Below are 123,384 nucleotides of genomic sequence, written 5' to 3' on the forward strand. Positions count from 1 at the left end.
GAAAAAGTCACAACACATCCGCAAAAGCCACAACATAACTACAAAAGACTTAAAACAACCACAAAAGCCACAAAACGGAAACACGACTACAATGGAAGTGAGCGGTAACGGATGTTGACAAAGAAACAAGCACAGTTCTTCCTTTTTTGGGTGTTCCAAGTTGTAAATTGTGTTTCCATTGAGTGGCTTTTGTTTATGTGTTGTCACTTTTGCATTTGTGTTTTCCGTTTATGCGATTGTGTGAGAAGTCTCTGCCACCGTATGAAAGGACTCAACTATGCAGAGCGAGGCTTTTTCTTCGCACCGGTTCAACAACAGACACAACACGAGAGTCCATTTTAGTTTCCACTGATTAAAAGTCACAAACTCTGCTTCAAATGTCCATACGTTGAACAATCTGCTTGTGTGTGTTTGTGTACATAGGTATGTGATGTGTTTACTGCAGAGAGGAAGCAGTGGGGGACTGGATTCTGTGGTACAGGAAAAGGACGGAAACTCCCTGGGAAATACCAGGCTGCGTGCTGTGAATGCTGTCAGTGGCCACATATAAATCCTGAGGCACTTAGTTGAAAGGACAGTTTCACTAATCATTTTCAGTTCCTTGCACATTAGTAAACCCACACTCGCACGAATTCTTTGGAAACACTTCATCAATGGTACATAATAAAAGTGAGGTGTGATGCTTTATATTTATATTTATATTTTTATTCATGAAGGAATGCTGTATTGTTTCTTGTTTTTTAATTTAAGTCACATTGTCTAACTTGAAACCTCTGCTGACCCCACATGATTTACTCAGAAGCCGTGAGAATAATGAAATGAAGTATTAAATAAATATATGTAGTGGATATTATTAATCTTAATGTGTGCACTGAAAATCCTCTCTTCCCTGGTCCTTATTGTTGTGGCTAGAGCTCAAAGCTATGTCCGTCCAGCTTCCTCTACATCAGCAGTATCATCAGGGACTGAAGGAACATTGCCCAAATTTCAAGTTTCATTTCCAGGGCTTTAAATAGTTTGGGCCTAAAAGGTCTCTCCCTGCTCTGGTTTCATTTAAAGATCACACGTGTTCTGGCTTGCACAGATATGTATTCGCACTGTGACGACAGGAAGCAGGCAGAGGAAACTTTCTGTTTGGATTGATCCAATCTGTTTTCTGTCAGCCAGGGAGCGGCTGTCGATTAATTACAGAGGGTGACCTAAACCTCACTTATGATTTAACAGTCGAGTCAGGTTTTTATAAAGTGCAGCACGGTAACAGGCCTAAGATGAAAACCCTGTGACTCTGCAGGCCAGACCAACAACATATAAGGATAGGTGGGGATTTGTGTTTACAAGTTACAAAAGACAAACACTTTTCTCATTTTGTTGAGTTATAATATTCAATGGGATACTTATAAAATTATGCAAAAGGCCCCACATCCCTCAGCATATATCCTGAAATATTTAAATAACAAGTGTCTCCGTTTGACACTTGAGTCTCTGTCGTGGTTTTGTGTCTCTTGTTTCAGTTCCTTGTAGTTTTAACCCCATCCTGTATCTGTTTGTGGTAGTTTTGGGGTCTTTGTTTTTGTTTAGTGTTTTTTTGGTGGTAGTTGTTGTCTCCATAATCATTTGTGTTCCTGTGGGTTTTTTGAGTCAGTGCAATTTAAAAAAAAATTCTTAACTGCTCACGTTGACATAGTTTTGTGTCTATGTGTTAATTTTCTCTCTCTGGGATATTTTTCTCTCTGCAATTTAGTCTCTTTTTGTGGTATTTCTGTTGTGTGCCTCTTTAAAGTACTTTTATCTCCTTTTGTGGTATTTTCTAGTCCCTAAAGTTGTTTTGCATACTTTTGTGTGTCTTTATGGTACCTTGAGGTTTTATTGTGATTCTTTGTTACATCCCTATGGTACTTTTGTGTCTATTTTGTGATAATATTGTATTGCCTTATGATTATGTTTGCTTAGTGTGGTACTGTTGTGTCTCTGAAGTTGTTTTGCACACTTTTGTGTCTCCTTGATTTGTGTTTATAAAGTTATCTGATGATGTGTCTCTGGAGTCTTTTTACCTCTTGTGTCTCCATGAAACTCCACCGGGTCTTCTGTGCGCTGCGTTCTTGCAGCTCTTCTTCCGGTTTCCGCTCACATCATCACTTCCGCCTCGCTGGTCAGAGGTGTGTCCTGTTGCCATGGACACGCGTCACCGGTGAAGCGTGGTCGTTGAGAAGCTTCTGCTTCCGGAACTAAAAACAAACCGAACAGTGTAGCTTCCGGTGTGTTCTCACGTCTTCTTGTTGTTAACTACACGAACGTATTTTAAAATCATTATGTCAGTTGACTAGTTAGTTTACGGACCGGAGCTGGTCCGGTTCGGTTCCGCCTCCTGTCAGTTGACCTGTTCGTCTCTGCGGGGACATAATGCCGGAACAACAGGAGGACAGTGACGTGCTCCAGGCAAACAGTCAGTGTGACGGCAAGAAGAAGAAGAAGAAGAAGAGGAGTAGGAAGAGAAACACTGCCTCCATCAGTCCTCCGGAAAACACACGTGAAGGTAAACATAGTGAGAACAAGTGGCACAGAGTGTGGAAGACAACTTACAAAGGCTAGTAAGTCATTGTTTTGAGGCACTAGGTCAGTGTTTTGGTGTATGATGTCATTATTTTGAGATATTAAGTCATTGTTTGAGTTACTAAGTCATAATTTAAAGTTAGTAACTGAAACAATGACTTATTAACTTAATATGTCACCCTTTGGAGTTTTTAAGTCATTATTTTTGTTTATTGTGTCATTATTTTGAAAAAAACCCTATTTTTTTAGTTACTAATTTATTATTTAAAGATATGAGGTCATAATTTGGGTAGATACGTCATTATCAGGATTATTTATTCATTTACAAAGGAACACATTGTCCCGTTTCTTCTGTCTCCAACAAAACCAAAACGATTTGCAGAGAAGCTCAAATGTTGCTTTGAAATGACTTTACACATCTGAGGGCTTCAGTTCAGCCTTTGATGTCAAACTAAAATGACCAACCATTCCCCTCACAGACGATTTAAACAGAATATATAAGCTTAAGGATTTCACACAGTAAATAAATCATAATTTGCCAAATCACCATCAGTCAACAAACATGAAAGGTATGGTCTTACAAACTGTCACATGAATATTGATGAAAAGCCTTCAACCCCTAAAACCTCTTTCATACCTTCCACTTAAAATTAGTCATGCTCGGAAATTCTCATTTAAACTGACCATATTGTGTTATTACCTCTTCAGTTCAAATGAAGGTCACTTTACATGCACACAATGTAGGTCATTAGAGAATCGGTCATTAGAGAATCCCAGTGTCACAGCTCATTACTGTAAACCAAGTATTCACCCTCCACCTCCAGAGGCGGTCATTAGTAATCCAAACCCTCAGTTCTTACTGCTGCTTTTCATGTGCTCACGTGTTTATGTTGCCTCCCGACAGAGAAACCTCACACTGTGCATCCTGAGAACCTGCCAGTGTCTGTGCTGAGCCCTCAGAGTGCCGCTCAGCCCCGAGCCCCGCTGCCCAAGATCACCGCTGCAGGTAAGAAGGGTGGAGAGCAGTCCGCTGGCGGTGGCACCAGGAGCAAGAAACACCCCAAGAACTCCCCAGCCCCCCCAACGGCAGCAAACAAAACCAGCAGCAGTGAGGCTCAAGCAGGGCCAGAGCTCAGCAGCCAGGCCAGGGAGAGCCTGCGGTGGGAGGGAGCTCTGGAGGACCCCCAGGCTGAGGAGAAGAGGCTGGAGCTGTACAGGGCCAACCGGCGGCAGCGTTACATCACACACAGAGACACAGTGTTGAAAGAGAGCCAGGATGCTCTGACATGGACTTTTCCTAAAGAGCGGGGGAGAAAAAGGCTTTGACTAAATCTGTCCAGCAGGGGACGTCCTCCTTACAGGGACTGAGCAGACCCTTAATTAGAGAGGCAGACAAGAGTTAATCATATCAGGCTTTATTTGTGAACAGTGTAGAACAGATTGAGGCACAGAGTGAGGATCGTTGGACCGAAGACGAACTGAGCATGATTTGCCAATTCTGTACTTTTTAAAAACATCCGTAAGAGACGTTTCTCTGGCAGCTACAGACCAACACATCCACAGTGGACCCGAATAGGCCTTTTCAAAGCGTAATAGAGGATATGCAGAGTTTATCTTGTGCTTGTAAATTATGCAACACTTGCAGAAAAGACCCTAATGGGTTGTTTCAGGACTGAAACCCTATCATGATAATGTCCCAATGTTTTATATTGGTTTTATTTGCTGTAACAATATGCAGGGATATGCTTTCTTCTCATTTCTGGCTGCTTGGTATTTTTAACCCTATGAGACAAACAGAAAGGCAGTTTAAAACCTACATATTTGGGCCAGTATGCAGTTGAATTTTCTGATTCAGTGAAGTGTTAATAATAATATTGTCAGTGTCAGCGATGAACATAGGAAGTAACAGAGAGACAGTTTATTTCTGGTTAGTTGTTCCTGCTTGTGCTGAATCGTTGCTGGACGACCGGTGGCAGAGAAGTCACAAGTTTCCTGAGGGAATGAAAAGCTCCAACACTGATGAGTCGATGGATAGAGAAAGGAGACAGAGCTGTGGTGACTGCGATGTTTTGTCATTCGTGAACAAAGTGAAACGCAGGACAAAATAATTTAAAAGATAAATATCATCCTTGTTATTTTCGATCGGGGAATCAGCTTCAACAAAGGTGTTGAAAGAAGGACTAATCTTCAGGATTGTTCTTAGTCATACAAGAGCTAAAGTGCATCTTTCACTAAAACATCCTCAGGAGAACATACTTGAACACTTGTGCTCAATTACTCTCTGTAATAATTAATAGTTTGGTTGAAGCTGCTGAGCTGTTGCTCTGATGCCTTCTCAGAAAAAAGTGAGATTACAGGATTATCCTGTGCTGTTGTCTTCTGCCAGTAAAATGAACAAAAGAATGAAGATTATCCTTCATTAAGCTTCAACAAGCAGTGCAATGTAACCTCATCTATCATTAATTATCTGTTACTTTATCATTGAATAATTCCTGCATCACTGTGTTGAAAAACCTTGATTCCAGGTATTTAATGTGCTCTTTTAGCCAATAAATAAACATCAAAATACAATTTCTCAATTGATTATAAAGAAAACTAATAAATGTGATCTTAAATTCTATTAAACTTGCCCTTGCCATCGCTGCATCAAAGAGCCCAATACCCCCGCTCGGTTTCCCATACCCCCCCCCCCCCCTCCTCCTCCTCCCCACCCCCACCACCAGCCCCGTCAGACTCACTGGTCGGAGCTTGACACTGTTGCAGTGGGCATCAAGGTCACTTGTGTTTTCCCAGCAGCCCAAATCAAATGTGTGGTCACTGAAAACTCTCTGGAAACATACATCCATGAATTAAAAATAAGATTAAACTATAAAGAAAATTATACAAAATATTAATAAAACAAATCGTAAGTCCTAAAAATATCTGCAACTATCTGAGGTATCTGTTGTGTGCACGGTGAGGTCCGCTCACTTGAACACTGACGGTTTGACGCACAGGTGAAATCCACACAACCTGCAGCAACACACAGAGCAGGAAACTAAATCGACATCAAACGTTTTCATAACGTCCTCCCTCTCCGTCCTCAGCGGGAGCAGTGACGATGAAGACACAGATGAAGGACGTAGGCTTCACGCCGACATTGTTGAGAAGATGAGGAGAGAGATGAAGATCAGGACAGCTGCAGCCAGCTCAGGTCGTCTGACCTGTCAGGAAGAAGACCCCTCATGTTTTTAGATAAACATCTAATATTTGGAAAAATACTTAAACAGTACAAGAGTTTGAAACATCCAGACGCTCGATTCAACCATAGACTGTTTATAAAGCTGGATGAGATAGATAGATAGAGTGCCCCCTATTGGTTGGCTGCAGTAAGAGTCACCAACCTGGCCTCCCCCATGATAGTGGAGAGGACATGCACCAAAATAAAAGGTCAATTTAGGTGCAGCTGAGACTGAGAGCAATACCACAGAGTTTTTAGCTTATTTTAATTGAAAACATCTGCTGCTTCATTCGAAAACGATGCTATGAACTGAGCCTCTTTATTCAAAAGAAAGAAGGAGAAAGAAAGATTTCACATACTGAGCCTCTTTCTTCGTGATGACTTTTCCGGATGCGAACCTCTCAGCCACCGCCGACGCTGCTGGGTCATAGTTGAGACTCGCTACGGCGATAACTTCATCGTCCCTGAGGAGAGAGTAATACAAAATATAAATACACATATTGGATCTGTTAAAGGAGTAATACTTTTTTCAAACATTGGCTTGTTTGTTTTCTCAACCTACTTGATGTACAATGCCAGGAACTTCATGTCCTCAAACTTCCCTTTCACCACAAGCTCAGTGTATCCCTCCCCATAACCTGCAGCAGAATAAAGACATCACATTTGATTTAATGGTGGTCGTTGGGGAATTCAGAATAATCAGTGTACATACTGTATATACTGTAGTTTGAACAAACAGTGAATTGTTACTGTTAGGTCAGTTAGTTATTAACTTAAGTGTTGAAATGAAAACAATATTGGTAGAGTTAAATGTGGAGCCTCTCACCTGCATATCGGATTGTTTTACCCAGTAGGACAGTCCAGTAGAAAGGAACTGTGTTGAGTTCAGTCGGTTTATTCATCATGTTCAGAGCTGCTATTCTTCCTAAACAACAATTTGGAAAACACTCATATATTATAACAAATAAAACAACACACATTGAGAGTTTATTTACTTGTAGCTTGGAGGAAACTTCTCAATATCCACAGCTGCTCTTTTTTGAGAAAGATGTTGCAACAAATGCACTGGATTATCCTGAATTAAACATAATTCTAAAAACTATTTTACAGTTAGTTTGTTTTATAGAATTTGTATCTTTCTACACGATCATAAAATAACAGAACTATGTCACTTTTACAGGCTTCACAATGCACTCTGTGATGTTACCGTGGGCTTGGGCCATCTGCCAGTGTCCGATGTTCACCATTCGGTTTTCGGCCATTGCCAGGGGGAAGGTGGCGAGGTCGCCCCCACAGAACACATCCGGTACGTTGGTGCGCGTGTACTACAGGAGGGAGACACAGGCAGGACACTGATATGAGTGCAGATAGTTTTATTATACTTCTTTCTGTTGGGGGCCCCGGGAACCCTGTGCCCTGTTTAACTGCTCAAAAGCGTTTCAGTGGTGTCTCTGAGGTTCGGATAAAATACGACAACTTTTGAATTTAATCTTTATCACATCCCTATGAGTGAACAATTTCAATGGGAGTTATATCAGGGAGTTGGCACATCTCTGTGTTCTGAGTCATCCAAAACATACAGTAAGTAACATCACAGTGAAGTATAACACATAAAAATAAACATATATTCACAAACTCATTATATTATATTATGTCATTTTCACATAAAGTAGATTCATGTGTTGAGAATGACAGAATGAGATGTAGATAATCAGGTTGTAATGAGACCAACTGACTTTGTCGACTGGTACAAAGTGTTTCGCGTCCATCTGGACGTGACTGCCTCTCAGGAGCTCCGAGTTGGGGACGACGCCTGGAGGAAGAACAGAAGCGTACACGCGTTGCTGACCAGGTTCTGTGGGAACGTGTCTGGTTGTTTGAGTCATATATACAACTACAGAAATAATCTTTTACATCAATGTTATATCTTTGGAAGGAACTAAAGAGGGATGAAGAGAACGAGCAGGAAAATGAGAAGCTGTAAAACTGCTCTCACCGATGCCAACGATCAGAACATCGGCCGCAATAACTTTTCCACTTTTAAGCAGGACCTCCTTCACCTGCAGGAGGACAAGAGGACCGTGAGACAAAGTGTCCCTCCGTGTTTCCTGAGGTTCATGTCAAAGTGTGTGTTTCAGTTTGACCTTGCCGTCGACACCTCTGACCTCAGTCACATTATCGTTCATGTAGAATTTCACGTTCTGCTCCGACAGCATCTGCAGGAACAACAGAGTTTAAACCGAAACTGGAGATAAACATGTGGAGAAGTTATTCAGGACGTCCTCTCTCTCTCTCCCTCTGCCTCTATCTCTCTTTCTTTTACCATCATGGTGACTTTGCCGATTTCCGGACCCAGTGTGTTCTGGTACGGCAGCTCGCTGCTGCCGATCACTGTGACACTGGAGGCTTTGTCAATTAGATAAGAAGCAACTTCCATACCTGAAAAACATGTTAATATGACAATTAAAGACATCTCAACAACTTTAACAAACCACATTAATAAATTATTGTTTTATTTAAATTGTTAAAATTTTGAATAAAAGAAATAAACTTGATACTTTTCATCCAATCATTGCTTTGGACCAAATATCAGGAACATCTCATTAGATTCTAATTACATAGAAAAGGGCAAATATAACACTGGGAAATGATTGTTATACCTAAATCATAATAATCATTTTAGTGTGCTGACAGATTAAAAAGTTAGAAAAAGGGGGCAAGAAAATAAAATGAGTTAATTACATTTTTCAAGTAATATAAATAAGAGTGAAATATATTAGGTTTCAATCTATTAATTAAAAAATACAATGAATACATTTTATCAGTGAAACAAATTAGCTTCTTATTTATGTAAAAGTAAAATGAATAAATAACATAACAAATGTATGTGTAGTAAATTTGGTTTTCATTTATCTAAATAATAAATAATCAAATTTGAAAGATGAAAATTAATTAGGTTTCGATTTACAATGATTGACATTTAAATAGAGAAAGTAAAGTATAACAGTCCTTCTTACTTCATTAATCATTTAACTGGCAGGTATTATTTCTTGTCAAGAATTTCTTTTATATTTATCAAAAGACAAAAAACTGATTGACATATATTGCATAACGGACATTTTAGAATGAAATAAATCACCAACATTTAGAGCCCTGAGATCATGTACCGACAAACGAGGTTCCCACGAGGACCACGTTGCAGCCCAGACAGACTGTGTGGATTTGTCGGGCGTCCTCTGGCGTCTCCAGCATCTTGACATTCTCCAGCTTGATGCCAGGCACATTCAGACCCTTTGCTCTGAAGGACAGGAGATAACTCTGCTCATAAGAAATGTGCTGCAGTGTGGTGATGCTGCAACGATTGCAACTACACAAAGTAAAGGTATCTGCTGTTGTCCTGGTTCACTGAATAACCTAGTTTTGACAGAAGTGCTGCAAGAAATGTCACCCCTGTCGTATATTTACTATAAGGCAAGACTACACAAAACCAACAATATGGATTCCCCATAAAAAATATTTCAACTATGAATATTTCACTTCGGATTATTTCTAAATCCTACATCTACACCTCTCACCCTCTGGAGGGTGTATTTACCTGCAGCCCGTTGAGATGAAGAGCTGGTCGTAGTTCTGGACTGAACCATCGTCAAATGTGACCGTCTTCTTGTCTGTGTCCACTGACAGCGCCTGGAAACACAACGGTTATTAAATGATGAATCCGTTGACACTTTGATTGTGCGTCGGACAAAATTAATTAGTGTAGCTGTGAGTGGACAGGAGAAGAACTCACTTCTTTCCTGAGCCACACCTCGATGTCGTACTGATGGAAAAACTCCATCCTCCTCAGAAGAATACTGTCACTCTCCACATTCATCACCTGTAACATGCAGGGAGTATGTGCGTAAGTAACAACAACACACACACACAAACACACACACACACACAGACAGTAAAATGTTGTGACATGTTGTTGCACCTTGCTGAGTCTGGTTTTGTCGTAGGGTAAAAGGTCGTCTTTGGTGACCATGATTATTCTGCCGCCAAAGTATTCCTGCCTTAGAGTTTCAGCACAGATCAGAGACGCAGCGCCTGCACAGAGACAACACACACACACACACACACACACAGAGTCACACACACTGAGGAACAGATGAAGACAAGCTCCTGACCATAGCCTGTATATAAAGATGGACGGCTCCCCAAAAGTGAAGCCAGCGTGTCTCTATCGTCACCTGGTGGCTGGCTGCAGTAGAGGATATAGAATCCACCTCCTCCGTGGAGGTTCCTCACTGTCCATGACTTTTATATTTTGCCTTATGTATAGACGTAGCTGTTTGTATATACATTTCTATATTTAATGAACCCAGACATAACTGTGTTGACATTCCCGATACAGATCCAAGTCGTCCACACTCACCTCCTCCCAGCAGCAGAACAGTGTGAGTGACTCCTGGTACTGCAGCTCCCATACTCTTCAATCGTTTTTCCTGCTTGAGAGTCTGAATCACACACACACACACACACACACACACTCACACACACACACACACACACACACACACACAAACATACAAACACACACACACATACAGGAATGCAATGAAATCTATTTTATAGTATTCATTACAAAATTTTTGTTTTTAAGATTTAATTTGGCTGCTACTTCAACTGTCTCCTGTTCTTTAGTATGTATGATTAAGTTTTTGAATGTTTACTTTTTCCGATACACACGGACCTAGACAGTAGATTGAAATGTGTAATTATCTGATGAGACAGGAAGCAGCATCACTCTGAGGAGAAGCAACATCAACTGAAAAAAGAAGTGAAGACGTTGGACTGTTTACCTTCTTGTTTACTGACACATACACTTTGTTGTTTTGAATTTTGACCTTGGAAAGATAAAAAAATAAAGTTAGAATCAATGTAAATCAACTTGTGAGCTAAACATCCAACTGTCCGTCCAGGTCCTACCTTGTGGCAGGGTAAACAGTCCATGCCAGGACACTCCTCCAAATCTCCTGTATGGACGTTAAAACAGGAGCCATGCCACGGGCAGCGTACTCTGTGGCCTGAGATAACCCCTGAACACACACACACACACACACACACTGCAGTTATGTACTCTGTACCATGAACACATTAGTGAACAGTCCAACTGGACACAGGCCCCCGGGCCCCCGGGCCCTGGGCCAGAGCTGCTTAGGAGGGACTGTAACGTTTCTTGTTGAAAAGTCAATTAATTGACAACAAAGTGTCACAAAAACAACCACAAAGAGACACAAAGTCTCATTCTACAGATGCAAAACCACAACATTTAGACACATAGTAACCACAGAGACACGAAACATCTACAAAGAGACGCAAAACCACAGCAAACAATATGGTTGCGTAAAACTCACACCACCCTCAAAGAACATATTATAGCGCCTCTACTACTGTATTTGATATCATAATTGTGTCATACAACATATAGTAGGCCTCTAGTATCTAGTGCACCATCAGTCACTCTGTTGGGCCAGATGTTGTGGCATTTTTATTCTGCACAGAACGTGTGTATTCATTCTGTTGTACTGATCTGACGCCTGTGTGTTTACCTTTGCTGAGCGGAGCACCGTAGTGTGTACACTGGTTACCGATGGCGCTGTACCTGCCCTCGCAGCGCGTCAACAACACGCTGTGATGTCCCACTTCCACCTCCATCATCCTGAGGTAACACACACATACACACACAGGTACACACAAGATACTGCAATGATCTCATCGTCCACATTAGGTCTTGAACGGCTGTGGGATAACATTCTGTAACAGTATCACACAATCCCTCCCCTGGTGCTTACAGTACTTTTTATATTTATTTTTTTTTCGTTGCACAACTACACCCCAGCAAATGCCTTGTATGTGTAAACCTGCTTGACAATAAACCCTGATTCTGATTCTGATTCTGATTCTGATAAGGTTCCTCACTGTCCATCTTGCAGGTCTGACTCTAGACACACCACAGCTGTCAGCTCCTCTGCTGTGTCCTCTGGATCCGAGTCTGGAAGCTCTTGTCGGGCTGGACACACACAAACACACAAACACACACACACACACACGTTTTAAATAAATTTAAACAAGCTACACCAGTGAAATCAAACTTTCAGATCATCATTACTCTTTTTCAGATGATATCAAATATCTGCACCATGATGTTCATCAACAAACTGTTTACTCACGTGGTTCGGTCCCGGACATCTCTCTGACTTAATCGTGACACCACAGAAATCCACGGGACGCCTCCACAAACATGAAAACTCAGTCAGAGGCTCCGGTGAAGCAAGTTTTGTCTTAAACAGCAGTTTGTGTTCCCTGTTCATTTTCTGCTCGTCAGCTGGATTACGGGGTAGGAGTCCTTTACCACGACAGCCAGTCCATCCCCAGACCTCATCCCTGGTTTTTGGCAGGACGTGAAACAAAACTATTTGGGTTCGATAAGATGAGCGAAGAAAAAGAAAATAGACCAAAAGGTGACTTTTTGGGACTCCACGGACAGAAAGGTTTCAGTGATGTTGCTGGTCACATTCAGCCGTGTTATTGTTCCAGAGAAAAGAGAGCAGCGTCTTTTGTGTTTCACAACGGCAGCACAGAGAAAAGGCTGACGAGGCAGCAGCCGCCGACGCTGAATGGACGGGCGACAAAGCTCAGATGACAAAACCGGAGGCGCTGTCATACATTTATCGTTTCAGGTTTCAAGACTCATCACTGAAGAAATCCTTTTTTAATATATGGATACAAAAGTGTTTCCATTCTTGTTCCATTCAGAAGGAAATATCACACTTTTACTCCACTACGTTTGTCCAACATCTGGAATTATAAAACACGTGATCATGTTCTAAATAACAATATAAACCAGAGCGTCTAAAGATGTCACAGGCTTCAGGGGTCTATGAATTGATAATAGTTCCACTCCAAACTTCTTACAGGTTTTCATTTCAGTCTGAAGCTTCAACGTGTCAAGAAAAATCTAATATTTCACCAACCTATAAAAGATTAGAGAAAACCTGAAAGCATTTGTGTCTCGGATGTTTATTTAAATTTCTCTCCTTAACCCCTCATGTTTATCTGGTGATCAGGTTTCTTACACGCCACAGTGTGGTCGATTGGACCAGTAGTAATATAACTTTATCTAAACAAGGCTACAAAGGGCCAGTTTGTGACCTCCTCTGCTTGTTGCTTTTTCCAAGCAGCTCTACCTCATAAAGACAACATCGCCTCGAACAGGACAAACCAAAGATAACATTTTTACACAACAAAAAATAATACACAATGTTTAGTGCTCTTACACTACTGCTCACACTGAAAGTACTTTGTGTCAGACTGAGCTCAGACTTTTGACTCAGAACACAGTAAATCTGCACTTTATCAACACGCTAACCTCTGTTAGCTGCTGTGAATATTGACATATACAACATGATGCACTGAGACATACAGGTGGTTAGAGTACTTTCACTTTTTTATATTTTAAGTACACCTTTTTCTCATAATATTCATCATGTTATTACAAAGGCATATTATTCTATAGATAAATTAAGGATTGATGTGGATTGACCACTAATGAGTCAATTTCAGTTATCATTAAATAAATGAATGTGAAGCTGCTTTCAGACCTGTGCTTAATAACATCACTGTCAATGAAGTTTTGCTTTGTCATCGTTTTATTGATATTTTCTCCTTTATTTCTAATTGACAGTGGACAAAACAGTAAAACAAGAAGGGGTAACTCTGCTTTGACCCAAACCAGGCAGGTCATGATGTCTTGGTGTTGCCGGCTACCCGTCTTATATAAGAACAGATACGGTCGAATGTCGCTCTACATCATGATCCTCTTCTGCTGGATCAAGTCGACCAGAGTGGGACCTTTGCAGCTTTTGTTGGTTTGGACGTCTTCTCTGAAACGTGGCAGTTGGACCTTGTCGGTCCTGGACTCCGTCGTGTAGTAGGGACACTGCTTCAGATGCTCCGAAATGGACGGCACGTCTCGGAAGCTCCAGGCGTCCACGGGAGAGAACAAGGTGCTGAACTGCCAAACCTGCGGTCACAAAAAGAGACGGGACATTAAATCCTGTCAATGTTATAACAGAGGGAAAATTCGTCTTGAAATTATGTTGCATTCTAGTAAATATAAAATATTAGATAAGATAGTGAAGGAAAATGCATTTTATAATGGAGATACATGTACAATATTTATCTGGGATAAAGCGTTGGATATCTGCAGAGGAAAGAAGTACTTAATTAATTTTCTTAAAGTAAATTCACCACAAATACAATTAATTTGGTATTTTCAAATCAATCGTCCAGTAGCATTAGTGTCAAAATTAAAAGTGCTCAATGTTCAGTAAAACCTGTGACCTTGCAAGGACTAAAAAAAAAAAAAATTTAATATGAAAAAAGTTATGAGTGCCGACATGACAAATGTAGCCGACTTCGCTTTAAATTTTCCTAAAATAAATATACATCTATATATCAATATTACATTTTATTATACTTGTATAATGGCCTTTTGTTTGCTCAAGGACCTTTACCATAAGATCATGAATAGACGCACATCAATTTTCAAAGTGCTGTAGGTGTGACTGGGTTTCACAAACAACAGACCACAGGACCTCAGTTCAAAAGTGAACGGAGGAATAGTATTTGAATGAATGCATTAAAGTGGTATATCCAGTTAGCTAGTATCATGATACCACAAGTATATTGTAGATAAATATTTGACTGTACTTTAAACTGTCCGATGCTGCTTTAATGAAAGTTTAAATACATGCATTTCATCCTCTGTAGTTGGCTCTTGGCTTACCGTCTCTTTCACCCTCCACCTGGCTCCTCCATGTGAGTCAGAGGTCCTCTCCCAGCGGAGGGTGACCATCCCTCGGTCCTGCAGCAGAGAGGAGCACACCTGCCTCATGAGCCGGGACACCAGAGCCAGCTGGGACAGGGACAGACTGTCCAGGAAACTGGCCACGTGGCACAGCACCTCGTAGGGCAGTGAGCTCAGAGAGGCCTCCTCTCCTCCTGTACGACCTTCTCTCCCTCTCCGAGGGGGTAAGGAGTCCACAGAGCTCCTGGACGACTGGGGAGCGTCACCCAGTGGGATGGTGGCCTGCAGGCTGAAGCAGCCCAGACTCTCACTGGAAGCAAAGTTGAAACTCTTTAAAAGTGCAGCACATTTTTCTTCCATGCATGACTCATCTATCAGCAGGGGGTTCATGGGCATTTTGATTAATCACAGTGGATCAATGCTGTTTCATCTGGTGCTGAGAAAACAGCTTCTTCACACATGTTCACCTCCCTTCTACTTCACTCTACTAGCTCAGTACATTCTGCACTTCCCCTCACTTCTCTGCGTTGACTGTAAGTTCTTATTGGCAGTAGAACAGTTCAAGGAGTAATGTCATGAAATTGAAAGGAAATGATAAAAATCGATGCAGCAGAAGTTGGTCTTCCTTTTTTATTCCACGCATCCTTCCTTCTTGTAAAGAAGCCTACGTTACCCACAATGCCACTAAACCATCGTGAGTGACAGCCTCCTACAGAGATTTCATGAACTCACTTATTTAACTCTAAACCTCCAGATGTTTAATTTTCCAATTTTCCTGAGACATATCTGAGCATTTAGCCGCTTTGAAGACATATATTTTAACAGCAGTTGGAAAATATAATTGATAAACCTAGAATCAGTATTGGACTTTAACAGGAGGCCAGAAAAACCCTTATCATAATCGTATAAATGTAACTGGCCTTAAGGACATGTCATATTTACAATAGTGAATTATTTTTGTGTTTGTCATGTTTTCATTTACACATCTACTGTATTTAAAAGAGGGAAGGTGCATCAGTTCTTCAGGATATTAAGGACAAACGTTTTGTATAACCTCACTTGAAGGTGACGCTGGCTTCATGTGTGGACGGCTGGAACCTCCTCTGGCTGTAGGTGCAGCCCAGGTACGCGAGGGGGCACCTCTGCTCGAACCATCCGTTCACACCCATCTGGATGTCACTGTGGATGTTCCTGTACAAACAGAAACATGTTGAACTGAAGGTCTCGTCTCCCAGACTACGACCTGGTCTGAGTTCAAACACAAAAGTTCACTGATATATGACAATTTCTCAGGATCTCTATCTCCCTATATTCATAATGCTATGAAGAAACCAATCATTTTGTTATTGCAGTAGAAAAGAAACCCCACTTGTAATGTTTGCCGTATTCTCGGCGCTGAAAGGTGTGTCCGCAGAGGAAGGTGAAGGCGGAGCTGGCCTTGTGGTGTCGGCTGGTGACGCTCTCCACCTGCAGCTGAAGGTGCAGCTCCAGAGGTTTCCCAGCGGTCAGATGGGCCAGAGACGTGTTCCTCTGGAAGGGAGCGGACAGGAAGTTGTAGGTCTGCGTGCCCTCGTCTAGCAGCAGACCGTCTGAGCACGCGCTCTCTGCGATGAGGTGACCCCTCTGCTCCCTCTCCAGGGAACACAGCAGAGAGGCCTGAGGGGCAAATCAAACGCACCCTGTGGTAAATATTCAGAATGAATTTCTCCCAAATTGCCGTTTTCAAATGTAACCGCAGTATGGATGCAGCCTTGCATTGATTTCTCTCCCTCACCTGAATTTCCTCCCACACAGGCATGTCCTTTAACGTCACCCCCAGGTCGCTGGTGTCCACGGCCCGGCTCTCCCTCCTGTAGAAACCAGGGTTGCGAATGCGGCCCTGCTTGGCAGAGAAGCTGGTTGGGACATTAAATGTGCGCACGGTGATGATCTTCATGGGCTCCACATATTCGTACACATAATTCTCCTTCATCAGTTTGGAGGAGGAGGAGGATGTGGCTGCCTTGCTCACCTGTTTGCAGGTGTTGGATGCTGCTGCACCCACACACATATCTGCTGCATCTTCCTCAATCAGAGCACCCAGGCCTTTGCTGTTCCTTTAGCTGGTCCCTGGCCTCTGCCTCCCACAGCCTCCTCCCCAGCCTCCCTGCAGCCGCCCCTCTCCATACTGAACATATGCTCCCAGGCCCTGTAGTTTTCTAACAGATCAGCATCAATACTTGAGGCCGTGGCAATAGCCTCTCTCTCCTCCTGAGTCAACAGCTGATCATTTTCAACCTCAACCTCATCTTCACCTTGATCTTGGATGTTAAACGTGACAAAAGACTCCCAGGTGTGAGCTCTGGCCTCCTTTTCTGCTGCCTCCTTCACCAAGGAAGCTTTTTTCTGCCTTTCCCTCCTCCTCTGCTCCTCCCTCCTTTCTTCTTTTATCTCCTCCTCCTCTTCACTCTGGACGAGCTCGGGGAACAGTTTCTTCATCTTCATGGAGTGAAACAGTCGGTCCTGGTCTTTCAGGGCCATGGCCAGGTCCAGACATCCTCCCTGCTCTCTTTCTCTGAGCAGGTTTTCGTGCAGCTCTGTGCTGGGATAGGAGTGAGCATCATGGGTCGGCCAGCGGTTCCACTCCATGGAGCAGCTCACCACGCTGGCCGGACACACCTGGAGGTGAGCGGCCTGCGAGGAGCGGGGCAGCTGGACCGGGCAGCCGAACCCGGCGTTGAGGCACGGTACCCTCACCTGGGGGCAGAGCAGCAGGTGATCCTCCTCTTTGCACAGGTGGAACAGAGCTCCACAGTGCAGGCGGCAGGGGATGAGGGCACAGCACACAGAGACCTCCACCCGAGCCCTGCAGCGCCGGCTGTAGCAGGAGTCACAGTGGACATGCTGCCGCTCCCTGGACGCTCGACAGCGACGACTCTGATTGGAGGAACAATGGAAGACAAAGGATCAGTTAGTTGTCAGGAGAGTAACAGAACAAATGTCCAGATTACTTTAGCAAGATCAGGTATATTTACATCATTACCCTTTAATCTCTATTTACCCTGCTGACCTGCATATGGATCAATAATCATGCAGCCAAACTTTTTTAAACCAACAAAACTTTATTGAGTAGATCCTGAAGTTTGCGGAGATACCTTCTCCTAAGAAAAAATTACTTTACAGGACACACTCACAAAGAAATTATATGTTTGACCTTTAAGCTACAAGCAAACTAGGTGATGTTACAGTTGCAAAACAAAACCATACCATCCTTCAGATCATCTTGTTCCACTTGATGTGATCTGTAGACGTCTGTCCTGGAAACAGACACGAAACTATGAATCTCAACGTCTCACATTACAAACAGCCTGGCAATATGCAAACAACAGCGACTTAGGGTCAACACGAAGAAATGAATCATAGACTTTGGCCTACCGCCGCACAAGCTGGAGAGAAGCATGTCCCAAGCACTCCGTCTGGTGCTTTAAAGACCAAGTGTCTGTTTGTGCTGTGTGTGTGTGTGTGTGTGTGTGTGTGTGTGTGTGTGTGTGTGTGTGTGTGTGTGTGTGTGTGTATGTGTGTGTGTGTGTGTGTGTTATTAATAGAGCAAAGTGCTGGGGGAGAAATGTTACACAGGTGCTCAGAAACGTGGTTTGAGTTACCAGTCCCATGAGGCATCAGAGAATCTCTCTTTCCCTCTCATTCACATTATCATGGTGCTGATCACTGATTTCAACCTGTGCAGAGCAAAATCAGGCTGATGTCACATCCCAACAGTGTCCTCTTGTGGACATCTAAGAATATGGAAACTTAGACGGTCTGAAGAGCTGTAGAAACTAACGAATGCAGTTTGGTGGCTGTGACTTGAATCCAGTGAGAGGAGCAGAGGGACCGTCCGAGGAAAGGGGGGGAGGGGGGGGGGGGTCCTCCTGCTGAACCTGCTTGGCTAATTTTAACCCGTCAGTTCAAAGAGCACGGACACTGAAAACAACATTATAAAACTAAAGAGAGGAAACAAGTCGTCCGCAGTGGCACATTGGTAAGACCACAAAGTTTGATTCTGTTGTGAGTGTGTTGATAATGTCTATTTTCTTTCTGTTGTATCTCAAGTGTAAGCAGTGCTGTGAAACTACCCTGAGAAGAAGTAAAACTGTTAAAGTTATATTATTTTCTTCATGTAGTCCTTTAGTTTACTATTTACCCTGAATATCAGCTCTTAAATATAAGTAACAGGTTGTATAGATACATTTGAATAAATTGTTCATAAGAATGCTGTAGAGCCAATTTGACATTTGTTATATTCTTAATGCATGAGTGTGCAAATGAGTCCTGTGCTGCGGATCATTGTCACTAACTTAGTCCAGACTGAAATAACTTAATAACTATTGGATAGATTGAATTTTTTATTGTCATGACCTTAAGACTAGCATGGTTCTACGACAATTTAATCAATTGACTTTTCCAATGGCTGCATCATCATCCTCTAGTTTCACCTATGCTCTATTGTATCATGTTTTGTTTGAATTACTGGAACTTTTAGGACATCAGGCCTTTAAAAACTATTCACAAGAATCATCTGTTCAAAAGAATCAATCTTTGGTTAATCTAATAATTTGACATCTCATTATTTTCTGTGTTTTCTCGCAGGATGGCAAAACGTCTGATCCTGTAAAAAATGGTGAGCACAGATAACCTTTAATTTCTTCACTGATCAAAGTTAAAGAAACAGGGTGTACCATGTTTAAAAAGATATTTTTCTATGCTGTCATCTTAGTTCATCTCCTTTCTTTCTCATTCAATCAGAGTCGTCGCTGTCGAGCATCCAGGGAGCGGCAGCATGTCCACTGTGACTCCTGCTACAGCCGGCGCTGCAGGGCTCGGGTGGAGGTCTGTGCCCTCATCCCCTGCCGCCTGCACTGTGGAGCTCTGTTCCACCTGTGCAAAGAGGAGGATCACCTGCTGCTCTGCCCCAAGGTGAGGGTGCCGTGCCTCAACGTCGGGTACGGCTGCCCGGTCCAGCTGCCCCGCTCCTCGCAGGCCGCTCACCTCCAGGTGTGTCCAGCCAGCGTGGTGTGCTGCTCCATGGAGTGGCTCCGCTGGCCGAATGACGACACAAACCCACACAGCAACACAACCCTGCAGGAGAATGTGCTGAAGGACAACGAGGGGCAGGGGGAGGCTCTGGATGTGGCCGTGGCCTTGGCTGATCAGTCAGAGCTCTATACCCGCCTGAAAATGAGGCCCCTCTATCCAGAGCAGATGGAGGAAGAAGAGGAGGAGGAAGTAAGGGAGGAGAAGAAAGAGGAGACAGCAATGGGAGAGTTTGTCAATGGTGTCAACAGTGATGCCAATAAAGGTGAATGAAAGTTTTCTTCCAAACTAAATAAAATGACCAACTAAAATCAGGCATGCAAAACAGCAACATTTATGAGGATTACATTTTTAATAATGAAAATGGGGGAAATGACATTTTAAAATGAAAACCTTCATATGCACATAATTACATAAAATGCATTAATTTATTTATGTCATTTTTTATCTCTCTGCTTGAATGGTTTTCCATGGGTCGCCACACATCCGTCTCATCAGAAAACAGTTCTTGCGAGATCAGTGTTCAGGAGACTGTAGAGAACAGTGCCGGGCCCGTCCTCAGCAAAGAGAGACACAACCTGTGTGATATGATGTTCAGCATGGAGAGAGGAGGCTGTGCCGTCGCGCAGGCAAACCTGGGTAATCCCGAACAAAGCCCAAGACCTGCTGAGAGGGGTCAGGCCCCGAGTACGGGCGATCTAAAGGAGGCTGAGACTCAGGACAGCGGGGTGACGGGGTTGGCCCCGTGGACGGAGGGGGTGATGGAGCGTCTGGGGAAGGAGCTCACGCCGGCGGAGTACAGCATGTATGTGGTGCATCACGGACGCATGCTGCTCAACTTCGGACAAATCCAGGCCTGCACGCCGAGGGAGAAAGATTTTGTCTATGGGAGCCTGGAGCCTATTCCTGTCCAGACGCTACACTCCTTCAAGGTGATGACTGCCATTTACTCCTTTCAAACAGGAACACAGCTGTAGTGACAAATGCAGCCACTGTGGTGCTGTTACCTAATACACCTTTAAAATAAACCTAATACTAATATTAAAAAGTTGTTTTCACTGTATTCTATCCATCTTCCTAATGTAATGTAATATATTCCCTTGTGCTTCTTCCTTCAAGGTCCCTGAAAGCTATCACTACAGGAGTCGGGTTCATAAGTACGAGACGGTAGCGAGGGCTCCGTGTGAGCAGCGCGGCGTGGACACATCAGACCTCGGCGTTAACGAAGAGGACTGGTTCAGTGACGAAGCCGCAGACACCCTGCTGGGATACGCTGAGAAGGAGGTCATGGGTCACAAGGTCGGGTCAGATGACGCTACCAATATAAGAACATATATTGATAAGTCGATGTGTCCAGGTGTGACTTTAGAGGCAAATCAGTATGGTCCTATGACCCGAATGAATCAGGTCTGTTTGTTTCCGTGCAGATCAGCGAGTCCAAGGCAATCGACTGCCTCTACATCGACATGGGAACACAGACGCACTCGTTCCGCTCGGCACCGTTCAAACGGAGGACGACGCTGACGGAGGTGATGGTGGACAGGCCGCTGAGGCTTCGTCTGCAGCTGCAGGCAGAGAGCGTGAACAGCAGACACAGCAGAGCCAGCTGCGTCTTCGCCTTCCTCTGCGGTCACACCTTCCACCGAAGAGAGTTCGCCGCACATGTCAGGTGCCGGACAACTCTACCGATGTGGTTGTGTTTGTGACGTGAATGAGACTCCGCTCTGATCCTCACTCCTGACACGTGTCATTTTCAAGAGTTTGTTTCTGTTATCTCAAAGGACCAACACTGAGGAAACAATGCAAGCGATTGGAAATGTTGACATAGGATAAACTATACAACGTAATGTGAATGTTCATATAAAAACAGGAGCAAGTCCCAGTTTGATCTTAAATGATTTTTGCATTTGTTCGCCACCTATACAAAATATAATCTATAAAATGCGGGTCGACCTATTTCAGGAGCTTTTATCCGTTGTATATATTCAAAGGTTATTGTGGTTCCTTTAGAATCGCTGACTGTATCTTTAATCCTTGTCTCCTCTCCAGGAACGTCCACAGTGACATCCAGACATGTCTGAGTGGATGGTTTGAGCAGAGGTGCCCCCTAGCGTATCTGGGCTGCACCTACAGCCAGAGGAGGTTTCAGCCGTCCACGCAAATGGCCACCGTCACCTTCAAGTGAGCAGAACTCACATTTCACTTCCATCGGTCTAGATTCACATATTTTCTATGTATATAATCATCACCATTTCTTTCCACAGTCAGCAGCTGAGGAGCTTCAACTTGCGACCGACCCTTGTAGACGGAGGAGGAGGAGGGGAGTCCTCTCTGAGCTCGCTGCCCTACGAGGTGCTGTGCCACGTGACCAGTTTTCTGGATAGTCTGTCCCTGTCCCAGCTGGCTCTGGTGTCCCGGCTCATGAGGCAGGTGTGCTCCTCTCTGCTGCAGGACCGAGGGATGGTCACCCTCCGCTGGGAGAGGACCTCAGACTCACCTGGAGGAGCCAGGTGGAGGGCCAAACCTGTGAGACATACACACAACACCTATCAATCCATACACAACTAGAAGCTGCCTCACTTGAGCGCATACCTCCACCAAGGCCCAACAGTCTCCTCAAATTTCATATAATCCCCTAAATATTCCATATCTTTTCAATATCTATGAATCATTCCCTGGATAATACAACCTCTTTGGCGGAGGTAGAAAGCGGTGATCCATGTTTCCTTCCTGACTCCAGTTTCTCTCCAGGTCTGGGAGTTCAGCCGACTCTTCTCCTCGGTGGACTCATGGCACATGTCCGACATCCCTCCTATGTCTGCTCATCTAAAGGTCTGTCCTTACTATGAGACCTGTGAGCACAGCGAGCCTGTTCCCCTCCCCAGCATGAGCGACAAAAAGAAGTGCAGCCAAGAAGAGAGAATGAGTCTCGTCAACCTCTTCACAGGAAACAGATGGTAGCAATGAAAAAAAACTGACATTTAATTCTTCCTACTGTGTCGACTTTTTAATTATTTATTTCTGGAGCAGTTTAAAGATGATGGGTTGTAACCACTATGTGTCATAAAGCACCACAAATAAAATAACACTTGCTCGAATTTGTACAGTTTTTCTTTTCATGATATATGTTATGTAATTATCTACGTGTGCAGTTGTATATGAAAAATATGAAAATGTTTATTATAGTGTCTAACATTTGCTTTTTAAATCTTCATATCCGTCAAATATGAAATTAAGCTGAGTATTGTACGGACATAAAAAAAATGTTGTTAATGAATAAATGCTTCATAAACAGACATTACATACACCTTTTACTGTAGTGGTTTGTATAGAAATATTATAAAGTAAAGAGACATTTTATAAAGAAATTAACTTCCTGTAGAGATTAGCTCTGTTCCATCTTGCTTACCAACAAGCATCAAACCAACCAACAACGCAATAGATGAGAAAACAACCCTTTCTATTTACAGCAGCTGGAATCCTCCGATCCAAAAAGCTCCTCCTCCTCCTGCAGACGGTGGCACTAATCACCCGCCATACCGGGCTGCTTTGTTGTGAGTGCAGCAGCAGCAGGAACACACAGAAGGTTACGACGAGGTTATTTCCTCTGACTGCAGCAGGAGCCGTGCACACGTAGGAGGAGACGCCATCCAGCTGCAGCGGAGGAGCTTCTCACCTGAGAGCAGACCCTCAGGAGACGAGCGGCCGTTTGCGTCCTGCGCGTTTTGCACGAAGCTCTTGTTGTTTTTCTGCATCTCTGCAGCATCAAGGACGGAGACTCCAGAGCGATACGAGGATCCATGAGAGGCGCTTCGAGCAGCACACCGCTTCAGTATCACGGTAGGCCACAGTGAGGCTGGTGGTTGGACTGGTGCAGGCAGACACTGAGCACCAGGGACCACCGCTGCAGGAATGAGATTAAAAAAAAAAAAAAAAAAGATTCAATGAGAGAGAAGGCTTTTTGCAAATGAGCAGAGTTGATCCATTGAGATGTTGCAGAAGAGCACCGTTACTGTTTGTTGTGATTGCATTAGTGCTATAATAGAATGCAGCTCTATAATGATGTAAAGAAGTGTGCACACATCCAGCTGCCCTTGTGCATGTGCAGGTCGTGTGGGGGTTCAGCAGCCATGGAGGCTGGGAGGCTGGAGCAGCAGGTGGCCAGTGTGGAGAGAGGCATTGCCTTCCTGCAGCAGGAGCACCTGGCCATGCTGACCGGCCTGCAGCTGGAGATCACACACCTGAAGAGGCGCTGTCATGGTCAGTCCACTGGTGACCCTCTCCTTCCCTATGTGTCTCTTAAAATCATCTTCATTGTGTCTCACCCTGGCTCATCTCCTTCTACTGCTCCTGTCTGCAGAGCTGAGCTGTGAGCTGGACTCCAGGTTTCCTGACAGAAACACAGCAGGTGAGAAACTAGAGCTGCTCGCTGATCTGAGTGAGAGGCAGATACTTTATATCATGATAACTGAGGGGAAGGTGCAATGGCTGCAAAGAGGACGCCGGGAAATTCACTAAAGACATCACAATAGAAAATATACAGTGATGAGCTGTACAACATTAGTTTTACATCCATTTGCCTGATTATACATGGGTTCTGATTATGTTAACTCATATTTCAGCAGTGTCAGGTTCCATGTTAGCTTTCATAGTTTCCTTCGCCAAGGAAAATGTGTTTTCGTCTGTGTTTGTTTGTCAGTTAGCAGGATTACATAACCATAACAGAGAGGTGGAGCGTGAACCCAATCAATTTTAGTGCTGACCTGGATCAGGGGAGGAGAGCTTCACATAAGCCGTTTTCAGACATGTCCTGCAAAGGTACTCCAGAGAATTGGACACCGTACCTTATCAGCATTTCTTCTTTCACACGTGCCCAACACAGTGATGGCTCTTATCACCACAAACTCTCATGTCAACTTTGTCAGGGTCTGGCACCACTTTTCTGACCTGAGGTATTTATATTATTTTGTTTTTGTCATGTGTTAGAGGCATCATCAACCGATAGTGCAGAGGATCCCTGCTGTTTTCTCACATCGACTCCTCCTGACTCTCTGCTGAAATCTACATCTTTATATATGTTAATAATGCACATATATGCCCAACAAAGGAGGGAACACAGAAAGTGATATAAGAAGGCTTGATGAAGCAGAAAGTTGTTTGTGTACAGCACAGTCATTTTCTATGTGTGTATCTGTGTTTCTCAGAGGAGGAGGCGGAGCTGGCTGCACGGTGTGAGGCCGCAGAGCGTCTCCTGGAAGAGCAGCAGTGCATGATGGTTGCTGTGCGCGGTGAGCTGCGGGCCGGCCGGGCTCGGACATCAGCCCTCGGTAAGAGCCTCAGGGACGAGGAGCGGCACTTCCTGGAGGAACTGAAACGCCGCAGCCACAAGATCACGCTGCTGAGTCGTGAGCTGCAACGCCAAAGCGTCACCACGTCCACCCTCTGCCACGAGCTCCACACCGCACGCTTAAAACTGTTCCATCAACGGCAGAGCGCTGACTCTGCTGCAGAAGGAGGGGAGGAACCCAGAGCACAGGATGGAGAAGGAGAAGAAGAAGAAGATGAAGAGGAGGAGGACGAAGACGATGATGAAGATGAAGGGGAGGGCTCAGACTGGCTTCTGTCTCCGCCTCCTCCCGCCTCCCCCAGCCAACCAGAGGAGCGACACAGGAGGCGTGTCACCCTGAGGGAGGAGCGGGTCAGGGCGTGCGTCCCGCAGGAGAGAGTGACGTCACCGCAGCGGCCGCACTCCATGCCCGACCCCGCCCTCTTCTTGGTGCCACTTAGATACCGCCTCCTGCGTTTGAACCGACCAATCACAATGCACGGCACGGAGGGGATGGAGGACGAGTGGGAGGATATCGAGGACAGCAGGGTGCACAGGAGGGTGGACATGGGAGCAGGGGAGGGAGAAACCGCTCTGTGATGACGATGGAGAGGTGGCGTTGTCTTCCAGGTGTCGGCCGACCTCGGTCAACACGTGACGTGGTTATTCTAGAAAAAGATGAGGGAGATGTAACCTTGTGATTGTCCGTAGAGTTAGAGGTAGTTGCACAGGCGCGAGTGATCGATCTACACGTAGACATAGTAGCGCAAAATTGTCACATTGATGGTTCAACATGCTACTTGGAAATTACGAGGAAACAAGTGGGTCAGCAAAGAGTGAACAGCGGTACAGTTTTATAAATGGATGCCTTTTGGTTTTAACAACACGGCTTTTGCCTGTCAGTAGTAGCCTTTGCCTCTGGCTGTGTGAACACTGGTCTGTGCCGTTCAACCAGCGTCCAGGTGCAGAAAGTCACTCGTGAAGGTGGTGTAGGGACATTTTGTATGATTTGCACTTTATTAAATTCATGCAATGTGCCTAATAATGGCAGAACTATACTCCTCTTGTCATGTTGTCTTGTTTTCAGGGTTTTTAAAAGGTTTCTTTGCAGCAGACATTTTGTCAGTGTAAAAAAACAACAACCGTATCACTGATGACATTAACAAAAGGCTCTGTTCTGTGTCAACGTCTCAGTGAGTCACGTGTGTATGTGTACGTCAGCATGAGCAATGAAAGGACACAGAAATGGAAGCAGCGAAATGGAATTCAGCCGTCTTTCATTTGATCATTTAGACCTGTGTTTTTCCTCCTGTGACCATAAATCCTTATGTTATTGAGTCTATGTTATCAATCCATCCATCTATCCTTTGAGGGTCGTGTCCAGCTGACTTTTCTGCAGAGGTGTAAGCATCAGTGTTGATATCAGTACAAAATAAATGAAAGAAATGTACAATTTTAGATTGAATATCCGCAATGAAATCATGCAGATGAACCCGAAACCTCAAGCAACAGATAAAACAACATCTGATATGATCTGCGGCGGCAGCACAGACGCACAAAAGAGAAGTGGAGAGCACACCTCGACACACAAAGTCTCCTGTTGACATCACTACTGTGCCAGGTCTCAGTTTAGATTATAAAGAAATGTAACGTTACCAGCTGTAGCATCCAAACATTATCAAATATAACAATAAAACATTTAAAAAGATGTGGGGGAGAGAGAGAGAGAGGTCTGACCGATGGAATTTGGGAAAGTTCACACAGATTTATTTGCAAAGCACACACATTGGTGGACTAGTGGCAGAATAATTGGACTATGGGCAGAGAGTTAGGGACATCGGACTGGAAGGTTGCTGGTTCGAGTCCTCGCGGTGACAATACAACATACCTGCCACGACAACACCCAGATCTGTTCCAAAGTCCAAAGAGCACTCTCCCTACCCCCACTGTCTAAGTGCCCCTGAGCAAGGCACCTTACTCCCCCAACATCTGCTCCCTGGGCGCTGTGCATGGCTGCCCACTGCTCTGTGTGTCCTGTGATGTTCACCAAATGGGACAAGACAAATTTCCCTACTCTGCATGTTGTGTGATTGCGCATGTGTTTGGGATCAATAAATGTGTCTTATCTTAATTAATATACATACATATATATATGAAGGTTATTTATCTTAACTTCAGCAAATTAAACTCTCTATGGGTTAGAAAATATACAAATGAATTGAGAAAGAAAGTTTTAATTACAATCTAGAATTTCAATTCCATTTATCAACTCAATGATTCCTTTATTAACAATAGTTAGGAGTCATTCAATTAACATTTTTCATTTTAATCAGTTACACAAAATTACATGTCCCGTTCTAGACTGTTCCCACTGTTGTCTTGGAGACCGTGCTCGGAATGTTAATGTTCCTCTGCAGCGCTGCCATGGCAACCGCAGAGCTCCATCGTTCCCAGCTCCCAGCTCACTGGAAGCCGAGCGGAGACACTGGAGGTTTGTTTCCAGGACTTTGTGTTTGGAGATGGATGTGACGTGTTGTTTTTTTTACAAATATAACAAAACACTGTGGAGCTGCAACCATCCTGCTGCTTGTGTTTCTACATCTCCTGCATGTGCTCTCACTCAAGGTTGCTAGAGAATGAAAGAAAACAGGAAGTTACATCACGAGCAGCAGAGAGGTTGCCCTCTTCTGGAATTGAATGGGTACTAAATGTGTGAATGTGCATGTGGGGCCTACAGGCTCCCGCACACACCCTCTCCAGCCATGAACGGCGGACACACACACATGCACTGAAGCTCCGTTTGTGTAACGTAATTTCGCTGCAAGGACAAAAGAGGGGAGTCTCCTGCTCACGAGGAAAAACCTGGGAGACACCACCTCTCTGATTTCAGGAGCCTGGAGGAGAGGACACAGACTGACAGTCTCTCCCTCTCTCTGCACTGCCTGGTAGGACCCATCATCTCATCTTGATGCTGTGCTTGTTTGTCCTTGTCAGCTCGATTAAGGTGTGTTACCTTTCCAAAACTAACTTGAGGTCTTCTGTGTTTTGATTCATACGATTCTGTGGAGCTCAGAGGCAGCTCTTCGTCATCGAGCCCTTTCATCTGTTCTCCAGGATTCCCACATGTCCATCATCGTTCCAGAGCTCATCTGAACGGATCCAGTCTCTGAGGTGTTCCGGTCCGTTCCACTGAAAGGTGACACCGCTGCAGGGACACTTTGTAATCTCTCTGTCATCAGCTGTTGTCTAAGGCTCTAAGCTGCTTGTACTCACACCTGCCACACACACTCACACATGTGACTAAGCCTTTCACAGTGTATACTTAGGCGTATATGCATCTAAGATTTAAATGGTAACTCATCACTGGGAGGAGTTCTCATCATGTCTCAGGGCGAAAGCAACAAAAATACAATCAACTGTGATTCAACTTTCTCTTAATAGCTTCAAACGCTAACACTGTTGTCTTTTCTCCCTCAGGCTTTCTGCAGAATTGCTGCTTTGTGCAGAAAGGCACCATGGGAAACATAGTTCAGTGCTGTCACACTCTGTCAAACTACTTTAAGTGTAAGGACACACCAGGCCAGGGTGAGGCAGAGAGATCCCCCCTGCTGTCCAGCGAAGAGAGTGAATGTTGTGACGACCTGGAGGACGATCTGTTGACCGTCTCCGCCGGCGTGACGAACCCATCCCTCGAACCACAGCACTTCCTGTTCCCTGACATCATCCTGAGCAGCAGCCTGGGAGGGGACATGACCCTGGTGGAGCCCATGGTGTGTCTGCTGGTGTCCGAGGAGGAGGAGGAGGGGCGAGGGATGGGAGTGAGCAGGGTGTTTGACCCAGGACAAGAGAGGAGCATCATGAGGAGAACCAGGGGGTTCTCTGAGGTGGAGACGCAGACAGAACTGGACACACAGATCGGTATGGGGGTGCAGACTCAGACAGAGACTCAGGCAGAGGTTCAGACACAGACAGAGATGTTTGTGTGTCTGAGGTCTGAGGATGTGGAGGAAAAACATGAAATGCTGCAGAAGGTGGAATCAGCACGAGAGAGACACTCAGAAACTCTCTATAATTTGCCACCAGAGAAAGAGAGGGAACAGAGGCTGGGATCTGAAACCTGGTCTGACAGAGACATATTTACTGGGTTAGAGGAGTCAGGGAAAGAGGAGGAACATTCAGAAAGAAACAAACTGTCCTTCAGAGATTTACACGAGGAAGCAGAAGAAGAAGAAGTGAAGATCTGTATATTACAAACAGAACAATACACTGAGCTACAAGAGGAAGCAGATGTTTGTAAGGTGCAGCAGAAGGATATCGTTGGTGAGGAACATGCAGAGTTTACCTGGACAGAGGCGGATGTAAAAGACAAAGGAGTAAGTGTTCAATCAGAGTGCACTTCAGTGATGCTGGCTGAACCTGATGCAAACAACATGGAGGAGAAGGAATCACGAAGGAAGCCGACCTTTGACCCTGCAGGGTGTCCAGTAGACCCCACGCAGGAGAACGAGCAGGATGAGGAGCTGATCAGTGAGCGCTCGCATCAGAACGTTAACAAAAAGGACCTAAACACGAAAACAGAGATGAATCTGTTTGAGGACGACACAGATCAGTCGACAAATCGCTTTAATGAAGAACATGTTGAAAGTCAGGAAAACCCACCAGAGAGGGAAGAGGAGGAGGCCGAGAGTTCAGGTCTGCAGGAGGCTGTGGAGACAGATCTGACTCAGGAGGCGGAGGAGGAGGAGGAGGGAGCTGAGAGGAAGAAGTTGACCTTGTTTTTAGTCGACAGGTTGTTTCTGGCAGCACCACATGTCCAAGGTGGGTGGTTTTACTAAACTGAATTATTCATACATGCTCCTGCAGCTTCTAGTGGAAGCTTGTACACTGGACCATCGCACATCAGAGGCAGACTTTTATTCACAGACGAAATAAATATTATAGTTTAGTTTTTAGGATAATCAGTTAAAAATATGGAATTTAAATGGCAAAGTGACATTGAGAAGAGGCAAATGGAAATGTTTAGTAAAAACTTAAAGATACTAAATACAAAAGAAGAGTGGAAAATTTAAAAAATAAAAGCTAACTGTATATGTGAATTTATTTTTCCTTCAATCCGAATATTCTGTTTTTTTTTCACACATTTAAGAATTTTATTTAATATTTATACATATTTTACAACTTTCTATTTTTTATTAAAATGTCTGTCTAAAAAGTTTTCCTCCACATGACACAGTCAGTTTTGATCTGTTTGTGTCTCTTGTACTCTGTTGTCAGCAGCGCCTCCTCTTCAAAATGCAGAAAGCCACGAGGAAGCCGGCGTGGAACAATGTGATCCTGACAAAAAGGAACAACTCAGCATCCGTGACATAGTTGATCTCCAAGAGACGGGATGTACTGTCAGAATCCAACCTCCTGGAACAGAGAGTTTGGAGCTCCAGGTTCTTATTTCCCCTGAAGATTCTTCCCTGTATCTTCACGTCTCTCTGATTCACTCTCTCCTCCGCTCTCAGGTGTCAGGCCAGATGTTGGTGGCCGAGCTGCACCAGGTGCTGATGGATCACGAGGTCACGTGCCATCGCACACGCTTCTCTCTGCAGCTGGGAGGCACCGCGCTGGACAACCTCACAGAGCTGCGCTGCATCCAGGGCCTCCAGGACGGAGCGCTGATCAAGCTGGTGGAGGGTAACGGCCTCCGTCTAATATGTCCTCATTATAAGTTAGGTTTTTCAAGAAGTTCAAATCAGCATCAATTATAAGTTTGACAGGTGGTGAACACATTCTCTCTCTTTGCCTCAGTTGTTCTTACTTGAGTTGTGTTCATTAGTTCACAGCTCTGTTGATAGAGAATACTTTTACAGCTACATCTGTGCTACTGCAATGCCACACCTCACATTCAGGCAGCCATAGCACAAAACTTCCAGTACAATAGAAACATCTCGGGTGTGGCTCAGGAGTTAGAGCGGGTTTGTCCGCTAAACAGAAGGTCGGTGGTTTGATCCCAGTCTTGCCCATTCTGCTTGCCGAAGTGTCCTTGGGCAAGATACTGAACCCTAAATTGTCCCTGATGTGTGACAGAGAAGGACACTGCACATGCATTGTATGAATGTGTGTATGAATGGGTGAAACTTTACTGTTAAGAGATTTATGGTCATCAAGACTAGAAAAGAACCATATTGACACAATATGTATGAAATTATGAATTCCAAAATATACCATTCACTTGCAGTTGTGCTCTGTGAAATATACAATATTTACATGTGTGTAAATTGTATATTTCTCAATTAATATATTGATTTGTGTATTATATTCACCTATGAAATGATTGCTTGATAAACTGTTGTTTTGATTGAGTTTTTACAGGCTGTTTTTAGAAAGTTTAAATATCTGTCAGTATTACTGCTCGGTTGTTGTGTTGTCCAGAACACACACTGGTTTGTTTCTTAAGGTCTTTCATAAAACGCACCACAGCAACAATAAGCACGCTCCCTTCATCATGCACTCCACGAGCATCTCCTCTGATCTCGTTGCAGATTCTTACACAGTGCGTGACGCTCGTCTTCATCTCCATCATGTCTCTGATCTTCTGAGGAGCCTCGACCCCGCGGACGCTTACAACGGCGTGAACGGCAGCTCGCTGTCTTACCTCACCTTTTACACCAGAGGAGACAAGGGTAAACCTTCTTCTCTCACACCTCCTCACGTGACACTCATCCTGAGCATTTCTGTCACTCAACATGTTCATCGTTTCAGACGGTGAAAACGTGGGCAAGAGGCGAGTCTCTGAGAAGGAGTCCGTTGACCACAGGCCTCCGGAGTTCATCCTCCCTGGATGTAAGGAGCGACCTCTTCTTCCCCTGCAGCCGGTCAGAGATGACTGGAAGGTGAGAGATAAACCTATAACTGCAAATATGACTTTGTTAAACATATTGTGCAAACTTCAAAGAAACGTGTTCCCTTAATTCATAGTGAAGTGTCCTTACAGCCTTTACAGTGCCTGCGGGTTCTGACCATGAGCAGCTGGAACCCTCCTCCAGGGAACAGGAAGATGCACGGAGACCTAATGTACCTCAACGCCCTGACCATGGAGGACAGAGAGCTCAACATTACGTCCTCTACACGTGGTTTCTACCTCAACCAGTGAGCATCACACTGTCTCTGCTAAGTGCTTAGTACTTAAGTGCCTATTGCTTTTGTGATCAGTGAGGTTTGTAGAAGCTCCTGCTACAGTCTGTGTGCTCTGACTGCTCCAGGTCAACTGCCTTCAACTTCAACCCGAAACCCGCCGCTCCCAAAACCCTCTGCCACTCCCTGGTTGAGCTGCTGAATCACGTCAGTCCTGCATTCAGGAAAAGCTTCAGTGCCCTGCAGAAGAGAAGGTGAGCGTCTGTTATCACCTCCAACCATCAAGTGACGAGTGAAATATCAGTCTGCTAGAACATAACCTACTGACCTCGCTAACTGGTAAATGTGCCTCTTGCTTTGAGCCAGAGTCCAGCAGCACCCTTATGAGCGCTTCGCAGCACCTTTTCAGGTGTTCACCTGGACGGCCCCCCACGGAGAGCACAGCCTGGACTGTGTCCGAGCGGAGGAGACGCACGCCAGCCACATGGGCCAGGACAAGCACACAGCCGGGCAGGTGGCAGACACAAATTAGGGGAATCAGGCTAATTTAGGAAATACAGAGAAATATTAAATTGCACTAAACTACAGAACTAAGGGCACTTGTATTTATGCACTGATAGTGATGATAATGCTGATATTTCGATTGTGTGTTCTGACCACAGAGCCGGGATTGGAATGAGGAGCTGCAGGGATGCAGGGAACTCCCCAGGAAGTCCCTGCAGGAGCGTCTGCACAGAGAGAGGAGCGTGTTTAAGGTGATTTCAATTCTGCTTTCCTATGTTCTCCCAGATCAGTGGAGGAGGAGATTTGTGACTGTGAGATCATCAGTGTAGAGACTTAAAGTATATAGGATTGAGACACATAACACCTCCCATATCCTCTTTAACTTCTCTGTGGTGTTCAGCTTTTCAATACAAGTTATATAATCCCTCCATGTTTCCGCTCTGGTATTAGATTGTGTTGCTTTTTTGTTGCTCTTTTGTTCATTACCTTTCAATCTTTCCAGACCAACAGTGACTTTGTTGCAGCTGCAACACAAGGTGCTGTGGCCGTAATCGACGGTAATGTCATGCCGATAAACCCCAGTGAGGCGCCTCATATGCAGATGTTCATCTGGAACAACATCTTCCTCAGCTTGGGGTTCGACATATCTGAGCACTACCGACCACTGGGGGGCAACACTGCTGCTCACGCTGCTGCCACCTGCGACTTGAGAGGAGCTCAGGTAGATCCAGACGTCAACACCTGCAGGAGAAATGAGGATGTATCTGACTTTTACATTCAGTTGTTCTATCAGGGTTTGACATGTGAACATTAAAGGGAAAAACAGCATTTATCAGTCATACATCAAGGTGACAATCCTCCCTGTAGTTGCATGGACTACTTTTCAAATGTTAACTTTCAGATGTGGTGTCTGTCTGATCTTACCCCCCCCCCCCTCCCCATACAGATGTTTTTATATTCTTATCATCAAACTGATTTTATGCAACGCAGGCATATGCATCTGTCGACACAGACGGGCTTCACACCCTTGGGACGGCTGTGTTGGATTATCGTGGCGTCCGTGTCATTGCTCAGACGATTGTTCCTGGGATACTGGAGAAGAGTCAGGAGCAGAGTCTCGTCTATGGCTCTAACGACTATGGAGCAACTGTGTTTACACACCCAAGGTAAAGTTCACGTCAGCAGAAAACAAACACGTCTATTTCAGATATTTACGTCTTGATCAAGTTAAAGTTTGAGATTACTCGATATGATCAGAAGTATGTTTTCCCACAGGTTTCTGGAGCTTCTGGACAAAACCTGTAAACCACTGAGAATCCAGCGTCACCAGGTGCTCAACCACGACAATATCCCAGTGGAGCTTTGCTCTGGCATTGAAACCAAGGGCATCTTGGGTAATGATGGACGACCTTACATCTTGGATCTTCTACGCACCGTCCCCCCTGACCTGAACTTCCAGTTCTCAGAGACTGCAAGTGAGACGAGGGAGACGGGGGAGATGGGGGAGGAGGTGCCAGAGGAATGTAGGAGCTTGGGTTACCCAAGGCGACATCGTCACAGCTTGGCCAGCCTGAGACCGGAGCTGATAGAGGCCTTCGTCCAGCACAGGTGAGGGGGGGGGGGAATGTGAGGCCCCCATAAAGCCCCATGTAGGGACACATTAAAACCATTGGAAACAAAGCATTTAATCCTTTTATCTTGTGTTTTGTGTTACAGGTATGAACTTTATGTCAAGATGGTGGCCCAGGGGCTCAGCCAACTGGAGGACCAGGATGAAGCTACTGAGCAGAGGGAAGAAGATCTGGTCTGTGAGCCGAGACCTGGAGATGCCACCACAGCCGCAGATGCCATGGGTGACTAACACCGGCAGAATATTGATTTACCAGGAGCAGCTGGTTTACTGCAGAGAGAAATTGAGTTGAGAAACATAAGACTGAGAAAGTACAGAAGGTTGTGATCATTGATTGGTTGTGATGTTTTTTTTTTTATATTTCACATTTTACTCATTTAGAATCTCAGAGAAGAGATGTGATGACGAAAGCTTGTCAGGCTGTCGGATCCGTGAGTGACACTCGCTTTGACATCCGCTTCAATCCAGATGTTTGCTCTCCAGGTACTGAGTACACACACACACACACACACACACACACACACACATACACACACACACCAGATTAAACAGTGTGTGTCCTTTCCGCAGGTGTTCGTTTCTCAGCTGATTCTGTCGAGGACATTCAGCGACAGAGGAAGTTGTTATGGGACGCAGCCGCTTTTCTATTGTCCAATCAGATTCCAGCAGTGGTGAGCGTTGTGTGAAGCAATAATTAAGTGCATGAAGTTTAACATGCGTGATGATGAGGGTGTTTATGTGTGTGTGTGTCTGTGTGTGTGTGTGCGCGTGCGTGTGTAGCTGAGGGACTGTCTCGACCACACAGCAGTGCCGATGGATGGAGGGACCCTGACGTCGCTGCTCCATCAGCAGGGTGTGAACGTGCGATACCTGGGCACCCTACTGGGGGAACTGCACAGGATGGAGGAGAGAGGGAGGCTCGGCCACATAAAGGTACTTTAATCATAAATTGTATTAACTCCATACCAAAAAAAAGAAGATATAAATAAGAGCAGTAGCACAAGAACATGCAATATGTATAACAAACCTGGTAAGCTCTAGTTAAAAGTACGACCAGTACACAAGTAAGGAAGCAAATAAAATACTTTGAACAAAGCATGAAATATAACAACAAAAAATGAAATGTCGTGGACCAACACTCGTTTTTCTGGCTGATACATGTTCTTTAAATAAAGCTTTTGAGAGAACTGATCAGATGTTCCCTCACAGAGACTTGCTGTCGGTGAAGTCATCATCAGAAGTGCAAAACACATCTTCAGGACCTTTCTACAGGTGATGTGCTCAAATATTGGAAAATTAAAATGTTCATGTTTTTACAATCTAGCAGTAATTTTCTAGCTAAGTGTCTTATCTTCATTTTCTCTCAGGAAGTGGAACCTGCAGCTTTCTCTGCTGCCGTCAGTCACTTCCTGAACTGCCTCTTGAGCTCCTCGTCCTGCACCCCCGACTCTGGTTCAGATGAGCTGCTCTCTCGCCGCAGGAGCCGACGCCGACGGAGCCACGGGAGCCGAGTCCCCCTGTTGACGGACAGCGTGTGGGCGAGGCTGACCCCCAGCGAGCTGTGGGGCAGGATCAGAACCGAGGCCGGTGACTATTACAACTACACAATAGACAGGTACATGGTGTGTGTCTGTGATTACTGAATGTGTTTTGGCTGGATACAGGATTTTACACTTTGCCTCTCTCTGTATCCAGTGAGAGTATAGATGAAGTGATAGAAAATGAAGGCCTTCAGAGGATCTCCCTCCTGAGAGAGATCGCCATCAAGACGGGCATCCAGGTTAGACCTCTCACATGTCGCTCTTCATCATATATTTACCTGTGAGTGGCACTCAGCAGAGCATGTACCTGCACCAGAGCCCAACTGTCCCTTCAAATACAATCAAGCTGCACAACATTTCACACACCCTAAAACATGCATGAGAAATCAGGGAAAATGTCAAAAAAAAATCCATTCTCTTACAACACTAAAGAAAGTGACGTAAGAAATCCATGGATCTACCTCCTTGTCCTGATCTGCGCCAACATTTTATGAGTTATTTTCCTGAAAACGATATGTTTTGTTGTTTTTGCGTAATGCTGCTGACAAACAAACGGACAGAGGTGATAACATTACCTCCTCAGCGGTGGTAACAAGCAGCCACTGGGGGTCACCAAAGTGCAAAGTTATCTGTTGCTGTTATAAAATGCAGAAAGATTTATTGTCGTATATCAGTTAACACAAGGTTAACGCTACAATGAAAAGTGTTGGACAAGAAGACAGGTCAACTCAGCAATAAGAGCAACGTTACAACAAAAATATAAAGTAAGATAAAAAGAGACAAAAATAGTAATAAATAAAGTTCAATTTAAACAAATCAGAAAATTAAATGAGAAAACCAAAGTTGGCTACTCCTTTCTCTCTCTCTGTCTGTTTTTAGGTACAGCTGAGGGAGTACGTGTTCGAGTCTCGACACAGGCCGGTGTTTGGTGAGGAAGATGTCGTCAACATGTTCCCTGTGGTCAAACATCTCAAACCCACAGCGACGGATGCTACACGGCTTGTGCAACGAGCACAGGCGGCAGTGCAGGAGGGTGAGAGATGCACAGACATCAAGTAGAGTATGTGTGTTTGCATTGAGAATCACATGGTGGCCTCGTCTGGTTCCTGGATGTGACAGAACCTTGACAGGAATAGTTGCTCCACTTGACCTGTAAACGTGACTCCACTTGATGGGGGTCCATTTGCTCACTTATACACAAACACTGTATTTAGGGTCATATCCAGCTTCTAAAACGTATGTTGTCCATCCAAGCTTCAGTGATTCACACAGACTTTAACTTGCCAAAATTGTTAAAATCATTCAGTGTGTTAAGAGCTCACATCTGGAGTCTAATGCATGCATCCGGCAGATGTTTTTAGTTTGTTGTGTTGCTCATGTTTTTGCTCTCAGGGCTTCTCAGAGACGGCTATGAGCTGATAAGCCAGGCCCTGACTCTGTTCAGCAGCGTCTGTGGGGTCCTGCATGAGGACGTGTGCGTGTGTCTGCGTCTCCTGGGACGACTCAGATACATCTTGGGGGAATATGCGGACGTAAATATTCATTGATGCTCCTTTACTGACTTATTGCCAGGTCCCAGACTGTCATAAAGCACAATTTTCCTCATGTCTCACAGGCTCTCAGCCACCAGGAAAAGGTTGTTATGAGTAGTGAGCGACTCCATGGTATTGACCATCCACAGACCATACAAGACTATGTGAGTTCCTTCACCTTCTTATCGATTCTACAGACAGACTGTGGAACACGTCAATCCTATTTGTCTCTTACAACATCTCACCTGACTGGAGGTTTTCTCCCGTCTGTCATTCAGACTTACCTGGGACTCTACTGCTTTGCTGGAGGCCAACTCTCCATCTCCTTGAAGCTGCTGTATCGAGCCCGGTACCTCACGCTGCTTGTGAGCGGAGAGGACCATCCGCAGGTCGCACTGCTGGATGTAAGTGAGAACACATCTGCAAAGTGTCGCCTTCTTTCTTTCTACTTCACAAAAGAACCATCAAGATGTTATTGGTCTATTCTTGACATTTCAATTCATTTGTACACTCAATATGGATTTGGTTCGTTAGGAAAGTCTGAATAATGAAAGCTACCGTTAATAAGTGTGGTCTTTGCAAAATCCTGCTGAAACAACTGCAAAAACATGATATCAGAGGTAATAATAAAGCAAATCAGAACGGAGGGAGCAATAGAAAGAAAAAGGCCTTAAAGTAATGTTGGGGGAGACTTAAATTTAAATATTTTATTCGATTTTTTACTAACAAAAAGACCAAGGTACTAGCAAATTAAAATAACCCATTTCATCTTTTTTGTATTTGTTGTTATCAATGTGCCTGTTGTGCTCCACTACCTCAGAGTATGCTGGGTCTCGTGCTTCATGGACTGATGGAGCATGAACTTTCCCTGAAGTTCCTACAGAATGCCTTAAATTTGACCTCAAAATACCGCGGCGCCACATCTGTGAGGCTGGCACACAGGTGACTACGAGTTTATCTACAAGTTCTGCTGGGGTTCTTTTTCCACATTCTTCTATTCAGAAACAAAGAAAAACACATTACAATTACAGTAAAGGCTAGAAATGCTTCCTCCTCTCTTCTCCGCAGTCACCATCTGCTCGCCACCGTATACGAGACCAAAGGAGAGTTTCGATCAGCCCTGCAACACGAGAGGGAGGCTTATTCCATATATAAGAGCCAGGTGTGTTTTAAAGTGTGGAATACCGTGTCTGCTGGTGTTGTGTTGATGCTACATTCTCCTAATTTTAACTAAAACCCTTTTGCTGTTGCACATATGAAGGTCGGCGAGAATCACGACAGTACAAAGGAAAGCTCAGAATATCTGAAGAGCCTCACTCAGCAGGCTGTGGTCCTTCAGAAAGCCATCAACCATTTCTACAGTGACACGCCCGGTGCCTGTGTTCCACCTCCGAAGGTTTGTGCTGATTAAGTCCACGTCCTCAAGCAGTAAGTCAATTTCTGCCTAATCTCATGAGTGTTTCTGTCCAGTTTTCCAGTCCGAGCCTTCTGACGATTATTCAGCAGCTCAACCTGACGTGTGGAATCATTCTCATCCCCATCAGGTGAACGATTAAACACTCCCAGTTAGTTTTAATCCTGATCTCTCCTCTCCTTGTTAATATATTGCTTCATCCGTTGTGTCTTTCTCTCTAGTGCAAAAGATGTTGCAGACCTGAGGAAGGGGAGGAAGAGACAGGATAAGGTTCAAGTGGAAGAGCTGGAAAATCAGTTGCTAAAGCGGAGGAAAGACACAGGACAGCAAAACTGAACCATCTTGCTAAAGTAGAACATAGGGTTTCCTGTCTGACTTCTGAAAACGACAGATGAAAGCCGGACACATTGAAGGTGAACATACTCCGGACATCCAAGGACCAGACAGGTGCAGGCAGTTTGCTCTGCTGTTGTCTGTGAAGGATGTTGTAGCTCCTATTGAAACAAAGCTGGGTGGCACTGTGGAAAAGCGGTTTGCACTGCCACTATTAGGCTAACTTTCTGTGTGGAGTCTTTATGGTCTCCCTGTGTCTGTGGGAGTTTTTTACAGAAACTCCATCTTCCTCCTAGAGCCCCAAAACACGCAGCTTAGGTTAATTGGATAAGATATTGAGTATGGATTGTGATCAGTTGGTCCGAAAAAATGCATATACCCTTGACTTTATATTATTATTCTACTGCCAGATTTGAAGAGTATGTTTAGTGCAACTTCTACTGAGAAACAAAAATGTAGTTTCACTGTACTAAAAGGCCAAAGTTCCTATATTTTTTAAATGATGTGATGTCATTCTGCAATCCTCTGTGTGTCCACTGGGTCTCACACTTGTGCCATGAACACCTCTACGAACATGACATGATTTGTTTATGATTATTAAAATACCCCCTTTTCTTGTTTTAGATGTGTATTAGCAGATCTTTAATAGCCATGTTACTGTGGGTAAAAATAAGCGGATAATTTAAAAAAGCAATAAATGGAGTTATTGGAAGGCTTTCTTAATCTCTCTTTAAGCTCTTGATCAAAGCCTTAGATACACTTCGATGTGGTATTGTAATGTCATCATTTGGCATTTTGAGGTTCAATAGACCAACTGTCTATTGAACCTCATTTTATGTCAATAGACAGTTGGTCTATTGAACTAAAATGAGGCAATATTGACTGTGAACTTTGTGAAATGTAGTTTAGAATTCGACAGAAATGACTGATAATTCAATGTATTGCTCTGAAATGCTAATATGAAAATGCAGCCACATGGCTGGTGTAGAATTATAAAAGGTCATGTTAGTTTCCTTGGAGTCGTTTCATTATTCACCACCTTTGGAGCAGCTGCAAGATTTGTCATCATCGCCACAGCTGCTCATATAAAGAGAGATGCACTTGTTTTTCACAATGGTTGTATAAACCCTTGCACATAATTATACTGCAAAAAAAACTATAAGAGATGTTAGTACAACCACAGAGAAGCATCCAGCCCATTCTTTATATAACTAAAAACACTACAGTTGGTCAAGTATGATCTTTGATGACAAAATGAAAATCAACAATAAATCAATTCAAAGAGATGTTGGAAACCAATATACTGATTATATATGAAATGGATGATTGTGGAATGGAAGTAGCCGAGTAAGAAAATAAAATCTGATTTGTTTTAATGCAGTCGCTCAATGTCTTTGTTTGCTGGTTGTGATTTATAGTCTGACAATTTGGAGGAAACATCGAAAAAAAGTGGGTAGGACTCGATAAGTGAACATTTGGTGACATCATTTTATATATTTTGAACATTTGTTGTTCATTTGTTTGACCGTATTATTACTATTATTATTATTATTATTATTATTAGTAGTAGTAGTAGTAGTATTGTGTTAGTTATTATTATGTGTGTTTATTATTATCACAATTATTTGTATCATTATGATTTATGTCGTATCGTTATTTTATTTTATTATTAGTACTGTTTTATCATTATTATTATTATTATTAAACGATCCACTTTAATTACCAGAGAGGGAGATGTGCACTTTGCGCACGCCCTGCTTACCTCTACGTGCGCGCCGCCGATATCAAATCGCGACCGTTAGCTGGAGCGAGCGCGCTGGTACCAAAGAGGAGAGAAATCTGAGCGGCGGCACCGGCTGATGTGAAAAGTCACCGTATCTGATCCGAACCCGGCTTCCCGTCGCCTGCACGGACCCGTCGGGGGGAAATGAGAATCGCCATTTGCCAGACGGTGAGTTGGTGATTCCGACACGCGGCTGTACTTTTGTTGAGGCACTTGGGAAGACTTGTTATGTTGGACGACGAATCGCCTGCAGTGTCTGCGCTCTCCCGTCCCGATCTCAAAATGGCGGAGAGGCCGAAGGCTAAGCTAGGCTAAGCTAGGCTAGGTGGCAAAGTTGCACCTCGCAGGAGCCTTGGTTAAGAGGCTGAACGTCACGATGGTGTCGCGGAGATATTAATGCAATACGCTTCGTGTCATTATCACCCTTTGAAGAGCGTCTCTGCGGTTCTCTACCCACGCGGGACTCGTATCGAGACACTTGTTGTGAAAGCTAGCCGAACATTTGGCTAACGTTAGCTTCGGCTAATTGTGGGAGTTCTAGGGCGAACGAGCTAACGTGGTACGTTAGCAGGCTGAGCTAGCGTCGGTCCTGTCAGTTTGCTGCCATGTTTTTCTACAGCCGGGTGCAAACATTATTATGTTGTTGAGGAAAAATGCACAATTTGAATGTGACACTTTCAATCGACCCCCTGATTGTTGTTGAATCACGTGATTTTTACGGATAACTTTATTACGCTAATAGTTTAGCCAGTGCTGTTTTCTGCGAGTGAATAACAGCTAATATCCCTATAATCAAACTTGGCTCGCTTATCACAACCTCCTGTCCACGTTAGCAAGGTGTCGGTTAATATATCTCCAAGAGTCTGTTGTGTTGCTCGGCTTCTTGGTGCCACAGACCAACGCCCTTTGTGTTTTGAAACGATGACTGGGTGTTAGCATAAATCTACTCTGCTCAAACTGACAGCTCCCCCTGGTTAACGCGTACGTTGCCGTGCTAAGCTAGCGTTAACTGGAAAGGGCGTTGCTGAGCCATTGCTGCAACTTTGCCCTTGTGGCCATCGCAGCTTGGGAGAGACATCACCGGGGCCAGATTTTCTCCTCCATTATTAAAACAGTGTTCAGCCCATTTTGGGTTGTTTTTAGTGCATGATGCGCGCTCCCGTAACGCAGTCCACCCATGATTTACAACCAGGGTGGAGACTGAAAAAGGAATCAGTCCGGGAATAACGACACTGAACCTGGCTAACGTAGACAGATTTCACTTGATTCATAGAAAGGTCTCATGTGCTGAATTTCTCAAGCCAACTAAAGGCCTACAGATTGTCTAGTAGTTGCTATTGCGTAGCATTAAAGGGGAAGGCCTATTCCATTAGAAAAGGTTATGAGAGAAATTATAATTTATTTCTGTTCAATGTTTCCCATCATCTTCATCATCTTTTCCCCAGTAAATCTTGTGAGATAATTAAGGTTGATGTTGACACATTTTTTTGTTTCCCCCTCTGTATTGTATAACTACACTTACTTTATTGCAATACTTTTTAATGAAAGGATAAACCAATATGTATTGGTGTTATGCTTTTGATCTTCTTGTCACATTGAAGTCCTGATCATTGATAACACATGCAGTATGTCATATATTCTGTTTGACTAGCTTTTGAACTGTTTTGATTGTGCAGCAATACATAATTGAATTAATATTGGAGAGAAATCCAGGAGTTGAGAGACATCATTGTTTTCAAAGTAGTCATGAAGTGCTGTGTAGATTGCCAGTGGAAAGAAACAAATGACTTTTCGTGCTGTTTGAATTTGTAATCAAACATTGCCTTGTCAGTTTGTACTGTCACAGTGTTGTTTGGCCTGAAGGTCACCCCATGAGGAGGGGCATTGCTCAGCAGCTCCACACAAACAGAGCATGATGACTGAAAGCTTGATATGCTGCTTTCATTGCCTTTTTCTCATCTAGTGTTTACGTTTATTGGCTCCCTTTTCTGTAGCCAATGATACTTTTTGTGTATCACTCCTGCTTTAAAAAATACATTAAAATAACACCAATACAATAGACATTTAATAGAAATTGCTTTGGCCATATATATTAAGGCAGTTTCCATTCAAGACTTTTGGATCCTTTCCAAACAGCAATCTTGGGCTTATTTATCCTCTGGCTCTACTTCTACTTCTAATCCAGATGCACAGTTAGGTGCACCTCCATCTATTACTTTAATTGTGTTTGTAAAACCTTTAAAATGACACAGAATTTGTTCATTAATTGATTAGTTGCTCCACAGGTACTCTGCAACCATTTTAGTTAAATGATTGTTTAAATCAATTATTAAACATACGTGGTTCCAGCTTCTCCAGTGTGAAGATCATTGTAAATTAAATATGTTTGGGATCAACTGAACAACAAGACATCCAAGCTCAACTCCTGGGGGTTTAAGAAACATGACATTTTTGTATTATTTTTATAAGGATCACACCTTTGCTTTTACAAAGACATTTCTTCACATGTTCAGAGAATGTTACATAAATGTAAAGCTTGAAAAGGGTTCGTCTGTGTGGAGAATAGAGGTAGAGCCTGTGTCACATCTCTGCTGTAGGCGAAGCTTGTTTAACTGAACGTGGCTCTGTGTTGAAGTAGAAAAAATATCCAGTGCCCTGAAAAAGACAGATGAGGCAAAATTGACAACATAGCTGGCTAATGTAGCCCCAAGCTAAGTCAGATAAACTTTTCACCTTTTATAGTTCAGTGGATATCGGAATATTATGTAGTTCTTGAGTTAGTAGGAGAGGTATGCAAGTTGTATTTGTGTACTTTGATCATGAGCAGATGTACTAAGAAGGGATCCTGCTCCATCTTATTTTGGTTCTTTGAGAATGTTCTTGTCATCTGTTGAAATGTTTTACTCAAACCAATCTGCCTGTTTTTTTTTTAAATCTTCTGACAATTTTGTGTTTCAAAAGTTTATTTGTATCTACGTTAGAGCTGCCATGTTTATAATCGATTCATTAAGTCCATGAAATATCGGAGTGAAACATATCCATCACAATTGACCAGAGTTCAAGGTCATGTCTCGTTTGAGAGTCAAAAAGTAAATAGATATCAGTGTTTTCTACAGCTGCATACTCCTAATGGAAGCAAACACTGCTACAAGCTGAGAGTGCTGCACACTTTTCAACAATGAAGTAACTGTGCAGAGCACAAAGTGAAGCTGAGCGTACACTGTACGATTCAAGCCCGTTTTTGTCCCAACTCTTTTTAAAGTCGTACGATTTTCAGCTTTGTCGCTTGCTGTGCAATTTTGCAATTTATTGCTCCTGAGTGATCTTCAGACTCTGATAAATTTCTGATATGTCAGAAATTTTGGTCGGCCAACACCATCGTCTTGCACAGTTGAAGCAGAGCTATGAGTGGATTTCCTCAAACTCTGTGCCTTTTTCCTGACTTCGCCTATGCTAAGTGAAATTGAACTGAACTGAAGAAGCCGCTTGGATGAAACTTTTCACTTAATCACATGATGTAGCCTCTCTAATGGGCTTTCGTTTGATAACATGTACACACTGACACTGGCATTTCACAAGTACAGTGTGTCGAAGTTCTGAACCAAACGTCACTAGGAAATGACCACCTGCATAGTTCACACATCAACAGAGACGTTTGTTATGAAAACAGTACAAACCCTCTGGTTGTCCTTTTCCTTTGGTAAGATCTTGTTTATGTGTTCAGGTGAATTCAAAGTCATCGTGACCTGTTCAGAGAAACGGACTGTGCCTTTTAGACCATCAGACCGGTCATAAATAAATGGCCTCTGTATTATGTCCTTTTGATAAACCTGACACATACACAGGACCTTGAACCCTTTGTAATTTATGACCCTGACACTAAGAAACGATAACAGCACATTTGCCTCTCCGTGCAATAACTCTCTCTACAGATCTCTCAAATTCATTAGGTGGCGGAGCTCAGGAGTCGAAGACAGGTGCAGGAGCCAAGGATTGTCTTGGTTATGTAATAGTTGGGAGGTTGGTCTGTTTGGTCAAATGGCTATTTTTGAAACACACAGAGTGCTGCTCTGCTACAATCAGTAGTGTCCTGTCAACTCAGAGCATTCATCACGTTATGTTCTCTCTAGGACACTTGATGTGCGGCCCTGGCTCAGTGTTTTCTGGCCCCTGCCGCTGCGATTCTTCCACTGGAAAGAAATGCTTATCTGAAAAGTATAAATAAATGCAGAAAAAAATTACCAATCTGGAATTCAAGACTAGTCTCCAACATCATTCTTTAATTTCTTGAAGCGGTGTTTTGTGTCTAGAAGCAGAAGCTGTCAATAGACAAAGAAATGAACAAGAACGATGCACCAGACAAAGATACAGACAAGGGCACCTGCTGTTTAGGTCCTCTCCCAATGTCTGGGGTTAATCCTGTTAGCTACCGTCCAGTCCCTTTACATTGCACTGTCAGCTGTGAGGAGGGCGTGTGGTCTCTGTCACTTTGAAACACACACACACACACAGACTGTAAATTGTCTGGTCTAGCCGCTAAGCAGCTTAGTGAAATTGTGGCCCCAGGTGCAGGTGCTGTGTGGAAGCTTAGGAAGTGATTTGTTATTAGTTTAGCGATCACTGAGGGGTGAGTTTTGATTTTGCAGCGTGTGATGTGGATCTCTGCTCTTCTTTTGGGATGGTGGGATGATCACATTGTCCCCAGAAGTCAGAATCAAATTATATGAATGCTCGAAACTGCTACAGTCACAAATTGTTTACAAAGGTTGGTAGAAACATAATCTGGGCTTTTGCAACATCCACAGATCTAGAAGGATGAGAATTCCCTATTATACAACTATACTTTCTCGATGTATGTGGAAATGTATGTCATGTAGTAAAAGCTGACGTAGAGCTGGGTGCTATGACTTCAACAAACATAAAGTAACTTAAAGAAGGTACACATACTTTCAGCTCCGTCACTTTTCCTGTATTTTTTGTAACTGACTCCTCTCTCTCCCTCTTCTCTTCATCAGGTGATGGGCACGTCTGATCAGTGAGTGAGATTTGGACCAATACTCGTGGAGCCTTGACCCGACGGTTGATCGACAGCAGCATTTCCAGTTTAACTCCCCCCTCGGTGGCCCTTTTTCACCACTGCTGAGTCTCTGAAGGAAGAAAATTGCAGAGGGACCAGAAACCTCATCGCCACACACTTCCTAGCCAGACTCCCCCAGTACCTCACCTCACCCTCACCTCCCCAAGAGGGAGAGAACAGCAGCCACCATGGTGCTGTCACAGAGACAAAGAGATGAACTGTGAGTGCCTGCATGTAAATGTGTGTCGGCTCATTATACATGCAAACAAGAACAGACATGTTGACGAACAAACATTTGTGCTTGTGTAGAAGTGTATTTAAGGCCATGTACATGTAGGCTTTTAAGCAATAACACAATGTTTGTCTGCAAACACAAATGTACATCCCCGTGTTAAGAAAGCAGTGGATTATGATCAGCTGAGTCATTGTGAGAAAGTGCGTTAATTAACAAGAATGTGTGACCATCGAGGAAATGTGACGAGATGTGAGCTTCAAGGTGCTTCACTTGATAGCTACTTAGTGAATATTTCATAACCCACATGACCGGAGCAAAGAAGTGAGGGGGAAGGGGAACGAGGAGGAACTTGAAAATATGTTTTTTTAATGTGCGCCACTCTGGTATCTGGCTCGCTGATCGCATGGCATGCACTCCACTTCAGCACAGCCCAGTCTAGACAACACAACACAACACAACATATTGTATCATCGTTGTCGAGCTCTTAAAAGTCAAGAACAAGGGGACTGTCTATGTTGAGTTTGTAAAATTATTCGATTGGGATCATCAAGTGGAAATCCTGGTGTTGGTTGAATTTTCAAAGTTTATAACACACAGTTGTATCAGGGCTACAATTATAAGCAGTTCAAAATAGATGCAGCCCTAAATTTAGCCGTGTTACTCATTAAATATTCAGCCATCATCTCAAGGAGCTGCTCAACTCATTTATTTAAATGTGTGTGTGTGTCTATACGTCTGTGTATGTGTGTAGACGAGCCTCTGTGTTTAAGGTTGTCTCCATGTGCTTGTAGTTGCCCTGTGCTTGTGTTGCCAGTGTTCAGTCTTTGTGGCTAGTGGTTTCCAAGCAGCAGAGCAAAACACAGTTTCCCCATAATTCAGCCCTTACATTTTATTTTCTGGGCTGGAGATATGTAGTTTCTTTTGGCACGTATTCAAATTTGTGGACATTTAAGCTGAATCTGTTAAACTTGATCCAATTGCTCCCATTTGTTGGGTGTGGCCTCCTTTTTTTCAAGGAGCAGCCAGCATCTCTGTTTAGGTAGAGTTGATCTTTATCTGTTTAAGTGTAATTCATATTACTATTTTAGGAATAATGACTTGAAATTGCCCTGATAATGTCTACCTTAGAATTGTCTCTGGGTATATGCTATTATCTTTGACGAGCTGATCTGTAACTGATGACATGTTGACACCTGAAACCTTTTTAAAACATCTGTTTTATTCGACCTTTTCACAGAAACCGAGCTATAGCCGACTATCTCCGCTCCAATGGATACGAGGAGGCCTATTCCACCTTCAAGAAAGAGGCAGAGATAGATATGGTATGGAGCGACAGAAACACTAAAATGTTCCGACAAATGACAAAACTTTAACTTGAAAAGGTGAGTGGATCCTTTCTCACTCTCTTTCCTCTACCCACAGAATGAAGAGGTAGATAAAAAGTATGCAGGGCTTTTGGAAAAGAAATGGACCTCAGTCATCAGATTACAGAAAAAGGTGAGGAATGTTGAACTCTGATTGTGTTTTTTGAATTTGCCAAGATATTTGATACATGCTTTAGAATTCAAATGTAAAGCAGACTTATCCTGTGGGCTTGCAGTGTAGCGGTGGGTACTTGTGTCACCATGTCTCACACCTAGAATAATAATAATAATAATAAATAAAATAAACAAGTTAACTTCCGCAGCTTTTTTGAAATCGTAATTAAGAACAGGTTTAATTATGGTAAATCATTACATATTTATTTTTCTTATATTAGGAGACGCTTTTTCTGATCGCTTTCTTCCATCTCCTCTGGTCCTTATCTGGTCCCCCTGCTTCAGGTGATGGAGTTGGAGTCAAAGTTAAACGAGGCGAAGGAGGAGATGACACATGGAGGAACTGTGGGTCAGAAGAGAGATCCCAAGGAGTGGATCCCCCGTCCCCCAGAGAGATACGCCCTGAGCGGGCACCGCGCCCCAGTCACGCGCGTTATATTCCACCCTGTCTTCTCTGTCATGGTCACAGCCTCTGAGGATGCCACCATCAAGGTCTGTGTGTATGTTTACAAGCAGAATTTACACATTGATCTGCCAGTTTTATTAAGTACAGCTACCTACATCTGATTTGATACAGCTCAATAATCCTGATCATCAGCTCCAAATGCAACCCGTCATATTCAGTTATTGTTGAAATTTATGATCCACCTTTACCACCATTCGATCTGATGCAACACAAACCAAACCACTGCAGCCTCCAGAGTGCCCAAATACATAAATCAATACCTGTCTAACAGTGTAAACAAGGAGCTCTGTAGCATGCCTTTTGCAGTGTATTATATTACCTTCATATGTATATGCCTACAATATACTACAATACTAAATGCAATTTGTAACTGTATAAATATTTCTTAGTACAGAGGGGGTGTTGTTAATATATATATATATGTATATATAAAAGGGATTTGTTTGCGTCACTTAAGTTTTTTGGAAAAGGTTTAACAAAGTTAGTTGTGTAGTGCAGACTTAACCTCCTTTTAAAAACTGCCCTAAAATATTGTTTTACAGCTTGAAAACAAATATCCATGTACAGCAATTAAAAAGATTATATATTATGCATTAATTTATCTATCGCGAAGTCCCATGTCTGCTCTCTGCAAATGTCAAAATGTCTCAAGAAATTACTTATTTTGCTCTTCCTATCTTCACATAGTCTAATATATGAAAGTGTGTCTCTAGCAGACTGTTGTGGCCGAATGCAAAGTGAATGAAAGCAAGATCAGTGAGCGTTGCAGCACAACACAGTCTCTGCAGCTCTGACCCTTCAGATCAAAGCTGTACTGCAGATCTGAGGCTGCTCTGCCTTTTTATCCTCCCTGCCTCTGCTTCAGCATGCACCCCCCTCTCCCTCCCTTTATCCTCCTCCTCCCCCCATCCCCTCCCTGCCCTTCCTCCCTCTCTCTTGTTTCTTTTTTCTGCTTTGTCACTGCTCATCTGTGTGGAGATGGGCTGATGCACTTGTTGTCAGAGGCAACACTCCCATAGCACAGCACCTTGGGAAACATGCAAATCTGTTCCCTCTTTCATCCACTACTCTTCATTTCAGTGAAGTAAAGTATTTCATATTTAACAGTTTATCTGTGTGTCTGACTGCAGGTTTCATTATTAACTTTTCAGTTCAATGTTAAAACACAGGAAGTAACCTGAAACTCATCACACTCATCACAAAAAAATACATTATTCAAACAACACACTTTCTGCTAGAAACTCAATGAATTAGAAATTTCACAGTAAAATGTGATATTTAGAGTAAGGTATATAGCTTGATGCACTGAAGTTCCTGTTTCTGACTCACTGTCTGTAATTGCAGGTGTGGGACTACGAGGCCGGGGACTTTGAGCGAACCCTGAAGGGCCACACAGACTCTGTGCAGGACATCTCCTTTGACCAGACAGGGAAGCTGTTGGCTTCATGTTCAGCTGACATGAGCATCAAACTCTGGGACTTCCAGGGTTTCGAGTGTATCCGAACAATGCATGGTAAGTGATATTAAAAATGATAATCACTATAGTACAGGAGCACCTGAAAAAAGCTGTCGCTTATACACAACACAAATATACAATGATGTATAATCTGATATAGAAACTTTGACATTTCTTATCTATCTCATTTTTGATTTGATGCAATGTTATTTTACTTATAAATGGAAGCAACAAATACAGTAAATGGGTGTTCAATCATTGTCTGTGTATTTTTCATAACTGAATATAGAAGTCTTTTTCTAATGAAGAGTTGGTCTAATGTTAAGAATCAAAATGGTTTGGGACATATCTGACTCTGTGGTTTAAGTATTGAGATGAACTCAGACCAGTCGCACAACTAAACTATTGACTGTGTCGTCCAGGCCACGATCACAATGTGTCGTCTGTAGCCATAATGCCAAATGGTGACCACATAGTGTCGGCTTCCAGAGACAAGTCCATCAAGATGTGGGAGGTGTCCACTGGGTAAGTGAGGGCCAGCCTTATTACAACTTGAACTACCACAAGCTCACATAGCAGAGGAACTCATAATGCATTTTGATCATTTTTTCCATCTTCAAAAATTCCATATTTTCATTCTCCCTCCCATGGTTAAATCTATAATGCTGATAATGTTTCTTTAGCATAACATTTGATTCATGCTGAAAGCTGCTCTCTAACAGTTTGACTTACAATGGGTCCATGTACAGGTACTGTGTGAAGACCTTCACAGGCCACAGAGAGTGGGTGAGGATGGTGCGTCCCAACCAGGACGGCTCATTGCTCGCCAGCTGCTCCAACGACCAGACGGTGCGTGTGTGGGTGGTCACCTCGAAGGAGTGCAAAGCTGAGTTGCGGGAGCATGAACATGTGGTAGAGTGTATCGCCTGGGCCCCTGACACTGCTCACCCCACCATCCTGGAGGCCACAGGCTCCGAGGTAAATACGGCTGCTACAGGATCTGACCTTCACCCCCAGAGGATGTTTGTGTGTGTCTGCTTCAGCTGCAGAGTTTCCCACAATTGTTCATCCCAAAGTGGAATCACATGATCTGCATTGATTGCTTTATTAGAAATCAATGTTCTTATTTTAAGAAAACGTTAACATACAACAGATTTTTTTGCTGGTGTCTGTGAGTCTGCACTTAAAAAAACAATGATACAGTGGGCACAATGCAAACAACTGTATTGCATCAGGTTTACAGTGACAATGCTAACATGCAGATGTTCAGCAGGTTCCAGATTTGGCTGTTGTAAACTACTTATACAAATTCACTGATGCTCACATCTGTAGATTTTCATGAAATATTGCAAATTCATCCAGATAACCCGAACACCAACATTCCTGCAGCCTGAACACTGACATAACTGTGAATGGCCGATTCCTATCTTATAAGCATCTTTTTGATGCATTGTTCTCTTTCATGTAGACTCACTGTTTCTTACATCTTCCCTGTCTTGATTTTACAGAGCAAGAAAAGTGGAAAGCCTGGCCCCTTCCTTCTTTCTGGATCCAGAGATAAAACCATTAAGATGTGGGACGTCAGCACTGGGCTCTGCCTTATGACTCTGGTCAGTTGTTCAAGCAATGGTTATTATGAAAGTCTCTGTGTTCCTGCTTACTATTAAAGCGAGTGGTGGATAATCAGTCTTTGTCCTTCAGGTGGGACATGACAACTGGGTCCGTGGAATCTTGTTTCATCCTGGAGGAAGATTCATAGTGAGCTGTGCTGACGACAAAACCCTTAGGATCTGGGACTACAAGAACAAACGCTGCATGAAGACCCTGTGTGCCCATGAACACTTTGTTACCTCTCTGGGTAAGACACAGTTACCTATGAAGTTAATCTTGCATCACCTCCTCCTCCTTCTACGTCAGCGGTAACCCTGTGAAAATATATAACATTAACTGTTTACCCCTCTTGCAGATTTCCACAAGACTGCTCCATACGTGGTGACGGGAAGTGTCGATCAGACAGTCAAAGTGTGGGAGTGCCGCTGAGAACACGTCCGTCTCGTGCCCTGTCCTGCCTCTGACCCCCCCCCCCCCCCCCCCCCCCCCCCCCCAAGCTCCAGAAGCAGTCCTAACACCCCACCCGACCCTCTCCCTTCTGTCCTGACACCCAGCCCAGCCCCTCACCTCTCGCACTACAAACCATAGTTGACCATGGCGCTTTCCCTTCTCCCCGTCCCCTCCCCTCGCTCCCCTCTCCTTCCCCACTCCCCTACATCAGTCCAGCCCTATTAAGAAGACTATTGTCCTTTTATGTAAATTATTCTGGATGTAGGGTACGCTTAATAAATGTCACGCAATCTCTGACACATAAACACACTCAAAAGAATAAGAAGTATTCCTTGCATGGTGAAACAACAAAAAAAAATTGTATACTGTTAAATTTGCCGAATTAGCATTCTGTTGTCATCACTTTCTGTCGGGTAAAAGGGTAAATATCCTTGTGTGCTGGCACAGGTGGATTTCAGGTAACTGACAGTGCACGGAAACCAATGGTGCCCCACGTTGAAGGGGTTTAGGTTTATTTTGAGTTTTGTTTTACTCCATGCCTCCATTGTTGTGGTCTGCCACTGCAGAGATGGTGATAGAGAAGATGTGTGGAAAGTCAGCGTAACAGAAAGAACGAGTGGAAGCTGTCCAGGAGGAGATGAGAATAAGTTGGAAGGAAAAAAAGCGTTCAGCTTCCTAGTTGAATCACATGAGGTTCTGTGGGTGAGTGTGTGTGTATGTGTGTGTGTGTGTGTATGTGTATACATGATGTGTGCGTGTATGTATGTGTGTGTGTGTTTGTATATTATGACAGGAGAATCTCTCCACCATCTCTGCTCTGATGATCAGAGGAGAGAGAGAGAGAGAGGAGGCAAAGCTTCTCACCCACTTGTGTTCATTCATACGACTTCATCTCTTTTAACAAACTTGCTTTCTAGACACTCACAGGACCTTAATGATCCCTAAGCTGCTGAGAGCACAGGCACACACCCCATAGCAAAAGTGTGTTTTACAGAGGAAAAAGTCTGCTCACCTTTTATGAGATTTGTGTGTGTGTATGTTGCCCCGGAGAATCGCCCGGTGCCCTCTTGCTCGCTATCTCTGCCTTGTTAACCCATTGAGGGCTCCCTCACGGGATTTTCATTCTGCTTTCTGTGGTGTCACTGCTCTTCTACACACACACACACACACACACTTACACATACACTCACAAAATGCACATACACCCACAGTAAAAGTTGTGTATCAATATATCTGGATGTCATTGTTTGCAACATAAAGAAATAAAATTCTGTAAATATAAGTTTGATCTATTTGTGTGGTTTCTTTGAGGGAAGGAGGTGAAATGAGATGAAGATGACTTCTGGGAGTGAGACAGGATTCACCACGACAAAGTTTCATAGTGAGGTCAGATACTGCTGCGTGTTCAAGTCCACACCACATTAAACTTGAAGTAATGACAGACAAACTTAACTTGTGAGAGAACATCTTGAATGTAACTTAATTCCATCCATGTGGTGACATCGAATTTCGTTCTTTGTTCCCAAATGCTTCTCTCTAAGGCAGAAGGTCCAGATTACCGGCCGACTATAGCTGTTGACTTTTTGAATGCCTTGGAAACCTAAACTCGGAACGACGTGTTTAAGTAGACCCCGTCTCCTCACTCTCCCTGTTCTGAAATGCAAATTTTAAACGGTCACTTTGTGTGACACAAGCACAGGAACCCATATGAGCACTTGAGAACGTAAACTACCAAAAGTACAGTTTGGTGCAGACAAAAGTCTGTTGCCAACTGAAGTAGGTGTTAAAAAATGTTTTGTTTTTGAACAGTAATCTTGCTCTGATATTTGTAAATCATCAGGGATAGAAGAAATGGGTCAAAATCTTGAAAGCTGCTGCTCCACAAAGCAAATATCATTTATGTATAAGTGTCTGGCTGTGAGGTTATTTCTGTCTCTTAGCATCTGTAGCGTCTTCCCTCTGAGCATGAGGTCACACACTGACACTGTGTTCACTGCTTCTAACGCAGATGAAACAGGAACAGATCAGTCGTGACCTGGAGCTGTTTGTTAATCAAAGATGAGTTGTGAGATGTTGCTTGGATTCGAAGCTGTTCAGTGTTGTCTCGAGTCGACGATGAAACAAGTTGTGACATTTATTCCTCTGGTGCAGCTCAGCGACTTCTACTGCGAGCTCCGACTGGGGAGGCGAATGCATCAGGAGGCAGCAGAGACAGTTCAGGCCTCCTTATCAATTATGTACGGCCCCCCCAGCCTACTTCTGTGCTCGCGCTCGCACCTGCTCACGCACCCACGCGGCAATTACTCTTTTCGCTGAGCTCGGTGGTATCCTGGCAACAGTTGCCTGCACGGCGAGTGTGCATGCACCACACCTTGCTCTGTCCTGTTGTTCTGTGAGGGTGGAGACACAGGGCGAGTGGTGGAGGCCAGCGCAAGGACAAACGCACACTCGTGGGGTGTTGTGTGGTAGAAGGACGGTGGCGACAAAAGGGAGCGGTTAGGTGTAATGAAGCTGGTGAGCCAGACGTCTGCACCGAGAAGTGAGTTAGTGAAAGGATAATAAACCTGTCTGAGTCCCAAGAGAGGAACTGGAGTAGAAACATTGGCCTACATCCGCCCGACACCACCCATGCCTCCTGCACACGTTTCCTTCTCATGCAAGCCTAAGAGACGTAAATGGAGTCGAAGCTCAGTATTTCATTTATTGGCCTCAAGGTCACCAAATTCTCCCTTTCACTCTTCTCTGATAAAACTGTCGGTATAGATTCACCGCAAAAGAAATGAAGTGAGAAGTGCTGCACTGAGGTGTGAGTCCTCATCGATTCAGATAAACCAGGAGGATGAGGAAGTGCTGAGAGGTTCCAAGGTCAACGTATGCAACAGAGCCGTCTCCGTCAGATGCGGCAGTATCGATTCTCACAAGGGCCTGAACACTTCCATCTCAGCAGGCCAGCTCCTCGTTATTCACGTGTGAGGAGAAATACAGTTTCCAGTGCAGAACGGAGCTCAGACGGCTGCAGGGCCTGTGTTGATATATAGGTTTGTGTGTCATCCCACTATAGTTTACGTGACCAGCGTTCTAATCCCTGAAAAGCCTGAGGAAGACAATGAGGAGAGAGGTTCAGCTGCACTGGGATCAAGCATGTTGCAGGATGTGGCGCTCTCTGGTGGCAGCACGTGTGTGTGTGTGTGGGGGGGGGGGGGGGGGGGGGGGGGGGGGGGATCCATGTCCCTATAAGGGCAAAAACCAGCAGCTTCCCTGCTCCGTGTGTAAGTGATCAGCGGTCACATGGAAGTCATGGAAAACATAATGAGCCTGAGGGTCTAAGCAGAGGAGAGACGTGAATTGTTTTTTGTATTCATTAGGACATGAAGTCCCAGAAGACAGTAGTTGATAGCTGTCAGTTCTGTCATCACTAAAACTCAGAGCATCTCTCTGTCCTCACTGTGTCTGTGCTGACGTCCCCTTTGTTTTGAGAATTAGTCTTTTGTATTTAAATAGGGAGCAGGTCGCGATACAATGGCCATCGACATGTTGCAGCTCACTTTCTTTAACATTGTGAGGCGGCTTTTATAACATCTTGGTTGATTTCTCAGATGATAGTTCATGGATCTTTTCTGGTGCTTTCCTGAGGAGCTTGTATAGCCCTGGAGAAGACATGCACTCTGAGTGCCTTTCTAGTTGTTGATGTATGAGTCTCTGTGTTGCATGTTTTAAAAGTAATCAATATAATGTAGAATGAACAGGAATATTATATATTTTTCTATTATTGCTCAGTGCTTATATATGATGAGTCATTCGTGCAGAAATGTCAATTTCATGCATTTTCTTTTTTAGGATAACTTTGAATCATCTGTCCATGGGATACAGATGAAACTCCACTTCTTGGCTGACTTTACAGCCATATGTGAACTGTCACTGTTTGATATATCACCTCAAACGTTGAATTGTATGTAGCTGGTTATAGTAAGTTTTTTATATAAGTGAATGTTGACAAAATGAAGAACATTTCCAAGAAATGTAGATTTTCTACTCTCCTCTTTGACATTTAGTTGAATTCTTCATTCACTGTTTGTCCTGACTTGAAATTACACTATTCATACTTTTACAATTTCCTCACAAACAACACAAGTAACATGTCCAAAGTTTGAAGGCAAATAATGAAGGTTTTCTTTTGTTCCTGCCTCTCGAGGAATCCACAAACAGTTTCTCAAAGTCAGTTCCAGCTTTATGCACTTCCCCTGTTTAAAGTCTCCTGTGTTGCATTCCTTCCTCTTTGTCTCTGCTCTGTAGATCCACCAGTGATGCAGCACTTCTATCTGGGTCAGCCCGTCCCTGCCTCATGTCCCTCCCACCATCTCTGTCTCTCCAAGCCAAACCTCCTCCGCCTCCTCCTCTTTTTCCTCTGTATATGCATACCTCCCAAAGGACGTTTTTTTTTTATGCAGATCATGTGCTTACCATGTGCTGCAGCTCCGTCTTCCCTACTCCCTCCCTCCCCCTCTGTTTGTGCCTCATTCATTTTCTCTCATGCATGCTGTCATGGTATCTCAGCCTGTTGCAAAGTTACTCCCTCCCTCACACACACACACACACACACACACACACACACACACACACACACACACACACACACACACACACACACACACACACACACACACACACACACACACACACACACACACACACACACACACACACACACACACACACACACACACACACACACACACACACACACACACACACATTTGTCTCTTACCATCTTGGGCATCTGGTTTCCTCTGACAAACTCAATTGTAGCATGACAGTCTAGACAGTAATGGTGTTATTAGCGTTTCTACGTGCACGCAGAGCACACAGCCTGGCCAAGGCAGCCCCCTATGTACCACTGAGCTGCTGCTTTGATTGGCTGAGACTGTCAGATCCTATGATGTGGTTGAGGATGTATACGACTGGAAGGCGTCCAATCGAAGACTGTTACCATGCAGCCACGCATGCACTACATACGTGCATCTGTATACAGCGTGCAGGCAAACATGTTCCTGGAACAAAAAACATTAATCACATTCCAGATTTATTCATCCCCCTGGGGGAAATATTGCATGAACCAGCACTGCTGTTACATCACAAAGTACATATCATCGTATAACCTATACACACATATCTATCATAAGTCACTTCATGCATCCATCATTAGTCACAGCATACTATACACAATAAAAGAGGTAGACCAGGTCTTACATTCACTATGCGTACAAGGAGTTGTTAAAAAGAAAGAGAAAAAATCCTTGTGATGCGGTGAATCAATTTTTTTCAGTGTGAGAAAAGACAGCGAGGGAGTGAGATGCAGCATGTGGCAAAAATAATATAAGGGAGTAAAATATTAGGGAAAAGATTAAAAAAAATCAAGTATTTATTAATAAACTTAGTTCTTTGGCTTGAATATATTTGAACAACAATGACATCCAGATGAATACATAGAAAATATATTTTTCAGTTAGGAAATTAATTGATTTGTTACATTTTCCCATGGACGATGTAGTTATATCCCTATCTGTCTATTGGACCTTATAGATTAATTATTGTTATTATAATAAGATTATTTTGCTGTGCTTTTCTCCATAAAGAAAGTTTACCTACTTCTGTTTTTAAATAATACGACTCCTATGTACAAGCTGTTCATCCACACATGTTTTTCCCCGCAATAATAAAAACATTTCAACATAAATTGCAGAGTTATATATAAGAGTTCTCCTCTGATTACAAACCCATTGTCATTTGTTTCTATGAATTAAATAAAAGGCCTTTCTCCTCATTGCTCTATAGCCTGAATAATTTTCATTGTATTGAATCAGTTGTATCTGTGATGCAGAGTTTATCCTCATTAGTATTTCTCTGTCAACACTTTAGTACTCGAGCATTTACATTTACAACCATCCACCAGCTCCTTCCCAGTAACACCAGTGGTCTCCTCAAGTTTCTTAACGTCGATGTTAATCACCCTGACACACACACGGCTAGGCCCCGCCCCTCGCAGTTTGATCGACAGCCCTGGTCTCGAGACAGCAGGGTGGCCAGTCACGCTCTCGCCATGCAAATGAGCCGCTCGCGCCGGGCGGGTGCCCATGTGGACCAGCACCATGCCTTGTTGTTCTGAGCTCTGATTGGTCCGCCGGCGCCCGACTGCTCTTCATGCGCTGCGGGCCACGTGCGGGAGCGAAAACGCGGAGCTCGGTGCGTGGCGGGAGGATTCGGCGTCTCCCGGGGCCCTGCCGGGAACGCGACCGCAACCGTGTGCGGGGTTTGCTTCGGGAGCTCGTGAATAGACGAGGTTCCCGCTGTGACCATGAACCAGGAAGCACAGTGGAGCTCGTGAGGTTGCGAGGCTGCGGGGGAGGAACCGCGCGGGAGCGGTGCGGAGCGCCTGGTTTTGCGGGCGGCCGTAGTAACGGGGCGGGGTAGGAATCCGGGAGGGGCGGATCTTAACGAGAACACGACTCGCCTTGTTGTGTGTATTCCCGTGCTCGCATCGCCATCTTGTTGCAATCCTGTTTTTTTTTTTTTTTACGTATGCGAGGATCTACTCTCCGCTCAGACGGGTCGAAGTTTCCCCTTCATCCTCCCGGAGCAGCACAGGGGACGAGCCGCTCGGCCTGCGGAGGTGAACCGTGCACACGGCGCTTCCCAGCGGGACCTCACCCTCCCCTTGCTCGGGTCTTTTTCCTCCCTCGCTTGGTCCCGAGCCACCGGGTCGCCTGCCGCGAGGGTTTCCGCGCAATGAGCATCGACACGCTCCTGGAGGCGGCCAGATACCTGGAATGGCAGGCCCAGCAACAACAGATCGCACGTGGTAAGTGGACCAGCGGAGCGGTGCGTCGTGCTGACCGGACGTGACACCGAGCGGCGGCGGCGTGCGCTCGGGCACCGTTTCCCGTTACTACCAAACCCCCGGGCTGTCGAAGGCAACCGGGGAGGAAGCGCACGGAAGAGTGTGTAGTATGTGTTTGTGCTCCAAAAGGAAACGGGGCTCGAGTCACCGGGAATTACCGACTCATCCCCGAGCGGTGCGTTATTCGTCAGTGCACGCGCTGCTGTTGTAAAGGCGGAAACAGACGAAGTTGTTTTTCCGAACTACTTTGCGCGCTCTCGCTCGTGTGTGTTTGTGTCTCTCTCTGTGTTTGTGTGTGTGTGTAGGGAGTTCCCGACAGAGCCCGTGCACAGTTCATGTGTGGTGTCTTTGTTGTGCAGCCGCGTGCGTTCGATCCCCGTGAACTCCTCTAACTCGGTAATGGCGGACACGGTGTGATCGCAGCGCTCCGTCTGCACCGTGCCGCCCCGAGCTCCGTGGCCGTCGGGCGGCGGCAGGGCGGTGGCGAGCACCGGCGCGTCTCTTTACATAACACCGTGACACCGCGCAGCTCCCGCAACGCGCTCACTCGCTTGTGTGCGTGCACGTCTGCGTATTTATATATCAAAGTATCGATTCTCATTGTTCGGTGTCGTCGCCCCCCCCCCCCCCCCCCCCCCCCCCGATCAGAAGCCGATTAGCTGTCAATAGACATAATACTGGGGGGGGGGGGGGGGGGGGGGGTAGGGTGGGGGAGCTCTCAGTGTTTCTCCTCCTCTGATGACGTGTCAGACAAACGACCCCCCCCCCCCCTCTCCGCATACTTACCCTGCCGCGTGCTAGGATGCGCCCACATCGACCACGTGCACACCGCTCCCTCCCTCCTCGTAGATACACAACTACACACACACTCACGTACACGCCTCGTCCCCGCACCTCCCATTCAGCCTTCTGACAGTGTGTGAGAGGGGGGGGGGGAGTGGGGCAAGCCTCTTGTTCTCTCTTCCCCCCCCCCCCTCCCAAAGCCCAGCCTCTCTCAATGCGGGAGTTATGTAATTTACGTTTGCGTGTGTATGACAATCTGGGGCATGGTGTGTGTGGGTGCATGTGTGGTACATACTACAAGAGCTAGAATATAATCTGTCCTGAAACATCAGTGTCAGACTTTTATTTTCCACTGCAGCTTTTATCCCCTTTACCCGTTTTCTTTGAATTTACTCGTGTGGGGATGATTCTACAAAAAAAACATCTGGTCAATAAGAATCAACTCCCATGTCAGATACTACCTTTACTTCCCGGTTGATCCCCCCCTTCCTGAGAGAGAGAGAGCGTTTCATCAGCAGACGGACAGAGACTGTACAGCGTGTTCACTTTGCTGTGAGCTGTTCCCAAATGACCCCGGTGCATTCTTCAAACTCCAGCTCCTCTCGGCAGGAGCCACGGTGTCGCTTCGCCCCACCGCCAAAAAATCTGTGTCATGATACCGGTAGAACTGCAACGATTAGTCAGAGGATCGATGAGTTGATTCATTGATTTAGAGACGAAGCAGCACTAATTAATAAATGAATAACAGTCGAGTATAACAGTCTGCTGTGTGACTGCCGTCGGGATTATGAGGATTTAATGCTTTTCAATAATGGCTCCCTTTGATTTATTTGTGTGTTTTAATTCTAGGTTCATGTGGTTTTTTAATTTATTTTCTACTCATGCTCCATTGAATTTTTTCACTTTATTCATTCATTCATATTACACTGATTAATGAGGAAAGATGGCAGATTAATCAATAATGTAGTTGGTCTATAAGGAATATGGTCATTTCCTGTAGTGATATATATAAAAAATGATACTTTCCTGCATCACACTTGTGTCCAAAGCATAAATCTATGCTACTGGAGAACAAACTGACAAAAGCTGTGAATCAGAAACTATAGCTTGACAAGTATTATTTAAATTCTACCTCCTGCTCTTTTATAGAAGAGAACGACGCCTTTATAACAGCAACTTATTCTTTTTTGCTGTTAAATGACAGAAGGACAAATGGTGCAATATCTTCAGTCGTCTTTGATTCTATTATCATTTCTCGTCGTCACATCAAATAGAATTAAAAAGCTATTGTCGTGCGTCTCATCGTGACCACAGTGTCTCGCTGAGCAGGCCTTCTGTCTCAGTGGAACCATGGAGGTGCACGGAAGTTGTGTCATCGTTGTGTGTCTGCAGCGTCACGTAGATAATGAAATGTTACTCAACACGCAGCCGAGCACGCTGGCATGTGCTGCGTGTGTTTTCCCGGTATTTGCGGCGGTGAATGGGCTTTGTGTGTCGGCGCGGTGCGGGTTTGAGGAATCCCTGGGATCTTCTGTTTCTCAAGTCGCCGTTACCATGGTAACTGAGGGCTTTCCACATCCCTTTGAGTGTGTGTCTGTGTGTGTGTGTGTTCTGTGGGCGCAGCGTGGGAACATCTCTGCACGTGTGTGATTCTTTTCTTCAAACATATTTTTAGTTTCCTCTGCTTTTGTGTTAAATGCAACAATGCGCCACTTATATTGTGGCACGGTGGCGACTGTGGTCGACCCAGCTGAGGGGATCTGTGACATCAGTCCGCTGCTGTCAGTCAGACGGCCGTGACACAGCTCATGGGTCGGAGCATGCTCAACGCCGGACTGGTCCAATCCGAGGGGCAGACAGAGGGGGGGTTCTCTCCAGTCAAGAAAGAGATGCAGACTTTTTGTTCTCCCTACCCATTGTCTGATTCCACCGATGACATCATGCTTTGTGTGCACATGGTGTGAACATGTCCGACAAAGTAATCCTCAGTACAACGAGGAAACAGCGAAGACAGTTTACATCCTTTGCTGCACTTGGTTGTTTAAGAATAAGATGAAATTAGTATATATTGGATTTATAACATGGGATGGAAAATAAATGAAATGAAAATAAAAAATAGATTGTATTCCCAGCTGTACTGTCATCCATTTGTTTCCTAAAGTCCAATCTGTTTACTCATTTTGAGTGAATTAGTCAAATAACCTGCCCCTGTAATTTAATATAGTTAATATGTGCAGTCCTGCTCCCCCTCTAGTGATCCTCTCTACAGTGTACATATTATTGGTATTTTCCTTATGTTCTTATTGGCTTGTAAATGATTTATCACTTTTTTACTGATGCTTCCATTTTGTTATTTCTCACAGAGGAGGAGCAACGCAAAGCGAAGGAGCTCATCAACAGGGAGGCGGAGTCAAGGCGTGTGGAACTCGTGACGTCGTCGTCGTCGTCTCCGCCGGTCAGAGCCAACCACATCAGCTGGGGCGATGGCACTCACCGTCAACAGCCGCTTCACCCTCCCGCCCCGCCGCCCCTCTCCTTCCAACCTCATCAAGTTCCCATCACCATCATCCCAATGGTCCCCGTTGTCACTTCGACGCCGTCGGCCCCCCCTCTGCCTCTCCCAACGCCGATTGCTGCGGCAGCGCCGTCACTCAATGGGTCCGCGCCGCCGGTGAAGATCTCCTCCTCCCCCCCGCCGCAGCAGCAGCCGGCCTCTCGTCACCTGTTGTGCGCCCCCCAGATAAAAGTAGAGACTGGTCAGCCCCAGATAAAAGTAGAGACTGGTCAGCAGCTGATGGGAGCAAAGCCCAGCCAATCACAGCCTCAGGTTCAGATTCAGTACCCGACCTCCATCAGCGTTAATGGCTCTAGCTCTCATCATACACTGGTTCCCCATCAAGCCCCGCCCACGCCTCAGCCCCGACCGAATGGCGTGACGATGGAAGACATGAGGGGGATGGAAGGGAAGAGGAGACCAGGAGGGTCAGTTTGTCTATGTTGATCAGAGTTGATACCAGTAACTAACCAGTGCCCTCATGGTTGTGTTTGATCATTCACTCCTGTGTTTTCAGAGCGGGGACCAGAGAGGTTCACAATAAACTGGAGAAGAACAGGTGAGTCATCTTAATCAGAACTTTGTTGCACTGACCAAACAGCAGTGTTGTTTTTAGCTTTACCAACACACACATACATGTGTTTTTTGTTTTATCAAGTGTCTTAGGGAAAGGTCCTAGCATTTCCTAACACAGAGAAAACTCGACACTTGCACACCCTCACCCCTTCAGACTAATGATCGACTTACTGCCACATTGTGAATATTCTCCAAGACGACTAGCAAGTGACAACCAAATCAAAAGTGTGGGTCTTTTCTCGTTTTCAATTCTTGGCCCTCCAGGCGAGCGCACCTCAAAGACTGTTTTGAGACGCTGAAGAAGAACGTTCCAAATGTTGATGAGAAGAAAACGTCCAACCTCAGTGTTCTCCGCAGCGCTTTGCGTTACATACAGGTAAGGAGGGATTCAATACATTTCTCACAGCTCTTCCAGTTTACGTTTTCCTGCCTTTTTTCCGGGTACCACTCGCTTCTTGTTTTTCATCATCTTTGTTTTTCATCTTTCTCGAGCTCTGAGACCAGAATTCAGTGTTAAAGGCACAATGCTGCTTTTTTTTTAAGTCGGGCATTTCTTGTTTGTTTGTCTCTTGTGGCCATGAGATGACATCTGCCAAATAATGATGAATCAGTCTGTAAGAAAGTGGTGAATTGTCTGCACAGTATAATGAGATATATATCACACCTGAGCTGCTTTCAGAAAACATGCACTCAAGTGATCTCTGCAGCGGAATGTATTCATAGCGTCTTCCAGCCAAAGAATCTCCGGCTGCATCGTTCATATGTGAAAAGCAAACTCCACAGAAGGTCCAGACCCAAATGGGCAGGAATTTTGTGGATTTCATGGCTTTGTGGACTTGTTGTTGGCCTTTCGGTCAGACGTTGTGTTACTCCTTCCTGTTATCTTGTTCTGTCGGGTAACCAAGTATTAACTAACCTGAAAAGAAGATGGAGTAACATGTTTGTGTGGAAAGACTTGCAGCATTAAATAGTTGTGTAGAGAAAATAGTTCATATCAGAGAAATTGATCTGAGGGTGTAGTGGGGGAGGGGGCTGTGCAGCTCCAAGGGGGGATTCTTCAGTCCACAGAAGTAGATGAGAGGAGATTTCTGTACTCTGGCGGAATGGAATTGAGGAGCTGGATGCAGTCGTTCTGTTTTTGTGTCATGATTGAGACTTCAATGGGGAGGCAATGGAAGAAGCTAAATTAGTCTGTAAGATGGAAGAACTTCAAGATGTTGGGATCAGCCCTCAGGGAGCACAATGGGAGGATCTGAGGCGCTCGGTGACACAAGATGGTGTTTGATGCTCGGCAGATCAGAGCTGCTGGTGAGGAAATCCGTACAGCACCGTTTTTCATGTTGTAAAAAGAAATGTTATCATCCCACTCAGCAACAGCACTCAATTATTAAATAAGTGCGTCCACAGGAGGTTAATTGAACAAGTTTAAGAACTGATTACTGATTCATCAAGCAAAAAAATATTGATTATTCACAGACACAGCCTCTCAAATGTGAGTCAGAGGTCTGTCAGGCTATCAACACAATCTCCAGATCCAAATTCATTACATTCAAAATGAATCTATCTGTAATGAGAGACAGATAGAGAGACAGATAGAGAGACAGATAGAGAGACAGATAGAGAGACAGATAGAGAGACAGATAGATAGATAGATTTTTTGCGATAAATAAAATGCCATTGAGCCTCGTCCCTAAACACTGGTGACATAACTTCCTGCATCCATGTTGTGAAAAGCATATGCCCCCATTTTATCCAACTAAACCTCCAGAAATAGTTGTTATCTTTATATTTAGGCCAGTGCATTCATCGGCCTGTTTATTATAGATGAGTGAGTCGCCGCGCCTCCCCCCTCCCCCCTCTCTTTTTTCACCCTTCTCCTCTTGCTGCCTCTCGTCCCATAAGCTCAGTCCCTCTGCCTCAGCCATGTGAGATCTGAGCACATGGCTAGTGCGAGCTCGATGACGTCACCGTAGCTCCACCACGCCGACCTGCTCGACTGCAGAGAGAGAGAGAGAAAGAGAGAGAGAGAGAAAGGCAGAGAGAGACAGCGTGAACGGAGCAGGGCAGCACCACTGCCATGGTTATAACGGGGGAATACTTCAGATCAGATTTCCTTTGTCTTCCCGACCCCTGTCTGTCGCGCCCTTTTCTCTCTCTCTCTCTCTCTCTCCTCGTCCACTGTTGTCTGTACCGAACACTTGATTACCATAGCAACAGGCAGCGGGTCGTCCAGGACACTGTAGTCAGACGGTTTGTCCCCGTTTGTCTTCACAGGAAAGTGCAGATGAGGTTGTATGATGTAAAGATTAAACCAGTCAAATCCAGGTTATTGGTCATTTTGTCGATGGTTATTGATGCTTGTTGGACCGCCGGGGTCATCCAGGGCTCTCGGTGCTGTCGTCAATCCGTGTGTGTGTGTGTGTGTGTGTGTGTGTGTGTGTGTGTGTGTGTGTGTGTGTGTGTGTGTGTGTGTGTGTGTGTGTGTGTGTGTGTGTGTGTGTGTGTGTGTGTGTGTGTGTGTGTGTGTGTGTGTGTGTGTGTGTGTGTGTGTGTGTGTGTGTGTGTGAGATTAATGCAGAGACGCCCGACAGGACCAATATCATCACTCTCAAGATATTTGCACCTTTTTCATCAGGGAGTAGTTCTGATGAAAGAGGAAGAATAAAGGAGGCATAGCTGAGGTGAGGGAGGAGGGGAACAGGGGGGAAGGGTGTCCAAGGAGAGATGGATGGAGAGGAGGAAAAGGGGGAAGGGTGTGGATTGATCTGACGCACCCTACAGGCAAACATCCAGTAACGTCACCCTTTAAATATAACTACCCCCTTGTTCCTCCACCAAATTGAATAGCTCCTGATGTTATTTTATATTTCTATTTTTTTTTACAAACCTTTTTTCAAGCAGCCAGATCCTCGCAGATGAGGTTGCCAAGGAAACGGTTATGGGTGGAAGCTGTTTCCTTGGTGATATAATAATCACCAGTCACATGAGGGGTGTTGAGCTGTTATGAGCGAGTTCACCAGGTCTGAAACTGTTCAGAGGGCGCTGAGGAGAGGCGTGTGGGGCCGTCATGTGCCTGTGGAGGAAACGGCTCTGCTCAGTGAAGTGAGAGAGCGCCCTGTAGTTGGATCACATGTCCCCCGTATGCTCATTTCCTGTATCTCAAGCTTTTCTTTTCTCTCTGGGCTGCAGGAATCACTTACTCTACCCTTTTTTCCCCTCAGATTTTTAGATTTCAGTTTTGTTCAACAGCCTCTGCCCTCCTTTATCCTTTATCCACCCGTTCCCTCCCCTCCCTCCCCCTGTACCTCCCAAGTAAGCTGTGCTAATGTTCTTAGTCTGTCGTATGGTTTGTCGTTCAGGCGTCAGCTGACCCGCACAGAAACTGGGTCACAGAGATTTCGTGATGAGGCGGGGAGAGCTGTACTCTCCCTCTTTCTAAAAAATGTCGGTGTCTCTCGCTGTGTTTTTCCTCCTCGTTGCCAAATCTGCAAACACACGTGTCTCTTACAACTCTGCGGACGACAGGGCAGCGCCAGGAGTGAATGCTTTGATTCAGTTGTATGTGACTATAATCCAGTGATATAAGCATGGCCGGGTTGATGATGAATAGGTGTGATTGTTGGCAGCAGAAGACGGCAGGACGTCCACTCCAACTCCAACCCTGATTTCTCTTATAAAAACAACATGAGGTATCCAGGAAATAGGCGGAGCTGTAGATGACGCAGACAATAGCAGCATGCTTGAATTTGCAGGCCTGCCTTCCTGCTGGTGTGTGAAACTGGGATGTTGCAGAGATCATCGTGTTTCAGGGTTGTGTAAGGGAGCCAGGCAGAAAATTGGCCTCAATTCCTTTTTCCTGCCAGTGCAATGGCAGGTCCTTGAATTGTAGATATTTTAAACTAATCCTCACCTCATAGTGTGCATTAGGTTTATTCTTCATCAGTGGCCTGGATCTTTATTTACAAGAGACACACACAGGCCCTCATTTCTTACTTCCTCATTTTCCTACAAATGATTTATTGCCCTCTATCTCCTGTGTTATGCTCTTCTCTTATTTGCCTTCTTAATTTGCTCCTGCTGTTAAAACAAACTCTACACTTCCTCCATCTGTGTCGTATTAATAGTTTTTTTTTGTGTTGGGCTTTCTAAACACAGAGGGAAAAACCCACAAAGCAGCATCAATCAGGATGAATTAAATGAGCCATGACAGTTTTTACGATGATGAGAGAATCTCAGATCAACACAGGTAGATCTGAGACTGTTTTGAAACAGTGAAAAAGATGCTGTGGGAACCGACCTTATGTGAACCTTTTGTAACAGATATTCTTTCTTTCACGCATTGTTGTTTGGCCTAAGCTGAACAGAGACTTTTATCTGAGAATGTATATCCTGTGTTGTATTTCTCTCATCTTTAGAAGTGGAGGTTATAAGTGTTTTTAACCGTATTTTGTCCTCTGCTCTCTGTGTCTCCCCCGGAAGACTCTGAAGCGCAAGGAGAAGGAGTACGAGCACGAGATGGAGCGTTTGGCCAGAGAGAAGATCGCCACGCAGCAGCGGCTGGCCGAGCTGAAGAACGAGCTCGGCCAGTGCATGGACGTCACGGAGGTCGACAAGGTCCTGCGACAGACCATTCAGCCGGAGGACGACCAGGCCTCCACGTCCACTGCATCAGGTACAGTGACGATGCAACAGCTAGAGTCGATACTCTTACACAGAACCAACCACAACAAGTACATTTTGAATAGCTGCGGAGGCACGGGAGAGATAGATGGTTAGAGTCTCTTGGCTGGGGTTGGGTATCGTTTGGATCATTTCCAATACCGGTGTTTTTCTAGTTCCTCCCTTTACAAGGAAATTGTTGGCAAACATTTACTGCACGTCCTGGTGTCAGAATGCTTTCACAGTCACACTTTCCACCGTTAGGCTTCAGGCATTTTGTTGTTGAGGCTAACGTAATGTGTGCTTCCACCAGAGTTAAGTGAAATGATAACTAGGCACGTGCAGTGATGGTTATGTTGCCGGTAAGCAGGAAGACTATTTCAGTGCAAAGCCCTGGCACCGAAATCTGCGCTGCGATCCGGTCCCTGGATTTCGGTACCCAACCCGGCTCTCAGTGGAAATTATATTTCATAAATATTAATGTTCACACAGAGGACAGGGAGCTGTTTTCTTGCATCATGACATGATGGCTGACAGGTCTCCTCTCTGCTTTACAGAAGGAGAGGACAACTTTGAGCAGGACATGGACGAGGATGTCTCCGCTCCTCCTGCTGCAGCACTCCTGACCAAACCAGCTCCTCCCATCCTACATGCCCAGCCGCTCCTCGCCCCTCACCTGTCCATCCAGCACACCGCCCTGCCTTTGTCTGGAGTCCTGACCACGCCCTCCCCCTCAGGTCCCTCTCCTCATCATGCCATCGCTCCGGCCCCAGGTCCGCCCCCCCATCCGCACGCTCATCACATTCAGCCCCCGGTTCTGCAGGTCCAGCCCACCGTCATCGCTCATGCCGCCGTCTCCCACCCTTCGGTCATCCAAGCTGTCAATCACACACTGCCAGCCAATCACAAGCACCTCACACACATTGCCCCGTCACCCGGCCCCACCGCCTGTACCCCGCAGCCATTAACGGCAGCTCCAGCCAGCCACCAACATATAACCGCCCAGCCCATCGGACATATCACCGTCCACCCGGTGGCTCACCTGGGAGCTCCACTGCCATCCCACCTCCCGACTCTTTACCCCCAGGGTGTGTCTGTCTCCCAGCCCACCATGGTGGGCCACATCACTCACACCTTCACCCATCACACTCTGCCGCATGTCCAGGCTAATCCTCAGGCTCACACTAACGGAGCCCAGGTAAACAGCGCCACCATGGTGAGCCAGGGGGGCTCGTTAGGGAAACCCACAGCGGTGCTGGCCCCCCACCCCCAGCTGGTTGGACAGGCGTCCGTCCTAAACCCTGTCACAATGGTTACAGTCCCAACGTTCCCTGTCAGCACTCTCAAACTGGCCTGAAAGATAAAAAAAACTAAAACGTTGGGTCGGACTGAAGGAGAGAAAGATTCAGAACTTCTGGATAAGTTGTCACACTCCAATCTATAACCAAGAGTCTCTGACAGACATGAGTTCACGAAAACATCATCAGCTGTTTTTTGGACAAACTCGTGACAAATATCTCCCGAGATATTTCGTTCCCAGCTCTGTTAGTTGGTGAACAATAGGACTAAAGCAGAGTCAGGGGGTCCGGCCATTGTTTATGAGAATGCGACTGACATTTGTCTCCGCTGCAAAGACAGGAACTCTTGTTTTCCCTTCCTTCCTTTCTTCCTCTGCCTTCTTCTCTACTTCCTTCCCTCCTCTCCTCCCTTTACAACAAGAAGCACTAACACGATAAGCTCAGTTCACACTCAGGCATCAAGGATTTACCTTAAACTCTTCATTCACCCGTCGAGGGACAACGCACGAGCGAGAGACGGCAGTTTGTCGTTTTGGCTGTTGTCATGGTGGGACAGTATGTGCCCGTTTTGTATTTGTGTGATCTCAATGTCATGTGGGACGTCGTTGGAGAATAATGTCACTGACTGGTTTGAGAGCAGCTCAGTGGTCTCACTTGTAAATTGGACACAGAGTGTGAAGTTGACCACATCACACACAAAAGTTAGAGCAACACTAAGCAACGTTATACCTAAAAATAGCAGCTTCATTCAAAGGGGTCACGGTTCGCTGACTTTGAATAGATAGACAATGTTTCTCCCCCCCCCCCCCCCCGAATGACCGGTTTTGCGCTATGTAACTGGTGAGCGTGTACGATCTCTTCTGAGAAGTGTGGAACAGACACAGATTCAATTGTCAGAATCAGGTGCAGCGAGTTGAAGAGTAAAGCTGAACTGTAGCTCAGTTAAAAAGATGAAGAAGTTATCAAAAACCAGAGTTTAGCGCCAATATTCAGCAGCAAACTTTTAGAATATGAAGAAATCTCAACTGAATTTGGTGGATTTGTTACAGCTGCAACTATTCCGGTTCATGAAGCTGAGGATCATGGGTAATATCCCCTGCTCAGTTGCGTTTCAGGTCACTGAGTAGAGTTACAGTTTAGTTTCCTCTACGTGAAAACCTCTTAATCACTCTGGCTGTGGCTGTAGGGGGCGCTGGGGCTCAGTAAAAGTTACTTAGTGTTGCTTTAAATAGAGTTAAATCATGAAATCTTAATGACAGTCAAAGAAAAGTTCCTCATTTACATTGCTTGAATTGTTGTCACCCCTTTGCTTTCGCCTACGATCTTAGTACAGAAGTATAGAACTTGTTGCAGGAGGTTGGTCATCTCAAGCTTCCTCCAAATGAAGGTTCCTCTCCATTTCCCCTGTAAAGTAGCTACAGAGTGAACAGCAGGTGGGGATGCTTTAATTAAATTTGAACCAATCTGCAGCTAAAAAATACACAACCTCGTCTTCTTTGTGTGAGGTTTCTGTCCTGCTGTCAGCTTCTGGTGGCTTGAGTGGAGAGTCTGACACAGTGGAGTGTCCCCCCGCTGATGAGGTGCAGGTTTAAAGAGGAGGAATTGAGGCTTTGGTGGCTCAGGTCGCTCACACAGACGGACAACAGGGCCGACATTGAATTTCAACCAAAACACAGAATCATGGGTCATAAAACACATAAAGGGTTAGGGTTCAATTTTCAGTGAGATTTTTTGCTTATTGCCTTGATTCATGCAACCAGTCAAATGTACATTGATGCTTCACTGCACTACCTGTCCCAAAGTGAAAAGAGGGTCAGAATTATATATCAGCTGTTTTCTACAGGATTTTGAAAGCTTCGTGAGAATGTTAAAGTCTTCTGGACATATTTTACTGTCCGATTGATTTAATCAGTGCTGTTCTAAACCAAACAAAGGCCTGTCACGGATTGAAGCCGACATGGCAAGGTTTTAACACATCAGATGATTGCTGACTTTAATTTGAAAAAGACGGCCAAGGAAATGAAGACGTTCACACAACCATGTTACTGCTCTCAAAACCTTCAGCGACAGGTTTCCTCATGATGTTCCTCTAACACACCGCACAGCAATACGGGTTCCATCCTCTATTCTCTCTAATGCAACAGCTCCCTCTGCTGCCTCCCTCTGGACCTCATTCTGACGTCACACACATACACACACACAACACAAACTTCCTGCACAACCTGGACTACACACTTCCAGTGTAACACCTCAGTCGTTGTCCCTGAAAACAGTCGAACGTTATCCTGACTGGTGCTTTGTGCTGTGTTACATTTAACACCGCACATAACATTGGCCACATGATAAACTGCAGTGGAGACTGAGAGGAATCACAGAAAATAGATTTTTAAAGCCTAACCTCAAAGTTTGGATACAGCACAAAAATATTAAGTTGAAAATCAGTTTGCATTTTTTTCCACTCCAATGTTTTATAAACGGACATCAAGCTGAATCCTCTGCTCCGGTCCAGAAAATCAGTTTCTATATTTCAAAATGGAAAATGGGTTGTGTCACACACTTTCTTTGTGTGTCTGTGTGTGTGTATGTATGTGTATGTTCAAGGTCCCACTCAAACAGCTCGTGGCTCCACAGCCTTCTTCTCAGCCTACACGTGTCACATCATCAGATCTCCCACCAGTGTGTGGATCTGCTCTTTGCCTCTTCTGCTGTTTCTCAATGTTGCGTCTGTACATGTGAGTGTATTCAATGTTTTATATTCTGTACTATAGTTAATCCTATTGTACCTGTAGCATGGCTCTGTTTCTTTGGTTATACAGTTTGCCCTGTGCATGAAAGAGTGCGCGTGTGTGTGTGTAGCAGGCAAGTTATTTTTGTACACAGAGGTGATTTATGGTATGAGCCCGTCTGGGTGATGTGGTGTGTGCCTATACTCAGTTTTCCTGAACACTGTGACAACTCTGGCGAAACACGTCCGCACTGAGCGAATGGAAGAGACAAAGATTTACTGTCCTACATGTTTTCTTTTCTTTTTTCTGTTGGTTTGTTTTTTTCAAAGTTTTTCCATTTTGTGAGGTGGACTGAGTCGCGCGGGAGTGAAAAAAAGAAAATGACAAAAAAAGTTGTTGTTGCTCTTTTTCTTGACAACAAACTGATGTCTAATATTCAATTTGAGTTTTGTAATATTTGTATGTATGTATGAAAGTTTTGTAAATTTGTGATGGTATGCACGTTTTGGCATATGAGTGTATGTATCTTACAATTTGAAATGCTTGTTTCTTTGTTTGTTTTTTTGCATGTAGATTGCCGTTTAGGTTCATTTTGTTTAAAGGTTTTGTTTTCATGTTTATTTTCGGGACCATGTACAATACTGTATAACGTGGGCAGGATCTTGGACCTCATGCTACATTGATATTATATATGAATATAAAAACAAGTTTTCCCTATGGAGAAAGTTTTAAGTTATATATCGCCTGTACACTCTGGGCTGCCTTTTAGATCTATCTGTCCACTGTTTAAGATAACAATGATGATAATGGATAAAACATATTAATGAAGAATTATGCTGATGAAATAATAAAGATTCTTAATAAATCTTATTACATTTACAACACAACTTGCTCCTGTGTTTATTGGTCGCGTGAAAAAATATATACAAACAAAACTTCCTTACATTACAGACAAATTGAGAGATAAAAAAAAAACATTCACAAGTTACAAAAACCTTGAAAATGCAGTTTACGTGTTACAAACACAATATCACCACAATGTCCACTAGATGGCAGCACTATACAATTATCAAAGATACTAACTGATTAGCTGTGCTACTACATTAGTAAAACCAGAATGGCTGCCAAGGCTCCACAATTTCCTTAAATTCTATCAAGCTGCACCAAATTTCACAAACTCCAAACATATGGCTGATTATTTTCATCATATTTCCACAAATCAATTTCTTGGACTTTGGTGAAAATGTTGAAAAATGCCTCTTGCTATGATAAAGAAGGGAAATTCCTGGATTTGCCCCCTGATCTGGGTCTTCGTCAAAATCTGATGCGTTCTTCCTCAAACCTTTAATCCGTCCTGTAGTTTGTTTGGTAATCTTGCTTACAAACAAACCAACCAACAAACAAATGGACGACGGTGAAAACAAAACCTTCTTGGTGACGACAGAATGAAACTGTTGACTCATAGTGAAACTTCCAGATTAGATAAATCCCCCTATGAGCTGCTGAAGTGCTCTTGAACACCACACTGAGCCTGTGGCTGCTCCTCATGCTTCTCCTGACATCACAAAGAAGAAATCGAACAGAGCTCATGTGTCTGTGTTGTGTCCTTATTCAGAGTTGGAAGTTTTCACAGTTGAGTTCTCTGACTTGTCCAGATTACGTTTGGTGACATGAGTCTTTTTCAAAGCTCAAGCGTCTTCTATTTATCTGGAGCTGTTTTCAAAGCAACAAACCTTAAGTGCATCTTATTGATGTTTAACTTCTTCATGGCCAAAGAGTTTCAAGTTGAATTTGATGGACAAAGAAATATTTAGATATAATTGTCTGGTTTTCTTGAAGATATGATTAAAGTGTTGGGTTTGAGAACACGCAGCTTATCGACAAGTCATTATAATCTGTTGGTGGAACTATCACAATTTAAAAGCCTCTATTTATACATAATAAAATATAAAGCAAAATATAAGGAAAAGGAAATCGGACAATTAACAGATAAATGAAGCTATTTCACATTCTTTCATGTCAAATTAGGAATCTGTCATTTGACCACAAAAACATATTAAAGATTTCGCAGAAGTCACTTTCAATTCGAAGCTATTTTTTTTACGAGATTTTAGTTTTATTTTAAAAAGCAGGTTTATAGTAATCACTTCTGTCTCGTGCACGCCCACTGGGGAAAACCGCACTATTCATGCATTGTCCTGGAGAACAATAATCAGACAAGGCTCTGAATGTCATGTGGCTCGCTTCCTGTTCTGACATCACATTCTATAAACGGGGGCTGTCTCTGTCTTCCTGTTCGCTGCTGGTCCGTCTCCTCGCCCAGGGACTCGTGGGAGGATCAGCAGCCGCCTCTGTGACTGTGCTGCATCTGCTCCTGAATCCTTTCAAACACCTCCTGCATCCTCCTCAGCTACAGACACCGACAAATAAAGGAGTAGATCAGGGTTCGATCGCATTTGTCAGTGAGTGAGTCAGTTAGTGAGAAAAAAAACAAATGTACCTCTTCGTCTTTCTCAAAGATGAGTCTTTCCTTCTCACTGTCAACGGCGGCGAGCGGCAGAGGGAAGTTGTCCTCGCTGCCTTCTTGAAACTTCTCACGCAAACTAAGACACACACAGACAAAGAAGAAGAACAAAATCTGCGTAAACATCTATTGTATGTTTCATTTTTACACACTTTTATTTAAAAATGTTCTGAAACATCATAACTGAGAGTGTAAGACAAGGCCTGAAGAGATCTTTAAATGATTTATATATGATATGGAAAAATCAAGCTTAAGAAATTACCCATTCCTTCACAATTGGGATTTTAACAATGTGTTAAATAAGCCATTACAGATGTAGTGAAAGACCATTTCATGTACCAATTTAATGTGGCCGGTTTCTACACTTTCTTTCTGCCAGAATGGAAAAGAACATTAAAATACAAATCTCTCTCCTCCAGGAAGCTACAGTTTAAGAGGCAACAACAAAGTACTGGAAGCTCAGTGACTCAAACAGTGGACGTGTAGTTGTCCTGCCTCCACCCACCTGCGTTGCTTCTCCTGCACCACCATGCGCGTCATGTTCTGGATGCACTGCGCTCGGTAGTTCTCGTAGTGCGACTCCCGCGTCACGTCCTTCAGGTCCTGCATGTGCGTCCTCACCAGCATGTTCCTCAGCAACAGGAAGTCAGAGTGAGCCGGGTTCTCCACTGTGATTGGAACAACAGGACAACATGTTGCTGGATCACACTGGTTTTGATTGTATTTTCAACAGGACAACAGCAATGAGATCAACAGCTGTGAAGGGGCTGAACATTCACAGAAACATGACGATAATGTGACTGAAGAAATTCCTCTAAGGGTTCTTGAGACATTGTGTTGACAAAAACTAAGATCATGGTTTGTGAGGTCACTGAGACATTGCATTCCAACCTTCTACCACCAGAATCTAATTAGTTTAAGTGAAAAGTTTTACCAAATTTGAAGAAATTCCCTTCAGATGTTCCTGAGGTATTAAGTTCATAAAGCAAAATATTTGATTAGTGATGTCACAGCAGCCGTAACCTTTGACCTTCAACCACTAAAATACAATCAGTTCATCCGTGAGTCCAACAAAACAATTTCCTTGGGCTGTCCTTGAGATATCGTGGTCATTGATTGGGACGGACAACCCGATGACATCATGTCTCCATGATGATTGTCACTGGTGTATATGATTGTGTGTTTTACCTTCGACCACCCCCCAGGGATACAGACGACCTCTGAATCTGCGACCTTTACTCTCCACTTGAACGTTACCCCCGATCACTGCAAACGGGATGCTGTCCTGCAGAGAGAAGGAGAACCAATGAGCTGTCAGTCCCGAGGGGGATCCATCAACTCATTTATAACATGAGAAATGAACCAAAGAACCTTGAGGAGCTGGTCGTGCGTCTTAAAGTCTTCGTCCTCGTCTGAATCACACTCTGGAAACTGGTAGATGTTGATGCCAAACTGCTTCATCTCTTCTTGGATCTTGAGTCCATGGAGACAAAAACAAAAACAAGATTTAGAGCGATTGTCTTTCATGTGACTGAAACTTAAGACAACGTGAGATCTCGTACCTTCCTCTTCTTCCTGCAGATCTCTGCTTGTGTCAGACTGTCGGCTTTGGCCAATATTGGAACTATGTTGACTTTTTCGTGGATGGCCTTCATGCACTCAACGTCCAGAGGTCGAAGGCTGATGGGAGGAAAACACATAAATGCGTACATACAAAAATATACCCAAAAGAACAATTTCTATGTCAGCCACATGTGCACAAGACAAACACCAGGATGTCAGTGTACCCGTGGCCGAAGGGCGAGATGAAGTAGAGGCAGCAGTGAACTCTGTTGTCCTGGATGTTTCTTCTGTTCAAGCCGCTCTCATCTCTGAAGTACTTTTCAAACTGCTCGTCGATGTAGTCCTCTATCTGCCTCCAGCTGATGCAAACACATAAACTCTGAGTGAGTGAAACAGCAACAGAGACGTCCACAAACAGGGCAGGCAAGGAGGTACTTCATTTCGGGCTGTGAGCTGAGAGGGGGGGCCCCTGAGAACAGGCGATTACATTAGTTCACAGCAAAGAAAATCTTTGAGAACCCTAGTAAATTTGATCATCGGGTTTTTCTTCCTGCGACATCTTCTATACGCCTGTAGCCTCTGACTAACTCTTCAACTCTCTCCCCAAAAAGACTGTGTCCATGTCACACCTGAACGTTTGACGTAGGCTCCCCCAGGTCTGTCTTGTCTGGGGCCCCAATCCCTTAAAACACTCCTGGCCAAGAACTGATATGACCGATTTCAAAATAAAAGCATATTTTGTGTCCTTGTGTTGCCTTGGAACCAGTTAAATAAAGAAGCAGTGATTCATGACTGGGTTTTGACCTGGAGAGAGATGCGGACCTACCTTTCTGAGTTGTTGACGGCGTCTCCGAACCCGGGCGTGTCTATGATGGTGAGCCTCAGTTTGATTCCTTTCTCCTCGATGCTGACGGTGTGTTTGGTGATGTCGACTGTCTGACCGATTCGTTCTGCAGACAAACACACAAGTGCAACGTAAGTCGTGCCTGCCTCAATGACAGCTGATGACGTGAACCTGTCCCACATGCAAGTGATACGTGAAGTAGCCTCACCTTCAGCATTAGGAACCTTCCTGTCTTTGTAGAGGTCAGTGAGGAACAAACTGTTGATCAGGGTTGATTTCCCGAGGCCGGACTCTCCTACAGAGGGAACAAGAGAGACACTATTAGACCCAGATTCAAAACAACACATCCACGTGTTCTTGTTCACTCTTAAAATCAGATGACACAACACAACAGCAACCTGACAAATCAGCAGTGATGTCTCTGATCTGACCAGAAACGTTCTTGATCTTTCTACAAGATGGTGGTTTTTGTAATGTGTGTGTTTTCAGGGGGGGGAGAGATGCTACATTCAGTCTTGATACTATCTTCAGTCAGTCTTAAAACCAGTCTCTCACTGAGAGGACACACAGAAAGGGACTGACCTGCCACCATGAGTGTGAACGTGAAACCTTTCTTCACAGTTTTTCTGTGAACCTGGTTGGGCAACGTGGCAAATCCCACATACTCCTTGTCCTGATCCTGCTGACAGAAATGGATTTAATAGATGAACTCAACTACTTTGCTCAAAACATCATAGTAAAAACTTGTTTTGATTTCATTCTAAGTAAATCACAGGTGAAAATGTTACCTGATGTGTGATGTGTAATATTAAAAATGATCAATAATTAAAATGTGTCTTGATGTCCCCTGTGATGCTGCAGCCTTAGAAGTAGGTTTACTCAATGACCATCAGTCGCATCAGTCTTTATCAGCGAGAGTGGACTTTGACGGCAGAACAGAGACTTGTCGAGAACTTGTTAACCACATTGACCAGCAGCTCTGGTTTGAAATTGAAAGCAGGTGTCTGACTTATGAGAGACTTGTCAAGAGGATGAGAACTGTATATTTGACAGTGTGGGTCAGGGTGTGGTGATCAAATTAAAGGTTGTGTGATTTTTCTGCTGCATTCAGGTATATTCTGATTTGATTTTGTATTTGGGATTTAAAACGTTCATGGTGGGTTAGGGTTAAATATGCTGTTTTTTTTTTTCAATCACCAAATGCCCTAAAAAAGAACTAGATCACAAGGCAAACATCACAACTGTAATCTTAGACACTAACAGATAATAACACACACACACAGTAATGACACACACAGGTAAAAGCACACAGAACACACCTCTGGAGAGTCATAGGGGTCAAAGCGTCCCCACGGACTGTGTGGACGGGAGACCGAGCTGCCCGTAGAGTCCAGAGACGTCTGAGAGACGAGCTGCTTCCTCAGCGGCAGGGACTGAAACCCGGAGTCCACTCCTGCACGGTGTGGTCTCTGAGGGGCCGTTGGAGAATCGGAGGTGGGGTGGCAAGGGATGGGACGGGCAGGAGGAGGGGTCCCGGGAAGGCTGGGGCGTCTCCCGTTGGTTGTGGCACGGGGTCCCTCAGCCCCGTGGTTCACTGACATCTGGTGACCTGGTTCCTGGTGCTGATCGCCCACCTGAGAGACGCCAGGCAGGTCCCTCATGGCGAAGGGAAACTGAGTGTCCTCCTGATCGTCAATGGACAGACTGGAAAACTAGGACGAGACAGCAGAGCTACTTAGTCATGTTTGTACAATCAAAACTAAAAAAAGAAATGAGAAACCCTGTGACACAACATAAAGGAATATTTGGGGTTGAAATTTAAAATAACACGTTTGTGGCAAAACTTGATATTGAGGGAAAAGAATCACCATCTTTCCCCTGAACTGTTGTGTAGGACACTTATAGATAGTTTTATTTATTTCACATTAAACATATAGTCCCTTGAATAAACATGACGTGATAAGTTTTCTGTTGCAGTGCAGCTACACCCTTTCTTCACTGATTAACTGTGACCTGCGATCCCTTTATAGTATTACAGAGGCCCTCATCCATCTGTCCAGCGATGGGGGAGACACACACAACAGTCAGTGCTGATCTGCAGGTTCACAAACACGAGGGTCAAACTGGAGGTATTGACTTCACTCAAGTCTTTTGTTTAAGGGGGGGAATATTTCATTGTCACACTTCTGTAGACAAAGCAAGTGGATGAAAATAGTCACGAGGGTAACAAGTCTCTGTCTGTTTTTTATGCTCTCGTCTTTTTTTCCAAGGCCTCAGTCCACACCTGCCTTGGTAATTTCCTCACAGGAGATACACATCGCACACTATCCTGAGTCCTCTTTTGGTCCCGGTCTGAAGGCAGCACAGCCCTCACTGCTGCTGGTGGCCTGAGCAGGTTGGGTTTGGCACCCCTCTACCTGTCAGCTCTCATTACCCACAAACCTTTGCAATGGAGCTTAACCCAGCTTAACGCTCTGTCAGGGTGGGGGGAAGTTGGAGATTACACACACACACACACACACACACAAACACACACATTTGCACAAGCTATTAACACTTTGATTAAAGAATATTCCACAAAGTTTTCCTACCTCTGATAAGGTTGCAGCTTTTTTGCGAGGAGAGCGTGAATAAAAAAAATATGTGGGTAAAAAATGATGCTTTGTAATATCATAAAAATACAAAAGGGCTTGATGCATAAGCTGGATATTAAGAACAGAAATGGCTGTTAATTCACTTTTGCCAAATAAATCCAAGAATACATTTAACTAATAAAAGTTAGGAATTACGTACTAATACAAGTAAATACAACTTATAAATAATATTAAGCACTTTATGTTTAAAACAGTAGAAATAAACACTAATGGCTTTTAACTCTTTATCCTTTAGTTTGAATATATCACTTAAATCCTGTAGGAATACCACAGGCTGCTCTATTGTTTTTACACCGGGCTGAGAAATCTGATTTCCTCAAGCTGTTGGTAAATTCAGTAAAACAATGAAGCAGAGGTGTGTGTGTGTGTGTGTGTGTAATTGCTTGTGTTCAGTGTAGTTGTGGACGTACCTTTCTTATGGTTGCGGAACCTGACCGGAGAGGACATGTGCTGCATGCTGCTGCTCGTTCTCCCTGGATAAGTTACACAGTGACCACACAACAACAACTACACAAGAAGTGATCAAATGTGCCATATGGTGTGCGTGTGTGATCACTGCTGCTCCATGTGTTGGACTGAGCTCAGGCTGCAGCTTGCTCACTGGTGATAATGTGGTACAGTGTGGAGGACAGAGAAACAACAACAACAACAACAACAACAATAATAATAGTTAAGTACATTTCCAAATGATAGGTTATATTCTAGCTTGAGGCTCATTTTAACATGAATGGGATAAATACAGTGTCTTGAGTAATTATTCAGACCCCTTCACTTTATGCAATTTAATATGTTGCAGGTTTAAATTCAAAAGTGAAATTTGCAAAAGTCACAATGACAAAGTGAAAACATGTTTGTAGGAATATATTTTCATTGGCAAATTGACGTTAGAGGGGTAGATTTTGTGATAATGGAGTATTTCAGATGATTGATAGCAGATTGATTTAGTTTTATCCAGTTAAAAGTTGAACCTACAACACAAGTGAGTGAAGGAGTCTGAATAGTTTCTGATGCACATTCGTGATATTGATATAGCCACCATCAATAATCATTTAAGCCTATTAATTTCCGGTGTTACTTAAGTTGCTATTATATTTATATCTATTTATATTTATGTATTTGTCTCTATCTATGAGTGTCCACGTTTGAGTGTTATTTGGACAGATCGATATGGGGGATGTGTGACTCCTACCTGGCAACCTGCACTAGCACAGAGGAGCTAGCATCGTTAGCAGCAGTTGTTTGACACTGAAATGGTGAGTGAGCGGTTTTATTGGCAGGTTTTGGTGAAAGTGGGAATAAATGCATTGACCACAAAGATGGACGCTTCTGACGTGACTGTGATAAAGTTGGAAATCTATTCTCAGATTCACAACCAGCTAAAAGCTAATTTCCTCCTAATGGTATGACAGCTAGTTAGCTTAGCAAGCAGGCTAATGATAAATATCCTTAAACATTTTTATATCTGTCAAAAAACAATGCCAGAACAATGTAAATGACGTTTATAAAGATAAACAGACAAATATTAAGCTTCAAATTGTATTTTCACTCCAAATTAAGCAAGGAGCTAGCAGAAGATTTGAAGGTTTGAAGGCTAATGCTAACATTTGAGAGGTACTAACATAAAATTACATTGCATTTTACCTTGTGTATGTTTTCTATTTGCTTTATTATGAGCTTAAAATGATTATTATTAATCTTATTATTATGTTCTTATATTATTAGGTTAGTTTTTAATTAATTATACCAAAGTTTTCTGTTAATTCATTATATTTCACCAAGTAGTAGTACGTTGAAGCTAGTGAGTGTTTAATGGTAAAAAGTTATTTCAATCGAGTCCAGGTACTTTTTAATCTTCTTTAATGAGTCAACTTCAGTCATAGTTTATTCACAGCTCAGTGTGTTGAATTTGTTTTTTACATTTTTAACAGAAAATTAATAAAAGGCATTCTGATAAATATGTGACCCATGCAATTTAAAGCATAAAGTGCTATGTGTTTCACAGTTTCAGGTCACAAAGTTGATACTTGGGCCAAACTAATAGATTGACTATGAGGTTTAGCTTATCACAGATATACTATTAGTATAGTATTGTAGAATATGGAGAAATTGTAAATACTGGTTCAAAGAGCCACATGAGGCCACTGTCATAAGCTGTGTGCACTGTTTCTGCTTTTCCCTTCATGTTCTCTGAGCAGAAGTCCTTACGCTCAGTTCTCTCCCAGGCACCAGTGTGTTGATAAAATGTTTTTACAGCAAGGCTTTGCAGATCGGTCCTGTGCTGCCCAGCAGATTATACGAATTCAGAGGAAGGAGCTGTCCTCCGTAGATCTGTCCCACAGCACTCTGCACGTCTTCCTGTGCTGGCAGAGCAGTGAGCTGTTGACTTGGACTCGTCCTGATTCACAGGTTTCCGATCTGTCCTTGTCTGACTCTCCGCTTGCAGACATGCAACATTTCCTGTTGTCTGGTGAGTGGTTCACACAGTCTCTGCTCAAACAGCTGAGGTCATGCTCTGTCCTCGAGTCATCAGTGTGATGCTGTCCATCCAAGTGACTGTCAGGTTTACTGTCTTGGTCTTGGCTTTGAGGCAGGTGACTAGACTCCATGTGGTCATTTGCATTGTCTGTACAGCCCTTAGGCTCAGGGCTCTGTCCTCGGCGCTGTGAGCAGTGGGTTAATTCATGAGATGACAGCGTGTTGCTCTGGTTGTGCGAGTCGTTTAGTTGAGTGTGATTCTTCCAGAAGGCTCGACAGAGCTGCTCTAGCTCAGAGAGCAAAGGCAGACCAATGTCCAGGTGCATGAGGAGGTTGTCCAGCCACTCCTCCAACTTTGAGAAGGAAGGACTGAGACAGTGAAAGACAAATATTAGTGATAATGAGGGGGCTTCAGGGCCTTGCATGCTGTACTGCAGTAGTTTATTCAATATTTACACCTCATACTTAAGTTTGGGTTGTTTACTGTCATACCGTTTATCAGCGTCCATGTCACAGCACAGGGCAGCCAGTGGCAGGAAGGCAGCGGGGCACAGTGGAGGGTGGTACTGCTGCAGGAAGCTGACCACATTCAGCCCAAAGTCGTTTGTACGGGGCAGGTAGTCAGGGTCGGCACTCACTCTGCCTATTATCTTTAGAAGGATAGAGAAAGATACTGCACTCAGATTTCAAACTAGATGTGAAGATGCTTGAATCGTGGAAAAACCCAGACAATATATGGATTATTAGTTTCTGTAACTCAGTCATCACCACATCATTTTGATTCTTAGAATTCACGTGAATGGTATATTTTGGAATATTACATCTCTACGGTCTTACCTCACATATCATGATACCAAAAGAAAAGACGTCCACCAGTTCATCATAGGTTTTTCCTAAGAGTAGAAGAGGAGAGTTGGAGATGTAGAGATCAGTGTGTTTGCTTTGGATCTTCTATTAGGCCTGAGAGTAACTACAAACTCCTCCTTAAAGCCTTTTGGCACATTTACCTCACTGCGGCACTTTGTGGAAAGTGGAAGTTGGTCAGCATTTATTTGGAATCTTCACTAACAACAATGTGTTTGTCACTGTTTAGAAATCTTCACACTCACACCCTGTGAGGTCTGACTTGTTTCATGCTATTTATATGTATTTCCTTATATTTGAGTATGTTTCTTCTATCACTACTGGCAGGCCAATGTTACAGAAAAGGAAATCAGGCTTACAATGGATTATTATCATCATCTTGTTTCGTACAAATCATCCCAGAACTAGACCTTTATATCTAGTTATATTTTACTGGAAACAAAGATTCTTTTCTTATTTGGTCTCAGAGACAAATTGGATGCCATGGAGGTTTTTTAATTTAGAGACTGCTGTGCTGATTGGCTGGTAGGATTGAGATTGAGCACTCACCATGGATCATCTCAGGGGCCATCCAGTAGGGGTTTCCTACCACAGTGTAACGCTTCCTCCTGTCAGGCCTGCGGAGCTCCGAGACCGTCCCCTTCGCAGGCCTCTCCATAGAAGATGTTCTGATCTGATTCTTCTCCTCCCTCACCAGCCTGGCCAGTCCAAAATCTGCCACCACCACAGACTGGTTCTAAACAAGCAGACACGGAGAGAAAGAAATTGTAATAACATTTAATGAAGGTGTTATTCTCTGTTTTTTTAAAAGATGAAATAGCGAGCGCACTCTGTGGTTATCGTTTTCTTGTTTGTGTAGCATTCTCAAAATTCAGAACACCACTCGTTTACCTCTCTAACCAGGCAGTTGTGAGAGTTTAGATCTCGGTGGATAACATTCATGGAGTGTAGATAGGCCTATGAAGGAGAAATGTTAAATACATGAGACAGAGTTTATAGGAGATCAAGTTATGATTTTGAACTTTGAACTTTCACTTTTAGAATATTGACCGGAGAGAGACTCACCATTCCAGCCGCAATATCTTTGGCATAACTAACCCTTGTACTCCAGGGAAAGTCCTTGTCCTGCAGCAAAATGATTGTGATCAGCATAGAGTGTCTGTGGACTCGTGAAGAAACATTAAAACCCAACCAATCTAAACTTACCATTTTTATGATGGTTTCTCGAAGAGTTCCTCCCTGGATGTATTCAGAGATGAAGTTTATTCGTTTGTCTTTGTAAAACAGCCCAATGAACTTTAGCACATTTGGATGGTCCAGACATCGCATCACCTTCACCTATACATAATAAAAACATGAAAATAGATATATTGACCTTGAGAGGCGCTGGTGCATGTGAGTGAGTTTATCATCTATAATAAGAAATTCAAGTTTCCCTGCTAGTTGCATCTTCAAACACGTGGTCTTTCCCACTCTGATGAGAACTTACCTCGTTTAAAAAGGTCTTGTGCGTCTCCTCATCAAATCGAATCAACTCTTTCATCACCATCACCTCCCCTGTCTCATGATGTGTCACCTTGACAGAAACAAGATGTCTGTCTTAACTTAACTTACAAAGAACGGACAAGTGGCGCACAGTTGTTCAAGATGTCAAGGGACAAATTGATTTGAAATAAGTAAGTGTGGTACCTTGACAGCCTGACCAAAGAAGCCCTTGCCAAGCACTTCTCCATGGATGAGGTCCGAGGGTCTGAAGATGCGATGAGTCCGATCTCCTGGATCTGCACGAAGAGACTCTGAGCGAACCATGTCTCTCCTTTGACATAAAAGCGTCAATGCTCCAGTGGACAGAGGACACTTATCTATACTACAGCTGCGCCTGGGAAACAAATAGAAGATTTAGACAGAGATAAAGAGGGGAATCGTGAGTCAAAGAAGGCCGGAGATCAGCACTTACAGGATATGTCTGGATCGCATTCCCATGGTTCCTTGGTGCTGAGGTGATGAGAGGCTCAATCTGTTTTTTTCAGCCGTCTCCTCCCCAGGATTTGGCTCTTCCTCCAGACTCGGGAGTTTGTGGGTTGATGAAAGTTTTTTGTGAGAACAGGGGTCAGAACAGGTGACACTGTCCTGGGGACTGTTTGAGTGCATGATGTCTTCAGGAGGCGGTGGGTTGTGTTCAATGGTGAGCTGCAGTGGTCTGCTAGTGTCCAGGATCACACAGTGTATCTGGAGGAAATAATATTGTGTTGGCCATTGGGGACATGGTGGATTTGTCAGTAAGGTGGTTTGAGGCATACCTCATCTGGAGAGATGTTGCGAACAGGAATGCCGTTGACCTCCAGCACTCGATCGCCGGTGTGGACAGAGGACAGCAGATCTGGGCTGAGGACAGTTGAGTCTAACCTGAGTGAGAATGAGAGGTGGGGTATGAAGATGGGGTCAGACACAAAACAAGAGGGCATACCTTTTATGGTTTAGTGAGGTGTATTAAATTAAAAAATCACTATTCATCATCTTCTAGATTTAGACACTCACTCTTTCACAACGACGTTAGGACTTTTGTCTTGACTGTTTTCAATTTCAACAGTCAGACCTCGGTGGTCACCTGCATTGGGTGGGAGAGACACCAGCGCTACCATGTGGGGACTCTGGGTGAGTTGAACATCTGGTGTCATCACATCCTGACAGAAACATTGACCACTGCAGAATAGAAAAAAAAGGGACACACATCCGAATCAGAAAATCTGCTGGACCAATAATTAAACATTTTCTATTTTTATCATCTTTGTTTCTGCTTCAAACTTACCAGTAGAGTTTGGTGCGTTCGACGAGCGTGTACGTTTCTCCATCGCCAATAAACATATCGCAGCTCATGCAAGTGAAACACTCAGGATGGTACTTCTGCTCTCCAGCTACCTGTGTATGGAGGTACTCTGGTAAAACACAATGCAAAGGCTGTGGGAATATCGTTTTTTTTTTTACAATATGATATTTGGTGGGGTCAAAGTTGAAACACGCAGCTCTGAATTGTAAGTTCTTTCTGTACATTCCTGCATCAATGCTTTTTTTAGTGTCAGGATGTTTTCAGAGGATTTCCTCTGGTTTGAAAGTTGAAAGGGACCAAAGTGAGCAGCTTTATTTTCATATCAGGAGGGAACCAAGAATCAGGAAGGCTTTGAATGCTTGAATACTTGAATAGTTGTTATGACTGTTATGCTGAGATTCTGAGCGCAAGGTAATATTTGATCATAGCTGCACTCTAATCTATAAATATTACATAAGATGCCGATTTTATATTTGATGAGCTCTTGTTAGTTTGAACAGCCGGTTGTTCTGACCGATCAATAAAGCAGCTATTTTTAAATTAGATCATCAGCTATCAATCAATTTTCCTACTGGTTGAGTTCAGAATGTTTTGGACAGAGTTAGCAGGAAAACAGGATGGAATATCTGCCATGGTGGCTTTGTGCCCAGTTATTGGGTCTTAATGTGACGATATGACTTATTATCATGGAAGTTCATCAACGTCACAAAATAAGACAAGAATGTAAAAACTAGCAGGGAAACGAGGCTTTCCTCTTAATTGTAATCCTGTAATACATGTAGAATAAGTTTTTAGCGTGCACAGATAAAAGGATTCAGTAAGGAACTATTTTACTCTGCTATTTCTTTAAGGTGTCAGAACAGCATAATCCAAATAATATGCACTGAATTTGTAGTTGTTTTTATTGCTTTGTTCGTTTCACCTTTATAATGACCTCCTTCAAGGAAGTTAGGTTTGTTTGTTTTTCAGCAGAATTACGCAAAAACAACGAAACTGAATCTTATATGAAACTTGGTTGAATTGGACCAAGGCCCAAAAAAAGCCCATAACATTTTTGATCCAGGTGAAAGGATCGATAAAGGAATGTAGTTTTCCCGAAAGTTCACTGGGATGAACTCTTAGATTATTAATTAAGAAATCTGACTTATTTAGGGAGCTGATATCTATTTGAAATTTGGTGCAGCTGGATTGAATTTAAGGATACTGTTGGACATTGGCAAAGGAATGTGCTCTACTGAGTGCCATTCTGCTGAAAAAATAAATTGTCATTTCACCATAATTAGTCCTGTTGTGATGGTCTCCTTGCAGCCGTGGCAGTGCTCTCCATAACGACCCCAGTAGTGCTTCTTACAGAAGAGCTGTCCCTCTCTTTCGTAGTACCAGTGAGACAGGATACAGCCACATTCACAACACCTAAAGAAAAGGGGGAAAAGTCATGTTGGTGGTTTGAGTAAGACAGAGAATCAATACGATGTCAACAGATACTTCTGACGTGTGTCCAAGCAAAGTAACGCAAGCTTCGTCGGTCATGGAACACGTGAGAAAAGTCGACCTGTTGGATCGTCTCATACAGGATCAGGTAGAACACTCTTCTAGGTCAACTGGGCCATATTCTCCAAGTTTGCCTATTTTTAACCACACCGTGTTGTGCTGTGTCACTGATGCCCAGTTCCTCTCCACTGTTTGCTTGTTTCACTCTGCTTGTGTTACTGGTGTTGAGGCTGAGACATCAACAGTTATCTTCACTTAATGGACGGTGTTGAAAGGATGCATTACAGATCTCAAATGGCTGATAACACTGTGCACATTCAGCTGGACAACATAATTGCGTGGCTTCTTACTAAAGGGGAACTCATGTAGGGTTCCAAGCAGGTCAAATGTTTTCACAGAAAACAACCACTTAATGTTAGTTTCCCACAGGGACACACCCACTCAAACACTACCAGAGAATATAATGAAACAAAGTGCAGACATTACAGTCACTGAAAACCCAATTCTTCTTCAATTGCGGTGCAGCATGTCCAGTCCTCTCAGTAGCTAAACCTGGATGTGGAAATAAATTGACATAAAATAAAAGAATTGGTTCTTATCTGAAAACACAACAGCCAGCGTGGGAGGGGACTTCCTGGACTGAGAACAGCTCCATGTTTTTTCTCTCCCTCCCTCCACTGTAAAGGCCATGTTGCGCTTACAATAGAGAATGAAAGCTTTCTATTGAGAGTGAAGTCCGGGATGGTTCCACTTAACTTTTCTCCAATTTAACTTGAAGACAGCATTTCACCGTGATCGATCAACCTTGATCAATCAAGCTTTTCTTGATTAATTGGCGTTAAATATTGTTACACAACCAAAAAATTTAAATTGTTGGTACTAATCAGTCACTTTGGTGTCATGCTCACCAAAGACTGCCTCATTGTTATTAGTGAGACAACTACAACCAATACTTCTTAATTTGAACTAATAATGTATTAATTTCCTGAACCTGGAGAAGGATCATCTCTTATCCCATCAATTGTATGAGGAGCAATATGGATATGATGACTGAGGGTTATCTTTACTTCTGCCACAGAGGTTTTTACCCCTGTCGGTCTGTTTGGGGCTTTGTATGTTTATCGTATACGTTTTAGATCCAGATTACACAATAACAACTGGACGGATTTCCCAAAACTCGGTGAAAGGATGCAGTATGTTGGAAGAAACTATTCAGTTTTGTTGCAGATCCTGGATATCTCCCAGGGAATGATTCATGGAACTTAATAAGAAAAATCTGGTATGTTTTTCAGCGTGTGATTTTGATGCATCTGGTTATTTGGTGCAGCCTAATTGAATGTAATTGGACTGTTGGGCCTTGGAGGAGGTGTGTGCTCTACTGAGTGCCATTCTAGTCATTAGTCCTTCTTTCGGTTTCCCGCAGCTCTTATTCAGTAGAGTAAATGCACTCTTTGGAATCATTAGTGTTAACAGATGCTTGGGAAATATTGCATACTGGGAATAACTGAGATCTGTTAGGGCCGTCCCTCGCTCGTTACTGAGGAAATAATTAAGTATTAGAACCGTCAGACAGCTGCAGGTTTATTTTTGATCTCCTGTCTTTGTCGTTGTGCCGCTGGCGACGGATGTGGAACCTTTCAGCTTCACATCTGCGATTCCGCTTCAACATCTGGTCGTGACACAAACCCTGGAATCAGCACAGGAGAACTTATCCTCCGTCTGTTTCCTACTGCAGCCCTTCTCATAACACTTCTCATTTTCTCCACCTGAGAGTGTTACCCTCATCCGCCTCAAGCTACATCTTCATCCATTAACCTCCTCGCTTGTCCCTGTGTTATTCAAAGCGGAGCAGCAGACACACTTGCACTTGGGGCACATACACTTGGACAGGACATTAACAAGGGTCAAATGTGAATGACGTATTCTCCTGCAATAGTTTCCTCCCTGTTGTGTCTGTCACCCTGCTGAACTTCCTTTTTAAGAAACAGACGCTTTTTACAGGAAACATTCGATTGTGTTTCGGTGGATGTAGTGTTATGGACAGTATGTGGTATAGGTGTGAGTATTTGGAGTTTATTCTGTATGTATGACATTAGGGGGTGTCGTTGATGGCAGGTATCAGAATTAACTAAGAGGAAAAGAGTATTTATGGGTTTTTACTATTCGCTGCTTCGGTCCCTAACAATATTAGTAACGATTCCTCTCGTTGTTTTGGTTTTACAACCTACTCATACATATGTTGATGTGAAAGTAAAGTAGAAGTTCCTCATCTGTCTGTTAGTCACAGCAGGCTTGTGTTTGAGGAAGTGTTTAGATGCAGTTTTGTTAGATTCTCTTCTACCGACTTTCTCTCACTTTACCCACTCTTTCTCTCCATTCAGTCACTCACATCTCACCAGTTAGAAACAGTGGCTCTTACCTTCCCTTCATTCCTCTCCGAAACCTCTGGTCCCGCCGTGACATCGTGTCCTGTCAGCTCGCAGAGAGACAGCTCAGAAACAATCCACCCAGTGAAGAATAGGCCTCGTTAGCAGCATGTGTTCACGAGCGGATCATATATGTACTCTGCTGTGAGCAGTGGCAGGTCTCCGTCCATGCGATCAGAGGCTTCCTGTGTACCCTCTCTAATGTGCAGAGACAAAAAAACACTCTAACCCGCTGTCACCCAGCAGCCCAGTCTCCCTCTGCCGGCTGCACAGAAACAGACCTATCCCAGTAAAGAAGCTGTGCTCCACCCTCCCCTTGCTGTTCCTTCCAGTATGTAGCCCCCTGCAAGATACAGTTACAGTCTTCTGCTGAGTCAAAAGATTGTGGGAGGGATAAGCTTACAGCCTCTTGCACGTGAACCTGCATGAGTGCTAATAGGTGTATATATGAGTCTGTGTTTTTCTCGGAAGTGGTGTGAGAGAGACTGCAAGCCTGTGTGTTTGGAGCTGAGCTCTGTTTCCCATCAGCACAGGCATAATCTCTTTATGAATGCCCCAATTACTGCAATGTCCTGATCCGACAGAAAAGCGCTCTATTCATCACACACAACGAACAAAGAGGGAGAATTCAGTGAAAGTGCAAAGGAAAGGGAAGGCTTTTCAATCAGAGGAAATAAACTGGCGATACTGTTAAATAGGAAGTTAAGACACCCAGGCATGTTAGGCATCTGTTAGGGAGGCTCTGCTACTGTTTTTTTGTCTTTTGCTGGAAGTCATTGACAGTGCTTTACATTAGTTAGTTAGAGGGTTTCTAATTGTATTTTTAAGTGCATTTTCTTTAAATAGATCAAAATGAATTTACATAATGGACAGTGCAGGTCCTACAAACTGATTGACAGAAACAGGTGTTTGTGGTGCTGGTGTTTCTGAGAGATTGTACATAAAGTTGGAAGGCATGTCTCCTCTTCTTCCTGCTGTTCAGAAATGAAGCCAAAATATCCCAGATAAGAGCGCTGCCATATTGTGCCGAAGACAAAATAGTCTGGACAGTAAGCAATTGGGGGATGTAGTCAAGGTAACGAGAGGATCTCCATTTGTCTTCTTTGAAATCATGTGATATTACAGTTGTGTTCCATGTTGTTGTATGTCCTTTTAGATGTTGTGTGTCTTCTACGTTGCATGAGGAAAAGTCGACATGACTGGAAACTGTGCTGTATGTAGTATTGTGAAGTATGCAGCATCGTGTGTGTACTTGCTCGGTATTTGGAATATGAAGATACAGTTTGCATGTGGCTCTTATTTCTATTTTCACCTGTCGAGGCTGGGCTGTGCTGTTTCCCCTTTAGGTCTAACTTGTGGTGGTTAAAACCACAGAGGATCAGCACATCGTAAAACACCCATATCTGCCTCCAAAACTGCAGCTTCCTTCTGTCGCAATCGAAACCTTGTGTTACATTTCTTGTATATGTGCAAAATGCTAAATGATTGTTGAAATAACAACACCAGTAGCAGTTGGTCATTTCTTTATTTTAGAGAGCGCTGTTAGAAAGTGTACAAAAGTGCACCATTTTTTTTTTCATAGGCCATGTAAAAAAAACAACACAGGTATTAAAAAAGACATGTTGAGCTACATGATTGAAACACAAATGTTACGCTCAAATGAAAGATGACATTCAGTGACACTGTTTTATCCCCATGAGATCACAGGCTACAGTGTGATTCAGCACACATTCAAGGTCAATGTAACAAAGCACTTATATTTTTATATTTATCACAAAAATTCAAACGCACGCACACACAATAACTAAAATAATTCATACCGTATTAATTCATTTGAATGTGTTGACTAAATAGCTCAAGAAATTGTTTTGCCTTTCCTCAGCATAATTTAAAATGACGAGTAAACGTGAACAATTTCCAACAGTGTTAAAGCAAAAGAACAAAGAAAAAAGAAGAATACACAGAAACCGCAGTAATGCTCCTCTGATGTCATTTAAATGCATCATGGCTTAAAATCATATTATCTCACATTAAGATATAATTCTTTCCACAACAGCAAATGTAAAAATCAAAACTAAGCCACGTCAGAATATCATAACAAATACATCCTTCAAACAATTTAAAAATATGCATGTTAACCATAATCTTACATTAAAACCAATTTAGCTGTGAGTAAAAGACGAGTTTATAGCTAAAGACCTTCAGCCTCGGAGGCCTGAGCAAAGTCCTAATGAGCACAAACGGCTTTTCAGAGATCAGATAATTGCCGTACAAAAACACAACACCATGAAAAATTCCACCAAGAGTCCCTTTGGTTCACTGTCCCCTAAAATAGCAGCCGTGTGTTTCTGTCTGCTGGACAGACTGTGGAAGAGTTTGCACTTTGATGTAAAAAGTGAAAAACAGCGAATGAGTGAAACAAACTTGACCTCGGAGAGGTTTTACAAACCAGAAAGGAAGGAGCTGCCCTGAAGGACTCACCCACCCAGGATTCATGGTGACACTTGCACCGGAACACAAATGATTTTCAACGCAACAATAAGCCAAAACTGTAGTATAGCACAGCTTGGTCAAAAAATGTAATCCTTTATTTCAGTGGTTCTCAGCATGAAAGTCAGGATCCCTAGAGAATCACAAGGTGATTTATGGGTAAATATTTGTACATGTACTTCCTCATTCAGACATAGCTTTAACATGTGCTTTTACAACTGATATGGTGAATATTTTTTATTAATTATTATTAAAAAAAATGAAAATAAAACAACATGACAATGATTCATATTGTTTTAAGGAGTCACGTCCCTAACAGGCTGAGAACCATTGCTCTTTTTGAAAGAGACCCTTGTATAATATCTAAGCAAATGAAAATACAACATGTGTAACGTGTTTAAGCTTTAGCTTCAATGGCAAGGTAGACATTTACAATCTGGGATCATGCAGTAGCACCACTATTGTTTCAATGAGGTCCCTTCCTGTTTGTTGATCGCTCACTTCCTCCTTCGGCCACAGTACTTGCCCTGACAGCCAGCTCCTAAAAAAACAGAACATAGAAAATGTGTGTTCTCTTGCCATAAAAGAGTAAAAAAAAATCTCATTGTTCAATTATTAATTCAATTTCTGAGGTAGTTCTTTATGAAACACAAACAAATTTCACGCAGATAAATAATTTGTTTGAATTTGTCATAATAATAAGTAAATTCGTAATAAGCAATGAATGTAATAAACATTCTGTAAACTTAGACTGTGGTGAGTTTTAATCATCGTAAAGTGTAACCTGGGAAGTGAGATAACATGCTGTGTGTCTATGGAAAATTCATCTGATGACTGGATTTCATAGAAGACCAGCCCCATGTTTTACAGTGAACAGAGAGAGAATACTGTAAAGTAAAACAATATGTATGGTTGTTACCTCTGTAGGCTCCGGATCCTAATAAAGCCTGCATTGCTGCATATTTGGCCGCCATCTGTGCCTTAGCTATATATATATATAGGACAAGATGGAAAAACAGAAAGTTATTTTGCATATATATGAGATTCTACAATTTCAGATTATAAAAGCCTATACAAACCTTTTTTATTCGCAAAATACTAAATACATTCAGATGTTATAATCCATGTATTTTGTGCTAAAGCCTATAGAAATACTCCAAAACTTAAAGCAACACTATGTAACTTTAAGTGAGCATCAGCTCCCTCTACTCTCAGACGTGGAGATAAATTGCTTGGTTTCAGTGTCTGAGCGACTACGTGGTTTTTCATGTAGAGACTCGGACTGTAAACGATGTGCGTTGGCAAATTTTTGGTGATGAGCTACGATGAAATTGCTTGATACCAATCACCGTTGTTATGCCGTAGTCTGCCACATGGTGTTTCTGATGCCGTTTGTGGCCATAATTTACCCGTTCATACACAGAATTAGTTTGGTGTTCCTCATAAAGTGCTCAGATTCAGTGTATGTGTATGTGACTGATAATCAAAGACACAGGAAACGTTGAGTTTTCTTACATTTTTGCCCGGCCCCTGCATATCCTAGAAAACAATAACAGGAAATGAATGATAAACAACTGGTTATCTTTACAATGATGTGATTTACCCTTTGTATTATCTCAGGAATGACAGGAATGGAAAATATGTCCAGACAAATATTCACCATGCAAGGTCTGACACTTTTCTGTTTCATACCTGGTTTGTGTGTCACCATGTTGGTTTAATCAACACTTTAAACTTATGGCTGATAATTTCATACAGTGTGAAAGTGATTCATTCTGTGTTTTTTACCTGTATATCCTCCCCCAGGGGTCCCACCATACCCAGGGCCAACTCCCCCTGCTGGAACAATGGAGATTTTACAACCCACATAACTGACATGACCGGAAGGCAAGGTATTTACAATGTGTCTGAATTTTGTGAATGCATCTGTTGTCAAATCTTAAACTGAAAAATTGACAGTTATATACTCTGAGATGAATGTCTTTTACTTTGTCAGTGCTTCATTTAAACAGACCTGGTAAGCCGCCCACTCCTCCTGCCCCTGGGCCTGTTCCTGCAGCCCCTCCTGCTCCTCCTCCTCCTCCTCCTGCTACACTGCCTGAACACATGAGTGAGTATAAACTTATTTAGAAATAAGCCAAGTGCTTAAAAACCCTAGAAGATAATCATAACAGTGGAAAGGCTCCTCTGTTATGATTATCTCATCCATCAATACCAGACAAATAGTCCAGTACATTCTTTGCTGCACAAAATGTGGTGCAAAGAGATATTAAACTGTAATTTGAATTATTCTTCCCTGATGTATGTATTCGTTTAAAAAATATACTTTTTTCCTTTATAAACTAAAAACTCACTTGTGCCACCTCCAGTGACGCCTCCGGTTCCTCCACCAGGAACCCCCCCTGCTCCACCACCTGATGAACACAGGTGTGGTTAGAGGTATTCGATTCCACAAATGACAAGTAATATAAAAGATCTGTTTCCGCAAACTATATTACTGCAGTACTTTTAAAAGTTCCTAGTTCCAAGGCTGACCAGACCTTGACTCATTTCCTGTTGCATTGAGGCGTAACATACTCCTATAAATGATGTAATGTCATGGTTCCAGTAAGCAGCATTTAAGCTATCAAGGTCTTTGAGGTAATTCCATTTTATATTAGTTTTTTCAATATCTTCTTGCCATAGATCAAAGAAAAGTTGAATTAAATATTCAAATTCATCAAAGGAGAATTTTACCTGGTCTGTAGCCGGTTCCACCCAACGACGAGCCATAACCTGATTTAGAAGGCTTCCTTGTCCCAAGTGCTTGGCCGCCAGGCCCATATCCACCAGCCCCACCAGGTCTGAAACCCCCTTGCCCAGTTCCAGCACCTCCTGGACCAAAACCACCTTGTCCGGCACCTCCTTGGCCATAACCATCAGGTCTGGCCCCTCCTGGGCCAAAACCACCAGCTCCAGTTCCACCTGGACCATAACCACCAGGGCCATAGCCTCCAGGTCCAGCTCCAGCTCCACCGGGTCCAGCTCCTGCACCCAATCCTCCTGCTGGAAAACAGCACAGTATATTTATATACATTTAGCTAAATACAGTGTAATATGATTGGTGATGTTCAAGTGATAAATCCTTCCGTCATGGAGCATATAATCCTCTGTTTTAAAACTAGTGTTAATGTTGGATTTTAATAAAAAAAGGGCTATGATAAAAATATAACAACATTAATTTATAAAAGCATACTTTCCATCCCCAAACCAAAACCAAACCTCACCTGATCCATAACCTGAAAAAAAAGAGGAGAAAGGTTCAATCAATCATTATTCTACTAATCACTCTTCTATTCTAATCTTAATCCTGATCAAATATGATTCTGCATCAGTAAAATTTATGTTTAATATCTGGCCATATTGCTTCACTTATATAATCAAAGTTACCAGATTTAGAAGGTTTTCTTTTTCTATATCCTTGTCCCCTTGGTATGAAGCCTCCTGTTCCAGTGCCGGCACCACCTGGTCCGAAGCCTCCTGCTCCTGTGCTGGCACCACCTGGTCCGTAGCCTCCTGTTCCTGTGCCAGCGCCGCCTGGTCCGTAGCCTCCTGCTCCTGTGCCGGCTCCACCTGGTCCGTAGCCTCCTGTTCCTGTGCCGGCTCCACCTGGTCCGTAGCCTCCTGTTCCTCGGCCAGCATCACCTGGTCCGTAGCCTCCTGTTCCTGTGCCAGCGCCGCCTGGTCCGTAGCCTCCTGTTCCTGTGCCGGCACCACCTGGTCCGTAGCCTCCTGTTCCTGTGCCGGCGCCACCTGGTCCGTAGCCTCCTGTTCCTGTGCTGGCGCCACCTGGTCTGTAGCCTCCCGTTCCTGTGCCGGCGCCACCTGGTATGTAGCCTCCTGTTCCTGTGCCTGCGCCACCCGGTCCAAAGCCTCCTGTTCCTGTGCCGGCTCCACCTGGTCCAAAGCCTCCTGCTCCTGTGCCGGTGCCACCTGGTCCGTAGCCTCCTGGTCCTGTGCCGGCGCCACCTGGTCCGTAGCCTCCTGTTCCTTGGCCAGTGCCTCCCGGCCCAAAACCACCAGGCCCATATGAGCCAGCTCCAGTTCCTGTTCCTCCAGGTAAAGCCCCTGCACATGGGAAAAATAAATAAAAGACAAAGTATTTGTATTTGTAATGATTAGCGAGTTATGATAGGCATATATATAACAATATATGTATGTATATATCATGTAGAAAGACAGAGAGAACTACACCAAAGAAGTTTCATACCTTGAGCTCCCCCGAGTGGAGATGATCCATAGCCTGTCAGAAAGAGATGGCTTGTCTGAATTTATCTTAAAATATAATACATTATTAAATATTGTGAATATTACAAGTACACAGTGATTATACCTGATTTGGGTGGTTTTCTTGATCCTAGTCCTTGACCACCAGCAGTATAAACACCAGTAATGCCCCCTGATCCGCCAGGTCCATAGCTGCCTGCTCCTGTGCCTACACCAACTGGACCATAACCACCCGGCCTGGTTCCGACACCACCAAGTCCTGCCCCGGCACCTCCAGAGCCATCGCGTCCATAACTACCGGCACCGCCAGGCACAAGACCACCTGCTCCAGTCCCATATCCACCAGGCCCAACCTGACCCCCTGCTCCATAACCTGTACAAATACAGTGGCCCAGTTTAATTATCTCTTGTCAACTGTATGTTCTCACTCTGATTCTCTTTCAGTTCTTATCTTACTTTTAGGTGGTTTTCCGGTGCCGGTACCCAGACCTGGAACTGTGCCATATCTCGAACCTGCAAAACAGATGACAAAACCAATTTTTAATGACATATTATAATTTCTAACAAACACAATGACTTTAAAATGACATGTTCTTTGTTATTTTATCTTAATTATACTGGTTTCACAGAGGTGAACTTACCACCAGGACCAACACCACCACCATATCCCCCAACTCCACCTGGGCCCACTCCACCAGGGCCCACTCCTCCACCAGGACCAATTCCAACTCCTCCAGCAACAAGTGTTCCTGCACCTCCTGGACCACCGCCAATGCCTCGGCCTCCATACCCTCCAGGTCCGGTTCCATATCCACCAGGCCCAGTGCCATAGCCACCTGGGCTGGTGCCGTAACCTCCTGGTCCTGCACCATAACCTCCTGGACCAGTACCATAACCACCAGGAACGACTCCATAGCTGCCAGGTCCAACTCCATATACTGATAGAAAGATAAAGACATTCAATGTGATTTATTTCATGGCTTATGCCAGAAATTGTGCTTTTCAACAAGATGACTTTAACATTTAAAGTTTGTAGAACCTTTGCCTGATTTCCCTGCTCCTTGTCCTACTCCAGCTCCAGATGGGTAACGTAAACCTGAGTGAAGAAGAAGATTTTAGGTTGTTTCAGTCATGAGTTTAATATCATTTAGATGTTAAAGATAATGTTAGTCAGCATACCTCCACCTGGTAAAACTCCACCAGCACCATAGCCTGTGATGGAAAGTGTGTGAAATGTTAATACTGTATGAATATTTCATAGTAGTATAGGTGTAGGTATGAATGTTTGGGGTGAATACGCAAACATTTAAGAGATTACAACATATAGCAGCTCACTCTTTCCAGGTTTAAGGGCTCCTACTCCACCAGGCCCACCAGCACCAGGGACCAAGCCTGCTCCTCCAGGGCCGGCTCCAACTCCTCCAGGACCGGCTCCAACTCCTCTAGGACCAGCTCCAACTCCTCCAGGACCGGCTCCAACTCCTCCAGGAGAGGCTCCAACGCCACCAGGACCAGCTCCAACTCCTCCAGGTCCGACTCCAACTCCCCCAGGACTGGCTCCCGCTCCACCAGGTCCACCACTTGTGCCTCCTGCCACAGTCCTACCAGTTGCACCATCTGTTCCAACTCCACTTCCATTAACAGCACTGTCTCCTCTTCCCACACCTGTTAGACCACCTGAAGCTCCACCTGCTCCTCCTGCACTGGTGGGACCTCCTACTACTCCTTCTGTTCCTCCGCCAGTGCCTGTTGTACCTTCTCTCAACCCATCAGGACCTCCCTCGCCGTCACCTTCACCTGGTGTGTCACCTCTGGGGACACCTGAAGACGGGACACAGAGGGACAGGAGAACTTTAACGAGGATTAAAACTGAAAGAACAAAATCAGTAACTATTAACATACAAACCAACTTTACAGAGAAGACACCAGGTGAGCAGTGCTCCAATGTAGTATAAGACTGAAGTTTTGCTGTTCTGAATTTATCATAGATTTTAATAGGTGGATATTTAGAAAAAGGTTTAATTGTATATTGTTTTTATTTCATCTGGATTAATTTTTGTCACCTGGAGGTTTGAGAGGTTTGACTCCAGGCAGAGTCCCACTTGAGACATCACCAGAACCTAGAGAAAATATACAGAGAGACTTTAGAAGAGTCAGGAAATTAATTCCTAATATTTTTATGTAGCCTTTTCATTTTGACCTGTGATTATAAAGTCTGGATCATTTCATTTAAGGTTTTTTAGAACACTATGTAAACGTTTTCTTTAAATCTAAGCAAACATGATGCCGGACTTAATGTAAGGGGGATGTGTCAAAATACTTTCAACACAAGTATATTGAAAAGTTCCAATCAAAATTTATCTTGTATTGTATAACAATGATAGAAATTTCAAATAGCCCAAATATTTATATACGTTATATTGTAACAATTGATGACATAAAGTAAATGGCCACATGGTGACACTGTTCACATCAAAACAAGATCCACTGTTTCTTTGCTTTCCACCAAATGTTTGTGTAATCTGTGAAACAGTGAGAGACTAAAACCTAATCTGTGTTTTAATAGTGACGCCACAGTATCTGACAGAACTGGATAAACACACACTGTTCACAGACAATCATATAAAATCTCAATGAAATAAACACTGACCTGGAAGTTCGGTCCCATTGAGTCCTGTTTTATAAAGATAAATAAATAAAAGTCATTAATTTTAAAAGCATGTGTAACGACAACACAGAGTATAGAGAATTAAGACAGTAAGGTTTATTCCACCACTAACACTATTTACAAAATACTCCTGAATTAAGTATTAGCTAAATAAATTAAAAATTTAAATTAAATGTATTCGGACAAAAATACCTGGTTTTACTCCGATCATGGGGATTCCTGTTCCACTCAGGCCGTCTCCATCCCCACCTGCTCCCACTGGTCTGCCAGCTACACCAGTACCTCCTGTTTCAATATTGATGTAAAAGACTTTTCAAATCTGAACAAATGTTTCATATTTTTCAGCTAATGATATTTTAAAGTTTGCTGTTGAGAATTAAGAGGCCTCAGGAGCAGTGAAGTCTGTCAGTCTCAGTAAAGGGCAAATTAAGGGTTAATTTTGGAAATTTCCCAGTAAATATAAACCCACCTTCTCCTGCAGAGCTCCCAGACCCTTCTATCACACTGCCAGCACCACCATCACCTGGAACAAGGGCATATTGTTCAAAGGGTTGATATTCGAAAGTAGTGTAGTATGTCTGATTATGGATTCTTGATATGACAAATCAATGACATAGATAGGATAATGATCACATTGGAAGCTGACAAGGATTATTAAATTATTATTAAATTATAAATTCATAGGTGTGACAGAAGCATTGCACCTGACTAAACATGTCAATGTTTTTCCATCCCTGTTACACATATTTTACATTAAAACGAATGGAAACCATGCAAACACGATGTAAATGTGTTGATGTGATAATATGTGATTATAGAGATACCTTCTGATGCTGGGGCTGTTGTTCCTCTTGTTTCTCCAAGTCCTCCTCCTTATCCCAACAGAGAATCACATAGATATTCTTATTAGTGATGAATTATTGATCAAATCGTTTTGCAAAATGTACTAAATCCGTATTCTAAATCCTCAAAGCAGATGCGCACCACTAGGTCCGGCTGTTGTCCCTGCATCGCTGCCAGTGCTGGTGCCATTCACTGAACCACCAGTGCCGGTCCCTGTTCCTGCTCCTCCCATACCAGTGCCAGTGCCAGTGCCAGTTCCATTTCCAGTTCTAGTTCCAATTCCAGTTCCAGCACCAGTTTCAGTTCCAGTAGTAATAGTACCAGTGCCAGTACCAGTTCCAGTTCCAGTTCCAGTTCCAGCACCAGTTCCTGTAGTAGTAGCACCAGTGCCAGTACCAGTGCCAGCACCAGCTCCTGTCCCCAGTGCAACTCCTCCAGGTTGTCCTAAAGTTTATGAATAAGATAATCTTTTGATTCAAAAAGGGCGTGTGAACATCTCTCAGTTCAACCACATTATTGTGACTTGTAGCATTTCACTAGACCACAGTATAATGATCAGATGTAAGATTGAAACCACTTCTTTCTTTCTACCTTCTTCGCTCACATGATGAAATCTCAAACTACTGTTACAAATAACAACAATAATGACATCCAATATTCTTGATATATTCCTATATCTTCTATAGCTATACTTTTATGTTGCATTCCTGTTAGGTTTTATATAACCTTGGTATTTGTTTATTTACGGGCCTTATGTTATCATAGCATGTAACGCAAGGGGCCTGTAGTTCTGAACAACCACCAACAGACGTCAGTGAATGAACAGTTCATAATTTTCACAGAGAAAACAAAGGACAACCTCTGTACAACTACAGAAAAAATCTAATGGAGGAATAGAAAATCCATCAATAGAGATTCACAAAATGTTTCATTGAAAGATTTAACCAGCAAACAGAACAAAGAAGAAATGAATATGCATCCTTGTTCTCATTTTGAAGTGCTCAATACATAAACAACTCACCATCTCGTCCTCCTCCACCTCCTAGTGCTCCACCACCAGTTCCAACTTGTCCTACACCAGTTTAATAATAAAAAAGATGTATTACTGGAATTTTAATGAAAGCTACATCATTATGTTTTAGAATGAGCAAACGTTTTTTATTTTGATACCATATTTAGAAGCTTTTGATCCAGGTCCATAGCCTATAAATAACATAAATCATTTCATTAATTACAGGATTCCAGCAAGTTAGTATTTGAATAATCTATCATGAATTTAAATTTCCCCCAAACCTGTTCCATATCCTGCACCGTAGCCTCCTCCTGGTCCATAACCAGCACCAGGCACAGGTCCATATCCACCAGGTCCATATCCTGTCCTGCCTGTCCCTAGTGCTCCTCCGGTCCCAGGGCCGAAGCCCCCTGCTGCTGGGACACCAAATCTCACATTCACACCAGATCCTGGAGCTCCGCCACCACTAGGAAGCCCTGCGGTGGAGCATATTGGTGAAAGACGTAGATTTAATAAAGACGAACATTATAAAGAGTAGCCGTTAAAATATATACCTACTCTGACAAGTTTGGTTTGTTTTGCATGGAAGTACATTTTCAGTCATGAAGAGGTTGTAACTTACTTGACAATTTAACTCCCTCAGAATTGTCTTATTGTGAAGACCCAACATCAAATTATTGCTTTAACCCTAATTGATTATATTTATATCACTTTTGAGCCCTTTATTTGTTAATACTAATTGTATGCTGAATGTTTCCTCATAAACATTATTCACATGATTTTTTATCCCAAAGATGCTGTGTAATGTATAAGTCGCACCGTATTTGAGGGACTTGGCTCCCCCAGGATATCCTATGAGAGAAACAACATTAAAAGATGTGCTCACAGTTTTGGTTAAGTCTTTTTATTTGTTCATGTGCACAGATCAAGTACTGTTCATTCATTCCAGTATCTCTGAAAAGGCTGTTGTAGCTGCAGTATGTTGGTGGTAAAACTCCACTAATATTTCTACATCAACAAACAACACGTATTAAAGATGGGCAGGTATTATAAAAAGTTCAGGAACTAATGAAGATGTTCTTCTGTTTTGTACCTCCAGCGCCGCCTGGTCCAAAGCCACCCGGTCCACCTCCCGTTCCAACACCCGAACCAGGTATCCCACCAGTCCCCTGTCCTGCCCCTTGTCCACCACCAGTTGATACTCCAACACCTCTTCCTGGGCCCCCTCCTCCTCCTCCTACTCCGAGCCCAGAACCAGGCCCAACTCCAAGTCCTCCACCACCTCCTGGAAGACCTGCAGCAGTTTATTAGAATCTGTAAACTAAGAACTTTTGTTTTTACATATAAGCACAATTGTTTTTTTGTTGATGACGAACAGATAAATATATTAATTAAGTTATTACCATATTTCCGAGCTTTGGCACCAGCATAACCTGCAAAGACACATTAAGATCTTTTAAGAATTTACTAACCATTGAATCTATTTTAATTTTTGACATTTGTCTGCATGTCCTTAACTTTCATCCTAAACTTTCATCCTACCTCCAGGTCCATAGCCCGCACCACCAGGTCCATATCCGGTACCTGCTCCGCCAGGTCCATATCCGGTACCTGCACCTCCAGGTCCATATCCTGTACCTGCACCGCCAGGTCCATAACCAGTGCCAGCACCACCTGGTCCGACTCCGCCAGGTCCATAGCCGGTGCCCGCACTTCCTGGTCCGTAACCAGTACCTGCACCACCAGGTCCAACTCCACCTGGTCCATAACCAGTACCTGCACCACCTGGTCCGTAACCAGTACCAGCACCACCAGGTCCGATTCCACCTTGTCCGACTCCACCTGGTCCATAACCGGTACCTGCACCACCGGGTCCGTAGCCAGTACCTGCACCGCCAGGTCCGACTCCACCTTGTCCATAACCAGTACCTGCACCACCCGGGCCGACTCCACCTGGCCCATAACCGGTGCCAGCACCACCTGGTCCATATCCAGTACCACCAGGTCCGATTCCACCTTGTCCGACTCCTGGTCCATAACCGGTACCTGCACCACCCGGTCCGACTCCACCTGGTCCATAACCAGTACCAGCACCTCCAGGTCCAATTCCACCTTGTCCGACTCCTGGTCCATAACCGGTACCTGAACCACCAGGTCCTACTCCACCAGGTCCGTAACCAGTACCTGCACCGCCAGGTCCAACTCCACCTGGTCCATAGCCGGTTCCAGCCCCACCAGGCCTGACTCCACCAGCTCCTGTACCTCCCAGTGCTCCACTTAACATTCCTTCAAGGAGAAAAATTGTGGTAATTTATTTATATTCTTTTTTAAATACAGTTTTACGACAACAAAATAGTTTGACCATATTATATATCCGTTCTTACCATATTTACGAGCTTTAGCGTTGGCGTCATATCCTGAAATAGAAGTATAGTAACAATATGTTTGCATTTGCTATTATAATACAGTTTTCACTTGTAATATTGTGCAAAGTTTCTGTGATTCGAATCAGCTTTTACCTCCAGGTCCTGTTCCGACTCCTCCTAATCCAGCTCCAGCACCACCTGGTCCAAACCCAGTTCTACCGGGCCCATAACCAGCTCCTCCAGGGCCAGTGCCAGCACCACCAGGACCAAGGCCACCTGACCCAGTACCGGTACCACCTGGACCAAAACCAACCCCATAGCCAGGTCCTACTCCTGTGCTGGGGCCAACTCCTCCTCCTGGTCCTCTGCCTCCAAGGCCTCCAGCTGCACCAGTGCCTGTGCCGCCAGGACCGAAACCATAGCCCCCACCTGCTCCACCTGTCCCGATGCCTGAGCCAGGTCCCAGTCCTGTGCCGAGGCCAACTGCAACTCCTCCACCTGGTCCTCCTCCTCCAAGGCCGGACTGACCTGGAGAGATTGAGTCATGTCATCAATTCCTTAAAAAGTATATTCATCATGCTATTTTGCTTGTTTGTGCAATAATGTCTCACCATATTTGCGTGCTTTGGCTGAGCCAGGGCCGTAACCTGTGGCACAAAACAATACTTTAATATATATTTTATATATATTACGTATGTTTATTTATTGGGTGCATCAGATTTACCCAAACCAGGTCCGCCTCCTGTTCCAACTCCTGTTCCAAACCCAGGTACAGCTCCCGGTCCACCTCCAGTCCCGACTCCTGATCCAGGTGTGACCCCTGCTCCGCCTCCAGGAAGTCTTCCAGCCCCAACCCCTAAAGCGCCTCCTTGACCAAGTGCACCTCCTCCAGTTCCAGCTCCTCCTGGTGCAGAAAATAAACAGGTGAACTAAAACATTTTTAATAAATTTACTAATTAACACTAATGCATCATGCCTGTTATTTAACACATACAATTATCACATAACAGCTGTTGAACTTAAGGGTGACGCCCACACTAATGTGTCTTTACCATATTTAGCTGCAGCTTTGGCCGGATTCTTTGATTTGCCTGATCCTGTAGTTGAGAGAAGAAACAATTCAATAGACAATGAGCATATTTGTTCCTTTACATTTATCATTGACTTCATGTAACTCTACTGACAGCTGCCAATGTTACTACACTGCTGGTTCCTGTGTACCTGATTTCGGTGATATGAGAGGGTAACCACGAAAAACTCCTGGCAGTTGTTGTCCACGACCATCTAAGGTAAGAAAATTACACATACTCATACTGTAAAATACCAAAATAAAAGCCTTCGATAACATTTATCGGTATTAATTATTTGCTATTATATTTAGATTAAAATATAAAATGTTAATTAAATATCTGTAATATAACACAGTTTGTTTAGGGCTTTAGAAACTGACTGGCTGCTCCTCCTGGTCCAGCACCACCCTGGCCGAGTACTCCTGCCCCTGCAAGGAATGAAGGAATGAAGCAGTGATTCTTATTTTTAGGCCAGTCGCCTTGTCAAGAAGTTCCACTCCAACATTACTGACGTAAAAAAGAATTAACACACCAGTCTGAGGCCCAAGTCCAGATCCTGTGGCCACTCCAGGGAGAACACCACGGCCTCCAAAACCTAGTGATGGGCAATGAAAAGACAGAATTCCTCACAATGTGTTATTAATTATTCTATGTTTATGTATTTTTTATGTTTCCTGTGTTACAACATACCTTGGCCTGGAACAAATCCTCCTTGATGGAGTCCAGGCACTCCTATTCCTGTGAGCAACATTGACCCAAAAATCCAGTGTTTTGGTTTGATGATACATTATGAACTGAAGTTAACAGACGAGGTGTCGTATTCTGGAGTTTACCTGGAACTTGTTTTGATGCTTTTCCACCGCTCTTCCCTCCAGGGCCTCCCCCAGCGGTACCAGTCTGCGGAAGCAATGGAACTGAAACAGAAATGAAAGAAACAATAACTTAACTAAAGGAATGTGATTAATAGTCGCAACAGTCTTTTTCTGTATTATATAAATCACACTGTATTTGTTTTTATCATACACAGTAGAATGTAATGTAAAATGTGATTATAAGTTTAATGTGAATCATTTTATCTACCTCCACCTTGCCCAACCCCTGCACCGCCAGGCCCAACTCCAGCACCGCCAGGCCCATATCCTGCTCCTCCAGGCCCAACTCCAGCACCGCCAGGCCCATATCCTGCTCCCCCAGGCCCATATCCTGCTCCCCCAGGCCCAACTCCAGCACCGCCAGGCCCATATCCTGCTCCCCCAGGCCCAACTCCAGCCCCGCCAGGCCCATATCCTGCACCCCCAGGCCCAACTCCAGCCCCGCCAGGCCCATATCCTGCACCCCCAGGCCCAACTCCTGCACCACCAGGCCCATATCCTACACCGCCAGGCCCATATCCTGCGCTCCCAGGCCAAACTCCAGCACCGCCAGGCCCATATCCTGCCCCCCCAGGCCCAACTCCAGCACCGCCAGGCCCATATCCTGCACCCCCAGGCCCAACGCCAGCACCTCCAGGCCCATATCCTGTCCCCCCAGGCCCAACTCCAGCACCGCCAGGCCCATATCCTGCACCCCCAGGCCCAGCTCCTGCACCGCCAGGCCCATATCCTGCTCCCCCAGGCCCAACCCCTGCACCTCCAGGCCCATATCCTGCTCCCCCAGGCCCAGCTCCGGCACCACCAGGGCCATAACCTGTTCCACCGAGTGATGTTCCAGCTCCACCTAAGGTCAGCCAATAAAAAATGTCATGTTCCCAGCATTGAAACTATGTAATGTAAATAATAAACAGAAGTTTATAGTTACTTGTTTTAGGAGGTTTGGGACCAGTTCCGCCAGGTCCTGGATATTGACCAGCACCAGCTGGTCCATAACCACCTCCATAGCCTCCTACACCTCCTGGGACATGACAGAGCTTTCTTAATTACACATACAATACGTCCCTTGAGGTGAGAACTGTATAAAATATAAGTTATACTTTGGGGTGAAATGTCACGATTGACCACTGAGACTGACGCTTCATTTATGTACATCGTGAGTGGAGTTGTCCATCTTCAGTCTGTGATGCCAAGTGCTCTGACTAAATTGATGAATAAATTGTATATACAATTATTCTTAACTATAACTTAAAACATGTGGACTTGAACCACTGTTATTAATCCATTCAATTGTTTATGCACTTATTGCATGTGAAAAGATAAACCTATACTTTTAAAGCTGTAATTGGGTCTCATGTTAGTACAAAGAAGTTGTAAGCAAATGAAAACCACTGACCTCCAGGTCCGTAGCCTGTTCCAGCCCCGAGGCCTCCTGCTCCTAATGAGCAGATAAAAGAGAAACACTACTTAGTGCTTTCTATACTTTCTTTAGTGAAGTTACAATACACTACATCATGCATTAATGAATTCAGCGTGTCTCTTTGCAACTCCACCCTTTTGTAATGTGATACATGCATGAAACCTCACATGGATTTACTTGAAAAGGTTTGAAATATGGTTTGGAGTTTTAATGTTTGACTTTAACCCTCTTAACAATACACAAGCTCAGTTTTCTCTATCTCTGTCAAATGAGATCTAGCAGTTTCAGGTCCCTGTGTTCATGGAATAGTTTGTACAGCTCAGTGTTAACCAGGATGTTTGTGTGTTATTCTTCTTGGGTGGAGCATGACAACACAAACACACTTTGTGGGCATCATTGTGTAGTGTAGATGTGTGTGCTGAGTTGGCCAGATGTTTGGTAAACTGGAAAGTGTGACATATAGTACGAGTTTTGTTTTCTGTGCTGACCCTGACCCCTTTCATACACCAACATAATGGGAGGAATTCAAAAGTTTCCACAAAGCCGAGGATTAACCTCTTAAAAATCATTTGGATATTATCACCAACATTCCTCATCGTAAGTAGACAACTCACATGTTGGGGGGGGGGATGAAAAACAGAGAGGCCTGAAATTCCAAAAGCAAATCAGTCTTTCTGACTGACGTGATGACTTCCGTCCTTTATCTGGGACCTGCCATGCCTAAGACATGAGTCGTTATCACTTCATGTGAGTGTGTGTGTGTGTGCATGAGGGTGGGTGGCTCTGAGGCGAGGAGGAAAGGAAATAGCGGTGCATGTATGCAATCCTTATCCTGCTGTACTGAATTTATGTAAGGAACAATATTTACAGTACAGGGGCTGATGACCACTGATCCATGTGTGTGCATGGAGTAGTTTATGAGCTGATTCAGCTTAAATATGATTAATTTATGTCCAAACAAAGTTCCAGCAGAACTTAAACAATATTTTCTTCTCATTGACACTGATATGATTATTATTGCAGAGGAAATTATATAAGACATATCATTTAATCAAATATTTGAAAAATTCATCATTCAAAATCATTTAAAATGATTTCATCCTATGCCTTTTAAAACAACGTGCTTTCAGTTAACTCAATTTAATAACTTAATTATTGTTCCTCCTCTGAGCACGTTATTAGGACATTTTATCATCTACATACCTGTACCAGTCCGGCCTGGTTGGAATCCACCTGCACCAACTCCTCCAGCTCCAGGTCCGTAGCCCCCAGCTCCCTGTCCTGCTCCAAGCCCTCCGGTTGTTCCTCCACGACCACCGTAGCCACCTTCGACACACAGGTATGATTCCAAAATAAGTCAATCTGATATACATTAGCAGTGTTTTAAGAGTTTATAACCGTCCTGATGAATCTCTTCTGTACTTCATCCAAACAGCAGAACATTTGACATGTTCAAGTTCGGTATATATTTTAACTTTCTGGCTGTGAGGCCTTTTTGTCCTAATTAAAGACTCCACTCTAATTAAAATAGTTTTTCTTGATCGTTCTAGGAAACACAATCTCAAATCAGTGCACACCTTCTTACCAGTTTTTGGAGACTTTCCACCTGTAAAAAGAAAGTAATCATGACAATTTTATCAACAAGAGCATAATTGAAAATGTCGCTCTACATGAGGTGGAATTAACAATCAATACGTCAACCAGGCGTATTTTTCTTACCGGCCCCAACACCTCCAGGGCCGACTCCTACACCACCACCTCCTGGACCAAAGGAGCCGGGTCTGAAACCTCCTTGTCCGACTCCACCAGGTCCTACTCCACCAGGACTGACTCCACCAGGTCCAACTCCTCCAGGTCTGAATCCGCCTGGGCCTACTCCACCTGGTCCTTGACCACCATAGCCCCCTGAAGAAGACGCACAATACACCTTGGTACAGAAAGTATAAGCAGCAGCACATCATACACACACTGTTGTCCAGATTTGTTTACTTTTGATTGCAATTTATATGATTCATATACAATTCATCTACCAGACTCACTAGCAATTCCACCAGCAACTGATTTAATTTATACAAAACATCTTAAATTTTAAATATCACCACAAATGCATCTGAAAACTGATTTCTGTGAGTAACTCGCAGTGATTCTATCAAACAGTTGAACATGTTACTCCTTAACGCATCCACCTCCACCCACTCCTGGACCCAACCCCTGGCACCTGCACCAGCTCCTCCGGGTCCGGCTCCTCCACCAGGCTGAAATCCAGTCCCGGCTCCTCCACCAGGCTGAAACCCAGTCCCTGCTCCTCCACCAGGCTGATATCCAGTCCCGGCTCCTCCACCAGGCTGAAACCCAGTCCCGACTCCTCCACCAGGCTGAAACCCAGTCCCGGCTCCTCCACCAGGCTGAAACCCAGTCCCGGCTCCTCCGTATCCTGTTCCAGTTCCACCTGGTCCAAATCCAGCTCCAGGTCCTGCACCGGCTCCTACAGCAGCTCCAGCTCCTCCACCAGCACCAGCAGGTATGTATACACCTGATGCACAAGATGTTCAAAACCAAATGATTTATTAATTGCTTCAAGTTATAATTGTTTTTTTACTGCAGCGCTCTTCTAATAAATTGTTATTTTTATTATTACACTGTTCACTTGAAGACAGCAGAAAAAGAGCTTGACGCCAGCTGTAAACACATGAACTGTGTTTTCATCGTTGGGACGTCTCACACATGACAGGAATTTATGAGTCATCAGTAAAGACTAACGAGGCATAATTTTCTCCTCATTGCATGCACTTAAAAAAACCACATTTAATTAGTTTAAATAAACAAGGATTACATTAAACAAGTGGGATCAGCTGCCACACAAGCTGAGTCAAGAACTGTTTGTGCAGCGATTATCAGTCCCTGTGCTTTCTGAGTTTCTCTGCTGATGATGGCAAACACAGCTCATCCAAAAGGCATTCTACTTTGGTCATGATTCTCACACTTTTCTGCACCTATATTCTGTTTCACAAATCACCATCGCCAAGAATAGAAACAGAGCGAGCAAAAAAGCTATAAAAGGAAAGGTTCTTTAACATCCCACAGTCCAGATGTGAGAAGTAGGGTCTGTAGGGATTCCTGAAGAATGTGAGTTACTGATCTCACAGTAATGCCATGTACAGCACATTAACAGCGCACAGTAAATAACTGAACTGCTCAGTCATTCCACTGTACCCGGTGCATTCTAAAGGAGAGGACAACCTCCTCCCCCACAAGCTTTTGTTGTTTTAGGATCTTTATTGAAATGGGACGTTGCACAGGCACATGAGCAGCTTGGCATTGTCACACTTTGTCAATTTGAGATATGATTCTTTTCAGTCTGAATAAGTAATAATAAACTAATTTTGTTATTCTTTTTTCTTTTTAGCCACTTGGCAGTTTATCTCTGAAGGGATGACGGTGTCTAGTTGGAGCCAATCCCAGCTGACTGTAGGTGAGAGGCGGGGTTCCACCTGGAGGCATCATCACTGTATCGCAGGGATGGACTCAGACTATCGGGGTTGTCTTTAATCTCTCAAGAACAGTGACCGGGGTAATTTGGTGCTGAAATTCACGGTTTTAGAGATTCTTTGCTAAACCCCAGATCGTCATCTAAATATGTTCAATACATATTTAGTTTCATTTCAATGAATATTCCAGCTACTATCTTGGCTGTGGACTCGGATACGGTCACTTAAGCTGCAGAGCCAAGAACAAACATTCCAGAGTTTAGTCAGTGGCAAACAAAATAGTCAGCAAACACCAGAAGCCCTCGACCCAACTCTGTCCTGAGAGGAGGAGGAAAAACTCGGGGAGATGGTTCTCATCCTCTTTTCAGCCAGTTTGAGCCTTTGAGCTCTGGGAGGCGCTATAGAGCCCCACTAAGTGACATCCAATCCACAGATGACAAGAACTTTCTTTAACCTTCAACCTCTTAGGACAATATTCCAATAAGATGGTCAGTCACTCCTAATTATATTCTATTCTTAATCTGGTTAAAGGTTCCCTGGTGCAGTCTTTAATGTTGATTTCAAAATGGATTTTAAATGATGATGGGCATATGTTGTGGAAATTAGATAGACAGTTTACATCCTTGTGGCCGACTATGTAATCACATCATACCATATATATATATATATATATATATATATATATCATCCTTATATCATCAACATTTGCCAGTAACTTCTCAGTTTACTTATGACTATTCGAAAATATAAAAACCTAAGTACAAATACTCACTCAGTCCGTTTCAGTTAAACCAAATCTCATAAACTTAATGACAAGTCTCCTCACTCTGCACTTAGTTTTCAGTGCAGATAATTGAAATTACACAACAGCCTGAAACACCCGTTTAAACCTACCCACAATGCACCCATTAAAACGAGGAGGAGACTGAGGGCGTTCTCCTCACATCAACCAGATATCAATTTAAACAGAAGAGACAGCATCAGGGTGGAGGAGGTCTGGAGAACATGGGCATAGGTGAAGCTTTTTAAAAGGTGCAGATTTTATCCTAATTCTGTTGTAAAGACCTACAGGTCATTAAAGACATCCATGTGCTTTGTGAAGACACAGAGAACTTTCTACTTTTACACTTCATCCAAGCAAAACTCCAGAAACTGAATGCTGAGTAGCTCTGTGTAAAATCACATGTTAAAGTTACAGCAACACCAAACTAGAAATCATTCAACAGAGGCATGTTCTGCTTATTACCAAGAGAGAAGAAATCTGAGTAGAGTTGGCAGAGTTCCTGAAGAGTTAAAGCCCATCCAGCACGAGCTGTGTTTGTTTTGCTCCACAGTTACATTATTAATGTAAAAAGGTGAGAGACTGAAGATTAGTTTGACCTTTGATTCAGAGTTAATAGATCCATGCACTCATTCATGACATCTTCACAGACCTGAAGACAAACCTGCAGGAATTGGAACGATGAAAACTAATAATAATGATTAATATACTGTCAAATAACATTGCAAATACTTCTTGCAGTTTGCATTTTAGGAAAAATCTGTAATTGGATTTTCTTTCATCATCATCATCATCATCATGAATCTGCAGCAGAAAATATCTTCCAGTGTTAGACAAACCTCATCATCATGATCACTTTCATATTTCCTGCAGCTCCCACAATCACACATAAAGATAAAAATGAGTTAACTACCAGTAAAGAAAATAGGATCTGTGTCCATGCATCCCTCTTCTACTAAAACTGCTGCATAAGTTCAATGTGACACCTGATGCACAGGTGCTGCTGCACACAGGCAGTAAAGAGGACCCACCTCCTTGCAGTGACGGTTTCCACAGAGCCAGGAGAAGGACTCCATGTAGGTACGTGGCCACCGTCCCTCTCGCCATCTTGCTCCCAAATGTCCCTCTCTGCTCCAAAGCTTCAGGTTTTATCCCCAGCAAGCCTATCAGGGCTCAACGAGGCCTTCAGAAAGAAGGAGGGAAAATGAGTGAGGGCAGAAAAAAAAAGGAGCAGGGGGGGGGGGGGACAGGACAGGATGCAAGACAGGACACTGCGTAATTGGCTAAGAGACACGCAGTAGAAAGATAGACACGGTAAGAGGCAGAGAAAGCACAATGGATCACCTCATTATACCAAATAGGTTGTTCCAACCCCCCCAGTGACTCTTGCATTTATTTGGTTCTCTACTGCCAAAAGGAGGGAGTAGGCAGGGTGGGCAAGGAGAGAGAGACAGGGAGGGGGGGGGCAGCATGTATGAGATAAAGGGGAGTCTGTGAATTGTAAAAACTGGGGTTCCCTCCTTTTCTGTTTCTTCAGACACCTCAGAAAGATAAAGGGAACGGTGCCAGAAGTTCCTGGTGGAGTTCCAAACAGCGTCATGTTTGAGTTGAAGGAAAACACTAGAGTGACTCAAGAGGTACTTCATGAATCCATGGTATGTATTTATGAAATACAGCTTTAAAATATGAATATATGACTAAAAATGAAATCATAATATAAATATTGTGAGGCTCATGTGTAACCCATAGAAACTGATGATGGATGGAGACATAAACAGTACTTGTAGATGTAGTGTGGCTCAAGAGAGATTGTTTCTAAGACTAAATGAAGTCATGTCAAAGCCTTAGACTGGTCAAATAAAAGAACCTGAATCAGATTGAATTCATGTGACCTTGAAGTCAGATCATAGCATCTTCTGTAGAAGACAGAAAAGAACAGAAAACCGAAAAAGGAAAAGCAAAGATGGAAAAGATTTTTATTTAATAAGATTAAGTCACATCATGATCAGAGAGGTCATTTTACCAGTGAGTCACCTCTGGGCGAGTCCAGTCGGTCGTGGAGACACACTACGGTCAGCATACCTGGAAACAATCACAGTTTCTTTTGTTGTTGTTTGGACCAGTGGTATCGCTGGGATTTTTTCTCCATGTTTGGGCTGGCTGGTCCTGTCCCAGCTCCTGAGGGCTGAGGTCGGAGTCTGGCACGTTCTGAAGCATTTTCTTTGTTTGGTGGAAATGGCCTGGAAACAGATGAAGAAAACGAGCTAATGGCACCCAAACACAGAGTTGGTGAGGATGGGAGAGTGAGAGCAGGAGAAACCATGATACAGAGGGAGCAGTACCCAAAGCTCCATGGCTGATGAGAGGACATTCAGGAGGACAAACTATCCATCCATACTACACAGTGTATACTTGGAGGGTGGCAGGAACGGTCTCAGCTGAAATAGGGCCAGAGGAAGGGTTCACTTTGCACAGGTCATGAGTCCATCACAGGGTCGACCTAGGCCCTGTTCAGACCAGGTATTACCATCCGTCCTGAGAGTGTGATTGGATCGTACTTCCCGGCTCTATAAATAAATGGGGCGGTGTGGCCTAGTGGTTAGAGTGGTGGTTCTTCAACAAGAAGGTTGCCGGTTTAAACCCCACTCTCTCCCATTTGCATGCCGAAGTGTCCTTGGCAAGATACTGAACCCCTAAATGGCCCCTCATGAATGTTGAGTGTACTAATTGTAAGTTGCTTTGGACAAAAGCGTCAGCCAAATGACATGTAATGTAAATATGTACGTAACTGTTGTCCACAAAGACCCAGTCTGACTTTACAGATGTGTCCGATAATGGCAATGTTTTGTGTGTGTGTGTGAGTCTGTGTGTGAGAGACAGATCAGTGGATAAACACTGACAAATATAAAACTATATTTGATTTGGTTTGAGCGATCGGGTCAGTCAGGATCTTAGCTCTAATCATTCAGACTCACACCTTTGGACGATCTTAGAGTTAATTTATCTTAAGCATGTCTTTGTACTGTCGGAAGAAACAGAGGAAGAACATGCAAACTCTACATGTAAAGACCCCGGACGATGATCAGGTTAGAACCCAGAACCGTCTCGCTGTGAAGAACAAGGCCTCTTACTATAAAATCTTGTCCCCTGTAGTCCTATGACCCAAAGCTCGATGCCCCTATACCAAACCAGTCAGAAGTTTTCAGTCCCTTATGAGGAATCCTACCTTAGCCATGAGATGTAGCAGGAAACAATAGAAGCAGCAGCAGAAGCCAGTGAGAGTTACACGAGAGTCTGAATTGTGGCAGATGTTTCTGAGATGTGATCATGTAGACAACTCTTGAGTTCTTGTCAGAAACGGCTCGACTAGTAAACAAGTGCATCATCCGTATATTTGTGTTTCTGCCGGAGGGTTTGCTTTGCACTGCCGAGCTGTATATTTACATTTGTATGTTAGAGCGATGAAGGAGAGAGGCAGTGCTACCTGAAAACCCATAATTGGTCTTAAAGTGTAGTTTTATTGCTGTGTTTTCAGATTTGGTCTTTGTGCTCACATTTGATGGAGCTACATAGTTATGCAGTGAAATAATACCGAGGAAAATGAAGGGTAAAATACATATACCTTATAAGAGACTTTTAAGCTTGTGGTCATTAGTGCTTGAAAGACCAGACTTAGAATAAACAAAAGACAAAAGAGTAATTTATCAAATACTCAAGAGACATAATTGTCAATTATTAGAAAATTTGGAATGAACCCAGTTTAGAGCTAGAAGGTTTTAATTGGCCATATGTCACTGAAATTGAGTGTAGCTGTTTTTTTCATCATGTATCAGTCTGGTGTTAAACTTTTCAAACTTTTCAAACAAGACACTTTTGAGACCTGTTTATTCATTCTGAGCACAAGTTTCCGCCTCATGGTGACACAGTTACACTGACGCCTGCACATGCAAACACAAAATGACGCATGAACTCAGCTTAGTCAATAAGAGCATTGGTTTTTTGTTTTTTCCTGTTTGGAGTTTTCATGCTGCTCTAATGTTTATGTGGCTTCCTGCCCAAAATCTAACACCACGCAAGTCTGGAGAGATGAAGACTGTAAGACTCTAAGATGTGATGGACAGGCCCTCAATCTGCATCATGTGTACGTCTGACGGAGGAGAATCGGAAAGAGTTTGAAAACAGACACTTGTTCATTTCCTAGAAAGTCACAAAAAACAGATTAATGACTAATAACAGTCTTTAATTTACGATAAAATGTTGGAAACTGTGACGAAGCAAAACAGATTTCTGCTTTCAATTGTTTTGACAAAACACTGATGACACAGCAAGAAAGTATTCAGTTAAGACAAGAAATTGCACGAACACGTAAAATGACAGTGTCGATCTGTGCTTCTTCATCCGAAGATTTCTATTTTCTCTGGTTTGACTTAAAATAATTATCAAGGATTCTTATATTTGCGATCCAATAACATTGTACTGTTACTGTACTGTAACTGTTATCATGGAAACATGCAGGCATGACATCATGTTGCCTGCATTTGGCCGGCGTTCGGCAAAAAAAAAAAACGACACTCAGAAACGGGCAGAGAGACGCAGGATCTGCTGCCAACATTTTTTATGCAAAGTTAAGGCGTTATTCTTAAAATGACTGCAGCCGTCCGTGTGGTAATGTGTGTAAATGTTGTGATTAATATTTGCTTTGACAGTCACTACTACACAGACACACACAAACACACACACACAGAGCCGCTCTCTCATCCACCTGCCGTCCACTTCCCACATCCATCCACACAACCTGCGGAGCCGTGTGCCAGCGCAGGGAAGCGTATCAGTGTTACACACGAAGAAGCCAAGTGAGTAGTGCCTGTTCGGGCGTTTACCTAACGTCTACCTAGCGTTTACCTAACGTCTGCTGCCTATATATGGCCGTGTGTGAGCTGGAAGACTGCTCGCCCCCTCCAGACTGGTAATTTACCCCTCTGGATGATGGAGAGAGGAGAAAGCGAAGCGATAGGGAGGAAAAAAGCAAGAGAAGGAGAAAGGGAGTGAGACAGACAGAAAAACAGACAGACAGACTCAGGCGGGCACTGGTTTGACTTGATAAATGAACTGGACTGCTGGTAAATGTCAGTCTTGAGGTCTGGGTAGGATCGACTTTCACTGCTCACCCGTGCCATAGATTTACATCTCTGATGGCAGCCCACAGGCCTCAAGCCCACCCGCACTGACACACCCTTTAACAAGCTGGTACCATGGAAATAAATCATCTTTCACTGCATGGTGGGATCTATTTAGAAATGTGATGGATTCACTTGTTAAACGAAACTTGAGGATTTGTGTGATTTACCTTTTGCTCAGTTTATGGATGTGAGTTTAATGTGTTGCATCAGCAGTGAGGTTGACAGGTCATAGGTACTTTGATTTTTGAATATGAATATAAGCCATAACATGAAGTGTGATTAATATATCAGTGTCATAGTTTATGGTTCAAATTCTCATAGTTGGTAATGAATGTACGGAACTGATTTTGAACAGAGAACCGATCCTGGATCTGCTGTAAGTGATCCAGTCCATACTCTGCTTAAGATGCTGCCACTGATGATATTAAACCTCTTCTTATCTCAAAACTTTTTCTAGATATAAAAACAAACGTGTTTGGTTTATGGTACAAAACTTGTGGGTCTGTGGTCTCATGCTACGTGACAGTGTGTCCTGAAGCATGTATAATGAATGCAGGCCTGCAGTTGAAGTCAACTTGGGGAATCAATGGATGCAACATTCTGGATTTGAATGTTGCCCTGAAAAAAACAATAATTCTACTGTCAAGACCACTGTCTTTTTTTTTCTCCACCTTGCAGTGATTCAGGCTTCTCCCGTTCAGTGTGGAAACCAAACCAGAGCCCACTGGGATAGATTTGGATTAAAACATGTCTACATGCGGGTTGAGGTTGGGTTCGGTCACGTTTGCTGAACTGGTTTGAACAATTTTGCAGTATGAGTGAGGCTGGACTGTGTAAAGCAGGAGAGCACGAAGCGGCTGACATGATTAAAGATGTCCGACTGACCACATCAGCGTCCCATCCTCCAGTGTTGCTGTGTATCTCATCGCACTCTGTTTGTTTGTCTGTTTTCATGAAATCAGTGCAAAGGAAAATATTCGCCACGTGAAATGATTTTTAGACTTTCAACTGACATGATGCTACTGATGAGGTGACTTCAGTAACATGGCATGTAACCTCGGTGGATCCACGTACTGAGTTGACAAAGCTGTGTTTACTGGTTCAGTTTGTAGCAGGAGAGAGAAGCTCGTCATTTGAATAACTTTCAGGACGCTCATCTAGAGCTGCAGGGCGTCTCGTTCTCTTTGCAGTAAACTCTGTGCACATCGAGCTCCCCTGGTGAAAGTCCTCTGTGGTCCATTAAAGCAAACAGAGGAGCTCTCAGTTGTGCTGCTTGAGGCTGAGGACTCTTAACCATGTGCAGCAGTAGAAGCAAACTGGCTTCTACACTGAAGCCCTGACAGCCACTGACAATTACCTAATTGAAAGTTGAGGTATGATCCAGTTATTACTGATGCCACATGGGGGTTATTTAAACTGAAGACAGTTTACCTAAGTGGCCTGATTAAGTTGTTAAATTAGGAGTAAATGGATGCGCTTCGTCCTTAAAGGTGTTTTCTCCTCTTGCATGAAACACATCTGAAGACGAACGTTTAATATCTCAAATGCAGTGAAGCAGTGTGACGTCAGATGAGTTATGCACTTGGATGTCGCCTGTTATAAGCAGGCCCCTTCCCATGACTCATAACGACCCTCGGCACGGAGGGGAGAGGCTTCTCCTCCCACGAGAGTTGAAGCAACACCAAATCAAGAGCAGCGCCTTACACAAACACTGCAGCAGTTTAACATGCGGAGGGGCCATCCATCAGAACGCAGCGAGGAGAAAAAAGAAAGGACTCAGAGATGAGGGACACGAGAAACAGCTGGAGGTCACATAGAGAGGGATGAGGGGTCAGAGCACGTTGTGTGTATTTGTGTGTAAGGGATCAGCAGCAGTGTCTTGTGTCAACTGTGAACACTTGAAATCACAAGTGAGATGGAGAGTGTGATTGTGGAGGGAAATCAAAGTCACACATGCTCGGCAGTGAGGCTGTGAACTCAGCATAAATCACAAGATAAATTCCCTGCGATATCCGATACGGTTTCACATACAAGGACATGAACATGAGGTGTGCGTGTGCGTGTGTGCGTGTGCGTGTGTGTGTGTGTCTGTGAGTGTGTGTGTGTGTGTGAATGTGTATGTGTGTCAGTCTCAGATGTTTTGCATAAAACTTTCTCCTAAGGCCGACTAAAGTGGAAGGATGACGTCAGTGCTTCACTTGATGCCAGGCTCACACACAGAAACACACACATTCCTACCTTACCAACAACAGACAAGTTGGAGTATGGCCCATTATTTGAAATCATTTTTGATAAAACAAAAGAGAAACACAACATTAATTATTGTTCTTCTTTCATATTTTACATTATGGACACAACTATGTTTGTACTCCTTAGTTAAGATGAGGCCCCTGTAACTCTGGCTGATGTTTTAAAAGTGACGGTCTCTGCTGAACACAGACTGGGATATGAACTATTTAGTTTAAAGATATCAAGCTTAAATATACTGACAAATATTTTGAAAATACTTATGTATTCATGGTGGTATATTCCAACAACAATATACTTTATTGACAACCCTTTGAGTCTTTATGTTGTTGCTTGTGTGATGTTTCTTGGGACGATTTAATTATTTACTAACAAAACCTCCCCCTTGACTGACAAAGGTCGACATTGTAATATTTGCACATATTCAAAAACCTGTTGATGTCTAATGTTGAAATCCAAATGTGATGCATATGGCTGATGTCAGCATACTTACTATTGTCATATTGGGAATCATAGTGAAATATTAATGTTCATGTAAACTGATGATGAAGATGGATTTTTCTACAATTATGTCTTTCATAGTTTCTTTAATTTCAAAATGAAAATCTTTATTCGTGTTTTGGAGAACGCTGGTGTGACTCCAGAAACATCGACACAATCTGCCTTCAACATATTGCTTTAGTTTTCCACACTCCATCCTAAAGTTTTCACTTTTGAACCCCCTGCCCTTCATCCTGTTTCACCACAGACAGTTGCAGACTTATACATGCTGCCAGTGCCAGAACTGTAATCCATCCAGGGTTGTGCGTGGGTCAGGCGTGTGGCCCCGACTGATTGAATATGAAATTCTACATCCCAGCAATAGGAAAGCCGTTCTTGCCATCTGAGGTCATTCAGCTTCCCGTTAAGTGGAGGGTCACGCGGCCGAGGACGCTGATGATTGGCCCCTCACTGTCATCGCTACAACATCAGGTCAGAGGCGCCAAGATGGAGGAGATTATGGCGCGGAGATCATCAGAGGGGGCATATTAGACAGCAGGCTCATCTATCTCCTCGTTCCAGATAACACTCCTGAACGTGCAAGCTGAAAACCTGAGGCTCCCACTGTTGTCTTCTGGGGGTTTTGCGGTTCCTCTGTGATTGGTCACAGTCTTGGAGATGATGATGAATTTGGGGATGTGACGATGAGGATGACTGCAATTCCAAGGCTTTGTTTTTGTCTTCAATGAAAACATTCAATCAGCAAGTGAGTGTGTGTGCCTGTTTGGAGTGTTCATACTCGTCTCTCCCTCGACTCTCTGACCACCTGAAAACAAAGCTCTTGGTCCTTTTCCAAGAGAACTGAGGTGGAGTTCATGAGGAGTGAGAACATAATTGTACCAGCTACAGGAAATTGCACTCAAACAGACCATTTTACAGGCATAAGGAGGCCGACTTCTGACATGTGATAGCAAGCAATTACTCATAGTGGAGGGTCCGGTGTAGAAAATGATTCATGATGTTCTTTTTTTAATCTTTTGTTGGCCTCATATTCTTCCAGGGTATGAACACAGAGGCATCAGGAAGAGGTCAGAGAGCGGCGTGATGCTGCAAGATGACAGGTTCCCAACATGGGCATGAAAGTTGGGTGATGCCAGATAAACCAGACACATTTATTTTTTAGGAGTGACATTGATATTGTTTCATTAGCAGAGAGACTGAAATGGTTTCTGATGAAGAATCCATGACGCGTCTCCACTTCCTCCCGTTCTAGGGGTATCGAGGTCCAGGCCGATGATCAAGCTCGACCAATCGCGAGTCGGTCTTAGTTGTCGTCCTGAAGTTCCTCCCCATTTTTAAAGCATAAAATAAGAAGTTAAAACCAAATCAGTGAAGTTTTACATTTTATTTTGTCTTATCCACAAACATGGAGGAGACTTGCTTTAAAACCTCTAGTGCAGCCGTCAGGGGATGATTAAGATGATTTGGCCTCATCTCAGCTGTCATGTCATCCATCTTTATACACTTTATACACTGTATAAAGATACTTAAACAAAGAGAGTTTAAATCTTGAACCTGGATCGTCTGAGGTGTTGAGTTCACCAGATGTCTGGCTTATTTCAGCGAGCAGTTTCATTACAGCACCAGGACTTGTCTGGTCATTATGTTGCTGCATCGATTTTATATGAATCATCAGGTCATAAATTAGAGCTCATAATCAAGTCATCAATCAGTAGCCTGTCTAGATCTAGTGCCCCTGAGCAAGGCACCTTACTCCCCCAACATCTGCTCCCTGTGCGCCGTACATGGCTGCTCACTGCTCTGTGTGTCCTGCACCAGATGGGTTAAAAGCAGAGGTTAAATTTCCCTTCAACTGCATGAGTGTGCCTTTGCATGTCTGTGCATGTGTTTGGGACTAATAAATGCATCTTAGTCTTAATCTTATATGATACAGTACATACAGGTGCATAATGGCTTGTGTGATAGCACAGGTTTGACCCCACACACTAATTTAAAGTAGCATGAAGCTAAAGGACCATTAGAAGAGAAATCAGTAGAATCTCTCAGTTACTGCACAAAGAGACATTGTACAAAGACTGCACTGACATTACATTCATTATCATTAGTGTAGACCATAGACTGTATATAAAGATGGACGACATGACATCCCCCCCAAAAGATGAGCTCAGTGCGTCTCAGTCGCCAATGGAGCAAACCAAAACCACAAAGATAATTTTATGTCCTTCTTATCACACTGAAGGTGTTTTATTTCAGACAGGATCAAACGTTATCATTAGTACAGAGCATAGACTGTATATAAAGATGGACGACATGACATCCCCCCCCAAAAAAGATGAAGTCGCCAATGGAACAAACAAAAACCACAAAGATAATTTTATGTCCTTCTTATCAAACTGAAGCTGTTTTATTTCAGACAGGATCAAACGGTATCATAAGTGTGGACCATAGACTGTATATAAAGATGGACGACATGACATCCCCCCCCCCCAAAAGATGAAGTCGCCAATGGAACAAACCAAAACCACAAAGATCATTTTATGTCCTTCTTATCACACTGAAGCTGTTTTATTTCAGACAGGATCAAACAGTATCATTAGTACAGACCATAGACTTTCTTGTAAAAGGATATGTTTTAAAGTAAGTGATGAAATGTCTTCATTTCACCTGCCCTCTGTCTGCAGGACCACAATCCGGACTGAAGCTGTGGTTGATCCAAGTCACCCACGTCACAATTATTCAGTATCAAGTGTTTCTCACCTCGGTCACATTCAACTCGTTCACTCAAGCCTTTTCTCTCAAATGTGTTCCTATCAGAAGTCAAGTCTTCTCATTGTAGTTAAGGCAACGATGAAACAGAAATGAAAACAGGGTTCACAGCCAACTCAAATGTGTCAGGCCAAGTGTGTAGGTAATGTGTGTGGTGTGTTTGAGTAATGGGATCGGTCTCGACCCACTGGACGTGATACGGTGAGAGACTGAGTGTGTGTGACTGTGTTTCGTCACGTCTGACGGACCCACCGGCCGCTCCACCTGTCCACTGCAGCGGTGGCATTCAGACGACATTAATCACGGCGATAAGAAGCTGGGACTTGAACACTTGGGTTGAGTATGAGACCACAGAGTCCGGAGTTACAGGGAGAGCAGAACCTGTGATATCAAAGCTGTTCCTCTGGCCATATACAGGGACGTTTTTACGTTTGCATGCACAGTGCAAGATACAGTAATACACATGCTTTTATAGAGGATCTGTCAACAAAGATAGAGGGAAGAAAATATTCTTTGTGACTTTCGGATGAAGAAAGAGGAATTGTTTAATCATTATGTTCAAAACAAAACAAAACTTCAGTAGAACCTGACTGGCTCAATGATTGGCGGATAAAATCTGCAGATATGAGTCTTTCAGGTATCGGGATCTGCGTTTATGTTTTCTGATATGAAATTTGTTATTTGTGTTATTTGTAATATATAAAAAATATAATATTATGGTTTGAGTATAAAGTATCAAGCCACAATTACATTATTCTGTCAAATGACTTTGTTAATGACATCTTAGGAATCATCAGCAGTTTTTTTCCATATTTAAATATCAGCCTATTTATCATTACTGGACATTTTTTACTGCCTAATATCAGTATTGGCATCTTCATCCAAAAATCCATATCGGTCAGCTCTAGTTGCCTTTATCCACGAATATATATCTAGGTTATGCTTTCATGGGAGTAAAAAAAACAAAGACATACTTAATCGTGTAAGTGTGTGCAGTTAGGTGAAGATCCAAATAAAATCTAGATGCAGTGAATTAAAATGTGGTTCAAAAGAGGACTGTTGCTACTGACTCCCATTCTAATTATCAGAGCCTCCGCTTGTGGATAAGAACTATGTTAAATGTGGAAAACCCAATTTAGTTAATGATTTAAATGATCTTCAACAATTATACCAAAAGCCAAAAAGCAACTGGAGGTCAGTCAGACCGAAAAAAACAGTGAAAAAACCTGTGAAAACATTATGGAGAAGGGAAAGTTGATCAATAAACAACAAATATTTCTTGTGTAGCCATAAAGAGACAAATGGTCATTCAGATCATCCGTAGTTTGCTCAGGAGCCCAGTGAACAAAGGCAGTCGACTAGAGACTCCGTTCAAAAAGTCGGTTAGATTTGTGCCTACCAGAATAAATTCATGGGTTGTCAGATGACTTAATGCAGCAATTACAATTATCTCTCTCCAGTCGGATTGTCTGAACCCCGAGACTGAGAGCGTAAACACAGAACTCACTTGTCTACACATGGCTGTCTGTGCAGAGCTGAGCGGCGCGTGCTGCCAACACATGCCACAGCCATGACGGTAAAGGGTCTGATCTCTGACTCGCGTCCAAAATGCAACAGGAGAGTTTAATCACTACGCAGAGAGAGAGAGAGGGAGTGAGAGAGAGAGCGAGTGAAAACGAGGCAGATTGAAAGAGAGCAGCAGGGAGGGGAGAGAGAGAGACACAAGGCGTTTGGAGCGAGCTGCCACTCACAGCTTTGGCAGCAGGATTTATGAGCTCTGCTTGTGGTGCATACCTGCGATATGTCCTCTCCTCCTGACCATACATAGAATCAGGCACAATCAGACGGCCGCGATATAAATATTGAGTTGAGACAGTTTGGCAGCTGTGGCTGTGACCTAAATGCTGAAAGTATGAGCAGTGCTGACGGCTGTTTCTTAGAAGCAAGAGAGAAAATAAAAACTAATGAAGTTACTCTAATCTTTTTATATCTGCGCTCTCTGGTTGGCTGAGCCATTAATCATACAGGGTGACAGAATGCCCCTCGTTGGCTGGAAACCGTGGTTTGACTCACAGAGTTACACGTTAAGTCGGGGGGGGAGTTGTTTTGGGGAGATTCTGGTGGTCGTCAGTGGCCATGGAGACGATTTGCTATTATGTTTTTTTATCGTTTACAGACAGAAACCATCACAGACGGACCTGAAGCTGTTTCCCAGATACATTTACTATTTAGTGTTCCTTTATAACAGATACAATCAAGTTTATGCTAAACCTATCACATTAATTTCCTCCAGGTTCTGGTCCTGGAAGAACGTAATCAATTTGGGTTCAGATGCGGATTAAGAGGTGGATTCAGGATTTCGGCCTCGGTGGAGGTGTTTGCTCTGAGTGGACGGTCCAGTTAAAGATCAGTTTGAGAGCTGCTCATTCAAATTTATTTTTACTGCTGAGACTGTGGTTCTATTACATTACACAGAGAAGAATTTGTAAATCTTGGTATGCTCTCATCAGTATGAATTGTTAGGAGAAACTGTGCTTAAAAAATAG

At 43.7% G+C, this 123,384-nt stretch overlaps 11 protein-coding genes, 1 long non-coding RNA gene and 1 pseudogene across 16 annotated transcripts; 6 read left to right on the forward strand and 7 right to left on the reverse strand.

Annotated features, from left to right (window-relative positions):
• Positions 1-2,065: 2,065 nt before the first annotated feature.
• liat1 (ligand of ATE1) lies at positions 2,066-5,094 on the forward strand. The gene is made up of 2 exons (XM_062406505.1): positions 2,066-2,533; positions 3,455-5,094. The coding sequence occupies exons 1-2, from the start codon at positions 2,401-2,403 to the stop codon at positions 3,874-3,876; spliced, it is 555 nt and encodes a 184-aa protein (XP_062262489.1). The 5' UTR covers positions 2,066-2,400; the 3' UTR covers positions 3,877-5,094.
• A 218-nt stretch (positions 5,095-5,312) lies between these two features.
• On the reverse strand, positions 5,313-11,474 carry aifm5 (apoptosis inducing factor mitochondria associated 5). Its single transcript, XM_062406468.1, has 17 exons — positions 11,365-11,474; positions 10,742-10,851; positions 10,615-10,659; positions 10,188-10,269; positions 9,747-9,859; positions 9,561-9,647; positions 9,366-9,457; positions 8,938-9,068; positions 8,094-8,209; positions 7,915-7,986; positions 7,767-7,830; positions 7,507-7,583; positions 6,978-7,095; positions 6,597-6,695; positions 6,333-6,408; positions 6,130-6,234; positions 5,313-5,753 (listed from the first exon to the last, which is right to left on the reverse strand). The coding sequence occupies exons 1-17, from the start codon at positions 11,471-11,473 to the stop codon at positions 5,720-5,722; spliced, it is 1,530 nt and encodes a 509-aa protein (XP_062262452.1). The 5' UTR covers position 11,474; the 3' UTR covers positions 5,313-5,719.
• A 1,967-nt stretch (positions 11,475-13,441) lies between these two features.
• On the reverse strand, positions 13,442-18,085 carry LOC133969229 (F-box only protein 40-like; annotated as a pseudogene).
• A 448-nt stretch (positions 18,086-18,533) lies between these two features.
• On the forward strand, positions 18,534-22,834 carry LOC133969725 (F-box only protein 40-like). The gene is made up of 9 exons (XM_062406371.1): positions 18,534-18,642; positions 19,251-19,281; positions 19,407-19,959; positions 20,193-20,626; positions 20,814-20,993; positions 21,122-21,363; positions 21,744-21,875; positions 21,959-22,220; positions 22,446-22,834. Exons 2-9 carry the CDS (start codon positions 19,279-19,281, stop codon positions 22,653-22,655), a joined length of 2,016 nt encoding a protein of 671 aa, XP_062262355.1. The 5' UTR covers positions 18,534-18,642; positions 19,251-19,278; the 3' UTR covers positions 22,656-22,834.
• A 341-nt stretch (positions 22,835-23,175) lies between these two features.
• On the forward strand, positions 23,176-26,126 carry ccdc92bb (coiled-coil domain containing 92Bb). Of its 2 annotated transcripts, XM_062405477.1 has the most exons (4): positions 23,176-23,534; positions 23,803-23,954; positions 24,055-24,102; positions 24,899-26,124. In XM_062405477.1, exons 2-4 carry the CDS (start codon positions 23,825-23,827, stop codon positions 25,618-25,620), a joined length of 900 nt encoding a protein of 299 aa, XP_062261461.1. In that variant the 5' UTR covers positions 23,176-23,534; positions 23,803-23,824; the 3' UTR covers positions 25,621-26,124. The 2 variants fall into 2 exon arrangements, with proteins under 2 accessions (XP_062261461.1, XP_062261460.1); XM_062405476.1 differs by lacking the exon at positions 23,176-23,534 and having other exon boundaries at positions 23,551-23,954; positions 24,899-26,126.
• Positions 26,127-28,501: 2,375 nt separating this feature from the next.
• On the forward strand, positions 28,502-40,453 carry LOC133969516 (clustered mitochondria protein homolog). Its single transcript, XM_062406047.1, has 28 exons — positions 28,502-29,838; positions 30,298-30,458; positions 30,531-30,702; positions 31,551-31,691; positions 31,771-31,901; positions 32,003-32,157; positions 32,271-32,396; positions 32,509-32,656; positions 32,805-32,897; positions 33,149-33,367; positions 33,637-33,812; positions 33,922-34,254; positions 34,363-34,499; positions 34,658-34,759; positions 34,847-34,947; positions 35,057-35,209; positions 35,486-35,548; positions 35,644-35,891; positions 35,972-36,056; positions 36,697-36,850; positions 37,210-37,349; positions 37,433-37,513; positions 37,628-37,753; positions 38,170-38,291; positions 38,418-38,511; positions 38,611-38,745; positions 38,820-38,893; positions 38,985-40,453. Exons 1-28 carry the CDS (start codon positions 28,536-28,538, stop codon positions 39,097-39,099), a joined length of 5,088 nt encoding a protein of 1,695 aa, XP_062262031.1. The 5' UTR covers positions 28,502-28,535; the 3' UTR covers positions 39,100-40,453.
• A 450-nt stretch (positions 40,454-40,903) lies between these two features.
• Positions 40,904-52,994, forward strand: LOC133969515 (lissencephaly-1 homolog B). Its single transcript, XM_062406046.1, has 11 exons — positions 40,904-41,047; positions 45,895-46,176; positions 47,429-47,513; positions 47,614-47,688; positions 48,015-48,221; positions 49,540-49,708; positions 50,074-50,176; positions 50,401-50,629; positions 51,160-51,261; positions 51,353-51,509; positions 51,618-52,994. Exons 2-11 carry the CDS (start codon positions 46,145-46,147, stop codon positions 51,689-51,691), a joined length of 1,233 nt encoding a protein of 410 aa, XP_062262030.1. The 5' UTR covers positions 40,904-41,047; positions 45,895-46,144; the 3' UTR covers positions 51,692-52,994.
• Positions 52,995-58,214: 5,220 nt separating this feature from the next.
• On the forward strand, positions 58,215-72,090 carry mntb (MAX network transcriptional repressor b). The gene is made up of 6 exons (XM_062405660.1): positions 58,215-58,568; positions 61,754-62,372; positions 62,462-62,503; positions 62,785-62,896; positions 67,000-67,192; positions 67,737-72,090. Exons 1-6 carry the CDS (start codon positions 58,289-58,291, stop codon positions 68,534-68,536), a joined length of 2,046 nt encoding a protein of 681 aa, XP_062261644.1. The 5' UTR covers positions 58,215-58,288; the 3' UTR covers positions 68,537-72,090.
• A 9-nt stretch (positions 72,091-72,099) lies between these two features.
• septin4a (septin 4a) lies at positions 72,100-79,339 on the reverse strand. Of its 4 annotated transcripts, none has more exons than XM_062405664.1 (13): positions 79,199-79,339; positions 78,726-78,742; positions 77,454-77,846; positions 76,717-76,816; positions 76,343-76,429; positions 76,117-76,240; positions 75,515-75,649; positions 75,290-75,407; positions 75,099-75,200; positions 74,916-75,012; positions 74,233-74,395; positions 73,704-73,806; positions 72,100-73,613 (listed from the first exon to the last, which is right to left on the reverse strand). In XM_062405664.1, the coding sequence occupies exons 1-13, from the start codon at positions 79,242-79,244 to the stop codon at positions 73,542-73,544; spliced, it is 1,557 nt and encodes a 518-aa protein (XP_062261648.1). In that variant the 5' UTR covers positions 79,245-79,339; the 3' UTR covers positions 72,100-73,541. The 4 variants fall into 4 exon arrangements, with proteins under 4 accessions (XP_062261648.1, XP_062261649.1, XP_062261647.1 ...); XM_062405665.1 differs by having other exon boundaries at positions 76,717-76,813; positions 79,199-79,338; XM_062405663.1 differs by having other exon boundaries at positions 76,117-76,429; positions 76,717-76,813.
• A 1,289-nt stretch (positions 79,340-80,628) lies between these two features.
• LOC133969282 (LIM domain kinase 1-like) lies at positions 80,629-89,228 on the reverse strand. Its single transcript, XM_062405661.1, has 15 exons — positions 88,865-89,228; positions 86,229-86,367; positions 84,937-85,046; positions 84,666-84,830; positions 84,428-84,533; positions 84,085-84,356; positions 83,817-84,006; positions 83,617-83,703; positions 83,334-83,465; positions 83,193-83,252; positions 83,019-83,084; positions 82,677-82,863; positions 82,101-82,156; positions 81,756-81,913; positions 80,629-81,632 (listed from the first exon to the last, which is right to left on the reverse strand). The coding sequence occupies exons 1-15, from the start codon at positions 88,906-88,908 to the stop codon at positions 81,089-81,091; spliced, it is 2,316 nt and encodes a 771-aa protein (XP_062261645.1). The 5' UTR covers positions 88,909-89,228; the 3' UTR covers positions 80,629-81,088.
• Positions 89,229-98,794: 9,566 nt separating this feature from the next.
• LOC133969827 (uncharacterized) lies at positions 98,795-103,037 on the reverse strand. The gene is made up of 7 exons (XM_062406531.1): positions 102,670-103,037; positions 102,535-102,567; positions 101,693-102,436; positions 101,567-101,583; positions 101,244-101,387; positions 99,472-99,582; positions 98,795-98,818 (listed from the first exon to the last, which is right to left on the reverse strand). The coding sequence occupies exons 3-7, from the start codon at positions 102,432-102,434 to the stop codon at positions 98,795-98,797; spliced, it is 1,038 nt and encodes a 345-aa protein (XP_062262515.1). The 5' UTR covers positions 102,435-102,436; positions 102,535-102,567; positions 102,670-103,037.
• Positions 103,038-103,122: 85 nt separating this feature from the next.
• LOC133969321 (uncharacterized) lies at positions 103,123-103,800 on the reverse strand. Its single transcript, XR_009924196.1, has 4 exons — positions 103,738-103,800; positions 103,569-103,613; positions 103,241-103,420; positions 103,123-103,163 (listed from the first exon to the last, which is right to left on the reverse strand). It is a non-coding gene; the product is annotated as an uncharacterized LOC133969321 (long non-coding RNA).
• Positions 103,801-103,946: 146 nt separating this feature from the next.
• LOC133969828 (uncharacterized) lies at positions 103,947-111,251 on the reverse strand. Its single transcript, XM_062406532.1, has 13 exons — positions 111,176-111,251; positions 108,046-108,348; positions 107,595-107,780; positions 107,453-107,481; positions 107,079-107,201; positions 105,845-105,893; positions 105,384-105,476; positions 105,124-105,302; positions 104,667-104,957; positions 104,420-104,483; positions 104,277-104,324; positions 104,119-104,181; positions 103,947-104,005 (listed from the first exon to the last, which is right to left on the reverse strand). The coding sequence occupies exons 1-13, from the start codon at positions 111,249-111,251 to the stop codon at positions 103,947-103,949; spliced, it is 1,563 nt and encodes a 520-aa protein (XP_062262516.1).
• Between the last annotated feature and the right edge of the window lie 12,133 nt (positions 111,252-123,384).

Source organism: Platichthys flesus, chromosome 15 (genome assembly GCF_949316205.1).
Source record: "Platichthys flesus chromosome 15, fPlaFle2.1, whole genome shotgun sequence".
Lineage (NCBI taxonomy): Eukaryota > Metazoa > Chordata > Actinopteri > Pleuronectiformes > Pleuronectidae > Platichthys > Platichthys flesus.

Coding starts and splice junctions, on each gene's coding strand:
- LOC133969282 (XM_062405661.1), bottom strand. CDS start 88,908: ATGTCACGGCGGGACCAGAGGTTTCGGAGAGGAATGAAGGGAAG. Junction 85,047..86,228: donor TCACAACAGGACTAATTATG/GTGAAATGACAA, acceptor CTCCATACACAG/GTAGCTGGAGAGCAGAAGTA. Junction 84,534..84,665: donor CCTAACGTCGTTGTGAAAGA/GTGAGTGTCTAA, acceptor ATTCTCACTCAG/GTTAGACTCAACTGTCCTCA.
- LOC133969516 (XM_062406047.1), top strand. CDS start 28,536: ATGGGAAACATAGTTCAGTGCTGTCACACTCTGTCAAACTACTTTAAG. Junction 35,892..35,971: donor TACAACTACACAATAGACAG/GTACATGGTGTG, acceptor CTCTGTATCCAG/TGAGAGTATAGATGAAGTGA. Junction 36,851..37,209: donor ACAGGCGGCAGTGCAGGAGG/GTGAGAGATGCA, acceptor TTTTGCTCTCAG/GGCTTCTCAGAGACGGCTAT.
- ccdc92bb (XM_062405476.1), top strand. CDS start 23,741: ATGCAGCTCTATAATGATGTAAAGAAGTGTGCACACATCCAGCTGCCC. Junction 23,955..24,054: donor CCTGAAGAGGCGCTGTCATG/GTCAGTCCACTG, acceptor TCCTGTCTGCAG/AGCTGAGCTGTGAGCTGGAC. Junction 24,103..24,898: donor TCCTGACAGAAACACAGCAG/GTGAGAAACTAG, acceptor TGTGTTTCTCAG/AGGAGGAGGCGGAGCTGGCT.
- LOC133969725 (XM_062406371.1), top strand. Junction 20,627..20,813: donor AGACGCTACACTCCTTCAAG/GTGATGACTGCC, acceptor TCTTCCTTCAAG/GTCCCTGAAAGCTATCACTA. Junction 20,994..21,121: donor AGGAGGTCATGGGTCACAAG/GTCGGGTCAGAT, acceptor GTTTCCGTGCAG/ATCAGCGAGTCCAAGGCAAT.
- mntb (XM_062405660.1), top strand. CDS start 58,289: ATGCGAGGATCTACTCTCCGCTCAGACGGGTCGAAGTTTCCCCTTCAT. Junction 62,373..62,461: donor GGGAAGAGGAGACCAGGAGG/GTCAGTTTGTCT, acceptor CTGTGTTTTCAG/AGCGGGGACCAGAGAGGTTC. Junction 67,193..67,736: donor CTCCACGTCCACTGCATCAG/GTACAGTGACGA, acceptor TCTGCTTTACAG/AAGGAGAGGACAACTTTGAG.
- aifm5 (XM_062406468.1), bottom strand. CDS start 11,473: ATGATGGAGGTGGAAGTGGGACATCACAGCGTGTTGTTGACGCGCTGC. Junction 10,852..11,364: donor CGGTGCTCCGCTCAGCAAAG/GTAAACACACAG, acceptor GTGTGTGTTCAG/GGGTTATCTCAGGCCACAGA. Junction 6,409..6,596: donor TAAAACAATCCGATATGCAG/GTGAGAGGCTCC, acceptor ATTCTGCTGCAG/GTTATGGGGAGGGATACACT.
- LOC133969827 (XM_062406531.1), bottom strand. CDS start 102,434: ATGTTAAGTGGAGCACTGGGAGGTACAGGAGCTGGTGGAGTCAGGCCT. Junction 99,583..101,243: donor TGGACCAGGCGGCGCTGGAG/GTACAAAACAGA, acceptor CATAAACTTTAG/GACAACCTGGAGGAGTTGCA. Junction 98,819..99,471: donor TGGAACTGGAACTGGAACTG/GTACTGGCACTG, acceptor CCCTTGTTCCAG/GTGATGGTGGTGCTGGCAGT.
- LOC133969828 (XM_062406532.1), bottom strand. CDS start 111,251: ATGGCGAGAGGGACGGTGGCCACGTACCTACATGGAGTCCTTCTCCTG. Junction 107,202..107,452: donor CTCCAAAAACTGGTAAGAAG/GTGTGCACTGAT, acceptor TGTGTGTCGAAG/GTGGCTACGGTGGTCGTGGA. Junction 105,303..105,383: donor TCCCAAACCTCCTAAAACAA/GTAACTATAAAC, acceptor GGCTGACCTTAG/GTGGAGCTGGAACATCACTC.
- LOC133969515 (XM_062406046.1), top strand. CDS start 46,145: ATGGTGCTGTCACAGAGACAAAGAGATGAACT. Junction 47,514..47,613: donor AAGAGGCAGAGATAGATATG/GTATGGAGCGAC, acceptor CTCTACCCACAG/AATGAAGAGGTAGATAAAAA. Junction 50,177..50,400: donor ATGTGGGAGGTGTCCACTGG/GTAAGTGAGGGC, acceptor GTCCATGTACAG/GTACTGTGTGAAGACCTTCA.
- liat1 (XM_062406505.1), top strand. CDS start 2,401: ATGCCGGAACAACAGGAGGACAGTGACGTGCTCCAGGCAAACAGTCAG. Junction 2,534..3,454: donor TCCGGAAAACACACGTGAAG/GTAAACATAGTG, acceptor GCCTCCCGACAG/AGAAACCTCACACTGTGCAT.
- septin4a (XM_062405662.1), bottom strand. CDS start 79,244: ATGCAGCACATGTCCTCTCCGGTCAGGTTCCGCAACCATAAGAAAG. Junction 75,201..75,289: donor TCTGCAGGAAGAAGAGGAAG/GTACGAGATCTC, acceptor CATGGACTCAAG/ATCCAAGAAGAGATGAAGCA. Junction 75,013..75,098: donor CGCACGACCAGCTCCTCAAG/GTTCTTTGGTTC, acceptor TTCTCTCTGCAG/GACAGCATCCCGTTTGCAGT.